The 109,814-nt window shown below is 35.4% G+C and overlaps 9 protein-coding genes across 26 annotated transcripts; 5 read left to right on the plus strand and 4 right to left on the minus strand.

Moving 5' to 3' along the window:
* Positions 1-17,652: 17,652 nt before the first annotated feature.
* On the plus strand, positions 17,653-20,663 carry LOC105255947 (coatomer subunit delta). The gene is made up of 8 exons (XM_011265518.3): positions 17,653-17,800; positions 18,002-18,041; positions 18,300-18,523; positions 18,613-19,001; positions 19,087-19,254; positions 19,341-19,654; positions 19,743-20,059; positions 20,188-20,663. The coding sequence occupies exons 1-8, from the start codon at positions 17,798-17,800 to the stop codon at positions 20,275-20,277; spliced, it is 1,545 nt and encodes a 514-aa protein (XP_011263820.1). The 5' UTR covers positions 17,653-17,797; the 3' UTR covers positions 20,278-20,663.
* A 240-nt stretch (positions 20,664-20,903) lies between these two features.
* LOC105255961 (DNA-binding protein RFXANK) lies at positions 20,904-22,340 on the minus strand. The gene is made up of 5 exons (XM_020028990.2): positions 21,873-22,340; positions 21,583-21,715; positions 21,265-21,485; positions 21,040-21,187; positions 20,904-20,968 (listed from the first exon to the last, which is right to left on the minus strand). The coding sequence occupies exons 1-5, from the start codon at positions 22,131-22,133 to the stop codon at positions 20,904-20,906; spliced, it is 828 nt and encodes a 275-aa protein (XP_019884549.1). The 5' UTR covers positions 22,134-22,340.
* Positions 22,341-24,286: 1,946 nt separating this feature from the next.
* Positions 24,287-65,615, minus strand: LOC105255946 (IQ motif and SEC7 domain-containing protein 1). 7 transcript variants are annotated; one of them, XM_025407092.1, is made up of 10 exons: positions 43,649-43,877; positions 34,638-35,027; positions 29,413-29,769; positions 28,843-29,124; positions 28,489-28,753; positions 27,999-28,358; positions 27,497-27,873; positions 26,602-27,257; positions 26,174-26,515; positions 24,287-26,088 (listed from the first exon to the last, which is right to left on the minus strand). In XM_025407092.1, the coding sequence occupies exons 2-10, from the start codon at positions 34,838-34,840 to the stop codon at positions 25,814-25,816; spliced, it is 3,117 nt and encodes a 1,038-aa protein (XP_025262877.1). In that variant the 5' UTR covers positions 34,841-35,027; positions 43,649-43,877; the 3' UTR covers positions 24,287-25,813. The 7 variants fall into 7 exon arrangements, with proteins under 7 accessions (XP_025262877.1, XP_011263815.1, XP_011263814.1 ...); XM_011265513.3 differs by having other exon boundaries at positions 43,231-43,877; XM_011265512.3 differs by having other exon boundaries at positions 43,116-43,877.
* A 196-nt stretch (positions 65,616-65,811) lies between these two features.
* LOC105255945 (myotubularin-related protein 14) lies at positions 65,812-70,638 on the plus strand. 6 transcript variants are annotated; one of them, XM_011265504.3, is made up of 8 exons: positions 65,812-66,434; positions 66,905-66,955; positions 67,098-67,270; positions 67,356-67,933; positions 68,416-68,735; positions 68,832-69,252; positions 69,417-69,770; positions 69,858-70,638. In XM_011265504.3, the coding sequence occupies exons 3-8, from the start codon at positions 67,184-67,186 to the stop codon at positions 70,006-70,008; spliced, it is 1,911 nt and encodes a 636-aa protein (XP_011263806.1). In that variant the 5' UTR covers positions 65,812-66,434; positions 66,905-66,955; positions 67,098-67,183; the 3' UTR covers positions 70,009-70,638. The 6 variants fall into 6 exon arrangements, with proteins under 6 accessions (XP_011263806.1, XP_019884558.1, XP_011263807.1 ...); XM_020028999.2 differs by having other exon boundaries at positions 66,908-67,270; XM_011265505.3 differs by lacking the exon at positions 66,905-66,955.
* A 663-nt stretch (positions 70,639-71,301) lies between these two features.
* On the minus strand, positions 71,302-72,493 carry LOC105255941 (peroxisome biogenesis factor 10). The gene is made up of 3 exons (XM_011265499.3): positions 72,056-72,493; positions 71,724-71,975; positions 71,302-71,659 (listed from the first exon to the last, which is right to left on the minus strand). The coding sequence occupies exons 1-3, from the start codon at positions 72,353-72,355 to the stop codon at positions 71,345-71,347; spliced, it is 867 nt and encodes a 288-aa protein (XP_011263801.1). The 5' UTR covers positions 72,356-72,493; the 3' UTR covers positions 71,302-71,344.
* A 484-nt stretch (positions 72,494-72,977) lies between these two features.
* LOC105255942 (palmitoyltransferase ZDHHC3) lies at positions 72,978-75,170 on the plus strand. Its single transcript, XM_011265500.3, has 4 exons — positions 72,978-73,505; positions 73,966-74,247; positions 74,461-74,619; positions 74,691-75,170. Exons 1-4 carry the CDS (start codon positions 73,393-73,395, stop codon positions 74,968-74,970), a joined length of 834 nt encoding a protein of 277 aa, XP_011263802.1. The 5' UTR covers positions 72,978-73,392; the 3' UTR covers positions 74,971-75,170.
* A 1,325-nt stretch (positions 75,171-76,495) lies between these two features.
* On the plus strand, positions 76,496-79,163 carry LOC105255943 (probable arginine--tRNA ligase, mitochondrial). 2 transcript variants are annotated; one of them, XM_020028994.2, is made up of 6 exons: positions 76,496-76,571; positions 76,669-77,824; positions 77,910-78,037; positions 78,122-78,345; positions 78,509-78,581; positions 78,918-79,163. In XM_020028994.2, the coding sequence occupies exons 1-5, from the start codon at positions 76,536-76,538 to the stop codon at positions 78,564-78,566; spliced, it is 1,602 nt and encodes a 533-aa protein (XP_019884553.1). In that variant the 5' UTR covers positions 76,496-76,535; the 3' UTR covers positions 78,567-78,581; positions 78,918-79,163. The 2 variants fall into 2 exon arrangements, with proteins under 2 accessions (XP_019884553.1, XP_011263803.1); XM_011265501.3 differs by having other exon boundaries at positions 76,497-76,571; positions 78,416-78,581.
* LOC105255960 lies at positions 79,059-93,124 on the minus strand. The gene is made up of 4 exons (XM_025406977.1): positions 92,887-93,124; positions 85,575-88,643; positions 79,423-82,158; positions 79,059-79,162 (listed from the first exon to the last, which is right to left on the minus strand). Exons 2-3 carry the CDS (start codon positions 88,444-88,446, stop codon positions 79,442-79,444), a joined length of 5,589 nt encoding a protein of 1,862 aa, XP_025262762.1. The 5' UTR covers positions 88,447-88,643; positions 92,887-93,124; the 3' UTR covers positions 79,059-79,162; positions 79,423-79,441.
* Positions 93,125-98,781: 5,657 nt separating this feature from the next.
* On the plus strand, positions 98,782-109,679 carry LOC105255940 (mitogen-activated protein kinase kinase kinase kinase 5). 6 transcript variants are annotated; one of them, XM_011265491.3, is made up of 21 exons: positions 98,782-99,108; positions 99,177-99,234; positions 99,520-99,675; positions 99,885-100,117; positions 100,203-100,466; positions 100,599-100,794; positions 100,880-100,983; positions 101,370-101,437; positions 102,292-102,375; positions 103,301-103,339; positions 104,553-104,606; positions 105,334-105,401; positions 105,509-105,655; positions 105,867-106,042; positions 106,356-106,560; positions 106,650-106,833; positions 106,988-107,265; positions 107,450-107,533; positions 107,628-107,720; positions 107,793-107,919; positions 108,443-109,679. In XM_011265491.3, exons 1-21 carry the CDS (start codon positions 98,995-98,997, stop codon positions 108,540-108,542), a joined length of 2,832 nt encoding a protein of 943 aa, XP_011263793.1. In that variant the 5' UTR covers positions 98,782-98,994; the 3' UTR covers positions 108,543-109,679. The 6 variants fall into 6 exon arrangements, with proteins under 6 accessions (XP_011263793.1, XP_011263795.1, XP_011263796.1 ...); XM_011265493.3 differs by lacking the exon at positions 104,553-104,606 and having other exon boundaries at positions 98,783-99,108; XM_011265494.3 differs by lacking the exon at positions 102,292-102,375 and having other exon boundaries at positions 98,783-99,108; positions 108,443-109,678.
* Positions 109,680-109,814: the final 135 nt, after the last annotated feature.

Here is a 109,814-nt window from a genome sequence, read left to right on the forward strand (position 1 = left end):
TACCGTGTGTGTGAAATAATTTTATAACAAGATCAAACACTTCTACAATGCGACTATTATTCCAACTATGGTTAAGAGGCGAGCGCTTTCTCATACCAGATCTAGCCTGACTAGAAGTGCTATGTCGGTGCTCGAGAGAGCTTCACAACTCTATTGTACAATTAATGTAAATGCTGTAGGTAGCAATAATACGCGTTGCGTTAAAATTTATTAGACGCAAGTCGGGTTACAAAAAGCAGCGTTGATTTATGATCTTTTCCAATGTTGATAAAACAAAGTATTATATGATAATTGATGTACACTGTATTTTTGTCTATATTAATCTTATATTAAATTTCTTAAATAGCGTCATCATACATGTATACTGTCCCGAATTACAAAAAAATATACATAATAAAAATTACATAACAAAAAAAATATAATACTTTGAGAAAAAAATTATCGATTCGCTAATCGATGAATTTTTTTTATATATCTGAATTTTGCTTTTTATCCAAATTATCTCAATAAAGTAAATTTGATAATGCTTCTATTTTTTATTTCTTACAGATACTTTTCACGTAAATTTTTCACGTAGAATTTCATTAACGATATCGTAAAATCTTTTAAAGTTTGCGATTAAGTTTGAGCTCCATTGTTCCATAACAAATAGATTTCGATGAAAAAGGGAATTTGCGAAAGTTGCGAGACTTTGGAGTTGAAAGATTGCATAGTATTGTAGTGACTAGACTATTGATTAGTAGCAACAAGCGCTGCTTCTTCGCAACTCAACTATGCTTTAATGTAAAACTCTTGATTAAATCTGCTTTTATTTATGCAACAAAATTCTCGATAATAAAAGTTGTATTGTTCAAAATAAATTGCAAAGACTGTGTATGACTTAACAGAATTCCTTTTATATAAATTATAAATTTTATGAAAATGCTGAAAGTAACGAGTTAGAGGTTACCCGCAAAATTTTAAACCGCGAAAATTTGTGAAATAATTTTAAATACAACTTTATTAAATCATACATTATAGTACACATTGCAGACAGTGCAACAATTTTTATTTTATTCGAAATATCTCCAACTTACTGTGTGTAACTTTCCGTTCATTAAACGATTCAAATAGCTTTTATAAATGATAACTATGCTCACAATAGAATCAGCTTGACCGTTTAATTTAATATAGGTATTCGTTATATAGGAGATGAAAGAAGCTGGCCATTTATGATGGAACACTATATTGCACATATGCGCAACGAATACGGTTTATCGGAAAAAATGACACATAGCGACATGGAAGAAATTTTAATTGGGCGCTCCCAATTAGTACGTATCGCCAATCGATAGCGTCGTGCAATGCGTATATTCGCGACGTATGCATTTTCATCTGCATCACAATACTAAAAAAAATGAAGCATATTCGTCAAGTAAATATAATTTAATAATTTATAAATTATAAACAACTTCCCAAAATTGCAAATTATTTTATATATATTTTTTTTCTTTTTTTTTGCCCTTTTTCAATATTTATTATGTAAAGATAAACAAAGTATTATTACAGTATATTCCGGTGAAATCAGAGACTATAGACGGTAGTTTTTGCGACACGAAATTCTCCGTTCATTTTGCGAACGTGTTATTGATTTTTGAACGGATAAAGACGCGAAAGGGTCCATTCTCTTGCATTCCCATCCGCAATGGGGCCGGTCGCTCGCTCGTGCCGCGCCGATCTGTTCCGACGCGTATATTTCTTCGGTAACGAGAACACGTTCATTGGTATTCCACGAAGAAGACGCTCTCGGTACGTGTCCAACGCCACGACGGCGCCGCAGTAAATGTAATTACTCCGCGACCGTCTCAATTACCGATCTGCGTCAGCAACTGTAGAGAATAGTGGAGCAGGTGTCACACATACGATACAGATCGAATGCGAGATACAAGAGAGGCATTTTTGCTTTTATTCGCCGATATTAAAGTCGCATTGTTTCCTCCTCGGTCGAAAGTATCGAGACACATTTACATCAAAATTATCCGTACGCGAGTCGCAATATTAATCTTATCCATAACGTGATTCAATGTAATTAACCCATTCAAACCCTGCACAATTATGCACAAAAATTTTAAAAACATTTGAAATAGTTATTTTTTAGAATTAATTTCCCTGCGATTTCTCGGTGGAAAAAAATATATATATCTCGAAAATATATACAGGGTGTCCTAGACCACCCGTACACCCCTTTTCTTTCAAAAATTAAGCATTTTATATATATATATATATATATATATATATATATATATCGTCGTTTTAAATTCTTAGCATCAATAAAAATTAATTCAATAATGTTTTACATTACAGAAAAAATTCAGGTCTGAATGGGTTAAATAGGAATCGATACTGCAATGGAATGTTTGTTTTAACGTTTGAATATAACAAGAGAAATTAATGAGCGCGTTTGTCGACGCGCGCTTGCTCCGATTTCTATCGCGCGATACGAAGCGTCGTGTAATCATGTAGCACCTACCAATTTCACGAACCCGAGAAGATCAATATTACGAGGTACGAGAGAGAAAAGGAGAGATAGAAAGAGGACGGCGATTCAGCCGATGGGAACGGAAAACGGAATACGTTGGTTCTCTCGTCCGTTAGCCGCGAAGGGAAAAAGTCACACGGCGCAACGTGGAGAGATGAATATTCTCTTCATGCACACCACTCGTAATTCCTCCGCGGCCGTAAAAATTCTAGTACCGTACTCGGCACAATTCGCGGCAATATATTCGCGGGTGTCGGTTCTGTGCGCTGTTGTTTCACTCTCCAGAAAACGATATTCCGCCGAGCAACATGACGACATTCTCCGACGATTTTCGAGACGATGGAGAAATCTTTCAGCGATGAAAAGTACTCTTGAATAAATCTTTGCGTTGTTAATAATTGTAGGTAATTTTATTTGAAATATTGAAAATACCCAAAAATATATTAAGAGCACCGATTAATTTTAATTTTGATTCTTTCTGCAATTAGAGAATGATTATAGTCAGAATTAATCAATATCTCGAAGAGACTTGCATGAAAAAGGTTTCATATTATTTTATATTATATTAATGGGACATCGTTAATCGCATACTTGAGTTTATGTAAAGACAGAACCGATAGGAGAGAGAGTCTCCAATGGAGCGCCGATAATATCGCGTAGATTATTTCTCGCAACGAAGATAGATGATCCAAAGAACCGTGGCGGGTGTCGTCCTCGGGTTCTGGTTGGCGGAAATTGCGCCCTGGCTGGCAGTACGGATTTAACGTTGTTTTGCCCTGACCTAGCATTCTCTCTCCCCGATTCCCCATTCCCGACAGGAAGGTAACACAGCAGCACCCTCTGGTTGCCTCTCAACCCCATTCGCTCCCTGCCTCTCTCTCTCTCTCTTCCATATTCCTGCTCCACTTTATTTCTCCCTATCTGACATCCTCGCACCTGTCCGCGCCACACATACGTATGCACGCACGCACGTGCACATTCAGAGGGTGTCTCTTTCTCGATCCTCTCGTTCCGCTCCCCTCTATCTTCCCCGAAAGTTCACAAAGCCGTACCCACACACGACGTTGCACCAACGCGAGCGGGGTCTTAATCGTTTACGCTACCGGGACCTTGAATGGGATCGCGGAAGCGTGACTGTTACAATTTACAGCAGCCGTATCAGAATCCCGCCGGGGGTTTCCTTTCGCGACGGAAACCCTTTTTCGTTACGCGCGACGTATCCGCTGATATAACACTTCACGTTAAGTGTCTCCCACCGCGTATCTCGGCAATAAGGGATTATTAGAGAGAAAGGAGACTATCTTTTATGACGCCAATATTTCTCTAGGCATAACGAGATCCAGTTACATAATGTCACAGAGAAATTGATTATTAAATTGTGACCGGGGTCAACCGCGGTGTCTCTTGGTTTCTGGTGTCTCTTGAGGCATCACTCTTTAAAAAAAAAAAAACATTAAGCTTTCAGTGAGTTGACTTTTATCGGAAATTATGAGAAAAAAAACAGGATAGTTTTTGTCACCGTATATATTTAGTGAAAAATTTTCTCATGAAAATATTATTTTAATCTTTTATTACGCGTCAACAGAGTATGTTGATCCGAGTCTGAGTAGAGTTCCATCATATTTTATTTCGGAGAAATGTATAATTTTTAATGTCTCTGCGGCATTTCGCGCGCGCACACTACGTCGCCATGTTAAAAATGTAATTTTTGCAATTCGACCCCCGGCATCTGGCGTGAACACATATACATAGTATCGCGAGGGAGTGTTTCATGCAAATGAAGTCGAGGACACGAACGAGCGTACAAAACGCGTGCGATCGCGCAAAATGGAGGAGCTAAATGCAATTCCCGTTATATCGAACGGGTCGAATTAATAACGGTCAGTTCCGATTGTTATCGTCGAACGATAACAATCGAAATGCAAATTCGTCACGCGAACACATCGAAAGCACTCTTGCACTCGGCCCGTTTTGCAAAATAATTATTATTCTCGTAGCAACATTTCGTCCTACTTTGCGATAAACGTCGCGAAAGATATCAGAGACTCCTGAATCTCCGATTAATTAATCCGGATATTATAAACGTCAAGAAAGAGAAAGAGAATGCGCGAAATTTCAACGAATATAAAGTAATAAAGCGCATTATCTAGTTACTCGTCCTTCGTGCTTTTCTTTAAACGAATTCCGTCGCCTTATTAGGATCGTTAATAAAAGTTCTGCCGTGGAGGATGAAAACGATTAAGGGAACAAAGATAAAACAAACGAGAGAGAATCTAGCGTGAAAAACTAGCGCTCGAGGAGATTTGCAATTCGATACGGAAAATACATAAATTAAATAAAAGAATATATTTCGTTATTTAATCTTTTGCAAAACACAAATCGGCGAGGGAGCTTGTAACTAAAGATGGAAATTTCTATTACTTTACAGTTGTTTGTTTGCAGAGATACGATTGATAATCGAATGAAAGCGTAATTATGATGAAATCTTTCACGATGTAAATGTAATACGTTGTAAATGTAATAATTATACTCGTTGAATAGCAGCGAAATTAAATTCTACTTCAAATCATAATAAATCATTGTCAGCCACGACAATATATCGCGATGTACAACACGATGATGCGAAATGGGAGGTGATTCAAATGGAAAATAAATTTGTGTTTGCAAATTAATAAGATATTATTCTGCCAAATGAGTGCCAGTAATGGTTTACGCCAGAGAATCCGGAATCCAGAAAACGGAGATGAATATACGCGAGATGATGCCGTAATTCTCCGATATCGAGATGGAATTCGAACACATCCTGCGGACACAACAAAAGCGAGGAAACGCCATCGCAGCGTCCCCGTTACACCCTCGTTACAGCTTTTCTGTCTCTCTCTCTCTTTCTCTCTCTCTCTCTCTCTCTCTCTCTCTCTCTCTCTCTCTCTCTCTCTCTCTATTTCTCTCGTCCCTGTCTATGGGTCTGGCAGTGACAAAAGGGAGGTAGAATCGAAGCGAAGTACCTGAGCGGTGAATTTATTCGGGGCCCCGCCTAGCCCCGGCTCGACGCCGTCGCTGAGAATGCTAATGAGTTGCCGTTCGTGTCGTCGGATTTACGTGGGAACCGATGCACCGGCGCGTTTATAAATTACGACATCCCATCGCGAAAATTATAATCGCTACTGCTTTCGAACGATCAAATCTGACGGAATAAAACGTATACGGAGATCTGCAAGTGTGATCTTTACAATGAGTCTTTACAAAACTTCACTTGAAATTGTAGATGCTAAAGAAAATTAATGACGATTGTATTTTAACGTTAGAGTCCAACACCATTTATCATTAATTCCATATAAATATATAAATTAAAATTTTATGTTATGAGTTAAATTTTACTAAAGTGATACAGACGAATGACATTTTATATAAATAATATTCTTAATTCTATATCCGAGCTAAAATTAAGCAAAAAGAATATTTAACCTAAAAGATAAAAATATTTATATAAACTATATAAATCTATATAAATCTATCTCTATTTGTTTTATTACTTTTGTAAATTAACATTAAAAATAAACTTTTGTAAATTAACGTTAAAAATAAACAATCGTTATTTTTAAAATAAATGTGCATTTGTTTGACATTTTAAAATTATTTTTTTATTATTTAAAATATGATTTGAAATAAAAAAATGTTTAAAATAATACGAAATATAAAAGATACAATATCTGAAATCAAAACGCAAATTTAAAAAAAAAATAATATTTTATGTTTCAATTAAGAAAATATATCCTTTTAAAACTATTATTTTAATCATTTCAAAAAAGTTATTGCATTTTACATTTAATTATATTTTTCCAATAAAGCCCAATGTACGTTTAGCAAAAGTTGAACATTTTTTACAACAAAAATATATAGAATTAACGAATAATCAATTAAGATTTTAATTCACATTTTTATTTTTATTGTACTGTTTACTTTGTTCTGTTAATTAATATAAAAATAATAAATCTAGTAAGAGAGACAGAGAGAGAGAGCGTGTTAAAAATGTAGAGTGCAGTTCGTGTTTTATCGTTGATTTTAAAACAAGTTTTTGCAGTTAAAAGTTCTACAATAGCAACTACATGTAATAAAAGATATTGCCACATGTAAGCTTTTCACAGAACGCGGGAAACTGAATTTTTGTGGTTTTAGCATGTGTAAAGAATAAAAGTCACTGTTTTGCACGATTGTGTGCACCGAGGGCAGAATATAATATTTATCTTCGCAATTTCACCGACGATTTCAAATGAGCAGATTACGCTGAAATACGTACAATAGTAAATTGGTTTTCTCAATTTTTATTCGTTTAAGTATCTATTATTTTCCTCGCGATCTCTTAGCACGATGATGCATCATTAATCGTACAAAACTTGTGCCTTTTACGAAGGGAAAGAAGGGAATTCCGCAGTGGAGAAAAGGCTATAGTAAAGATACCTACGTGCCTGTTACGTGCCTATGGTTGCCGATCGATAACGGCACAAATCGTGGCCACGAGCCTGAATTGTGTAGCGCAGACGATCATCGGATTACCCAGGTACATCGGGCCCTTCATGAGGAAGATTACATATATTCCGTCTACAAAGTACATAGACCGACGTCAAATGTTATGCATACGGATCGTGTGCCGCCATTATTACGGAGTCTCCCCCCCTCCAATCGTTACAGGACGAATATAGAGCGCTACGAGCGTGTCCGAAGATAATGTAATATCGTTTTATGTGATGAGCCGAAATCCGGCGAACCACGTGAGAATTATGACAAGGCGTTCCAATCAGAATTCGCAACCTACTTTCCGTTCCGCTCCTGTCTCGCGAATCGGCAATGTCGAGAAATTTGATGCAACGTCCTTTTGCGAAATTATATCGTATTATTATCAATGGACAAGGTTTGAGCTGCTTTTGACTCGATACGCGATAAATATTTGTTACTTGTTATTAGTTGATGTGTGTCAAACATTAAGCTTATATGAAGAAAACAGCAAAAATCTGAATATTCCATAAGGCTATTTTCAGGTGTATATATTTTTTTCTTTTACGTGAAAAGATATTTGTATTAATTCATTGCGCGACAAAATTCGCTGCTCGAATCTAATCTCTTTCTTGCAAAGATTATATACGTTACGGTATATAATTCAGCGAGTCGAATGAAAAAAAAAAAAGAAAAAAGCGAGAAAAAGCGAGAGAAAATTAATCCGTCGCGCGGACTCCCCCTCCTCTCTCTCTTGCCGCGCTCGCACCTTCCTCCGGTCTATCTCGTTTGCGCGGAGAATGTCGGCCGTAATAACTTTGCGACTGCTGGCAACGACAGAGCATTTAGGCCCCTGAATATGCAATGGAAATTGCTGCTTCGCGACCGGCGCAACGTCGTTCGCACGTGAAGAGAACTGATGAAATTGCGAAAAAAGCGTCGATCTTCCGGCGATTTCGCGCGAAATATCCTAGAAACGCTCAATGGTTTCCCATCGATTGCCATCTTCGCGTTCTCATCAGACTATCGCCTGCCTTATTATCACGACCCTTATTGTCGCGAAATTAAAATCACGAGGCGCAAAAAAGATGTTGATTTGCGTATTTATTTAAATAAATTGAATGTTAAGATCTGCCGATGGAGGAAGAGAGAATAAAGCAATAAAAATATAATGCGTTATTTTAATCATGGTTTGATTGATCAGCGAGAATCCTCTATCTTCTTGAAGGAGATGATATTAATTAATGTTACGGTTAATCTGACTGGGCGTTGATTGACTCCTTAAGAATGAATAATGCTTCGGAAACTTTAGATTCTCTGAGATTTATAATTTTAACGCGACAAAGAGGGATATTTTTAACGGAGAGAGTGTCGCGAGGCGAGAAGGTTAAAGGCCAGTAGCGCGATTCTACCTTCCGATATTATTGGAAAACGTACGTGTTCGGCAGCCATTCCGCAGCTACGAATCAACCGTGTAGCAACCGAGCCGAGCCGAACCGAGCTACACGGCGGATCCGCGCGATTCCGACTTTGTTCGACGTCAGAGCGACGTTTTGCATATGGAAATTGGCCGTGCCTCGGCGCACAGTGTTTGCGCCAATCCCGACGTGGCACCGCATGAATAAAATAATGTAACTTCCGGCACGGAAACATCACCATCGACCATCCGCCCTCGCCGTTGCCGTAGGCTCCTGACGAGCCTCCTCCTCCTCCTTCCCCCCTCGGAGATTCACCGTTCCTATAATGTATCGCTGCTCTATCGTGCGGCGGGGCCGACGTCTTATCGGACCGGAGTCGGAAAAGTCGCCGCCTTAAATCGTTTTCCAATTTCTCTGGACGGAGAATCTCTTTTTACGGCGCGTAAAGTTTTTGGGTCAAAGATCGAGTCCCTCGGGCGGAAGGGACGGGCGAGGGGAAATAAGAGGATGCGAGAGGGGGGGAGGGGGAAAAGGCTGAAACGTCGCGTCGAGATAAATGCCGCGCGCATTTCGTTTGATTATTTTATATCGTTTTAAATATTTTGAAAAGGCTGGAAACCATCGGTGGAATTTACATTACTCGTACCTACATATCGTACGCCTCCCTTGGACAAATGTTCGCGATCCCACGTGTAACGCGCACGTTTTTTATCTTTCCATCTAGATTCATCCCTCTTGACTTTTTTCGGCCTTTCCTCTCCCCCTCCTCTCCCTTCTTTTCTTCCCCTTTCGCGCTCCTTCATGCTCGATGAGAACGACGGGATACGATGTTGGCAATCAGCGCGCATTAACAAGCCTTGGAGGACATCTGGGCTTTCGCTGGGATAGGGAACTGGTGCACTGGCACGGCGAAATGTCAAGAGTTCGCTGTAGCTGAAGCGAGAGAGCTGCCTCTTCCCGAACGCGAACGGGAGCAAGAGAGACGCGGGGTGGTAGATGAAATCGGGATAGCGAGATAGAATGGAGGAAAGAGACGGAGGAAGAGAGAGAGGGAGAGGGAGAATCGCAGAGTGGTAGTAGGAGGAGAAGGAGGAGGAGGAGATTTCAGCTGCAACTACTACCTACGGCTCCGTAGCTGGGATGCTGGATGAGAGAAGTCGGTCGATAGAGCTCCCGGGCTCCCTCTGTTCCCTCTTCCCTCTCGGGCATTCCATCTCTCTCTCCCTCCCTCTCTCTCTCGCTCTCGCTCTCTCTTTCTCTCTCTCCCTTTCCCCTCGCCGCTCTGAAGGACAGAGAGTACGCTTGTTGCGAGTTGCATCTCGCTTCGACGAGAACCCACCGACCGACCGACCGACCGACCACCGACGGACGGATGAATGGACGGTCCGACAAATGGTGGCGCGAACCCTCGCTTAGCAAAGTGGAAGAACTGCAGCTCGACTGAAAGAGGCCGCCCATCGTTGACCGAGATATCGCGATTAGGTTCCTTGTACGAGGAAAAGCAGGCCGAAAAGAAGGGCCGAAAAAAGGGTCTCTTAAACCCTCGAACATCATCGAGAATCGATAAAAAATAATCCAAGTGATTTTGCGCGAAAAAATTATTTTACGTAACGAAAAGAGGGAAGTAATCGAGTATATATTATTTCGAAAGAAAAAAAAAAAACTTTTGAGAACGTGACACTTGTGTGGCAAATGAATTATACTTGAAGTGTTTGCAAAATTAGAAGAAAACTAATTAGTATTACAGATTTAAAAGGGAAATTTAGACGTTAAGTAAGGCAATTAATTTGACTTACGTGTTAGTATTCCGCGTTTAATTAAAAATCTAAATGCAATCTCTGCCTGCAAATTGATGCAACAGCCACGGACGAACTTTTGCGCGAAATATCGTACCGTGCGTCTAGGATTCTATACCGATGGCTTGATTATGCGGCTTTAATCAAGTGAAACAATCGACCGGGAAAGCTTGAAGAACAGTATAACAGGGCCGGGGCGCCCTCGTTAGATTGTCGCTCGTTAATCACAAAAAGCTGTTCATTGTTCACGACAGCGAAGAGGGTGCGGGAAGAGAATCTAGGAGAATCGACACGGAATTCGCGAATCGAATCGGAACGCGAACTACTCGCTCACGACTTCGATCATCAGTCAATGAGCGAGCATACGCACTCGCCATTGTCCCCGCGATGCGATTGATCGTCTCGCGCGATCTTTAATTAATCAAATCCCGATGGATCGAGGCAAGATGAAGGAAGGATTTATCTCTCCCCTTGGAAGTCTCACGCACGCCGGAAAGATCTTCTCTTTGTAAGAACGCTGGTAACCGATGATCGTAGGGAGATTAATTTATCCGAAGTGTGTACATTAAGGAAGCGCGAACCGGAGGGTTATAGCTTAATGATCGCCACGAGATAGACATTTTATAAATATCGGCACCGGATTATGAAGTATTTTCTTTCACGATGAAAGCCGATCAACTGTACCGCAAAGTTCGCGGTCCCCTCCAGTCTTTCGCCGGCCTTGTCGAAACCGCTGACCCATATCAACAGTAATCCATTTAATAAGATTACCCCCAGCTTCGCCCATGTATCGCTCGAATATCTCTACGGTCTTGTTTACAGCCTTCATAAAGTTCCACGTCAAGCTAAATAAATTTGTACGCAGACCCTTTTAATGGAAAAGAGGAACAATAAAACTGCTTCAAACTGCCGTGCTTCAACCATGCTGGTGCTCTTTTCGCAAATTAAATGAAATTCCATTAATTAAATTATATAATGTATAATAATTGTGTGTAATAATTTGTGTGATGCATTTCAGGATCAAATAAGAAATTTAGAAAATTGTTCAAACTAAAGAATCGATTATAAAGACAAGATTTTTTAGAAAAAACATTTCGCCCAATTTTCACAAATAATCTGTATAGTTTAATTACTCGGTCGAGAGAGAAAAAGAAAGAGAGAGAAATATATTATTAGCAAGAAACCGTCGAGACATTTAATTAAAAACGTCGCATCATGGACCACTGTAACATTTAATTTCTTTTCGAGCAATTAACAATTAATTTCTCTGCGTCAATTATATGCGAGCAATGTTAAAATTTGTAGCAGTATTTGCATGTCATCTCCATAAAATTCGTAACAATAATAAATTATAGAAACATTGAAGCAGGAATATAAGCTAAATTATAGAAACATTGAAGCAGGAATATAAGCTATATATATAAAACAATAATATTTTATACATCATACAATAAACAGGAAACTATGAGAAAATAAATATGAATATGCCTACATAATGCAATGATTACTAACTTGACGATACAACGGCAAACACACGATTGCCTCGAGGCCCGAATCTGTCGATAACAGCATAAAGTTAATAACGATAATAATATTCTTCGAGCCATCGTGAAAGACGCGGGTCCGTAAACAACACATAAAACGTGTAATAAGATGAGCAACACGTCGGCAATAGCGATACTCTCCGTGTATTAATTCGCATCTCGGATAAAAGCTAGAGTCGCTGGAAGCGTGGAAGACTCTGAAAATAAATTGCGGTAAACAGCAATGAATCTCGGTGGTCGCACGCGATTGTTCCGACGAGGCTGCGCCCCGTTACATTTGCATCTGAAAGCGCGGATTTCGCGATCGTATTCGCACGGACCACTGTGTATGTGCGCGCCAGTTTATCTTCGGCGGCTTCTGTACATTTTTTTCTTTCCTTTTTTATACTCCGCTCTCCGGAATTATGACGATAAAATGCCGGGATTTCTCATCGAAATTTCCCTACGAATGCCGCGATCCGCGAGAAAGAAACGAGGAGACGCTGAGACTAAATCAGAAGGATTAGGTCGGTCTCCGTCTAAACGCGAGAGAAATTCGTTTAAACGAGGGAAAGCCTCCCATTAATTTTGACAAACATCGTAAAGATTCCTGCCGATATACCGTTATTTTCGGCGTAATGGAAATACTGAGGCTGAGGCTTATTATTACTCTTGCATTATCTCGCTCCGTGGAACTTTCGTTCGCGTTGATATTACGCTAATTGTAATATCCCCGGTCGGCATTCCCTGCAAAACCGCGCGCACGGAAATTTCTGCGCGGCTACCGTGGTCTACCGCGTTGGTAATTGCAGAAATAGACTTACGAGTTTCCAACTTATCGCGGGATTGCGCGGCGGCCGCTCAAAGGAGCTAAAATGTAATATTTATAATGAAACGGACGTCTCTATTCGAAGCGAAGGACGTTCGTAATCCCTTTGAGCGCACGCGAGACTTATTCTCTCTTTCTCTCTCCCTCCCTCTCGTTATAATAACGTAACGCGAAAATTTCCCGTATAAAGCGCCCGTATCGCTCTATATTTTCTGACGCGTTAAGAGTGTTAAACGTGGCGTTTGAAAAAAGAAAATTTCATCGTGTATGAAATACAAATTACAGTTTTTCTATTCTTCGCATTATACGCATCGAATGCATCGCTAATGACGCTTTTTTCTCGTGGCATCGAAAAATGCAAATTCATACAATTTTCATAAAATTCAATATCGAATGCACTCAATACATAGAGAAGTGACGGCAAATCGCCGAGCTTTGTGCGAAATAACGTATTGAGGTTCCTATGGAAAAATAGTGAGAGGAGTGAACGAAGGAATTCCTCTCTTAAAAATAAAAAAAAACGCAGAGAATCAATTTTCTGCCGATAACGTAAGCTAAATAAACAAGCAGTAATTTAAAGAATATAGTTATATAAAAATTTAAAGATTGAGCAAGACGTATTTATTTAAAATATGAGTTACTAATGGTTTAAGGGCAATCGGTCGTTTCGTTTAAAAAAAAGCGTGCGGATGAGAAAGAAATAATAATTCATGCGTGGCATAAATTCACACTCACCAATCATCGCACCATTGCTGCATTCGATGATTTACGTTGATTAAAATCAGACATTTCCACAGACGTGTCATCCCGTCGTCACTGGGCAATACGCCGTTGAAGTCATCTTTTACAAGACGGGAAACCGCGACGAATCGACGTCAGCGCATCCTTCCCTTTAATTCGCTTGTCACGATCCACGCGCTGCACAGCCTGGAAAAAAAAGGGGGTTGATCCCCCCAACCCGTATTATCAAGATGGCCGTTGCTTACGTTCGCAAAAGAGCGTTGTGCTAAGCACGTAGAGCAAATTAGCCCAGCAGCTAATTGGGTTAGCCGGCGTATCACCGCCTCTAACTGCCCCTTGCCTCTTCGCCCCCCATCGTTTGGGCAGCTTGATGGCGGTGTAAGTGCGATACGTACATTAATTTCTTTGTTAATCGTTTACCCCGGGCTTAATTTCCCTCTAAAAGCCTCTCGTCGACCGCCTCGCTTCTGTTGCTGACAGCGGTTATAATAATAATGGCGATGCTGACGCAGGAAAGGAGCAGTGCCATTAATTAACCCTTAAAGATCACATATAGGTCATTTTGGTATTATCGATATTTTAACGATAGGATATTCTGAAGGCTTTAATCGATTAAGAAAATTTAATTTATTTTTTAGCTTTTGTTGTTCACAATAATTTTTTACAGATGTCAAGAAATATATATAAATTTTTGTAGATTTTTTGAAGCACGTTGAGATAACTAAAATTGCGACAGGATATTGTGACCCATATGTGACTAGCAGCAGAGCAAAAAAGTATGATTTACAAGAGTTAATTACAATCGCTTGTAGAGAGAAATTTACCTTGATAAAAATCAAATTTCAGCGCGAGGCGCTACATTTTCTTCTCACTTTTTTCATTCGATATTTATCTTCTAAATTAACTATACATGAATTTTTTTTAAATATTCATTCAATAACCAGGTCATTGTAATAATAATTTAAAGACGCAAATCTCATTTTTACTATTGTTGATCTTAAGTTTCTATATGTATGTATTATCTTACTAACAATAATCGAAAAAACCGTATCTTAGATTTAAATAAGAGATTTAAAAAACATGAATGGATTAAACTTTGTAATATTCATGGCACGAAAAACTCTGCTTCTGGATCATAAAATTTAAGATTCGCGCGAGACACTTTGAAATTCATGATCTTTCAGCTTCTCTCTAGATGCATATCTATTTTATTATTCATTATTATATCTAATTTATTATTAAATATATATATTATCAATTAAAATAAAATTTTAATTAACAAAATAATAATAAAAAATAATAAATTATAAATATAAATATAATTATTCAAATTGATTTAATTGAGTGATCTTGGAATATAAATTAATAAATTTTTGTTATTAAACATTTTAAATATATAATAACAGAAAGTAAATATAATAAAAATTAATATTATACTAAAATCATGAAAAAGATTATTACATCATATATAAAGAGAATTAAAATTTTATAACGTCATAAAGATCAAATATTTAAAAATTTGATAAAAGATATTTATATATTATTCTTTATAAATGAAATTTAAATCCATTACAATTAATATTAAATTGAATTTAAAAAATAAATTTTAAATTATATATATAATATAATATAAGAAAATAGGTTTAAATTAAATAATTAATCTACTTTAAAACTAAAAATTTTGAAAATCGTTTCTCTTCTAATCATTTTCATGAACTCTGCAATAAAATTTAATTACCTCTAACAAAGTGTAATATTTCTTGTCTCTCGATAGTGTATGCGTGCATGTTCCTCGCAGCCAAGAATTGTCCGCAGCGAGGGAGGGAAGAGGGGTCGAGCGTAAGGGCCGCGGCGAAAGGGCGGCAATGGCGGAAGCGGGAGCTCGTCCGAGCGGAAACGCGAGCGGAATAGATGCGACGTAATAATGACGACGCGCGCGACGAGCCGTCCATCTTCCGCGTCGGCTGGTCGCATCGCGACGGGACCGGGACGGGACGGGACGTCAGCGAACGCGCGAGATAATGGCCGACGCTAAATTAACGGCCGGGCACGGTCGTGTACGACCTGACGAAACACCAGCGGGATGTTTTCCGAGCCGTATCGTAATTGCCGTAACAAGCGCGAGAGACTGGCGTTGATTCGCGGATCCGCGATCCTTCCGTCGAAAATCGAAGACGCTTCTTCCCTCGTCGATCTTGAAAAGAGATGACGCAATCACAATGCTATCGTACAATATCGTGCAACATCACAATACGATAAATAAATAAATTCACTTACAAATATGTCCCAATCGATGCCGATTTGAGATTCCTACTGCGCCAGATCGATCCTGCGACAGGAGAAATTCTGCGAAAGATGCATATCGATCGGAATTCGATACGATAATAACCTTAGACTGTTACGATTCGATCGCGTGCCACGTTTTTTTCCAGTTTAAGTCATGCACTTTTTACATCGAATGTACATAATACACACAAGAGTTTATTATATATATATATATATACACACACTTAATCCGATAAAACACAATTAATCCACCGATTGATATAACTCGACTCGCGGAAAAACGATAGCGCGAATTCAAATTTTCGGTTGAACTAATAGTAAATTCGGTTGGTTGCACTGACACGCAGCAAGCGCCGCCTTTCTCGATTTTCGATACCAACCAAACATAAAAAATTGAACATAGGCGCACTTGGCACGCGCTAAAATTAAACAGATTGAAATTAAATTAATTATGTTGAACAAACTTTTGCTCCTTTTGTTTTAATTAATGAAATTTCAATCTTTATTGTGTAAGCTTTCACTCGAATTCGTTTATTTTGTGTTATTTAAATACCTTTTTTTGAATCAATCAGAGAAATCAAAGATCTTTAAAATGATTCAATGCTTTTGAAGAATTGTAATAATATAATAAAAAAGAAAATAATAATATAACTAATAATATAACAAGATAATAATAATATAATTAATAGTATAATATAATTAATATAAATTAATATAATTTAAAAAAATACGATATAAAATTATATAATTTGAGAAGAAGAAATAATTTGCCAAGCTTTAAGCGTTCTTATTATTTATGGATATGAAGTGGATCATGCGAGAAATCACTTTGTTTTAGACGAGAGATTATAAATATAACATGCATACACGTATATAGAGAATATGATATATTTTACTTACTTCTTCCGAGATTTTTTATATACAGACGACATTGTAACACTTTCAATGACGTGAGATTGTCCCCTTCAAGATATCGTCGTGGCTGCGCATAAAATTTTGGCCGAATGTCGCCCTCTATCGAGTGCTTCAACAGATGTTACTGACAAATAAAATACTGCAGATATTACAGATTTCTGAAACATATAAAATTAAAAAGATTTCGTGCATTTTGAGTGAAATTTTTCAATCATTTCTGCATCGCGGATTTCTCTTTGAATATTTCAAACTTGATTAGCACGATAAACAATTTAACAGCTAACGTGTTTTTGAGATTAATCGATTGACCTTTTATTTCGCGAATTTATGACATATCGCGCAATATTCGAGTTCCAAAATTATCACGAAAAAAAGTCCATGTGATAAATCGTAAAATTACAAATATCGCATACGACATTGAAATCATTAAGAATATACGCGCGAATACCTCACGCAATCGACTGATTTAATAAAAAGCAATAAAAAGAATCTAATCGATCTGAAAATGAACTGGGGCAGATGAGAGATGAAAAAAAAAACGAGAGTCGGGATAATATTTTATTTTTATACGTACATGAATCGTGTTTTCCAAAATCTCACTAAATCCAGCTTTCAATCCCATCGAGTTTTCCAGCCTTTTTCCGCGACGAAAATCCTTTGTTTTAGACCAAAAAAATTGCCTTCTTTTTTCCTTGTGTTTTTTTTCGAAATCTTCAAAACAGCAGACTTTGGATTCTTTAACACATGTAAACGCAATTCGACATACACTTGACATATTTGTCGTACACTGGACATTTATATAAACGCGACACGGTTCAAATAAAAACTTCCCTCCGTATTTTCTGTACTCCGTTGAATACAGAAAATGTAAGAAAGTACAACTGGACAAATAAAATTCGTTCTGTCCTAGGCGGGGCAAGGGGAGCGTAGAACTGGCCAATCAGCCACTGCCACGCTGCCGGCTGATTGGCCAGTACGCTCCCCTTGCCCCGCATAGGACAGAATCGTTGTCGCTCGTTGTACTTGCGGCGTATCGACGATATGATTGGATGTTGTAAAAAAAAAGCTGTACTTAGCTTACAAATGCGCCCGATGGTTTCCATACTACAAGAATTCGTATAGTTCGTGACGAACGTCTTTCATCATGGCACACGTCAGCAGAGCGCGCCCTCTGTTCATGTATTTGTGTATATGTGATGTGGAGAGAGAAGAGAGTGGATAGTGGTTCTCCCATGTGAGAGAGGAATCGTACGAAACGTTTCGGAAATTAATTCGATAGAATGGTAGGTAATCGTCCCTCATCATTCACCTACGAAATCGTCAAAATCTGCCGCTGAAAACGTGTCCTAGCCGCCAAAGGCGGATCTTCACGAGCTCCCGACATCGTCCGCAGATGTCATCCATTAGCCAAGTCGCGATTATCCCACAAGTGTCACCGGAGTCGAGTGTATACTCGAATATATCTCCTCTTCTTTTTTTTTCAGGTACTCATCGCCGCTGCAGTATGCACCAAAGCTGGAAAGAGTAAGTGTAATGATAATCCTTGACGTAGGCTCCTGCGCGCGATATACGTGTCTCGTTTCGGTAACAGATCGCCCGGGGCTAAGTTTAAGACAATCACATGATAATACGTGACATTTCTTTACTCTTTGAGAAATAAACAAAGTTAGACTGGTCGATTGTACAAGCGAAAATAGAGTACACAAAGTTTCTGTTACGCTAAATTTATTTGTCGATATAATTTTTTGACAATTATCCTTGACACGACAATTAATTTTCCAGCTATAATCTCTCGACAGTTTGTCGAAATGACGAAGACGAGAATAGAGGGCCTACTCGCTGCATTCCCGAAACTGATGAGCTCGGGTAAACAGCATACATTTGTGGAAACTGAATCTGTCAGATATGTATATCAACCTCTTGAGAAAGTATACATGTTGCTTATTACGACTAAGGCTAGTAATATTCTGGAGGATCTGGAAACTTTAAGGCTTTTTGCAAGGGTGGTAAGTAGATTAACCCAATATGAATACAATCATCAGGAAATTTTTATTATACAAGTGCATCGTATATAATACAGATTTGAATTCTTCAGATTCCAGAATATTGCAACTCGATGGATGAGCTTGAAATAGCAGAGAATGCATTCAATTTGATATTTGCGTTTGATGAGATAGTTGCATTAGGCTATAGAGAGAATGTTAATTTAGCACAAATCAGGACTTTTGTAGAAATGGATTCACATGAGGAAAAGGTTTATCAAGCAGTCAGAATGACGCAAGAACGTGAAGCTAAAAATAAAATGCGCGAGAAAGCAAAGGAATTGCAGAGACAAAGAATGATGGAAGCTAACAAGAAGGGAGGAATTAAAAGTCCTGGATTTGGTGGGGGATATGGAAGTGGTAGCACTCCAGCCACTCCAACTGTCGGCGATACAGCTAATTTTGTGCCTGAACCGATTAGACCTTCTTATAAACCTAAACAGTATGATTAGTTCTACTTTACTAAAATATAATTATGTATATACAAATATTGTTATTATCTGTAATATCTGATTTCTTTTAATCAGAAAACCAGTTAATGCTGGACCAGGTGCAATGAAATTGGGTGGCAAATCGCGCGATGTGGATTCCTTTGTTGATCAGTTGAAGGAGGAGGGTGAAAATGTTGTGTCAGGACCTCTTGCTGCTCCTGGAACGAAATTGGCGCCAACTCCTCAAATAATGAACACAGAATTGTATGTAATTTCATTGATGCATTATGCCAAAGGAAAAACATACGTTTACACAAATTAATTTAAACAAACACATTCCATTAAAAAAGGGTTCACTTGAGGCAAGAAGAGAGACTCAATGTACGTGTCGGTCGGGATGGAGGTTTACAGAATTTCGAATTGCATGGTTTGGTGACTTTACATATCTCTGATGAGAAATGGGGACGTATCCGTGTGCAAGTTGAGAATAGAGATACGAGAGGTATTCAATTACAAACTCATCCAAACGTGGATAAGGAATTATTCAGAGCGCATGGACAAATAGGTTTGAAGGTACCCACAAAACCATTTCCACTAAATACTGACGTTGGTGTGTTGAAATGGCGTTTCCAAGCCCAAGATGAAACAGCATTACCAATTTCAAGTAAGATTCATTAATTATATGCATAAATCAACTTTTCTTTAAATTTGTGAAAGTAAAAAATATATTTTTAATTAATTATTTGTAATAGTAAATTGTTGGCCTTCTGAAAACGGAGAAGGCGGCTGCGATGTGAATATCGAATACGAATTGGAGCAGGCTGATCTTGAATTGAACGATGTCCAGATAAACATTCCTCTATCTATCGGATGCAATCCTATCGTTAGCGAATGCGACGGACAATATACGCACGAGGCACGACGAAACATGTTAGTTTGGTCTTTACCGGTGATCGATGTTTCAACAAAATCTGGTTCGATGGAATTTTCGGCCCCTTCTTCTACACCCGCAGACTTTTTCCCACTTCACATCTCGTTTACATCTAAAACGCCATATGCCAAAATCAAGGTATAAAATACACGAATTTATTGTATAAGTTACAAGAGATTCATGTAAAAATTGTACAATGTTACAAGAGATTCATGTAAAAATTGTACAATTCATATAAAAATTGTTGTGTTACTTTTATTTTCCAGGTTAGCGAAGTTTTGCTTGTAGAAGATGAGAGCCCTGTAAAGTATTCAGTAGAATCTGTATTCTTTACTGATAATTATGAAGTTGTATAAGACAGAAAGAATAAATAAAATATTTGCGCATATAAAAAAGAATGAAAGAGGACATGAAAATAGAGATAATTCAATGGGACGCGTAATGTTACAATTAATAATCAAAATTGATTACTATTTGTTTTGATTTTATTGCCATACAATCATTCCTTGATGATTGATGAGCATATGTTGTACATCTATATACACGCGTCAAATTTTATTATTACATTAATAACTGTCCAATGCCGAATGTTTGTAAAAAAGAAAATGTATTATTATTAGAAAAAAATTGGACTCGTGAAAATTTGTCATATATTTACTTTTTATTTAATACATATATTTTAGTATATTACAATAGTGCGCCTGAAAAGGATTGTATTATTACCAAATATATATATATATATATCAAATTTTGTTATTTTTTCGTAAGTTCATATATCTTGTCTCGGTAAATATTTCACATTCACATTTATTTTTTTCTAATCACGATATTTATCGATTATAAAAAATTTTTTTCACAATTACATAAAGATATTCCTTACCGCTCTTTATGATTTCTAAAGATGCACATTGCACTTGTATAAATATTTATAAATATTAAGATATATATATATAAAAGTTATATTATTACATTAATTATATTGTTATAATTCATCTGTTGGCATATTTATAATTTGTGGTATTAGATGATTCTCAATAACTGCTTTAGCTGCAAAAAATAAATTAAAAATAAGTACACTACTCATGATATCTTTAAAGTTTGCGAATAAAGTTGCTTACCATTTATTGAATTATTCATAATAGCTGCTTTATAAGCACTTATATTTGAAAAATTAGTATGTGTTACTTCTGCACCTTTTGTTAACAATTCATAACATACACGTGGGTGATCATAATATGCACCATAAATTAATGGTGTATTACCATCCTGTCAAAATAGAAATTATTGACATTTAAATATCATGTTTAAATATTTACATGTTCTTTTAAATACAACATATATACCTCATCACATGCATTGGCATCAGCACCATGATTTAATAATAATTTAACAACGTCGTAATGACCATAAGCAGCTGCCAGATGCAAACTTGTCTCTCCTTTTGGCCCACAGCGATTTATTTTGGCATTCCACTTGAGCAATTGCCTAGCAGTACCTAATTGTCCATAAGCACTAGCCCACATCAATCCTGTTAATCCTCTTTCATCAGTTGCATCTACTGAATCTAAGCAATACAAAGATGAATTATTTTATTATATATTCAATAGCTATGTGCAATACAAAAATTATAAATTAAATATTAGATATTGTAGATTATATACTTGAACATATATGTTCAGGTGTAAGTTCCCCTTGACCTGCCAAAGTATGAAATGTGATATCGTTCTCAACATAGAGCTGATGTATCTGAGTCTGAGTATTGCCTCTTTGCAGATTTGTGAGTAACGTGGGTGGCTATACATATAAAACAGATAAAGTATAAATATTTCATTCTACTCTTGTAACAGTATACATGATAATTTTATAATAGATGAATCTCTCTCTCTCTCTCTTAACTTAAAGCTGACACATGCATGTCCTATCTACTTTAACCGAGTACAAAAAAAAATACCTTATATGGCTGAAACGCGCTAGTCCTGGTCGCATCTTGCCATGCTCCCGGGGCCCATTGCCACTTCCTCTCGATTGGCTCCGATTTACATCCGATGCTCACATTTTCGGGCTTACAGATTAAAGGCTTTGGTCTTATTCCAATCGCCGAGGCGTCAGGTGTGATGCTCTTGTTGCTTTCGCTGGAACATCGACCTTCCTTCATCTCCTCTTCGTCCTGTTCCTCCTTCAAAATTAATTCCGAATGAACCTGATTCTCCATAGTCGTCCAATAGAGATTTCAAAATATTTATTGTACTATTTAATTTTATTTTTTGCGATGTTCATTTTATCCATTAAGATAAAGATGTTGTATAAAATAGAATTGTACGTCACGTGTTAGAGGTTAGATTAAAGGTTTCATATCGATGACACTTCATCAGCTGTTAAATCGTTGTTTACATTTACATCTTTCTCATATAACATATATTATTTTATTTCTTAATTAAAATATATCAATGATTAATTAACAGAAACTATTTCCGTTAAACAATATTATATTTACATCGCAGAGGATACGAGGGTGACATATAGCAGTTTGAAGCATTATTTGAAATAGCGACATATGTGTATCAGAGTATTGACAGGTGGACTCTTTTTTTTCGCGCATAAGTCGAATATGATATTACATATATATGGCATTGATAATTTCTGAAAAGTATTATTATTTACAAACTTTTAAAATTTATTAACAGATTGAAATTTAAAAAAATCAGATTCTGTGAGGTGTCGTCGACAGGAAAGTTTGACAATTATTGCTGTTATCAATTATTGATGTTATTCAAAAGTACAAGAGCAAATATATAATAAGTGCTACAACTATATAAAATATTCTGAATCTATATTTTTATTAATATTAATTATAATGTAAATTTAAGAAAAAATGTTTGAAACGTTTTTTTTTTAAATAATAGATTGAATAGCTAGAATAATAGCTTGTTTCTTGGATTACAAAATTAATTTTTCTTCACCAAAGGATACATTCTTGCCATTTGTAGCAAAGACGAACATTTGAAGTCGCAAGTTTTAAAACTTAATGTAAAATTATGTGATGATGAGAAGAAAACACCCGTATTTCAGACTCAGAATTATTTATTAACACAGTGTACTTACAGCATTTATTAGACTAACGAGGGAAGGGATTTATTAATAATTTAGCATTGTGTGAGTGTGAGAAACTGATCTTAATTATACGCGCTTTCTCATCAAGTCGGAAAGCAGATCGAATGATGTTGCGACGTGCTTAATCAGGTGTCAAAGATTTTTAAGATCGCGCCAATTCGGTGCAATCTATTCTTTCGACATTTTCAACAAATATTTCTACTTTAACACGACTATAATGACGATGTTGATAGTGATAAAAAATGCGAAATTTAAAGGCAGCGAGGCAATAGGCTCAAATTGTGTCTTTCTTTTTATGCGTGCAATAATCTTGTTATCTCTTCCGCAAAGTGATGAGAGAGAAAGATATACATATATATATCGTAGTAAAGTTTTGGGGTCTTCCTAATCAGTCTTTTTCTTTTTGTCCTCGCGAGATTATCACAGAATTCAGATTATACTCGAGTGAGCAGCCAGTTGTAGAAATTGACGCGATCTTGATTGTACATTTGTACAATCGTGAAATTGATCAAAAGTTACTTTTGCGAATTGTAATTCCATCTTTTCATACAGGCGTTATTGTATATCATTGTACGAGATGAGAAAGATTAGAATATCGGTATCGATAATCCGTGTAGCTTGTCAATATCAAAAAACTTCGCGATAGACACGAAAAACATAGAAATGTCTTCTCTCTCTGTATCTTCTTTCTGTAAACAAGATTTGTCAACACAAGTATTGTCAACAAGCTACGAATATTGTCCGCCGACAATTTCAACAATTACGCGTATATACTTTGCTTCTCTCGTTTCTCTTTTCAATTCGTTATCAGAGTCATAAATAAAATGGAGTGTTCAACATTCAATCATCTTTGCAACGTTATAAAGTGTATTAGAGCAGTATGATAAATTATCAATTATAGTCGATTGATATTACGATTAGTATACATAATAAGCGCAAAGTTAAAAATGTAATTTCGATCATGCAATACATATGAAAATTTTGCGCATGAAAGATTTTCATTCGCAAAATTCCAAAATTCTATACGAAAACTTTGCATATAGAATATCTTTGATCGATCACATTTTGTGTTTCTCGATCTTATATAATTTTAAATTAATATATCTTTTGTTCACAAAATTTATTGCTGACGAAATCGAAAGTATCTCTTTTGCTAATATTACTGAGAAATCTTTTGGTTATCGATTATATATATATAAATGTTAAATTTTTAAAAAAGAAAAAAAAGAGGAAGAATAAGAAAGATTAGAGAAATAAAGATAAAACTTATACAGATATATTAAACACTCCTCCTATACAGATGCGTTATTTTATAACGGGAGATTATCGTTAAATTAATAAACGTCATTGCTTGCTTACAGCTAACTGACGTTGGCTCTATGTACACGATTGATTAGTTTGTCATACAATTCCACAGCTCTTGGAGAACTTTCAATCTTTCTACGTATATATAGTATCATTATTTCGTTTCTCCCTCGCGTGCGAAGATTTACCCAGTGGCAGTAAATAAGGCATGCGCGTTCTTGTATTTTATTTTTGTGTTTCGCGTATGTATCTTAGTTTACCTATACGTTTATTTTCGTGACACAGTATGTACGCCTAGATGTCTATCGTCTACTCATCGCGGGAAATGAGAAACGAATTAATGACGGATATATTTAATATAATGGATTATTTATTAATTTTTTTTTAGTGAAAATGTGAACAACTTTGAGTCAAAATTTCAACATACAATAAAAGCAAAACTACTTTTCATAGATGATTACCAGTAGGTCGCTATAATGACAAACATGATTTATGTCGAGTCTTATTTCACTGCTACATTCACAAACTTCACGTGTTTCCGATAATAAAAATCGTTAGACATCAACATGCACCTAACATCAATAGAGATTGCTTATCGTTTTCTCTTACACGCTAAACTCTTTTTTTTTGTTACACATGATATAATTTATTCCGAACATTTTATATTATCTCATATTTACAATATTTCCCTCGAAAATCGGTGATGGTAATGATATTCGCTGATAATGACGCTGTTAAAATTCTCTCGATAATTGTATCAAGAATTCGCACGATTTACAATTTTTTCTTCTCTTCAGTTTTTGTTATACTTATTAACATATATATATGTGTGTGTAAAACTAAGCAAAAATGTAATAATTATCTACACATAATTCTATCATTCATTGCCTGAATTATAAATACAGTATGAAAAATGTCCATTATTTTCCTTCTTTAATGAATAAATACTATACACGCGTTATACGGGAGGAGAAGAGGATAGATTAAATTTTTTTCCCTTTATACGCCACATGATTTTGATTGGATCCTGCCCAATCTTTTAAATTTATGTCCTTGAATTTGGCTTTATCTGTTATCGATTATTTCATTCTTTAGCACGCTTCGTGATTATATATATATATATATATATATATATATATATATATATATATATAACGACATACTATATATTCTATTGTATACCCTAATAGAATAATTCTCGCGCGCGTGGCAGTCTTGCTGCTTGCTTAAGTGCATATTTATTTCCGTTAGCTTAGCTTCCGTTTTTAAACCACAGTAAAAACAGTATAAGACTCCGAACGAGGAAAAAAACAATTTCACATTAATATGAATAAATTTGCGAGTGTAATTATTGCTATTTAAAATTGGCGTTATCATAAACATAGCCTTTATTAAAAACACGAAGCGTACTAGAAAAAAAAACGGGTATACAAAGATGTATCTCTTATTTTACATGATTGGAAGAATGTACACACATTATACTTCCGTAGTGCGACTGTATGGACCAGATTCTTCAGATTGCGATAGCTTTCGCTCGCGTTTGGTAAAAAGACCTCCTAAAAAAGACGGTTGCTGAACCAGTCCTTTACCACCAGGACCAGGAATCGTAGCTCCTGGATGAATAGAATGAACTTGTCCGGCATGCTTAATGCCTTGGCTCATTGAACTGGCGGAAGTAGATTGAAATGAAATAGACATACCGCTATCTAGAGAACCCACGCTTCCACGACGCTGCGGCTTCTCACCGGCAACTAGGTATGTAAAAGATGACATACATATTATATATATATATATGTACATAATTTGCAAAGATACAAGATATTCTCTTTTACTCACATTGCTCGTGTATGTCCAGGAGTGAATTACTAAGGGCGGAACGTTTCAATTGTGTGTCAACATCGACTGTCTCTGCTCTGTCGGAACAAGCACCCGGGCAAGGGCATATTTCCACGTCGGCAACACCGGAGTCTCTATTTTCTGCGCCACCTCGCGCGCTTCTACTGCTCTTTTGTCTCTCTAATTCGGTTTCGATACGCAAAGTTTCCATCTCGTCCATTTCACTGATGGATTCCCTGAGGTCTTCCACGAATTTACATCTGTCGTGCTCGTTTCGAGCGTTAAATGTGACTAGAACTTTTCCGTCGACACGCTGAGAGAGTCTTATGCCATATGGATAATCTGCAAGATAAACGATATAGCAACGATAAAAGATAAGAATTGTGCAACAAGTATCTCTATAATTATACTTTATTGTTGAAACTTACGAGGAACCTCGAATAGAGTAACTACCATGCCGCAAAGCGGAAAGCTTTGCCTAAAGGTGTAGGTTACGCTATTCTTTTTCTTGCTCAGAATTTTCGTAACGACGAGCAGATCATTGAAGAGGAAAACCTCTCTCTGATGGACACCGGGTCTCTCCTTCTTATGAATGTCCGGTATCTCGTAGAGTCTGCAGTAACATACCAATCTTCTATGCGGCAGTGCCATGTTTGGCTTCTTTCCAACAATGGTTGCTTGAACCTTCATCACTTGTGACACATGGTCGGAGCCCGGCTTGAATTCATTATCTTTCACCCGTTCATAAATGCCAACCAAGATATCTTTATCTATATCGCCGCAATCATCGATTCCTCGAAGATTTTTTATGAAATCCTCGAGTCTCATTCTACGTTCGGGTTTCAAATTGGGCGTATGCAAATCCGTATTAAGCATGATAATGGCAAAGGCCAAGACGAAAACAGTATCAGCTGACCGCAACCTCGATATTACATCGTGATTGCATTGACAATAACGTTGACTGAAGACTTCCATCAATCGTTCGATTTTTTGTGCCTCGCCGGGCATTCTGAAATAAGCTTGAAACTTTCGTAAAGCTACATCCACCTGCATTCCAGAAAGATCCAATTCCTGGGAGAAACATCTGCAAATTGTAAGTAAAATTATACTTTAATATTATCTTAAAAGTATCATTAAAAATATATTTTTTCATTAAAAATATTTAAAAAATATAACTTTTATATAATTTTTTATATTTTTAAAAATACATATTTAAATATATATTTTTCAAATATAATAAAATAACTTTCTTTATTGTTAATATAGGTTTTCTAAATATATTAATTACAATATATCAAACATTAATATATTACAGCCACTTACTCAAGTACCGCCATATTAAAAGTATTCTGCAAGTTCCCGAGATACTCTCCTATCATCTGTTTGGATAATCCTTTTCGACTGATCAAAAATCTAGCGACTCCCTGCGGACTGTTTTCCAAAAAGCCGCGTCTGATGAGATAACTGATTCCCCTCTCCGGCTTTTTGTTGAAAAGATTCAGGCCGACTCTATACTGTCGCTTTCTCACCGTCTCGGATACCTTGTAACTCGTTTGAGTCGGTAGATTTTCCGTATGATCCATCAGAGGAAGCTGGTAGCCAGAACTGGCATGCGAATGGCCGAGCTCCTTAACGTTAGTAGCCATCGCTGTTGCGTCCGCGGTATGACTCGCACATTCCTGATGCTCCGGCGAACTCGACTGATTTCACAATCAGAATACGGGTTCCGTTAACGACACTTTTCGCTTACGTCCTCAAGAAATCGCCGTTATTCGTGCGCGCTTTTATCAAGCGTGCAAGAAAGAAGAAAATCAGATATACTTACAATCCCTTTATGCTTCCAGACCGGTGAGCCTCTCTGAGCGTCACCTTCCGAACTCTCGCAATTGGTGGAATCGCTGCCGGAGCTCTGTACCGAACTTAGGCTTCCATTCTCTACGCTTTTACTGAGACCGTTGTGACGCGGTTCCATAGATCTCGAAGTGATGGAGGACGTTCTCTTCGGAACCTCCGGCGGAATCTTCTTGCCAGAACTTCCTCTTGTTGTTCTACCAGGACCAAGCTGATTGGCGTTGTTCCAATTCTGCGATATCGTCGTCATATTGTGTGGCGCCGACGGTGACGTGCACGGTGTCCGCAGCAAATCTCTCGGCGGCGTCTCTTGTCTCAGACCGCACAAGGCCTCCTGCATAAATAAAGAAATGACTTTTTATTTAAGCGCACACGCGCGATAAAAGAAACATATCACTGCGACAAATTATCGCGTCAGCTTGAAATGATTTATCGCGAGACATTCCTTTGCGGCTTATACTCACCTGTGGATTGTAGTAATGGATACTGGAACCGCTCTCTTGGGAGCTCGACTCCCAACAGGGACTCGGCGGTAATTGCTGATGTCGGTTACACGGGCTGGGCGCCAACGAGGGTGTGTGTCTACCGCTCTGATGCAAGTTATGGTTTGTGTGCTGATGACCACTGACTTGAACCTCGCATCTACCGCTCTGACTCCTCGGTATCGGCGACTGAGAATTGTCTATGTGCCGCCTCTCCCTCAGAGACATGCTGCGGATCGGCATCGGTCTGTCGGATTCGCGGTCAGTTTAGTCATGATGAACTTGACACAGAGGAGAGAGTACGAATAGAGAAACAGCTTATGTATATGTACATACCTGTTGGCGGATTGCGCTTGCTGAATGTATATCTGACTGTGGTAAACCATTCTCTCGTGATCGTTGAGGTTGCCCGAACGATCCGTCGTCACCTCTTGAAGCTTCCTGCTCAGTCGCTTTTCCGCCTTGGCCATCGCCGTGATCGCCGCGAACTTCTTCAGCAACGTGTACCTTCGGAACGCACGCTGGATCGTCAGCGCGGCGTTCCTCGCCTTTACGCCGCCGTATTTCCGCTCCAGCATCTCGATCTGCTTGTCGAGTAGATCCTGCGACAACTCGTATCTGCAAATTCCAAGATCCATTCTTAATTACCCGTCTGCCGGGAAACGCAATCTCTCCGAGAGCCGGTGATTCTCATTCTTCGTTCGCAAAGAACGATGATGCATGATTAACTCTTTCGTCTCTAGTACAAATATCGTCATATTTCTTAAATTTTCGTATCAGCAAGCTTTGAATTTCTCTTTCATAATCGTTTGAATCATCTTCCGACCTGCTGTTGTGTGTTCATAATAAAATCGTCGAAGAGATTGCTACTTTGATGATTAAAAAGGGTGTCAAATTACGACTTACGCGGTCTGCAGTCGACATCGCTTGAGCACGTCGCCGTTGCGGACCGATCCCTTTTTTAGGTGAGTCTGCTGATACGCGGCGGACTGCGGTTGCCCGCCAAAGCCCTGCACCACGGTACCGTAGCTCTGCGGCTGCGAGTAGCCCGACGCGCCGTGAGACGGATATATCTGCACGCTCGCGGAGGGATACGGGGGTGCTCCGTAATTCTGGCTCTGCATGTAGGACTGGCCGGTGATGTACGACGTCGTCGACAGGGACGTCTGACTACCGGACGAGTAGGCGCCGTGCATGCTGTTGCCGTGGATCTGACTCGAATTGCCGTGCGACACCAGGGGCCTCTCCACCTTCGTCGGGAAGCTGCGCAAACAAAGAGCGATGATGCATGATTAACTCTTTTGTCTCTAGTACAAGTATCGTCATATTTCTTAAATTTTATCAGCAAGCTTTGCATAATAAAATCATCGAAGAGATTGTTACTTTGATGATTAAAAAATCGGGTCAATCGTTAAATTTTTATTCTTCTCGAGACTTTTAAAAAATTTTGGAATTTGTAGCTTAAATTTTCGCATGTAGAATTTTTTCCAATATACCATAAGTTAAATGACTTCTTAGAACTTGTACTCTTAAAAGAACGCATGGCCATAAAAGCTGTAAAAAAGATAATTAAAATTAGATAACGATATCGCGTAAACATTTCTTGCCAGGTGTTTCTAATTATTAGACGCAGCGCGGTTGCTACAACGGCGTATGAAATATGTGGGTCGTAAAGATAAAAAGAACGCACCCCCTGAAGTGGGAAACGCAAACAATCATGTTTCCTGAAGGGACTCGGGAGATTTTCCACGTGTATCGAGTTGCCGGTTGCGTGCACGATTCTCGTCCTCGATGTGTATTGACGGTACGGCTCACTCTCTCATGCGCAATTACACAATTTACGACACGGAACCGCTCCTCTCTATCCGCGGATCTCTCGGTCGCGAGGCACGCGCGAGTCTCGCGTGTCGATCACCACGAACGTCGAAGACGAACTGGCGGAGAACGCGAGCAGCTGGCGCTCTTCGGGGTACTTTTCGGCCGGGCAAGAAATGATCATCCTGGAGAAGAAAAGGAACTTGGAGACGAGGGGCACGAGTCCTCCCCCTCCCTTCCCTTCTCCCCGACAAAGATGCGTGCATTATATCCGATACATCCGTCGTTGTGCATCTGGCAGGTGCACGACGACCGTGTTCGACCGTGACACTCAACCTTTTCTACGCAAAGAGACTTGGTCTTACGCAATACGCGTCAATTAAATGACTTATGTAAGAATCCGTACATAACGTAAGCGAGTAAACGCGCAACGCGTTGTATGACAAATATACACATCGGGTGAGACTGAAGTTGGGAATTTGCGGCCGAGGGTTCCAGGAAGAATCGCGATTTTCAGATTTACGATGTAGGATATATTTGCGTTCGAATCGGAAAAAAATGTCATAGAGAAATAATGATAAAAATTTGTATAATCTGTAAGGAGTGTATTATTGAACGATACTTTTTCTCTGGGTTGAAATAGACGGTCGAGAAATCGATCGTTCCGCTAAAAATGCATCGCTCTCGTGAGCGAGGCCATATTTTTCTGTCGCAATCAGTGCGTGTATCATTAAACGTTATACGATAATGTGGATGAACCATACAAACGCGAAGTCTTCGAATAACAGATATAGTCAAATGAGACTAATGTAAAAGCAGCTTCCAAATTAGAATTAAATTTTAAAATTTAGTAATGAAGGATATTCGATAAAAATGTGAATGATATAATTTTTATTATTATTATGGATTATCCATAATAATATGGATATTCGATAAAAATGTGAATGATATAATTTTCATTATTATTATGGATAATCCATAATAATAATGAAAATTATATCATTCACATTTTTATCGAATATCCTTCATTTTCTCCTAATTGTATTTTTATATAATAACTTGAAGTTTGAAAATTTTAGTAAAAATATTGGCAGATTTCTGTAACATTTACTAAAATAGAAAATTATCATATAAAAAAAAATTAGAAGAAAAGGTAGTTCTTCGGAAGAGGAATATATTCTACAGCGTATGCTGCGAATAATTTTAAATTATTTTGGGTTGATCATACTTTTACAAAATTAACTGGGAAATTTCGATTTAAAAGGATAAATACTTGGTCTTTCTAGAAAAAGATAAGTACAAAGAATATAGCGTTAAAACTCGAATTTAAATTTAAAAATAAAAAATCGAGATTAAAAATATCGGATACTTTGGACATAAACATCGATGTTTATCAATCGCATTTTTACGAAATAAAACAAAATAAAAATATTTCTCTTCGACAGATGAGAACATCATGGTCTGCAGAACGCAGACGTTTCGGAGCAGAAACGAAGTCGATCCTGGGTATAAGGATAAATAAACGCGATGTGGCATTAAAGCCCAAAAGAACGAAACATCTGCTGCTGCATCGCACTCGCGTGCCACGATGAGCGCGTGCTATCAGGCCCCTCTTCCTCCCTCTCCCCGACTATCGCACGGGACCCTACGCGCTGCCTGCCTGCTTGCCGTGCCGGTGGTGCCCCGACACGCACCTGGCTTGATATTTTTTTTCTTTGGGGATACCTTAGGCTGCCAAATGTACGGCTTCTTCCCGAACCCCTTTTCGAGAGATATGCTTCGACACAGTCTGTTCCGCGTATTCATCATTTAAGTTCCGCCCATCTTGAGAAAAAATATCAGAGATTGATCGAAAAATTGCTTCTTTTTCCATATACATGTTTCCTATATTATTTTGACATTGATAAATGAAAGATAAAAGAAGGAAGCAAATAAATTTTCGATTAACTTAATATTACAAATGTCCATTGAATTGCATTTGATGCAATTGATGCGACTGGAAATTTAATGATTGTTAAAGAAAGAGAAAGAAGAGATGCTCGGTAAAATATTCTTATAGGGTAGACCTTAATAAGGTAGACTTTGAATAGATATAGAACGGCGTTTTTTTTTTAAATATGATGGGATTAAAAATAACGCATTATATGGACATAAATATCAAATTAAATGAAGGTAAAAATGCCACTGTTTTCTCTGAAAATATATATTCCAATGCGATATTCGCTCGATTGTCATCAATGTAGTGAAATAACATTATTCATTTTCACACGCATATTTTACATGCATATGTTATTTGTTAAATTTCCGCACGCGTCTCTTTTAAATGTGTGAGTCGACGTCAAGGTATCTATGCATCGCGGCACATACATGTTATTGAAGCATTAAGCGTTATCGTTGCATCTGGTGTGACGATAACGATACATCGCTCTTACAATTAGTCAAGTTTCTCTGTTGAAAGCGATAGACGCGTAGCGTCTTGTTAGCTTCTTAACTGTATGTAACTCGATATATCTTCAAAGTACATGCAAATGTCCTTTGTCCTCGGAAGAGAAGATTGAATTACCGTGCTGCGATAACTTACATTCATTATCATTGGCCTAAATGCACACAATGTAAGTCATTTGCATATTGCGGATTCCCCAAGCGAATGACGCGTCTCTCTGACATATCATATGTTGCGTTACATATTAATTGCGCCATTTACATTGTGCTGTAATATGCACATATAATTCGCAAAATACAATTTCTTTATTTTTCTCATATGTATAGGAGAGAAATAAAAATATATTAATCAATGAATGAAGCTGAGCCACATATAAAGTGATGACGGTTCGATAAGAGCAGACTCTCGCGATCAATTACGATGTGGAAATCGACTGACAGCTCGTTTCTACGAAGGCTCTCGGAAAGTTACGTCTCTTAAAGACGTCTCTGTGCTCTACTTTTGCGACGCCTCGTCGCAGATGCATTCAGAGATTTGTGCAAGTGCCTATTACGTCTAACATTGCTCATTCGCGCGTAACGTCTTACGATATATCGGAGCTAATGAACAACTAATGAATTCCCGCGGCTCACGCAAAAATCCCCTCGATGCCTTTTCCATCTCGTGCGATTGCAATTTGACAATAGAAGGTATGCGTACTCTCAAGAGAAATTTTCTTAATTCCTATAGAGGATTTTGCATTTCACAGCGATAATTTCTACATCGTAGGCGAAAGAAAAGGATGTAAAGATCAAAAATAGAAGAGAAGTGTATAAGATACAAAAAATAATATATTCGCGAACGGAAGAAGCATTTCGCCGCTCTAGAATTTCCGTTCTGGGGCTGTAAATAAAGTTTAACGGTACGCCATTAAAAGTTGTACGTCTGATACGGCTGAACGCGCGGCTTTCGAGCGGGGGGCACACAACATTTCTCGATATCGAGAAGAAGAAGAAGCCGCGGTAAGTGTGCTAACGTGTACCGTAAATCGTGTATGTACGCATACATGTTTTGTACGAATTCATTACGGAAATGATTAAAGCGTGTTCTCCATCGTGGCACAGAGCCACTACCGAGAGTCGGAGGAGAATCTCGCGCGATGCCGCGGACTAATTATCATCGAGCAATTAACAACCGTTGATTGCCATTACCAACGTGGGTGTACGCCTGCGCGAGCATCGAGCGATTCCTCTACTTGAAATAATTTTGCTCTCTACCGACGTTCGTGGGGACGTGGGTGTATGTGCGTGTATGTGTGTCTCCCAGTTGGTAGTGTTGGAGAGGAAGAGGCGCGAGATGATGATGCCGCTTTAGAGAGATTACGTTTCCTCACTATGATAATTACATTCGTGCGAAACTCATCGAGATAGCGCCGATAGGACGCTAGTACCGTTGATGTAGTTTCCTTTTCTTCAGTAGAATTTATTTGATAACTTTATACCCACACATGTGTAAGATATAATTTATATAATTTATATAAACAAAAATCTGCAAATATGATGGAATATTTAAAAAAAAAACACAAGAGCGGTCAGTAATACATGTAAAATAAATTATAATTAAATTTTTTAAAGTATCTCGTGTATCCATATTTTAAAAATAACGAGAATTATGCATATTACAAATTATAATTAAGTAAAGATAAATTATACGTATTTACATGTCATAACATTTATAGTACAAACAGAAAAAAAAACCGACGAAAAATAATACGAAATAAATATTTAATTCTCTAATTCGATGTCATACGCCATGTGAATTGATGCGATCACCTATCATTGAAAGATTCGGACACGTTGTGGCATTAGATTAGATAGAAATGAGAAATATATACCGATTGATGAACGACGTCGGCGTGGAGTAACCCAACTGAAGACGCGATCTGACGACCCTCTCCTGGACGGTCACCATCCTCGAGCTTCGCGAACTTTGGTGCACTCTGGTGGTTCGTATCACTTGGTAACAGTGGTGCTGGGTCTGGGGCGAGCAGACCGTCACCCTGTCGCTGCGTGGCTCGATCATCGTGTACGCGATCATCACTGTTCATCACGGGAATTCTCACCGTTCCGGGGTATGAGTCGCGCCTTGCTTCGCTGGCGAACTCATCGTCGCGTTCTCCACGCGTTTAACTCGATTCGCAAATAGGTTACCGCAGCATTCTTTGGTTAATTGGCGAGTACCGAAGAAATCACGTTAGAGAGGATACGTTCGATATCCAACGGATCTAAAAATCGATTAAAGCAGGTGACGACACGGTATATTTTCGTCAATTTGTGCCGCGCAAATTGAGGAAAATTTTCTATTTAAATGCGCAATAAATTCTTTTCGCCCATCATTTATCGTCGAACGTAAATTTCCGCGATCAGAAATTTACAAATTTGATTAGCAGACGATCGTTATAAATGAATGCAATATAATTTCTTAATATATAAAATATTTATTAATACATTTTTATTGAATTATATAATCATCTATATAAAAGTTCAAGATAATACATCACATTTCACATTTTGGCAAATATATATCACTTTTATAAATCGATCTTTATTAATGTAATAATTCTCGAAATTTAAATTTGATTTCCAAGCTTAGAGACGAAGCTTAAATTTCACCTGAATTTAGCTTCAAAGTTGGACGTTAAGTAATTGGGTTAACTATTACTGAGCTACTCTCCGCTGCGATCAATAGTGTCGTATTTTCACTCGTCCGTCTTTTCCGGTTGATTCATGGGCAATCGTTAAAACTTTCTAACGATATTTAATTAATATGCGTAACCACATGTGTATCACAGTGCGATATCTATACGAGATATACTTATTGTTATTAATGATTTCTCTTCAATGAAAGTATCATTATATTTATGCTTTTATGCGGCGCCTAAATGCATTAGATATACAGATATGCATAATAATTCTTTAGAAGACATTACAACGTTTGTTAATTGAAGTTTTGTTCATTAAAGTTTTTTATCTATATATCTATTTTTATATTTTTTTATAATATTACAAACCTAACATTTAGAGAAAAGATATGAAGATATTCGAAATATGGGATGCATAATATATCGTTTCTTACGCGCTTGGTATTGTTATGGCAACAGAAATGATGAACAATCGCGAGCCATCGATTATCATAATTACTGTATTGTTTGGTATTTGTGAAATTCGGTGAGGAACAAAACTTGCAAAATCGAATGAAATAAAACTTCCGAAATTAACGTGCGCAATTAGTTTATTCGTCGGCAACGAATACCGTTTGGTTTGTCTCTCGGTGCTTCGTATCGGGGACGCACGTACGAAAAAGTCAAAGACGGCGAATAATAATGAGCACACAGAAATCCTTCGTGCGCGAATGAGACCGCGTTCGCGAAACATCCTTAAGGTTGCATGTGTCATATTTCGAAGGTAATAAAAAAATTATGGCAAAGTTGCAGATTGTTCTATATGAAAAAATAAAGCAAAAATTTGATGATTCACAACATGAATTAAAACTCAGTTCAATAAGAAGTTTATATGGTTTTATGAAAAGGAAGCGTGACAATGTGTTACGTATAGCAAAGAAAAAACAATAATAAATCTCACTTCATATATTATTTTTTTTTATAAATAACTGAAGTTTGATTAGAATGTGAAATTGTGCATATATATCTTTGCTATCAAAATATAATTTTTAATATTTATGTTATTATCAGTATATATCAATATTATTTATTTAATATTTAGGATATATTAATGATATATTTATGTATTTTTTTCAAGTTATATACAAGGCATATTCGTATCGAATTTTTTAAAAATTATATCTTTCATCAAGAGTACTATGAAAATAAGAAATGATGAAGTAAATAAATAAATATATATATATATATAATAAAAAAAATCTAATTATATGTACATAAATTTTAAGTGACTTTTACCAGACTGCACAGCCAATACAACCTTAATGATGTGACACATATAGAAATATTCTTCGCAATGCAGTTCCGCTCAATTAGCACGATTCCACTTTTTGCTTTTTCTTCGTGATAAAAATTTTTCATTTCATCCTAAAGTCGTCAAAAAAAATAAACGAAATTGATTTAATTGATTTAAGGAGAAGCAGGAAAAGAAAACACGCGAGACTTTTTAAATACTCTTATCAAATATTAATTCGAGAAAGCAGAGTTAAAGTGAAGCTCGTTGAAAGCTCGCGCTTATCGAATTAACAATAATCGGCGTTTCATGAGAAAGATCGATGACACGATGACCGCACACTTTTCGCGTTTATCGCGATTTAATTTCACGGCAGAGACACGCTAAGTTACGACGAACAATGGCTTTTATATATATACATGGAGCACGTTTCCCGATTGCGCAAAGAGGAAAAAAAAGAACAATAAAAATACCTCTGATGGGACGGCGCACGCGTTGATTCACGATCATCAACTACGCCCGTTCTGCTTTGCCGTTAGCTTCGATACCATAATGGAACTGTCAAAGTCGAATGAAAGGTGGGGCGGCGGCCTCCCACCGGCAGCGCATACACATTGTTACGCTCGTCTCGATTCTGCTAACGCTCGGAAATACAGGTCAATTCACGCTAACTATGGCGTGGTGCATTAGTCCAGATAGGTATAACACGTTTCCGAATCTACGTTAAAACTCTTATGGCGCGGGATGAGGTCGTTGCACCCGCCAGGGGAGATTCACTTTAATGCGCGGCGAAAAAGGGACCCGATTGACTTAAGGCGCACAATATGCATTTCTAATCGCGATTATTATGCTTATATCGGTTGTCCCACAAGTTTAATTCTTCGCGTCTAAGTCCCGTGGGAAAGAAATTTCGATAGATTTACATAAAAGCCTGAGCGAGGTACAAAAGCGCTTTGATACTAAAAGATATATTTAAAGAACACATCAAAGGAAAAATTGAGAAAAATTGTTTCGCAGATGTGAACCTTTGTGCCGTCTAGTTAAAAAGTGCTCGAGACAAAATAATTCAGATAATAAAAAGAAAGATAAAAGAAGAGTAAAAGAAAAATGTGCCGTGACGAGAAGAAATGAGGGATGCGACATACTCGTATGTCCGCATTTCTCGCGCAATTTTTATAGGAAGAGACGCTGATACATTTATGTGTTTGATATAGATGGATTCGTTCCCCTCTTTAAATCGCATCGCTGAACTGTAAATAAAAAAATAATAGCGCGTACACAGATACGTCTGCTTGTACTTTCACAATTTATGGTAATGTCGCACGATGTGGATTTTGCGATGCAATACATGACGACAGTTTCAACGAGTGCGTTCCAGTTTTTTAATTTTCACACCATCTGGGCGAACTTGTGCGGGTTGTTGTTTCTCTCTTTCTCTTTCTATCTCTGAGCCTGTTGAAAAATACGCGCGCGAAATACACTCACGTAACATGAGAAATAAAAATATCCACGGTTGTCTCTCTTTTTAAAAATTGTTTATCCAAAAATCCATTTAAAATTGTGTTGAAAAAAAATTCGAGATCTATTTATCTATATATTATATTCGACAATCTCTGTTTTCAATTATATCAAGTAGTCTCGTTTAATTATTTTTTTCAAATATTACTCTCTCAATCAATCGAGAAAGGACACATGCCAATTTTTCACAAATATATTTTGAAACATTATTTGAAAAAATATCTCATTTATTTCCGAAAATTATTTAATAATATGTCAAACATTTTTTGCAAGAATGATTGTATCAAAATTATATAAGACGCATTGTAAAGATATATTTTCACTTCAGTCGTCAATATTCTTGAAAACACATGGACAGAAGCAATTCGATAAAAACGCTAATGTTGCCAACTATTCTATTTCTTTTCCACGATCTTTTTTTTAAACACTTTAATTTTCGCGATTTGCCGATGAGTTTTCTTTACGCACGAATAAAAAGAGGCGCGAAAAAATTAATCGAGCACTATTTTCGCTTTTCGAATTCGATCTAACCTTGCATGTCTTCTTTTCCTGTCGCGGCAAAACAGATGATGTACACAAGGAACAAACACCTCGAGATGCTCGATTCGCCCGTGGCAAAAGTAAAAGTTAACGATCGGGAGAAAGCTTCGGTCGAGCGTACACCTTCTGCCGGCTAGATGCGGGCAACTGTGAGAGACTGGTCTAGGTGAATCCTAGTGGCAAAGGTTAAGAGTGATTTCTGCTGGAAGCATCCGCGAGCGAGTTGAGCAGAAAGAGGTACATATATATCTGCGCGAAAGCGACTCCGCGAGATGAGACTGAAAAGAATTCGCGATTTTTTTTCAAGGATCCAAAAGTAGCACTCGAACGGGTCACCAGGTTCGGTTTCACGAACCGGGCCATTTTCTCAATTTCAACAAGCTTGTAACGGACGTAGTCTATGCGTAATAACGGCGTTCATAGGTTTACTTCGGCGAAACGTCACACTCTAATAATAAGTTCACGTCGGCATACTATCGAGTAATAAGTTGTGCGCACGCGAGCCACGAAAACCACGATATTATTCTTGTTTTTCCATTCCTGTATTATCTACTTTTCTCGTTCCCTAATAACACGGAATCCCGGAGACCGATGTGGGTATGTAATAAATATAGCGGGAGAACCGATACTGTATCTGAAAGCTATGAATGTGGATTTTCAATCGATGAAATTTGCACAATATAGGCGAACAAAAGAGTTTTATCCGGTTGTATATGAATATTCTTCGCGTTTAGCATTTTCTAAGATTATTTTATTCAAATGTGTTATCTAAATTTCAAATTTTATGACGTAGCAAAAAAAGTATATATACGCTGTCTTATTATTTATTCATATTTAAATAATGAAATAAGAGATTCTCCTAAGAGAATAAGGAGAAATAAAAATAAATTCTTTCCAAAAAAGAACGTGAAATGAATTTTAAATCAACAATGAAATTTAAAACGTCAAGCGTGCAAAAATCAATTGCAAAATTTTGTAGTCTATATTAAATCTTTCATTCGATAGCGTTGCTATGCAAACTATTTTTATATCCCGCTATAAGTATCAAGTATTTTTATTCCCCTCCGAGATTGAATAAATCTCATTCCACGTGTCAATCAACGAGCGAGATATTTCTCTCTCGAAATTTTCAAACACCCTTGTCGAGAAAGCTCCAGCGATGCCTTTCCACGAATATGCAGTCGGCAAATATTTTATTTTATTTTCCTGCACGCGCGCGAGTTCTCGGTTGACTAAACGCGAGCGAAAATGTCCGGCTCCGGATAACGGTCCGTAAAATGCAGCGTAGGAAATACATGGTCGCGCGCATTTTATTCGACGTACACATCATCGGGAGGAGAGATAAATTTATCCTCGAAATCCGTGCGGATCGGATACTTTCGGGAAAACGCATCAAGACGTTCGAGTGAATAATAAAATAGATAGTGAACGGGCTATCCATTTCCTAGAGAAAACTTTTCCTCGCCCAAGAGAAGAGCGCTGAAAATGGTACTTTCCCGAGTTGCTACAGATATAAAAGTATCTTTGCGCAATTTTCGCCGAGAATCATTGGAACGGTATAACGTCGCAAAAACGCCCTGCTAAAGATACAAAATTAATAAATAAATACAGATACAACATTCGTTAATTTTGAGATCTTTTCCTCGGTATATTTCATTATTTTTTTATGCACTTGTAGTAAAATATTTTATTGTCATTTTTTTAATTTTATTCATCCAGTGCGCAAACTGTCAATTTTATCTGGCTACACTTTCTACGTGTAAAATGACAAAACACGCATATTTATATTTGAGAGAAAAAAACCAAGTGCGTAAAAAGCGCGACTTATGGTCGAAAGTAGAGAGGAGATTCCGTAACTCACGTTTCCTGATCGCGAGAGGTGTTTCTTGCATTTTTCAAGCACAGTCGGCGAAGTCATTCGAAAGCGCGCCGGGTTCGATTATCCCGATATCATTGTATCCGAGTCTCTCACGCGAAAAAGGCGCGGGGCGAGGAGGAGGGCGCACTCCCACACACGCCGACAAACGTGTGCGGTACTCTCCTCTTGGGCAACTGGATATCCGCGAATGATATTAACGGTACCGATAATGCTATTCGTCCTGCGTGGCCGTGCTCCACGTGCTCGATGCGTGTGCACAAGCTGCTGTTAACACAGTTATCGCCATTCGCGTACCAAGTTTCTCGCTAGGTGATACGACGCCGAACGTGTTCGGAGCTTTAAACCGATATCATTTCGAGCGTGTGTCGTATCTCGGTATTACGGGTCAACCCGCTACACTGGATACGACTCCGGTCACGTCGGAGCGAAGGAAGGTCAGCCCGCGTCACGGATGCATAATTCTCCATTTAATCGAAGGGACACCTCGGTCGATTGAACAGACACATCCCAATAGGGCTTGAGAGAAAAATATATAAAAAAAATGATGGAGATATATTATATTTTGCAAAGCAACGAAAACATTGTCAATTTATAATTTTACGTAATTCTTCTTTCTTATATATCCGATGAAACAGCTGCGTTCGTCGTCGCAAGTCATCGTGTGGTTCTTTCCAATGACTATTAATAGAATAAAGAAAACTGGGCGGTCTCTTGAGAGACAAAAAAATACTGCGTTTTCACGTAAGTCATACATAGACGGTGTTCAAAAATAAGCAAATCTACTCAGTAGTAATCTCGAGTAAAGTTTGAACTACTCGAATTCTATTGACTGTTTTTCTATGCATACGCAAAATTTTTTAGATATATATTTTTTCTTTTATTTTTATTTTAATTATATATTTTTTTTTATTTTTGCATAACAATATTCACATATAAAAATTCGTCCATATCTCACTTATGCTACAAATTAACATTAAATTGAAATTCTCAAAGAGATAATAATCGAAGCGAATATTATCATGTATAAATTATTTCTTTGATTTTAATATTATATCTCTCCTTATGCAATATTATTCAGTATAATCATTACATGATTCATCTAGTAATGCGAAAATATTATTTTTCCAATGCAAAGTCTAATGTGCATGTATGCATTACTCTCTCGCGATTGATTTAGGTGGGAAATCGTAGCGGAAGATTCCGTACAAGTGCGTTACGCATTCGGGAAGGCAAACGCAGACATGGGTACATGTCGCCCAAATTGCTTTCGAGCGCGCGATGTCGGCGACAGGCGCCGCTTCGTGACGCAGACGGCGTGAATTTAATACGTATCATTATCGTAGCAGTTATTATATATTGACGGACCGTATAATATACACGTGACCGCCGCGATGGAGATTCCACTTTGTCGACACGACTTTGTCCGCGCCGCTTTCATTTCGCCCGTCGCCAGCGGATTTTCAATATTTTTAAAAGCTCGCCGACGAAAATCGACACGAGAATCTTCGCATTTTGCAAGAATATAAACCGGAAATGGAGAGGGGGTTCCCCTAAAAGATTTATTTAAATCGACGATGACACTTCTTTATCTCTCCTCATCGAGAAATATAAGAGGTCATGATAATGATAAATATTCATGTATATCGATATAGTGAGCAAGTTTTTTTCTAGATTGTTTTCACTCTACGGATTTTGTTTATCGATTCAATCGAGAAAGCACTTTCTCTATTAGCTGCTCAATTGCGTTCCGCAGATTTTTATTTATGGTTTATTATCATTCAACTGATCACTTGGATCTCTCTGATAATTAATGCAATTTTTTCCGCACGCGCGATTTAATACTCTTGCTGTTTTAATTTAAGATAAAAATATTTAATTCATTTCTGATAAATAAATACTTTAAATTAAATTTCCTTAAGAAAATTCTTCCTCTATGTTTTCCTTAGTATTATACTATTCTTAGATCATTATTAATTCTCGATATTAGAATCTTCGCCAGAGATTGTAAGATTTCTAATGCACACATGTTGAAAATATCAGGTTTAAAGATTAACTTTCTAAATATTTCCTATTCTTTCTCCGTTTATTCTATTCTCATAATTTTAATATTTTTATTCGTGACTCACTCTATTATACCTCATTCAAATGACCAGAATGCTTGAAATTAAGCTAGCAAAGTATCCTTTATTTCTCATTTATGCCGTTCTCACGGCCTTATAGTATCCTTATCTAGTGTTCTTAATCGAATCGTTTTACACGAAACTCTTTCCTCTTTTTCATCGTCGCGCACTGACAGCGTGCGATTTTCAGAATGCAGTCGAGTGTAAATATCGTCGTGAAAGCCGACTGAGACAGCGGTCTCTCTGGCTGCCCCACCGTCGCGATTTTCCGTTGTACGTAATAATGTGAGAGAGAGCACGCAAGGATGCATTTAATAAATAGCTTCGATCATTCTGATCTTTACCTCATCGATTCCGTGACCCTCTTTTCGCACACGAGAGACCGCGTTTAGGCGAATTGGCGTGAAAAAATCGCGTGGCAAGGTGTACCCAATTTTTTCCTCGCCGCGATATATGTACCTGCTCGTATCTGCCTACAATTTTGCGCGACACTTGGTATAAAGGCCGACCGCAGTCGTAAACGACGTCGTCAATTTTGCTAAGCGCGATGATTCAGCGCGCTTTTTAAGGTCTATCGATACAGCGACTACCGATAAGGCGGCACACGTCCCCTTCGTTTATTTCACTGACATCATATCCCGTAAGTGAGTTCCGCCTGATTAGCCATAAAGATAGCAACAGCATCGTCGTGGCGCGAAAAATTCGCGCTCCGAAAATTCATCCCGGAGTTATTCTACTTCACGCACGCACACGTCGATTCGCGTGAAAAATCGGCGCATTATCATCCCGCGTCCTTGGCACTGTCGCGTTATCGCGTGACTATCACTATCATCGAGGAGGAAAGAGCCTTGAGATGGAACGCACTTGGTACGCGCACCTTTTCGGGCGACCGATTCGACGGGATCGCAGATGCACCAGGTTACCGCGGATACTCCTGGACCGCGAGCGACATCGAGAAACGGTGAAACGCGGCGAGAAAGAGACGTATAAGGCACGCGCTCGCTCTGTCGCGATCCTTGGCGGTTTCAGCTTGACTGAGCGTGCCAGTCGACGGCGAGCTGGATGTTCGCGTCGAAACACCGTCGTCGAGCGGCTGACTTTTACCCCACCTCGCGCACTGACCGATAGATAGATAGACACGTGACGACGTGACGTTACGACTTCGCTTCTCATAGAATCGCGACTAGATCTTCAACGCCAATTACATGCCACACACACGTGTTTCCGTTTAACCACCGAATAACTTTATGGAAGACCCGAATCATGCTTGAAAGCGCGTAGCTAAACAAACGATTTAATTCTATTTAATTGATTTTTTTTAAATTAATTTGTTATTCTTTTTTTTGTAACGATTAATAATTTATTCAATATGTTTTTTATCTTTTTTAATCTCTATTTGATGTGTGCATATTTATAGATATTTTTAAATTTATTTTTAGAGACAAAATTTTTTTAAATTTTCTATTTGAATTATTGTAACAATATTTTCATGTGTTTTTAATATGTTTTTTGACAAACGATATCCCGAAAGATAACGTTTATTCGGCGAGGATAAAATCTGGCGCCAAATGAACCGACCTTCGGCTTGAAAATAGGATGTAAATGTCTGTAGATTCGTCCACCGGGATTAGATCATAGAATCCACAATTAGCGATTCGAATTTTTATTTACATCAAAAATACTTTTTTCTAGAAAAAAATTAAAAAGATAATTTTAAAATATATATTTCTCATTAATCGACTTACAAAGTTGTTGACAAATTTCTCTTTCTCTTCAATTTTGATTCGATTCATATTGATGTTACTCGACAACTGTCGAATTACATATCTTACGTAGTCGTCGCTAGATTTTACTCCTGTCTCTCAACGCGATTCGATATTTTAACTTGCAAAACACGCGGCATGACGTTTTCCATTTGCTTTCTCGCCAAGATGGTCAGCCAAGGAACTTTCACTCATTGTTAGCTGGCGTTGTTACGCTTCGATTCGCGATCGTGTCTCGATGCTAGTTATGATTTTGGCTATTGTCATCGATCGACTCAAGCTACGTAACGAGAAAAATACTTATTATAGATACAAAGTATACGTGGAAGAAATAACATAAATCCTTTCCAATTATGCAACAAATGGAAATTCCCGCGACAGGCAAACGGAAATTATAAATAGTCTCGCGCGACCGGAATTCGCTATTTTATCACTTTACTCGATCCAGATAAATATCGAGATTTCGCCGAAGCACTTGAACAAAGCGTTATTCATTTTCCCATAATTGTGTCTCGTCGTAGGCGTTATAGAGATGTTATTAAATGAAATATCGATAACGACTTCGTTTATGCAAACCGCAGAATTTTCGCCTGTTAACAAATATCGGGATACATTGAAAACATTTTTCGATTTTATAATTTTACGTAATAATAATGTGTAACATAAAAGTTAAATGATGGCTAAGTTTTACGCGAAAGTAATATAAAACTGAATAATATTAATCGACTTTCCGTGACAGCGGAAATAAAATGCATACGTTCAAATGTTGACGTTATAAAAATAGTTTCTTTTCATCGTATATTAAATTCCTATTTATGCGAATAATTTATCATTTAATCGCTAGAAATCTTTTATTTATTATAATTTTTATAATTATTATATCTATATCATGAGTTATAAGAATTGTTTTGATCGCGTTATGATGTAATTTCTATTTATCTCTTCATGATAATTGTTTTTGCTATCATTATTTTCTATTTCAATAATTTTTATTATTTACAGTATTTTTCATAATTATTGAATCGAGCGTGTAATAAAAATTTTATTACGATATGATATAATCCCGGGTACTTTTCATTACCCGACGATGGTTACGACTATTACGAAATCAGCAGTGCAATAAAATTTAATGAAATTTCGCCTGAATATATTTTCGACTCGAAGAAATGACATTCATCATTTTCTGCGTGTCGTATCATAAACAGTCCATTCCAACCCGTGTTATCCGTGTTAAAACATTAACGAACAGTAAGTGCGAATGGTTTATGTCACGTTCCGAGATGTATTTCGCGAGACGATTTCGCACGAGACAAAGTTCACATGTGTATCTGAACGTAACGAAAAGAATATAAAAAATCAAAAAGATTATTTCTCGTAGAAACCTGAGAAAATTCAGAATCGAAGAAAGGTGCTTATTTTCAGGATAGATAATTAAATAGATTTATACATACATATATCTCAATATAAATTCAAATTCGGAATTAAAAATTGCCATCTAAAATTATATAAACATTTTTTATGTTTATCAAGCAAGTTTTACCTCAAAAAATATGTTTATGTATGTGGTATTTTCTCAATCTTTTTATTATAATGTAAACTTTTACAGCACACATTATCCTTGTCATTTCAATAAACGAGGATAATCGTTTTCTTTCAAATACATTATTTCCTCGTTATTTTAATAATGAACAATAACAATTGAATAATAACAATTGTTTGTAACAATTTACTTCAAAATTTTTTTTAATCGTAAAGATTATCCGACTTACACCTCTTATATCGAAATTGATCATTTTCGACTCGCTCCCTTCCGTTTTGCGAGTACAAAGTTCTTGACATGGTGTCGCGCGGTTGTCACTTTATATAACGAGTACCGATTAGCTCGTACCAGGCGGAGACGGTTTGTCATTGCACAAGAGAGAAAGAGAAAGAGAAAAAAGAGAGAGAGAGAGAGAGAGAGAGAGAGAGAGAGAGAGAGACAAACGATATCGTGGATATTCCGGAAAACGGAGAAACAAAGATGAAGCATATATAGGCAGACCGGTGTGCAAGAGAAGAAGGAACGAGGGAGGTCAGACGAAGGTGAGGAGGGAACGAAAGAGATCGCGTTCGACTTTCGCTTTAGACCGGAGTGTGTCTTCAACCTGACGAGGGGAGCACGCTCGATTCGCAGCGGCGCGACCAACAGGATACACACAGCCGTGTCTGAATTGCACTTATGCTCGGGTAACCCGCGCTCGAGAGGCTAATACAAACACCGTGGAACGGTAACGAGTGGAGTGAATGTACACCAGCGCGACGTGGCGCATCCATTACTGCGAAGAAGCACGAAGAGGAAGAATGCCACAGGATAAAATTCTCTTTGAGGACTTTCTTGGTGCTTTTATTACATTTCTTCTTATTTACATTTTAAGGAGAAATTTTTTTTATGTTAATTATAATATATATCAAATATAGATCCTATATAATTATAATATATATCAAATATAGATATAGATCCTCGGTGTTTTCATTACATTTCTTCTTATTTAGATTTATAAGGAGAAATTATATATATATTAATTATAATATATATCAAATATAGATCCTATATTATTTCCTTCAAATTAACTGTAAAAGCTATCCATAAAATGCACCTTTTTCCTTTTTAATTAAACCTAAATTGCCCTTTTGGATCTAGATACATTCGCATTTAAATTTCCTCAAATTATTCCCTCTCATTTTAATTCCCTTCTCATTGAAATTCTTACTTTAATTTGAACGGGAACGTCGATATGTCTCGTTGATACGTCGAGGATGTCGCGAGGTTCAGGGACCGATATAAATACTGACACAACAATGTGTTAGGTGGGATTAATTGTATCCGCGGCGTGGATTAAATTTACAGCAAACAAGTAATTGCTATTAATCGAGATGCGTCGAGAGATAAGGAGGTAATTTCTCGAGTTTAATGATCGTAAATTTGCAGGTTGCATCCGAGCTTGCCGAGCAACCCGAAATCAGTATTTAGGACTATGGCGCGCGCGAGGAAACTACTCTCACCGAAGTAATCTCTCCCTCGCACCTCACCGCCCTCATCTCGCGCATCATGAACTCGAAATAGTGGCTTTTAATACGATCATTTAACCGGTCCGTCGATTCATCAGCAAAGTTTTCATCTTTGATCTCACGATCGCGATGAACATAAATATCACGCGTTTCGACTCCACATTTTAATCTGGCGCAAATAACGATCCATACGATTTAAATCTCCATTATTTGAACTTTGGATTTTTTCAAGCAAATCTTTTATCGCTAATATGAAATTAATTGTTCACAGAGATATATCGTCTTATTATCGTTGTGCATTTCAAGGATATAAGACAATAAAAATACTCGAAACTTGAATGCTCAGCGTCTAGCTAGGGAATAAAAGAATTAATCACATTGTGATTCGAGCATAAAAGAAACAGTTATGTGATTCATGCGTTATTGGTTTGTGTATACAATATTGTTTAATACATCATCCACGCTGCTATTCGCAGCGTGTGTAAATATTGCATGAAAATAAGACGACCATTAATCAAAGAACGAGAACGATTTGATATTCATTGCTATAGCTTCGTAATACAATCAATTTCTATTGCGGTGTGTGCGATCGGATAGATGTAGGAAGTTCAAGTACTGGTATAGATGGATGGAAATCGAGGTCGACTAAGTACTGCTAAAGACTATACAAGGCAAGAATAATACAATATCATTCGTCTAACCGATCAGTTCGTTCACAACAGTGGAAAAGTTTCTCGGTAGAACAGATTCGAAATTGGAAATTTATATGATTATAAAGCCTACCGCTCTCGATAGGGCATCTAACGAATCTCACGGTTCGAACGGTGAAAGCGTACGATAACGCATAATTTTCCATCTTTTTTGCGTATTAATTTCATTCGCGGTTCAACCGACCACACATCCGGAATATTAGACGCGATGTAGAAGCTTGTAAGATTTTTCTTGTCGAACAAAATCGAACGAAACGTCGTCTACTTTCTTACGACTTGTAAAAGTATATTATCAGAGTTATAAATAAACAGGAAGAGGGGGAAGAGGTTTCACAAATTTTATTTTTCGTATTTACGAAAATATCACCCGAGTACGTTTTAATAATCGATCCTGGAAGAGACGCGCTCGTTTACGTTCCCATTCTTCCGCCGATGTGAAAATATTCTCAAGCTGGCTGCAAGTCAACGATGCTTTTAGCTCTTTCCAGCCAGCCGCTCGACATTCTCTCTTTTGACATCGAAATAGACCACTCGACCGTGCTTGTACGCGCATCGGTACTCGCGAGAAACAATAATCGATTGAATTATGCATATAGACATAGCATGAGTTCTACTCTTTGAGCAGCGAATTTTTCTCTTCTCTCTACCATCAGAAAATTTTGCAACTTTCTTTATACTTTCCTCAATTAATATATATATATTTATATATATATGTGCATGACGATGAAGAAAATGTACATATATAATTATCGCGTAGATGATGATCGCTCCGCGAAAAGCGATAAGATTATTTTCGAGTACGTTTCGCTATTAAAATGCGGCGCCTTTTTTTCACGCGATCCACTTGACTATGGACTATGAACGTATTCAGATGCGGCATCTGCGATCAGCACATTAACGAATGGATTATGCATGTCTATCTACGCCAAGTGCGCTCAGGGTATCCGGCGCGGTACAGCAGGTGTTCTACTTCAGAGAAATTATAATATGAAGATAGGCATATAAAAAAATATTCTTTTATACATATATATTTTTTCTTATCTTTATATATGCGCACATATGTATACGTAACACGCGAAAAAGTTGTAAGATCCCGCGATTACTTCTGCGAGCCATTGTTCTCTCCGTCGTGGATTACCAAGCGATATCGCTATCGCTTTTTCAGGAAGAGGACTGTGTGTCTCACTTTCTGCTCCATTATGCACTTCCTACCGACACATCGGCGCGGTTACGCGAACGAAGAGAGCGATTCCCATGGCGTTTAATATCTCTCTTGTTATTGCGCGCGGAAATTCTTTAAATATGCATAATGTCGTTTATATATGAGATGCGCCAAGTAAAGCACCGTACGCCCGAATAGAATTATGCGGCGTAAAGTTAAAAGGACGTGGCGTTTAATATCGAGATAACTTCTTTTTATGGCGATAGATAATCTTTCGCGTATATGTGTGTGTGTGCATTTAGCCGAGAGAAAATTTTAAAATTAAATTTCGACACACAAATTTATGGATCTTTTTCAAATAATTTTATTAAAATGTAATGTTGTAATAATAATTTTGTAATAATAAATTTGTAGTAATTTTATTAAAATTTAATTTTGAAATAATTTGGAGAGATCCCTTATAAAAAATTAATTCATTCACTAATAATTAACTAATATATATTTATCCGATGTAGAAACTTGTCGATAATAATGCATTGATGATAATGCACTTGATGATAATGCATTTGATATCTGTTCGCGATATTTCTAACAGCGAATATTCGGTATGCCATCGATTCGGTTAGACATTTTTTGATTCGATCGACAGAATGTTTGTTCTCTGATGCCTCTTCAACGTCACGGCTGTTCACGGCTGTGACGTTTGTGCAATTACCAGACGTTGATTTTTCGAAATTGCAAGATTCCTTCTCCTCAAGCGCCTCGTTCCATTTGCCTTCTTCGCTCGCTACATTAAACTATACAATAATTATACGGCATATTACGGTGCACATTGCATTCGAGGAGCAGGATAGGAGAAACGACCTTGCCTATGATAGTTATGGACTGACCTAGTCCGGGCGTACCATTCACTGCGATGCGATTACTTAGTCGTGGCTGGAGGCGCGTCTTATGTTGCCGATCGCGGCTTCGAGGATCTCCTAAGAATCGTTCGACGACGCAGTTTTGCGTCGTCATAGATACTATATCGGGTATTTGCCGCTTGTTTTGCCGATGCGATTTTCCCTCAAAACGAAAAGCGTCGCTCACAGTTTTCGAGTAATTACCGTTGCCGACACACCGTGTCTAATTCTCGGTAATTAAAATGACAATTGCACGCTTACGCGGGAACGAAGACAAAGTGTCAACAGCACGCACTATGCTAACTTCTAATTATACATCGCGCTCTCTGAGTAAACCAGCTCTTCCTGCCATAAACTAATTCGCGCAAATTTATGACGTGCAATAAAATACCTTCGATACGTCATCCTTGAAAACTATCCTGCGAATGTATTTGAATATGTTTTAAATAATGTCTTCTACTTACATCGATTTAAATTGATAGAATTTAATACCATATTCACAATACGAGTACGTATATAAATGTATTATATATAGATATTATATTATATATTTAATATATTAATATATTATATATTTAAATATATACATTTATATAGTTTTAAATGTTGCGAGACTTTTTTGTGCTTGCAAAAAAAATTTCCATACGATCGCTTAATTAATTTTACTTTCACTTCACATTTCACATTCACTTGCGCATGTCTACGTATATATATGTGAACGCTAAAAAATATAAAAGAGTCTATACCTGTAATGAGCCCTCCTACAACACACGTTTAAGAAACAACACATTGCGTCCAACATTAATGATCGAAAAGTGTCAAATGTCCGCGAGAATTATACAGTATAATGATCACGATACTTGTGAACGATAGCAACAATGGCAATCTTGCGAACCATTATCTTATCTCTCGTGAATTGTTATGCTTATGATAGGATTATATACGTAAAAAGAAGACATGCCATGGAAATGATGGAATCGATTTTTCGCTGATCATTTATATGGATTCAATCGATATTAAAACATTAAATTGATAGAAAAATGTCATACTTAAATATAGATAGAATGACAGAAATATAATTAATATCTTATCATTGACGTAACATCGCGTAATCTTAATCTTTCTTTACACAGATTTATGTGATAATAAAGGTAGAAATAAGATTAATCAACTAAACTATGAGTGTGAAACTTATTTACATATATTTATCTTCTTTCATGTTATATAATTATAATATTAATGTATACCTATATTTTATACATTTATTTTTTTAATATATAAATTTTAATATGTCCAAAAGTCGAAATTAATGTATACAGTAAATTTATATATCGCTTGATGTTTCATGACACAATCGACTGCGATAAGCATGTTTTGCGTGTACATGTGACCAGTCAATTATACGCCCACTAGATTTCCTATTTTTCCTACTATGACGTAATCTGAACTGTTATCGAGCAAGGATTCCACGAAAATAAAACAACAAATTTTTACCCCTCTGTCACCGATCTGTTATCGACCATGCTACGGCAATAATCAAGAACAATAATCTACATGTATTACACGTATCATGCGTATCGTACCGTGACGATTCTGTAACGTATGACGACCACATGGGGGTGTACGCATATATATATAAATAAAGCCGATAAAGCCCTTTGACACCGATCGATATGAGGAAAAAAGTGGCGCGAAAAACTTTCCATAAAACCCTTGGACTCGGTTCTTCAATTCGCGCGCAAAAAAAAAAATAAAAAGAAAATAAAAGACATTATCAACGATATAACGCAACGAGTACCAGCGGCAATAAATTTTCTCGCCATGACGTGTACGTTTCATTTCGCAGGCTTGAGCGAAAGACGGTGAATATTTTCCACGTTTCATTGTAGCCAGTCATTCGCATCTGCTTTTATATTTTCGAGAATTCCTCTCCCAGTCCCAAATTTAAAATTTCAGCGATCCGTGTGTCGCTCGTGAAATAGATATCTACGTCAGGGAGATTTTGCGTGTCGTGCAAACATAATAAACGACACGCGCGAGTCATCGTCGTTATCCGTGCGTGAGTCATTTCGATCGAAATTAGCAGAACGTGTGCACGGAATCGCACGCGAGACCGACGCGTTCCTATTAAAGAGGGCTATTATTGCCGCCACCGCCGCCAGAAGTAAATGCTGAATGATTCAGAAGGGTGCGGAAACATCGAAGGGGTCGTGCGTGGGGTCGACGAAACAAACAGCAAAAAATCAATAGCACAGTAACCGAAACAATGTCTGCTGCGAGTAGATGCATTAATTCCTATTGCATTAATTCTCGAATTTCCATTAAATTTCGTTGATGGATCTTAATTCCATGAGATCCTCTTTTCCAGATCTACGAGAGATCTTTGATGCGAAAATAGATTGTCGAAATGTCACGGTCATTAAGATTAAATGCAAAACTCGCGTCCTATTTCAGGAAATCCGAAGCCATTCCAAGGGCAATTGACATTGGCCCTTTTTCGCGACAATCCAATTGTTTTAGCCGTGCTAGAATTTGGAGAATTGGCACAGATTCAAGCTTCGCTCAGCGCGAATTCCGTACAAGTTCTCGAGGAGATATTTGTCGCCCAAAGATTTCATTAAAGCGAGCACCAGGACTCACTAACTCTTTGTAGTTGATTCATTTATTTCTTTCTTTACCCAATATTTCCGGCAACGAAAATTTCGTTTATTTTACTCTTTCAGCAAAATTTTACGGATGTTTTGCGGATGTTTACAGATATTGTGGAATAGAGGAAGCACGGCGGATACACTCGCCATGCTTGAATAATACACGGTAAACGAATCGAAGCGGTAGAAACAAATTCACGGACAATTTGGCAATATGGCTGCAATACGGCGTGGTCTTGTGACCATTTGTGGTCGGTTCACGCTCGACCCACGTAAAGACTCGCCTTGAACGGCCATTCCCTTAATGCTAAGTTTACCCACGTGCGCGCCTAAGTACGTAGGCAGAAATATGTCGTTAAACCGTATTGTATAATTCCCGCCTTAAGATATACAATAGGTATGCATACTCGATCGTAATAAGCGAGCCCGAGAAGAAAAATGTATAATTAACGAGCCGGTCAATTTTAATCGAATGAAATATACGGTTTCTCGTGGAAACGCGTAGAAAGTACGGCTATCTCTTTGCCAGAGAGACGCCCACTTAAACAAACTGAAAGTCCCAATGTAAGTTTGCGCATGCAAAACCAGACAGTCAGCGCGATAATATTATTTCATTCGCATTTATATCGTAAATACATTCGTTATAACCATTCGTTAAAAAACCCCTGTCGCGAGAATCGCACTTGACACTATCAATTTTTTCACAAATATGGTTTCTTACAAAAAAAAGCAGCAAAAATTATAATTCTATCTAAAATATTTTATTTTGATGGAAAAATTAAAATAAGTAAAAGCTTGGCAATATTGCGAGCAAACGACTATCTATCAATTTTTTCCACAATATAACTTTTTATAAAAAGTAGCATCAAAAAGATTATACAATTATATTTAAAATATGTTATTTTTATGGAAAAATTGAAACAAATAAAACATGTGGTAGAAGAAAAAACACTTTGTGATGCGCGAAGGAAACATGAATAAGACCGAGTTCTCATCATAATTGTCTCTGCAGGAGAAGTAATGATACAACGTCTGAAAACTGCAAGATTGTCATTTACGAGAAATAAGGTCACCATGTTACAACAATAATTGCAACACGTGGTAGTAGTAGTAGTAGTACAAAGTCGATTTACGTTGGTTTATCCAGCGATTGCACGATTCTTACACCGATTCAGCCGACTTTGCATTCCAACCGCAAGGTCGCACCACCATTCACAACTCTTGTCGTGACGTTACCGTGCAAATCTGCATCTCGTAGATGCACACCGGGTGCGTGGGCGACCGAGAGTGCACTCAGGCTGAACGGCATTTTATTTTCGCGGGTGCCGCGGCTATAAAGATTCAACGCTCGCAGACGTCGTAAAGGCGCAAATGAATCGCTGGATAAGAACGATACGAAAAAAAAATTAGAGATTAAGAAGGAGGCTCGTAAAAGGATCGGATATTAATGGAGGAGGATCATCAACGTTATCCTTGAAAACGAAAATTTACGAATATATATATATATATATATATATATATATATATATATATTTACCTGGACATTACTCGGAGTAGCCGGAGCAACTTTCAACACCACCCTTTCGTCTATATGTCGGAGGGACCTCTGACGCACACGCGTCGTTGCACTTGGCACGCGTGCACCCCCGCGCACGCAAACTCGCGTAGCAAACACAATGTACTGGGCGCACGATCGAAAAATGAATTTCGCGTAGAGAAAAATGGGCAAAGAACACCGGGGAGAAGAAAGAGGACGTGGAGCGTGGGTGGGGGAGATGCGGGGGAGGAGGGCCGGCGCCGTTTTTCCGCGGTGCGCGTGAATGGGGAGAGTACGACGTGAATCGTTAGAGAACTACTGGCAGCATCGCGATATAAAGGGCGTCGGGACGCCCGCGTCCGCCGAGTCTGCGCCGTCACGACGAACGTCCCTTTGTCCCCACGAATCTCTCGCCCAGCTCCTCTCTCTCTCTCTCTCTCTCTCTCTCTCTCTCTCTCTCTCTCTCTCTTCCTCTCTCTCTCTCTCTTCCTCTCTTCCTCTCTTCCTCCTCTTTGTCGTACGCAACGCTCGCGCTCTTCCTCGCGTCGCGACGTCGCGTTCGTCGCTCCCTTAAGTGAGAGAAAGAGCTACGCGTCCCCCCCTTCCCGCCCTTCCGCGGGTGAGAGATCGAGATGAAAAACCGGTGCGTCTCCTCTCCGCGTCAGTTCCCCGGAAAAGTTCTCGAGCGCATTAATTGCCGACTAGACGATCCTATTCGGGGTAGAACGCGGCCAATCGTGGGCCGAGCGATAAAAGCGAGAGTTGAAGGGTTGAAAATTCCTATAAACTCTCGGATGCTACAGACACACGAGAATGAAATTGCGGCGATTGATGCGAAGCATACGATTTTGCCCATTTGCGGGAATCGAGAATTGAAGAGATTGCTTTCGACTAACTTTGGTGTACGTGAATGATTTGTATATACACGCAATTATTTGAAATAGAATTTTCAATTTGCATTAATATATTCATACGTCGTATTAATAAAAAAGAGGGGGAATCGTTGGCTGTATTATTTCTATACAATAAGAAAAAGAGATGGACAATAATACATGCCTGGCACTCGCGTGACCAAAGGCATTAAAGTACTCGCGTAATTATACGTCGCTGCAGAGAGGACACTCCACCCTTCTCACGACCTTTCCTCTCTTTCCCTCGCTTGTTTTCAACCCCGTGAAATTCTCAAAACCAAAAGCAACCGCCGTCACTTGCGTTGCAACTACAGTAATTTCTGCCCACGTCGAATGAAGGCAAATGAATCGTTATATGCAGTTATCGCTGCAAAGGTGAACCGAGGCAATTTTTGTGTTCAACGAAAAATAACGAGAATGCAGAATAAGACATCGAAGCGAAAAGGAAAGATTTAGGAAAAATAAAAAATGAAGAAACGTCTCAATAAATCGTAGATGAATTGAGTTGAGGCAAAATATTTGCGATTAATTTCGCGAATATAATAATGACTATTTCCTGCTCTTTTAAGTAGTGACTAAATCGATATATTAAACGGTTATATTATTAATTTTTTTTTTCCTCGCGCAAAGTTGCAACGCTATTGTTAGCGAGACAGGGCAATCACATAGGCAAGTATCGATTTTATAGCGTCAATGAAACTGCAAGAACTGTTCTATTCAGCAACTCTGTCACAGCGTATCTGCCGCAGATAGAAATCTTTCGACGCTTCAGTTCACGTATTGTATAAACGATACGCGAGTCCGCTTTTGCAGAATACACATATATGTACATACATTGCAGACACTGCGTATGTCACGATATAAATCATCGAGACGCGTAATGCGATCGTGATGGCCGACGAGGAATTTGATGATTTATCACACTCGTGTCGTAGTTTTGCTACCGTTTCGGTTGTCAATAGTTCGTGCCGAGTTTGAGAAGCTGGTCGTAAACTACGGGATGTTCGGTGAAATAAGGAACGGCGCGATTAATGTGCCGAAATAAAAAACCTTCCTTGTAAAAACCATCATGACGCGAATAGTTCCCAAGAGACGCTTCTCGGTCCTTTTCCCCCCTCTAGAGATACAAATAGCGTGACCTTATTTTTCGGTTCACTTTTTAACGGGATCCTTCAAAAAGTAATCGCCAAGTTATCTAATGCGTGAAACCATCGAATAACATTTTCATATGAAAGAAAAATTTTTTGATGTAGTTATAAATATACATGGTGTTTCTTAATAAGTGCGAAAAATTTTAGGAAAAAATTAAAGGAGGTTTTTCATATAAACATACTCCTACGTCCCTCCTTGTGAAGTTACACCCCTCCAAAAATTAGATTTTTATTTTTTTCTCAAATTTGGAACAAGTTAAAGAAATGAAATTGGTGGATATTTTTTAGTAAAAAGGTTATTTATTAATATTTTTTCAACCTATTGTTACAAAGGGATGAAACTAGCAATCCCTATTCAATTTTTTATTAGAACTTTTTAATGTTTATAACCCCCCTTAATTTTCGACAAAGAATCATCTCCTAAAATTGTTCGCCCTATTAAGAAACATCCTGTATGTAATTTTCATTATAGGGAATAGATATACATAACATACACGTTGCCTTATTTGACTATTATTCCGACTATTTACGGAACGCCCGATATAGTCAATACACGTGCCGTACGATTTCGTGCGCTCCATGTTGAGTGCGTTAGAAGCGAGACGTAGAGTTTCCCTATAAGTGTTTATCAACCGGTCGTCGAAGTATCTATCACCGTACTCGGCTCGAAGCGTTCCAGATTCGCACGCGCGCCATATTCTACCCGACAAGCGAGCCAAAATATACTATGTACTCTCAATCAGTAATCGATAGTGGCCGCCCCGTTGCAATATTTCGGCCAAGAGACAAACGGCAGCTTTGAGAGACCGCGATCCATTTAGCCCGCAACACACCGGGCTGTTAACCCAGCCCTCTGTGCCCCACCTTGTGTGCGGCACGAATCCTGGTAGCACGGAATAAAAGTAACGCGGTTAAGCTCGCTCTGCTTCACTGTGATTCTCTTTGCACGCAAAGTATAAAGAATTTCTACCACGAAATCCCGGGCGCTTCACAATGGACGCGAAAGTCACTGGAGCAAGAAATGTTATTTCAACATTATATTACCTCGAATAATTATAAATATATAGAGAAGAAAGTACTTTCAGATATAGCAAAATAAAAATATTGAAAAATTATTCTTTTCCATTCTCATAAAATATGTGTAAATTATATATAATGTAAAATATGGAAATTATAATATATAATATAATATAATATTTATTAATTAAAATATAAAATATGTAAATTATATTCTTATAAAATATGTAAATTTATCTACAGCACGTTCAGATGGAAAAATAAAAATATTGAAAAATTACACTTTTACATTATTATAAAATATGTAAATTTGTCTATCGAAAAATATGCGTGTCATTCATTCTAGCGTAATGAATAAAAATAGTGTATTGCGTATGTTTTTCCGCGAGGAAAACAAATCTCACAATCTGACATTAAGAGTCTAATGTATCATGCAGACATCTGTATGTGATTTAATCACAGAAAGGAGGGTCTTCCGAGCAGCGTATATCGTGCTCCATTTCCATATTTAAATCATCGTCCATTTCAGACAGTCGTCGCCGAGGGACTCGAGACATTGTAGTCGGGAAATCATATAAAGCGGTCCATTTCTATCGATTGTTAGTCGCCATTTCCGTCCATGCAACATCGTACGATGATACGATGATATAACTCCAGTCGTTACCTCGAGATTTCGAGATGCCTTGGGAAATGCACTGAAGAGCGAGGCGATGACATAAAAATTTTTTGCACGTGTCAAATAACGCGGCGGTTCGTGCAATTTGCATTTTGAATCCTTCAAACGTCGATTCTCCCGGAGACCCGCTTCCGTTTATCGACCTTTCGGTAGAGACGTTTTCGATCGGTGCACGCGTGTTTTATCTATTCAGACCGCGGTCTAAAAAACCGCGCGTGCACACGCTACTCCTACTCCTAGTGTAAGACACAAAGAAAGCCCTAGGAGAGTTTAAAAGTAGTGGTGGACGGGAAGAAGCTTTTTAGATTTAGACTCTCTAGTCCGTGTGGTCTGCCGGCTATCTATAGAAGCGCATAAGTGAATCGGAGTCCATAGAAATCTCTCTCTTCATCTCTCTCTCCAGACATCCGATCCGTTTAGATATAAATAGTAGAATCTCGAACGCATGGAAAATTTTGCATGAAACGGGAGCAGATTTCCCTTGAACTTTCAATTCGCGACGGCACGTTTGTTTCTAAATACTAGCTGAGCGCCACTGACAGCTACAAGGCGACGATTTTATGCACACATACACGCAGCTGATTGGGAGGAAGCACGGTATTGACAGTAGCAGCAGTGACGCTCCGTGGCTGCGAATGACAACCTTGGCCGAAATGCCGAACCTGCTTTATCTGGTAATGCAATTTACCACGCCTATCGCGCGCAAAGAATTTCCAATTTCTCGTTAACAGATTTCCTTTTTATTCCGTTCAACCTCCCATATTCGTGAACTAAATACAAACCACGTACGTAGCTTGTTTAGTCTACTTATGCACGTGTGTTTGCACGATTCATTCGGCAAATTCGGACAATCATTGTTAAAATGACAGAATCGGCAGAATATTAATTGACAGGATTGACAGAAGTGCCAAGGCTGCGAGAAATAAATTCCGAATGAAATTAAGTCTCTTTTTACGATAGGAATTAATTTTATGTACATACATTTTTTGTAGAACCGTCCAGAGGAGATTGCATCAATTCCAACAATCATTGGATGTCAATTACAATAAATTAATTCGACGTGGAAAAAACATTTGTTAGTCGTAAAATTAAAGGATCTTTAATACGAATCAAGAGCAACATATACTGTTATATTTGACGCTTTATAAATTCCGCGAATAACTGATTTTAATTAAGCAAAGTATAATATAATCTTGTCGCATGCGGTAATGTGAGACAAAAATAGAATTAAAAGTCCAAAGTTCTCTGCAGTGGTCCCCACGAGAAAATAAAAACTATTCATGTCGTTGTCAGAATGAGTAAGAAGGAAAAAGAAAGAGAGAAAGAAATGCAATCCTCTCAGACGATGACAACAAAAATATTTGCACATTTTCTCTCTCTGTCTCTCTTTCTCTCTCTCTCTAATTATCTACATGTGTGTATGTGTGTGTATATTTTTCCTACGCATATGCATCACGTTGATGATTAGTGATTTCGCGACTGTCGATGCTAACCGACACCAATTAGTCACGCAACAGGCGCAACTAATCGTTTCATTGGAAGATCAAAATTGTACTTTGGAACCGTCATGAAAGCCTTGCCTACATCCGATAAAGACGATCAAGAGTCAATCGATGCTTAAATGTTACTCAATGGAGACAAAAAGAGCAAGAGCGGGGCAAAACAGCTCTCGTAGGATGCAATCAGCACCGTGCACGAGAAGAATCGCATGACCTTAAGCGCAATCTTACGGTCATATATGTTGAACGCTCTCAGAGCACCTAGTTAAATCGATCATGAACATAATTAGAATGAATGATATGATTTGAAATAATTACAGAGGTTAAAGTATTCACAATACTTGCATCAGCGATAATGTGCGTCGCTCGCAAAGGAATTAGTTTCTCGTTTTCGAAAAATCTACGACCGCTCCCGTAGGGGACACTGAAGCTAGGACATATAGGAAAACTCTTGTCGTCGTTTAGTAAGCTCGAGTGTGAGCGTGTCATATGAGAGCCTTGTTTTTAACATGTTCGTACCAGATGTAGGAGAAGAGTCGGGAGCGTTGTTGGGACAGCGAACGTTCGCGGCCACTTCTTGGAAACATAAATCTCTTTTCGACCAAGTATTACGTCTTTCCATGTCGTGACCATGTCGATTCTTTCGCTATAGACAAGAAATCACTTGACGGATGTTCACCGCAAAAACCGTTCTAAAAGCATTTAGAAAACATTCTCGAGAAACTGCAAAGCATGCTTCTGTCGAAAAACAGATAAGTTACATTCGTGTATTTCTTTATATGTGAGAGAGAGAGAAAAAAAAGAGAGAGAGAAAGAGGGAGAAAAAATAATTCTTCCCTGTAAATTATTTTTTTCATCTTTGTATAATCTAAATAAAATTAATTAAGCAATTTTAATTATAATTTATAATTAACCTTTATAAATGTCTGCTATGACTCATACTTTTTTTACAACAAAAATCATCGTGTTATTTCAAGGAAAAAATAATTTCTCTTATTCTATTATTTATTACACCTTATTTTTTTTCGCGAATGTAGCAAATTTACAAAACACCGTTTTTTGATGTTTTAACCTCGATGAATTTTAATTTTGATAAGAGAATTGACGTCAAAAAGGAAGAATTGCTCAAGAAAAACTGTTTACGCAGCTGATAAAATTAAAAACGAGACGCTAAGAAATACAATGAGATGTGTTAGAAATTATCAAAAAAGATATCAATTATCGAAAAACATGGAGAAAAGAGTGAGAGAAATTTTGTTGAGAACGCAAAAATAAAGGTTTAAAATTCGTATGATACTTTCGTCAAGCGCAATAAATTGCTGGAAACAATAGGTATACCGGATGCATTCGCGAAAGCGCGCAAATCTGTGTCAAATATCGCCCAACCTTCAAATCGTATATACGAGGGCAACCGCAATTATGTACGAGTTATATTTGGCATGACCGGTCGACCTCGCAATAATGTTGCAATCGAACATTCGCAATTCCTTTTTACGGTAAAAATACCGTGCGACAAAAAGCTGCGCTTTTTACGAAAAAAAAAGAAAGAAAAAAAAAGAAATAATCTCTCGCTCCTCTCAGGTGGCCCGAAAAGCGCCGACACAATCCAGGAATAAATCAAGCGCGTCATTTGCGTCACACACGTGTTTGCTCGATTAGCATTTTGCGAGTAGCAGTAGTTTCGCGTACGTCTCGCGATATACGATACATACAATTGGGAGAGCGAGATAAAGAGCTCTCACGCACACATGAAAAGTTTTCGAAGTTTGGGGGCAGGAAGGACCGGTTCTCTGCAACCCAGATGTATTAAATCACGAGCGTAAAAAGTTGGACGGATTCAAAGGGAACAGATCTAGCAGGTCAATAGGATGCTTCAAGGTCACTGCTTCGGACAGTCCCAAAGATCCTTTTTTTACCGTCGCGATTACTAAGCATTTATATTTATGATGTCTGATTTTCCCTTTTTAAAATCCGTACAAGCTGATTCGTCAGCTGAGAAAACATGTATCGTAACAGTAGTAAAAAAGAATATATATATAATTTTTTTCAAATGCATATTATAAATATTATAAATATTATATTTAATGCTCTTTTAAATATAATATTTATATAATACTTGCAAATATATTATGCAGTAAGTATATATATATAATTAAAAAGAATTTTGCATATATTTTTAAATATATTATAAATATTATATAATAATTATATTATATAATATTAAAGAATATGGAAATAATATCAAATGCATTTTTAAAAATGTTTTTACAAAATGTTTTTTAAATATTATATAAATATACTATATAAATATATACACACGAAATGTGTGTGCTGCGAATTATACGCGTACATTTTTCTAGCGCGTGGAAAAAATTAAAAAAAAAAAAAAAAAAAAAAAAAAAGAATTTTTGTCGACGATATCAAACCAGGAAAAATATATAAAGGGAAAAATTATGTATCCGGGAACTGTCACGGCAAAGATTGATGATGGTAGAAAAGCAACAAAGAATTACAAAGCATCCAATGTAATTGTTAATTATTATTACAGCAAATATGCTAACGACACGTATCACAGTTATATTCTTCCTAGAGTCTATCTTGTGGGAACGTCTTACACATCGGGCGCTTACTCTCTTCCAGATGGACGATACGTGTGTGATTACTTTACCACGTTGTGTCTACTCCCTATATACTCTCACGACAATGCATTAGGGGAATACACAACGCTTATGAGCGCGACCCATACGCATTCGAATTATCCTTATTAAGATATAATACCTCCTAATGCGCGTTTAAATTAACCATGACATCTACAGAGCAGAGGAAATATATTCGTAAAACTTTGTTGAAGAAAAAAAATTGTTATTTTTAATTTTACAATACATATTGGAAAGATAGCATAATAATTCCTCTATTAATTCGCGATATTTGTGATTATTTATGCCAGATGATTTCTGACGATACATTTTAAATTTCTTTTTTCTAACAATCGAAAATTAAAAGTGAGAAACGAGCCGTTGCAAATTAATTTAAAACGTTTAATCGACAGTTTATTACCTCAATTTAATGTCTCGTTCAATCGACTGTTCAATCGTGTGTACATCAAATTTTCGTTTTTTAGCGTTGCATCTGATTACACAATATGCGAGGAGGAAACGAGATAAACTCTGTGCGAAGCTAAATTATAATATATTCCGCGATATTTCGCATCCACATTGGATAAACGCGTATCGCATTATCGACTAGGCTGTTAGCGCAGTCTCTATCTGCAATTCGATGACACGAACACAACGCAAGGTATCCTCTCTCTCTGCCTCCTCCTCTCCTCCCCCGTCTGTCATAGATTATCAATTTGTCTGTTGTACGCGCTTGCAACATTGATAGTGACGTACGCGTCGTCTGTTTCACATTCGCTTTAATAACACGCATTATCGACACGGTGTCGTACACGACAGCACATTAAACATCCACCAGGGATACGTCAATATATACAAACGACATATGAAATAAAACACGCGACTAAGCTTAACGGGACAACTAATCATCGCGACTACTCGTCGACATGACGATTCTCGTATAATATTCTTCATATAAAACAATAAACGAATGCGTCTTTCAAAATTATCAGGCACGTTTAACTTTTTTTTTATAATATCCTTGGCATGTGTGTTGAAATAAATTTTTCTCCAACGGAATATTTTTGAGTAATTAATAATTGAAAATAGAAAAATAAACTAGACACCTGATAAAAATGATAAAATTACATACTTCGATTAAACTGTCGAATAAACATGACGATAACACTGTAATTGAAAATTTATCTAGAGATACGCAATGTTAAAAATTCGTATGATGATAACCTTCCTCGACATTTCCGATAAAGAATCATCGCGGAATTAGCTATTAAGAGAAATAATGCGATATTGAACGCATTAATATAATCTCACAATTAAAGCAAATGAACAAGTGTTAATCCTTTATTTGGCAGAAACAGAAATTGAATTAAAGCTGAAACTTTTATAATCGAAAGAAATGCGAGAAAGCCCTAAAATTGCTAGGAATATATTAAAAGAAATATTTTCGACTTATTTGATCCTATATTTGGATCGATCTGTAGTTTTGCATCGTCGAAAAAAATTGCCTATACTGTGGTGGCTTACGATGCATGTGGTTCAATAACATCGATCAAAATTCGATTGATGGCCAGAAACAACGCATTGCCGAATAGAAAGTCAATCTAACGAGGCACATATCGCGTTTCGTTGCGTACGCGAATTGCGTCCTTCGGTTCACGGATATCACGTCAACTCACTCGCATCATGATATAACTGTCAGAGAATTTGTATGAAAACGCGATCGCTGTTGCAATATCAATCTCGCCGTGATTGATATTTGATGGCTTTTTCTGAGAAGGGGGAGGGGGATGGAGGAGAGCAACGTGACATATTTCGCGACTCCCGGAAGGATGAACCACCCTCCTAATACAATTCACGTTAGACAGCCTAACTAGGGTGGATCTACAGTGAAGATTGAGAAATAAACAACAAATGAAAGGCGACAAATACGAGAGCAAATCGCGGATAAATCGGAGAAAAATTATATTCGGAGCAAAAACGCGCGGGAAAAGGATGCGTGTGGATCCGCCCTTTTATGTCTGTCTTGCATCTCCTTCTTATGCTCGAAAAGCGCGAACTAAAAGGACGAAACGCTATGCTATAATTTTCGTTTAAACAAAAACAGATGTGAATTTCTATAAACTTATCTATTTTTTTCACATTTTGATTTTCTTTTTTATCTCATTTTAAGTAACAAAGTTTAAAAGAAGATGACTAGATGAGGATAAGTATCTTTTGTTAGCTTCCAGAACCGTACTTTTTTTCTCTATCTGACTAAAAAGCTGCGCTACATTTATATTGTTCGAGTATAAAAGGCGTAGATGTGCGTGAAATGCGATCGAGGATTAACGTAATCGTGAACGTGAAGAAAAAATATGGCCACTTTCGCTGATAAATTAATTTCCCCGCGATCGAATCTATTTTTCTTCTCGCAGCCGCGAAATCGTGTCACATACATTCGGAATAAGAAGAAAAAACTACAGACGCGTTGTGAAGGAAGAGAAAAAAAGAGCGGGGAGAAAAATTGTCCCAAGATATATGGAGAAGAAAAAAAGATCCGTACATCCGAGTGGAGAGATTTCAATCCCATCATCAAAATCTTCTCCCTTTCAAAACAAAGGCTCGAGGAAAGAAGGAACGAAGCAGACGCACGTACCTGTCATCGTGCAGACGCTTGAGGTCAGTCATCTCGCGCTCGAACTTGAATTTTGACACCTCGCAGAGCAGGGCGTCCCGTTCGCCGACGACCTCGGCGAGCTCGCGCTGCAGCCTTTCAATTTCGGCGTACTGGCGGCTGATGAGCTGATTCTTCTCCTCGAGGATGCCCTCGACGTCCGAGTCCAGGAGAGCGCCCGGCGGCGGCGCCGCCGCCTCGTTGTCGAGGATTGCGCTCATAACTATTTGTTTACTTTCACCGACCGCGGCCGCGCGCGCGCGCGCGTGTCCCTCGCACTCCCGTCGTATGTGATGCGAAAACGTTACGCTCGTGAGTTTCCACCCCACGTCCGGGAAACGTCGTCCTCTCGACCCCCGCGTAGTTTCACGCGAGAGGCGCGCGTCGTCGATTTACGACGCGCCGCAACGAGTTACGAGACAACATTACGACAACGATCGTACGTATACGCGATCACGTCACTGTAACCCGCGAGACAGCGCCGACGAGGCACGCACGACGCGACAGCCCCTCATTGTACGTTCGCCATATTGCGAGACGAGCCGCGGCCGCGGATCCGCGTTTCCCAACGTCAGTTCGATTCCGCCGGTCCGTCGCGTCAGGCGTGACGCGCATGCGCGCGCCGTCGATCAGCTGGACGCGTGGCGCCATCGCGAGCTCCGCCCCGGTACCCGCGTGCTTTCTGGACTTCGTTTGTCGATTATCGATATTATCGATATTAGCCGATAACAGTTTGACGGAAAATCACTTGCTCTTCTTCGAACGCGATGTTTACATTTATTTCGTAATAACGATCGTCGAACGTAGATCTACTGAAATCCACGTATGCGACAAACATTAATGTTATCGCGATGACCATGAAAGTGATGGATGGTTGGGAAAGGAGGAGGGGAAAAGGCGTGTGCCTCCCAAAGGCCGACGGTAACCTTACGCTTTCATTGCGGTATGGAAACGTGATCGCGAGATGTTAAAGGACGCGTATGTGTTAATGAATATTGTCTGTAATAAACACACGAAGAAAAATTCAAACGTATCGAATTGCGAACAAAGATATTCGTTTTATTCTTCTCGACAAAATTGCGGAAATATCGCTAGCATCCTTTTTCACGGGTATAATTTTAATTAAACAATTTCGAGTATTCTCGGGGGAGGGGAAAAAGAAAATACGCATCGAATCTCTGAGAACGCAAAATTCTAAAAATACGTTTCGCCGTTTTTACAAAGACACAAGGTTGTATAATAATCCCACCAGCGTACTATAGTGTTCGTCTTTACGTTATGTGCAAAGAGACTTAATGTGATGCATGCTTTTGTATGACATGCGACAGTGCATCGACAGGTTATATACAGGTTATATACATTTGTCTTTATTCGCGTGAATAATTTATTATTTCTTGTTATTGTTCTTTCGATTTCTCACGATTAATAAAGAATATCATTACAAAATTCGCAGACTCGACGTACGTTCTAAAGAGAAAATTTCGATTATCCAATTTTTCATGCATTTTTTCGTTGCATTAAATTAAAGAGAATTAATGAAGGAGAATTAATAAGAGGATTTATAAAATATTTGAAATCTCTTTCGCTAGTTGAATAACAAATCTCACACACACATACATATTATTTTGAAAGATTGCATTGTTTATGTTAATGGTTACATAATTGTTGAATAATTTATAATAAATCATAAATGTAAAGTCATATATATGTCTAATAGAAAACATTTTCAAAAAAAATTTAATGTAACGATAAAATATATGCAAACAAAATTATTAATATATTTACTAAAATAATATTTCATTGATATACATATATATTAGAAGATTGTGTCATCAACATTTGAAGATGTATTGTGGCAAGAAGAATTTAATGTATGTCAATTTGCAATGTCATGTATACAAATTCTGTATTCACAATGTGTGTATACCTTAAATTTAGTGTTTGTGTCATGTCTCTGCCATGTAAGATACTGGTTAATGGATAACTAATTCTTTGTGAGTTTGATTGTAACAGTTGCAAGAAGTTAGTGCCTCCTTGAGAAGATTTCTCAAACAACATTTCTACAGCAAGTTGGAGAACGCAGTTAACTGCGAAAAATCATGACTGATATTAATATAGATACTTTAGAAAACCTTATTACATATTTTGCAAAAAACACCTATAAGACCAAGGCTACAGATGTTAGAGTAATTGTTCTATAAATATATTCTACAATTGTACATTCCAATGCTATTAAACTTTTTGTAAAATTAATGATATATATTTTTACAGACTCAAGAAATTATGCAAAGATGTATGTTGCTTGCATCTTTTGATTATGAATATTACATAATTGATAACAGCGAAGGCAATCTCTGTGGACATTATCCTGGATATCTTATAATATTGGAGCATGATAAAATTCGAAGTTCAAAAAAATGTGATTCATCACTGCCAGCGCCACAAGTACGAGAAATACCTGAATTTATACAGTTAAAGAATAATCTCAAGAGATTGATGAGAAAGTCAAGATTTGCAAGATGTCGTTCAAGATTTCCAATACCAGTGATACTTTATAAGGGTAGGCACGTATGCAGATCTGCAACATTAGCCAGTAGCCCAGAAATGATTGGTAGGGCTGGTTTAGCTTTCTTATCCAATTTAACTGGCAATAGTATCAGTTCTACATCGCCAATTCCATTGGAAGACGAAAGCTTAACACAAGTTGCAGAAGAAGTCATGGAAGAATCGAGGCTTATTGACATGAAAAATAAATTTCGGTCTTATGATATAGAACTCCTGAAGACTCTTAATGTAGGAACCATCATTGATTTCATGGTTGAAAAGAAGAAGGTCAAATATGGAGTGGCGTAAGGATGCTATTAATATTGTTTTTTGTTTTTATAGAATAATTCTAAAAGTCTTTGTAATTTCCAAACAAATGTTTGAAAGGAAAAGAAAAACTGAAATTATCTAATTATATGTTTCTTTGATAAATGCAAAAAATTAGTAATATAACTATTAATTTGAAAGAAATATAAATTTTATAATATTATACTAAAAGTGTATAGAAGAAAAAAAAGACGGCTCAAAATTAAGACTATTTCAATAAATAATTAAAAGATGATGTAAATAAAGATTATACTTTGTAATAATATGTTTAGGATAAAACATTATTTTTGAGGAGGGAATTGTATACACATTAGACAATAACTATTCCAATAAAGAAGATTATCATCTTTGCAAACACAGTAAAGTTCCATAATAATAGTTGTTAGCCTGAGCAGTCTGTTTTATTCTATGAATCCACTTTTAGAGGCCCTTAAACAGAGCTCTTTTGTTCGATACTCAGCATAACTTCATCGGAGAAGGTAGACCAGGAGAGAAGATACGACGAGTTTAACCTTATTTCACTGCCATATCCTGGATGTGAATTCTTCAAGGAGTTTAGAGATCAAGATTATCGATCAAAGGGCTTGGTATTTGACTGGTATCAGAATTACGTGGACGCGACAATCTATGTACCTGATGACTTTTTCTCCAGTCAGTTACGAATTAACTGGGATAGATATACAGAATGGGATCTAGTCAAATTAACACAAAATTATTTAAGATTAATATTAAGATATTTGAGCGATAGTAATAATGGAATATTAATTCACTGCATCTCAGGTACAGACATAAAATATTCAATATATTTTATATATATTTTTCTATTAAAATTTATAAAAAAAATACTTTCTAATGAAATTAATATTTTATTTACAGGTTGGGATCGTACACCGTTATTTATTTCATTATTGAGAATTAGTCTATGGGCCGATGGTGTAATTCATAAGACATTAAATTCGTATCAATTACTTTATTATACTATCGCCTATGATTGGTTGCTTTTTGGACACAATTTAGCAGATCGACTAGATAAAGGAGAAGAAATATTCTTTTTTTGCTTTGATTTCTTAAAATATATTGAAACTGAACACTTCAGTATACATAAACGTTACGAGAGAATGCCGAAACTTAGCGACTCGCAACCAGAAACTTTCACGATAAATGGTGAATCGTTTGAACTTATTTCAACTCCTAATTTCAGTTCATCTAGTTCTATTGAACAAAACAGTGAAGATGGTGAAGCAACAACTGTATTTTTCGATAATTTGGATAGTCAAGATGATTCTCGAAATAATGTGTAATTATTTTAATTATTTTTTTTGGGCATTATTGCCAAATGTTAAAATATTATATAATATTATATTGTATTAAATATTATATTATATTGAAATATTATATTTGTTATAAATATCATCTAATATTCTGATGAAACTTATATATATATATCTACATTTATTATAGGACCATTGCACCTGGGATACTTAATGTGTCTCCAAATAAAGAAGATGGTATCGCTCAAGGATTCTCGCGTTTATCTTTGTCCACAAATCGTACATCTCCGATTGGAGTTCCTATATCGCATAATACTCGACGGATACGACAACGAAATGATTCAACATCTTCAGGCGACTCGTGGCAACTGGTAACAGGGACAGGTAGCCTGTGTGGTTCTACTAATGCTGCTTGTATGGACAATGTATTAATTCCTGGTTCAGATTGTAAGCCTTCATGTGCAGCTTGCACAACTCCACGTACATTACAAGGAAATGTAAACACAAATGATGACGAAGTTACTGCCTATGTATCATCCATACAGTGAGTCTTCAGTATAAGTTTTTCGAGTGTTAATTTAATTTTTTTTTAAATATGTGATGTATTATATTTTAAAATGATTTATTTTAGACGTAAAGAGCGATTACGTTGTCTTAGAAATATATTTTGTAAAGCCTACGGACCTCATGGATTTCGATTAAAGGACGAGGCAAGTGGAATTAGTCAATATCTTGGAAATATTGTTGGAATGACTTCGATTCCACGCACATCTCATAATTAGACTAAAATATTGTTATTAATGCTTTCTAAAAATATGAATTTATAGTCGATTTTCTTTATTCTAAAATTACATCAAAGAAATCCGAGTATTTTGAAGTATTTTCCTTCAATCTTTGCTTATTTTAATGAGAGAAAATATAAAAAATGAGAAAATATATATTATATTCATTATATATATCTAGGATGATTTTTCCTTTAGCAAAATTTCGTCCGAAGTTTAGTTTTTGAATCATTAAAGGAAGTAGTTAACTTATGACGGGTTGGATACAAGAGACAGGCAAGGGAGCGATTCACCGTCAGATGCGGGTGCTTGTAGTCATTATTACTCTTACTTTAATAATTATTTACTTTTTATTATTTAAAATTTTGCTTTAATATTTTTTTAAATTGTAGTTTTTTTTTTAATAATTAAAAGTGTAAATAATAATTAAAGTAACAGTAATGATTACAAGTAATAATGACTACAAGTGAGTGAGCAAAGAGAGAGAGAGTGAGAATGAAAAAACCTGTTATAAGTTAACTACTTCCTTTAATAATTCAAAAACTAAGCTTTGGATGAAATTTTGCCAAAGGAAAAATCATCTTAGAATTGATTCAAAGTCACTTCAAGAACAATAGGGTTATTTTAAATAAGGATATAATTATAAATATATTATTAATATATATATTATTATAAATATATTATTAATATATAATTATAAATATATTATAAATACATTATTATTAATATATTATATAATTATATCGTTTTTTTTTAAGCTAATATGGTCGTGCTGATACATTTTCCATTAAAGTATCAACTTAAAAGAAAAACACTAATATAGAGAATTTAGGATAGAGAAAATTGACTATATTATTAATAATTCTTATATTAAATTGACAATTTTATAATCTAAAATTTATATAACATGGAAATGTACATTATTGTTTTTCTCAAAAATGTTATATACAACATATGTGCAAATAACAGAATAAACTCAATATTTTTGTACATGTCTTATATAGAGTGTATTAATAGAGTTTTATCTTTTTTTCTTTCTATACAAAATTAGTAAATTAATATAGTAAATTAATATTTATTAATATTTAATAATGCATAAATTTAATTTACAGAACATTTAGCATAACACCATTTTAAGATCTAAAATACTTTGAGATCTTAATAAATTTTCTAAACAGAAAGATAAATAAAATAACTTCTTACTGAATAGATTTATTTCATTTTAAAAGTACTTTTATTTTTAAAATAATTAAAAAGATATATTAAAACTCTTTTTACATTTTATATACGTATTCAAAGAATATAATTAACTATCACAGAAAAAATTATCAGAAAATTATAGATTCATTAGATGTATAATTCTTGATGGTGGTACATGTTCTCTGCAATATGGACATTGTGGTTTAACACGTAACCATTCACTGAGACAAGTCCAACAAAACAAATGACCACATAATGTTGCAGTTGTTGCTGTTGCTTCGAGGCATAATTGACAACTATGACTATTACATTTTGTATTAGATACACTTGTGATTGAAGAATCTTGTGTTATGCTATACTGCCAAGTTCTTAGTAGACATTGAATTAGAGTAGCAATTCCTAACAACTTTAATCCCCAGCTGACGGTATCGACTGGTCGAGGACCGTGAACCTTTAAATCATTTCATAGAAATAACAGTAATAAGATTATGATATCGTATATTTTTAGAGTTTACCTTTGTATGATCTAATCCTGCAATTCTTCTACCCAAACTATAGTATCTACCATATATATAAAATAATCCTTTGTGGAATAGCACTATTATAGGTATCATAGTACGTAATTTGGTCAAAAAAGTATTAAAAAATGTTATCGCTGTTGGTGTCAGCTGACTATGCGGACGATTTACATACATTTGACACTGTCCTAATAATTTGAGCAACATTCTTTCCCCGAGGCATTCCAAAATTGCTGCTAATATCCTGACCTAATACAAAAAAAATTTGGAAATTAATTAAAATCTCTCGTAAAACATATGTCATAATAAACTTTCTCATTGAAACGTACAGTTAATGTCGGAACTTTGCGCGCCTCCAAATTAGCTTGTACTATACCGGTGTATTCCTCGCCCAATGTTTGATTTCCCATCCCCGAAGTGAAAACAAAATATACTAATTTGAGAGGAATGTCGGATTGAATGCATTGGAAAAACGTTCTGTGTACTCCAAAATTTTGCAGTGTCTCGGATAGTTTCTGTCTCAGGTGTTTCACAAAATCGTCGTCCCGTTGATGCGATCGCAATATCTCCGCTTGACTCGCGCATTTTAACTTGCTAGGCCACTTTTTAACGGTTCCCATTTTTCTCATTTATTATATTGTTTGTTATGATCGAATACGTGACATAAAAATTATGCAAAGTCATGCAAGAGTTCCGACAATGCAAAATCATTTCTCCTCTCTCATTTCTTGCTCTTATGGCAGTGATGTCAAACGGAGGGATTTTTTCGCGCATGCGCAATAGCACAAAAATCATATGATATTATTAAGTTCATCATTTAGAAAGAAAACAAATGATATAAAGATTGAAATTTTTTTATCAAATTGCATAATATTCTATCGCAAATTGTTCAAATAATCGATAAAAAAGCAATCTTGTATTCATTTTGATTAATTGGTTTCAACACATTATAAAAATGATAAAGATAAATTACAATTCTCTTGATTCTAATCTAATAATGTAATTCAATTATTACATAATGATTCGTCGACGAATTATCTGATTAATCAAATTTTCCAATCTTAATTTTTTAATGGATAATCTGATGCGGACTTTACACCTTTTTTTGTAATGTAAGACCGACATTACATTTGTCGTACGATACATTTTTTTAAACATATTGATTGGCTGCAGAATAGAAAGTTTCTAAAGACTCAAAAAATTATTATCCCGCAGCCAATCAATGTGCTTAAAAAATTTGTCATACGACAAATGTAATATCGACCCAAAACAATATCTCGATGTAACGTAGGTTGGTTACAAAGATGGTAAATCAGACTCTCGCTCAAGTCTCAAGTGTCTCTATCACAGCTGTTCGCTGTGTCGGAGCGGTTGCGTTTGACAGCTCGGCTTTCCAATCGGTCCCTCTCTCCAGGGAGAATCGAAGCTATTAAAATTCAAGATCTCTGTACCATATTTTCCATCAAAATCGTCAAACGCGACGATTTTATACGAATTATGTATTATATACATCGATCAACATTGACAGATGTCTGAATTAATGTCGATTAATATAATGCAGTCGTTTGGCAGCAAACGGATGACATGAGACCTGTGCATATCGTGATGAGGAACTGCGATATTATTAAGCGCCGGGTGGGATATTTGTCGTTAGCTAAAACGAAAAATGTTCGTCAAAGATCCCTGTGGCATCATATGCATTATCGTCACCTACATAGCAGTGTTTTACGCCGATTACGTTGTGGTACGATGGATCGTGTTGCATACCATGCAAGACAGGTTCGTATAGCAAGAGAGAGAGAGAGAGAGAGAAAATTAACATTTAAATATTTTCAGCGCATAATATTATGTCATATTTTACACAACACATACTTAAATTTGGCTTATAGATATAGATAAAATATTTGAATATATATATATATATATATATATAAACTTGAAAATCTTAAGGATTACATATACAAATTGTTAATATTATAAATTGAAACAAAGATTTAAATATAAAAAAAGAGAAAATATTATATAATGGTTTTACTAAAAATATCTAAATAAACTATATATTCTTCTCTTTTAATTAAAAAGAATTAATTAAAATTATTACAACATTATACTTCTTAGATTTATATACTTTTAAGACATAACATATTTTTAGACATTTTACGCATTTTATAATGTATATATATATAGATATTATTATATTATTATTATTATTTTTTAATACAACATTATTCTTCCTTAGCTTATGGGGTCCTTTCCATGTAATAGCATTCAACACTGTTGTACTTCTTTTAATGATGGCGCACTTGAAAGCTGTCTGTAGTGATCCTGGAATAGTACCTTTACCACAAAATAGAATGGACTTTTCTGATATTCATGTTTCCGGAGGTAATGATGATCACGAGGGAGATGAAAAAGATGATTGGACAGTATGTACTAGATGCGAAACATATAGACCACCTAGAGCACACCACTGTAGAATTTGCAAACGTTGCATCAGAAGAATGGATCATCATTGTCCATGGTAACCATAAATTCTTGTTATGGAATAATAATAATATATGAAGATTCATGCAATATATAGTAACTTTAATACAACCCTTATAGCAATGCTAATATATCTAGTAAATACTAATAAATTTAGTCCTATATAATCCTTATAAATATTAATTTACAATATGTATTAAATAAGATTTATGTATTTTATTACATAAATTCTTATAATTGAATTTTTAAGGATCAATAATTGTGTCGGCGAAAGGAATCAAAAATACTTTATACAGTTTCTGGTATATGTTGGTGCATTAGCTATATATGCTATTATTTTAGTTATTGTATCATGGATTTATGACTGCCCGCAATGCAATAATGATATTGCAATCAAACAAAATCGCATGTATGTATCGATATATTTACAAACGATTTTCTATGAAAACTGACAAGCCTATATATTAATATGTATTGCAGTTTACATTGTGTGATATTAGTTTTGGAGTCTGCATTATTTGGTATGTTCGTCATAGCAATTCTGGTGGATCAGTTTCAAGCGATTCTAAGCGATGAAACCGCTGTGGAACATGTACAAGATATACACCAGCGTTATCATAATAAGAATACACCACGAACATTTACGCTTTTGTCCCAAGTGTGTGGCAAGAGTCATCCAATATTTTGGTTGTTGCCTTGCCACAATCCACCACGTTATTCCTTCAGGAAAGATGCGTATTTAATTGATCACGAAGTTTAAGATTAGACAGTAAAGCGTATTATATCTGCACAGTATTTTTTTCTTTTGTATCATCTTTCTATATTTCTTAGAGCGATTCTTTCCTTAGATTATTAATTTAATATGTCTTTGTAAAGATTATATATTGACGTTATTATAGATTTGAGACTGTAGCTATAATTTTTCTACAGTGCAAAAATAAAATATTTATATATCATTATGAGATGATTAATACATACATACATGATACATACACACACACACACACACACACACACATATATATATATATATATATATATTTATATATATATATATATTTTATATATAATATATATATATATATAAAATTATTGATACATATATATTTCATTCATGATACATATATATATGTATAATAATAATTATTATTATATTAGATGTATTTATACTGTAAACAAATAATAGCTTTAATTAATATTGTTTATGTTGTAATATACACATGTGGTAACAATATACACATGGAAATGTAATCTATATTTTTTTTATGTCAATAAACTAATTTTTTTATCTTTTAAAATTGATCTAGATATCTATCAGAATGAATGATATTTCAAATAATATACAAGAATGTCAGTTCTTTAATTTAAAATAATTATTGCTTGAACTCTTCATCTCCTTTGCCTAGTAATTTTTATTTGCTGTAAGAATTGTATTATAAAAAGAAATTTACTATTAAATAATATTTAATACAATTTTTATAATTTTAATAAATTTTATCATATCTAACATTATTGTATTATTAGGCACTTATATTAATTAATAAAAATTTTAATTAATATTAATTATATTTTGTTGCTAAGGAATTATTTAATTATAACAATATTTTGTTAATTAAATTTAACAAATTAAAGTTTTTATTTTAATATATTATTGAGACACACATATACAGTGATTATAAGTACAAGATATCAATACTGATCATCATTATTTTGAATACTGTCTCTTTTTGTTTAACTTTTGTTTATGAAATTTTTCTCTAATTCTATATAATGAAAGATATATTAAAGAAATACTAATTTTATATTAGTTCATTTTGTACATTTCTTGTGCACTTATATGTTAGAATTGCGTTCAATTTACTTGTCGGAGTAAGGCATTTGATTGACCAATCAAAAGCAAGATATTTTAATCCTGATTGGTTGATCAAAATTTTAGACGAGTACATTTTCGATAGTTTCTTTTTTGTACGTATACTAATGGAGAATTTATTTTTCAATGTTACTAGCCCTGAATCTAGAGCTTCGTATCTCAGTTCAGAATCTTATGACCGTGTTATTATTTATCAATTTATTTCTTACACATTTAGCTATATTATATATAGCTGCATTAATAAAACTGGCAAGTGCAATCATCGATTTGTGACATTAAATATTTCTGATTTTTTCTTGTCCAACATTTTCCATATGAATGAATAATTTGATATTACATTATACAGTTTTTTTATGTTATGATAATACCGGTTGGTCATTTTCCTATCGAAGATATTTCAAAATAAAAGCAAATATATAATCGATCATTTTATTTAAATTATTAAATTAACAAACATGAGTAATAGTATTAGGACTGCAGTTTTAAAAAAGGTATTCTTTCTTTTTTTTTATTATAAAATGAAAATTTTACAAAAGTTAACTGGAATTTCTTTTGATATACTCGATTATATTTCTATTGTATTTTCAGATTACAAGATCTTTACAAAGTAATAAGAGTTTAAACATATCTGATATTGCATCTTACTTGCATTTTACAACACAGAAAACAAATGGAATCTATTCCTTTTTACTTCCATTAAAAACCAGACAATATGATATACAAAATAACATACAAAATATCATAGATAATGATCCAGATAGTATTTTTAATATCAGTACAGAAAACAATGTAATAGCTTTTAACTTTACTAGAGAAAAGTGTATTAAAGAAATTTTGGAACATAATTGTTCTGCAGTATCAGCTCCAGCTTTTGTCAATAATAAGAAAAATATCATAGTGGAGTTTAGTTCACCTAATATTGCAAAACCCTTTCATCTAGGACATTTAAGATCTACAATAATAGGAAATTATATTGCTAATATCAATAGCTTTGTAGAAAATAACGTCAAGAAAATAAATTACTTAGGTGATTGGGGTACGCAATATGGTTTAATTCAGTTAGGAATTGATATGGTAGATATTAGCGAGGATGAAATGAAAAAGAGTCCTATAAAAGCGCTATATATAGCATACATTACTGCCAATAAGTTGGCTGAAACTGATTCCTCCATATTAGATCGTGCAAGAAAAATATTTAATGATTTGGAAACTGGTATAGGAGTCACATGTGAACAATGGAAAACATTTAAACAGTACACTATTGAAGAATTGAAAAGGACTTATGGTAGAATTGGTATCACATTTGACGAGTATCATTGGGAATCTATGTACAATGCCAAAAATATGGAGAGATTAATTACATTAATGGAGAAAATGCAATTATTAGTAACAGATGAACAAAATAGAAAAGTTGTGAATCTAGATAATGATAAAATTATTCCTTTAATCAAAAGCGATGGTTCTACCTTGTACATAGCTAGAGATATTGCTGCAGCTATTGATAGATTTGAAAGGAATAATTTTGACTGTATGTATTATGTAGTGGATAATACTCAAGCTGAACATTTCTCGAACTTGTTGGAAATATTAAGACGAATGAAAGTGCCATGGGTTGAAAGATTGAAACATATAAGATTTGGTCGATTACATGGTATGAGTACGAGAAAGGGAAATGTAATATTTCTAGAAGATATCTTAAATACTACTAGAGATATCATGAAGCAGAAACAATTAGATTCATGTAGTAAGTTAATATGAATATTACTTTGACTAAACTATAATCCAATCTTATCTATAGTTCAATTTAATTATCTTGCAATATTTTTCAGCCACCAAAATTCAGTTAGATTCAACAGATAATAGCTCAGATATATTAGGCATTTCTGCAATGATAATCAACGATTTGAAGAAAAGACGACAACGAGATTACACATTCGATTTAAATGCAGCATTTGATGTAAATTTCTTATCAAAGTGTGTGCATAATTACTTAATTTTATATTCAATATATAATTTGGTTTAATTTTTTTTGTAAGGTCAGTTGAAAGGAGACACTGGCGTGAAGCTGCAATATACTCACTGTCGACTCATTAACTTAAAACGCAATTGCGGCGCTGTCTTACCTTCGGAATGCGAACCAAGCCTTTTACGAGAAGAAGTCGTCGATGAATTAATCGTATTAATTGCCAAATTCGAAGAGATAGTATTAAAATCGTACGAAGAAATGGAACCATGCATATTAACGGGATATCTCTTCCATTTGAGGTAAGTGTGTATTTGATATCAAATATTTACTATAATTATCTAATTGTGATAAATTACTTTTTTTATACAGTCACGTAATTAATAAGGCTTTCAAAACATTGAAAGTAAAAAATGAATCATCTGACGTTGCTAGTCAAAGATTGCTTTTGTTTCATGTTGCTAGAAATATTCTTGCACAAGGTATGAAATTACTTGGTCTGATGCCTCTGGAGGAAATGTAACACAATGAAAAGATGGTGAGTTAAAACACAATGCATTGTTTTTAAACTTGTTGTCATTGTGAAAATTATATATTGCAAAATATACGCACAGGGTAACTTTTTTTTAGACAAAGTATGTAATATTTTTCGAGATAATTTCTGTATACGATTTTATTGTATAACAGCAATGAAATTTATTATATCACATTAGAATAAGTAAATTAACGTTTGTTCCAAGTAAACTTTCTCCTGGCACCTTCCTGACCCCACTTCTTCCTTTCGCGCCTTCTCCAATCTCTCGTTAAAAGTCCAGCTATTCAAAAATAAATATAATTTTCTATTATCTAATATAAATTTAATTCATAATAATAGTTTCAGAAGGTACAATATTAAGCAAATATACATTATACATTAAAATATTTGCACATGATTTCACGTATCGATTGTTCCTTACCAACTCGCATTTTTTCGATCAACGATTTGTCTACAAAGCTGCGTAAGCCCCATGCGATACCCCAACGTACAACGCCACACTGTCCAGTAGGCCCTCCACCCTTAATTGTAGCCTCGATGTCTACTTTATTGCTCATATTTGTAAACATTAATGGAAATATAATCTGTAACAAATAAAATGTAAGGAACATTAGAGATAATTTATTTAAATTCAAGTCTTCTTGAAAATTTTTTCAATCACATGTAATAGTATTTCAGAATTATCAGTCACAAGAACAGATACATCTATTACAAAGAAAAGGAAATATGAAGAGAAATAATGAAAAAAAAAATATTAATAATGGATGGTAAAATAATTCAGGAATAACTATCTATAAAAGATGAATTATAAAATTAATGCATCATCGAGCATATCGGATCGTACCGGAATCAAATCATCCGATTTACAACGAGGGATATTGTTCCTTTGCTAATGTTGCTACGATAGTTTCCAGCATCTTATTCATCTCTAATAATTGCACTCTTAACAATTTTACAGCATCTTCATTCACTTTCATCGCAGTGATCAGTTTTTCAATCGTCGTTTGTAAAACGGCATCGGAGACCTCGTTGTTTTGCCGCTGCTTCAACCAAGCAGCGTGATCGTTCAGATTGACGTCGTCGTTCGCCAAGGGGATATTTTTCTGCGCTATTTCATAAGCGGCCTTCATTATATCTTTGGGTAGTCGCTTCTCGAGCGGATTAAGCGGTTTCACCACGAGTACATGTTTCCTGTTTTCAACGTCGATCTTATGATCCGACAGCCACTTGCGGAAAGCGTACGGAATTGTAGTGTTATGCAGGACCATCTCTGTGAAAAGAATCATCTTCGTTTGCCTCACCAGTTTCGTAAGTCCAGCATGATTCCTTAGACCCTGTATATCGTGCACGGCGATACCGACTAATAAATTCATCAGAATCACAGTAACGAACACTATAAACAATGTGAAAAGGATTTGCGAGCACACTGATAAAGGATGATAAATGATGAAGGAACCGCCTGTCGTCGATGAACTGTCCGCTTGATTGATGAGACCCTCAAAATCCAGTTCGCCGGCCATCATTGCCAGAACCTTGATCAGACCAGTAAAAGGATTACCAAAAGCGGGGTCGCCCGCGAATATTACACAGAAACTGATGGTAAAGCCGATCAGTAGCCCGGAGTATGCTAGCAACAGCTTGGCGAATTCAAATTGGATGTGCGTGAACATGGCAACGTAGGTGCCGAAGGCTGGTAATTGGCCCACCATCAGCATCAGGTTGGTCCAGGCACAAAGTATAGCGAACGCGCCGACGTAATTCTGCCAATCGTAGGTACGTCCCGTATAAATAAAGGACGTGACAAACACGCTTATAATCACCACGCCATCCAGGATATTGTCGATATTGATGAAGTATTGTAAGGCTGACTTATAGACCATGAAGCCGAATATTTTCCTTGGTATGGTGATGCACGTCAGTACTAGCGCGAGATACCATTGAATTTCGATGAACGGTTTGCGGAAAAGGAAATCAACCGCTCGTTTGCTATCGCATATCTTCGGACTGTCGGTGGTGACTTCGTGATTATAACATTTGTACGCTAAAGCGGTCAGCACGTAAGTAGTCATGCATATCACTGTCATGGCATATAGAAATATGCGCAGCAGATAGAGTTTACGTATCTTCTCCCACTTGAGATGTAGAAAAGCCATAACCAATGGATGCGATAGAAGATCCTTCCGATGCTCCTGCACGAAAGTATTTATGAAGCTTGTTTCGCACTTACTGTTGCTAGGAAAGAGAATGTCAAAGTGCAGTCGCATCTCGAACTCACGATTATGCGACACCGGTCGAGTCAGTCTGATCGAGGCATCCAATCGTTGACGGAACACATGCACCGACTCGGGAATCTTCTTCAGCACGACGTTCAGAGCAGACAGTCCGGTGCACGTGGTTGCGCTGATGTCAGCGCCCGCCCAGATAAGTGCGTCGACGCATCGTGATTGCTCGTTTAATGCAGCGATGTGAAGAGGAGTAAAGCCGGTCCGGTCGGCCGCGTTTACAAGAACGCCGTGTTTCAGCAACAGCTGCACCAATTCGATGGAAGAATCGGTACTCATCACGGCGAAGTGTAATGGCGTCCTATGCTCCCTATCCACAGCGTTGACGCTGGTCGGCATTGATGACAACAGTAGCTCAACGCATGGTATCGACTGTACGAAGCAGGCCACGTGTAACGGCGTCTGACCCAGATGATTCTTCTCAACGACGCTGGCTCCGTGTTCGAGAAGCAATCGCACCGTTTCCACCGCTTTCGCGCGTACAGCACTGTGGAGAACTGGCTCGATCACCTCCTGACAGATGTAATTGAGCTTGGCGCCGTTGTTTAGCAACGTGGTCGCGACTTGCCAGTTGTTGCCGAGCGCCGCGAAATGAAGCGGCGTGAAATGGGTGATGAAACTCTCGTAGTTGACGTCGGCGCCTCTCTTTATCAAATATTCCACGCAATCGACTCTGTTGCCCAGCGATGCGGCCAGGATGGCATTCATGCCAGTACGCGACTCTACGTAGTCGTAATGCGCGCCAGCGTTCTCCAGCTCCGGCAGAAGATGCAGCAAACCGCGATAGGATGCCCAAACGTAAGCGACGTTCCGTAATCGTTCGCTCTTGCACGCGTCTGGCAGAGCACGATTTTTCTCCATGTCGAATAATAGTCTAGTCTCTGTCGGATCGACGATAGACCATATCGCCGATCTTAATTTTGTACCGTTCACATAGTGATTCTTACAACATTCCAGATTATCGAAGAAGAGGGACTCGTCGGCTGGCGGCGGCACACCGGCATCGATCTCGATCTGCTTGCTATCGGACTCTGATGCCGACCTTACGCCATCGATCGTGATCTTTTGCGAACAATCCTCCGGCGAATACGCGCATCTCAAGGATCTGTAGGTGGAAGCCAATCTCACAGAGAGCGAATCATCCTTGCGATGATTGTTGAAGCTGGAATAGAGACGTTGTCTACCCTCGTCGAGAATAATCGGCAATCTCAAAGTGTTCGTCTTGAGGTCGTTCGTGTTTTTTGCTTCTTCCACCGAATCTCGCTCATTTTTGTGCATCCTGGCGCGAATCAAGATTTATTTATGATCGAGGATAATTTTGCCGAAAAATTAAAATTATATATTTCGCTTCTCCCCTATTTTTTCGAGCCAAGTTCGAGGATATGTATTTTTTTATTCGATCTTTTTCTTTATTCTTTTTTATTTGAATCATTCGCGATCTAGTGACTTGATCGTTGGTATTTTTACAATTGGTATTTTCCTGTTATTTCAGCTATTTCCACATTCTCGCGGACAAAGATTTCGTATCTTATCTCATTCATTTGTAATTATAATAGTCCTGTCATCTCTGTTATTCCACGTGTCAGAATTATTTCAGTTACCAGTATTATATTTAGTTTCCGACGTAAGCATCCATAATCGAGCACCAATTAATATCGATGATTCGCGCAAAGAGGCATTTCAATTATTCATTTGAGCTGCACCGATTTAATCATGACTTCACCTGGATTACTTAATAATATTTCGCGGATAAAATTATTTTTTTTTTAAGTTCCTATTGTTGCTGATATATTTTTCCCTGCTCGCGAGAATACATATCTTTTCATTAACGAAATAATATATTGTATTCACATGTTTAATTTTCGCGATTATATTATATAAGCAATCTTTCCTCTTGTTTGTATTAGTAGTATATAATATTTAGTTAATATTTAGTTAATATTTAGTTAATAATTTTTCGTTTACTGAAGGTTCAACAGAATCGACTAATTTTAAATGTATTATATAAAAAAAATATTCACTGCATTTTAACGTGTCAAGACTCTTCAAATGATAAAAATTCAATTGTCAATCAATTGTCTTTCACAAATATTATATTCTCCTCTCTTCTCTTATTATCGGCTTCATATATAGTTGCTACTTTAACGCTCCCGCTTTTGGAAACCCGTATTTATAAGAGTCTAAAAACTGACCGAGAAAATTTAAATCCACTTAAAATGCAAAGACGGGCGTCTAGAAGGATTTCAGGTACATGTCCTAACATGAAAGAGATATGTATGTCCACTTGAAATGTCTGTCATTCTCGAGTTATCTCTATCGTTGCACGTTCGACGATTTCGCTAGTATTACACACGGACTTGACTGGTTTGTATGATTGCACTACACGTACTGCACAACGCATTTTACTCTGCGTACATATCTGTCGGTTGGTCGATTGTGCGTGAAGAATTCGCGAACAGGGAGGTAGAAGCGCTACGGATAAAATATATAAATATAAAGAGAAATGTAGGTTGATATCGAGATTTATTTCTTGTGCACACATGATTAAACTGTCCTAAATTCCGGATCTAGATAATGCTGGAAAAAATCATTGGAAAGTCGTTTGACTTTCATTCTGTAGCGTTAGATTTTTTAACATTATTATTTACATCTGTTATCGTTAAGATAAATAAGATAATTAAGAGAAAATATTCTCTTAGATGCAGATATTTGCGTTCTTAATCATAATGTAATGATAAAATTATTTTTCTTGTTGAAAATCAATGAGAATGAAGGCTAAATGTATAAGATAAGAAGACTATGATATCTTTATGAAAAGTGTCTATGGTACATAAATTGAATTCGCTAAATACATTAATCATTGTGTGGCAAAACCACAATAGTTTTAAATAGCTCATAAAATTTAAATGGCTCATTCTTCATTCAATATAATTGAATATTTTGAAAATCCAGCAATAAATCAATCATCATTTGCATTATTCCCGCTTCCGTTTAATCGGTTGTTCAATATCTTCTTTATTCAATTCTTTTTTGCAGGAAACATTTTGTATTCTTTTTTTCTTTTCTCCTTTTTTTTCTCTCTCTCTCTTGCAAAGCGCCGAGTTTTTTTATAATTTCTCGAATCTGAACTGCGTATATATCTAGTTGAAGGTCTTTCACCGCATGATCGCGAATATATGACTGATTTACATAATTTTTAATTTTGTATTCATTTTGAGTATATTTGCAAAATCTCTGCCAAGATATTTTCGAAATTGATATACGAAATCACTGAGCATGAAATATGTATATTTCGTATTAGTATTTGTTTTAATAAAAATAACATTTTTTTCAAATTCAAGACACGAAATAGTTTTACATCGCGATAATTTTATTAAAGCCGACAAGAGAATCCTTCAATCTCACGACGCAATAAAATATGTAATAAATTTTTTACAACTTTTTTTCTAGTCAGCAAACTTTGAGAATTAAAAGATAATCAATTATATGATGAATAAATTCGACAGATACAGCATGGAAAATAACGTGGATTCAAAGTACAAAGTTCAATACGTTTTTAAACTTCAGCCTCTACATTCTTCTTCAAAAGATGAATCTATAATTCAATGTCCTCGTTTTATCTCGTTGTCAGGTTTCCTATTTCGAAAGTTGAGATTGAACGAGAGAATTTATGCATAACAGAACCGGTTTTTTGACAGTCTACGCGTACCGTTAGCATCATACATGTATTCTTCGAATCTGATCGAAAATCTTAAAGAACTTGACTATCGAGAGATTTGAGGCTTTCTTATTAAATTTAATCAATACAAGTTTAACTCGTGTAATAAATCTTGATGGAAAATACGCAACAATAGCCCGTATATACTATTTTTATTTAGATTTGTGCTAAAATTGCAATTTTAAAACTTTCTCTACTGAAGAATATAATTATATAATAATAATTATATGACAATATGACAATAATATATAGAAAGAAAAATAAATAAAAAAAGACAATTAATATTGAAATATGTTAAAAATATGTAAAAAACAGATGTACAGCCACAAAAATTAAATCATACCGGTTTCAAAATAATATACTGGGCCGGTTAATTATATATAGATATTGAATTCAGAAATAAAGAATTTTTTCTGACGAATCGAACATCTTATAAAAACCTGCACATGTGGAGGAATGTTTAGAATAACGTAAATTGTCCTGTTTTCTCTAAGGTTTTCTCTAAGGTCTCATCAATATACACATGTTAGTATTCGCGTCATGAAATCTACGTTTTTTTGTAGATTAGAAGTACCAAATACATACTAAATATTTGAAAATACATGTATTTTAGAAAAGTGGAATAGAATTCTTTTCTCTCTTATGAGGAAATATCTTTTATAATTATTGCGTAAAAACAAAGTAATTTATTTGTATTTATTATGCAAATAGTGTTTCTTTAAATATAAAATTCATATATAAGGATGAAATTAATACGGTTGATAATGGACACACGATCACATTTATATCAGAAATAAGACAACAAGATTGATAAGTATTTTCTGGAAGATATAAAACGCATAAAAATATCATAAAAATATCAATTCTGCGATATTTTAATTATTCATCGTGTATTCATTCTCGAATCCCAAATTTCAAAGCGGAAACTTGAAGCGGAATATTCATTTGGAAAATATTTTAGAATATAATTTTATCGACAATTTTATTTATTTATACCCTTCATTTTTACAAGTTCTCGAAGGAGAGTATGATTTTTCTCGCAAATTTCTCTGAGTTCCGCGATATCATCCTTGAATTTATTGCAATCCTGTATCAGCATATCCTCATCGATACCACGACGACGACACGCGTTCATATCACTTTTAAAATACGCTTTTGCAAAATAACTTTTCTTGCGTATCGCGGAGAAATTGTTCTGACCGTCTCCTTCCTTGGCGATCTTGTAAGAGGCCGAGAGAACATCGCGCGGTAATCTCTTCTCCCTGGGGTTTAACGGACGAACAGTCAGGACGGCACGTAAAGGTGATGGTAAGAGCAATGTGGTCCATCGGAAGAACTTGACAAAGCGTTTCGATGGCGTAAATCCTAGAAAAATTGCCACCTCCACGTCATGAATCAATTTTGTCTGACGAACAAGTTTTGCAAGACCGGCCGTTTTTTGCAGGCCTTTGATATCATGCACAGCTATGCCGATCAATAGATTCATTAGCACGATCGTCACAAACAGGAGGAATAATACGAAAAGAAGTTGGACTGTGATTTGTCCCAAGCCGAATGATTCTTCGAATTTGTCGTAGCGTTTGGTAGATCCGAAGAAGAAATCTTCGAAGTTTAACTCGCCGGTCATCATCACGAGGACTTTCGTGAGACCAATGTGTGGGCTCTTGAACGACTGGGTACGAGGAAATATTACACAGAAGCTCGCCGTGAAGCCTACCAGCAGACAGGCGTAGGCTAGGAGCAGTTTAAATACTTGTGCCTGAACACTAGTAAACATAGCGACATATGCGCCGAATACCGGTAACTGCCCGATCATTAGCATTAGATTGCTCCAACCGCAGAGCACAGCAAAGGCACCCAGATAATTCTGCCACTCGAACGTTTCTTTTTTATAGAGGAATGATGTGGCGAACACGCTGACTATCACAAACCATTCAACCAGATTTTCGATTTGCAAAAACTGTCTGACGGATTGATAACTAGGAATGACACTCACTTTGCGGAAGGCTTCCAATATACTGAGTATTGCCAACACGTACCACATACTTTCGAGTAACTCTGTTTGTTTGGGAAAAGTGTAGCTGCAGTTCGTGCACGTTTTATTTTGAATATTTGTAAAGTTTTCATTAATATTCGTACAGTTCACCGTAGATGCGTTATAACAGTCGTGAGCTAGAGCGGTTATCACCCAGCTCGTAAATATCAGCACGTATATTAGATAGAAGAGCAATCGAGCGGCGTAATATTTTCGAATCTTATGCCATTTGAGGTGAAGAAAAGACTGGCATAGTGGATGTTCTAAGATCTCCTTGTAACCTTCCTTTACGAAAGCGTTCAGGTAGCCGATTTCAGGCAAACGGCTATGTCGATTTCGTCGATGCTGCAACAGTGGATGAAAGTCCAATTGTAGTTCGAGTTCGCCCGCAAATCCTTGCCGGTTTAAAGTCAGAGACGCATCTAGTCTACGCTCAAATACGTCAAGGGAAGTCGGAGTCTTCCGCAACACAATGGACAGGGCGCTGTTACCGCCAATGGTTCTCGCACTGAGGTCCGCCTCGTGCTTTATCAGCATGTTGACGCATTGTGACAGTTCGTTGGAGGCGGCAATGTGCAATGGCGTGTAACCGTACTTGTCAGCCTTGTTCACATTCGCTCGCCACTTTAGCAAGAGCTCGGTGATCTCCTCGGTCATTAGGGATTTGCCCAAAGCCAGATGCAGTGGTGTCCGACCTTCGTCGTCCTCTGCGTTGGGATCCGCGTGACCTTTCAACAGTATTTCCACACATTCTAGAGAATGTGAGCGAGCCGCCAAGTGCAACGCTGTATATCCTCGATGATTTTTCAGTTGAAGATCAGCCTTCGCTTCGATCAGAAGAATTAGATTGTCCGGGTAGCCGGCTTCTGCGGCCAAATGCAGAGCAGTGTTCTTCTTGGCGGTAGGCAAATCTACCTGACAGCCAGCCTTAAGAAGTACATCTAAACAAGTCGGGTCGCCCCGGTCGGCCGCGTGATGAATAGCGGCATATCCGTCCTGATCCAGGCGATTCAGTTCATTACTGTTCGGCGCCAATAGAGTTAGCACGCGTAAAGCATTTGTACGTGCTGCCGCATGTAGCACCGTCTCTTCGGCATCGTCTGACGATTCTGGACTGATACCATGCTGCACCAAATACTGGGCGACGTCGAACGCATCGCCAAAGGCGGCATAATGAAACGGTGTGTGCTTCATACTAGTATCGAACTTCGCGCCCTCTTCTATCAGATACTTGACACCGTCCAGACAGTTTCGAAACGCGCATAGATGCAACGGGGTAAGACCGTGCTCGGGCTCGGTGTAATTAATATTGGCGCCGTGCTGGCACAAATGGCAAATAATATCAGTACGACCCATGAAACTGGCCTGCAGTAACAACACGTTGATCTCATTCGACTTGGGGGCTGGGAGAACCGTCTCGGTTAGCATATCGTTCGTCGCAGTTAATTCCAGGTTTTCCCAAAACTGCGATTTGCAACATATACGCTTCTTATGCTCCGTCAGGACGTTGCCTATAAAGTCTTCATTGATGCGCAAGCAAGTGCGATTGATCTCCTCGGAATAGGGACGTTCGCTGATGAAAGAGTAATCCATGTGAGATGCAGGAGTTATCGGACTATCGAGAGATAATGGAGAATTACACTGAGTGCGACCACTCTCGAGTTCATAGCTGTCTTGTTTGGACGAGAAACGTTTGTTCTTTAACCGAGTCAGGAACAAGGAAGCCGTACTTGTACGAGTCAATAAAGACGGGGCGGTTCTTGAAGCCCGTTCATCATTATTTTCCTCCGTGCCTTTCTCCGAAAAGGATTTGAATTTGATGTTATCCACCATCTTCGCCTATTGCCGTATTACATTCAGTTACCTATAAACGTGATACATCTATTTGACAAAGTCAAAGTGCTTGATAAGAGAAGTATAACCGGTGTTTCGACTAGAGCAGTGCAAAATTTTTGTACGTGTAAAGGCCTTAACTAAGGAGTGCGGCGGTAACCTCAGGCACGTGCGCGTCACAAATGTAAGGTGGCAATCTAATAACAAAAAATTATATAAATAAATTATATAAATAATAATAATAAAATTATATAAAAAATTATATAAAAAAATTATATAAATAATAATAATAAAATTATATAAAAAATAATATATAAAAAAATTACATAAATAAATTATATAAATAATAATAATAAAATTATATAAAATATAATATATGTTCCCTTATTGTGTTATTTATATAAAAAATTATATAAATAACACAATAAGAGGACAATAGGTTTTCACATCACCCATAAGGTATTATTGTTGATGCGTTTTTTTTTTAAGTGGTTTCCCCAGTACGCCTATTCCACTAGAGATGACAAATAATGATTCTCGTGGAAAGGGAAATTTTATAGAAATTAATATACGAAGCTAATAAGAAAGTAATATACAAAGTTAATAATATAAAAGCATAGAATGTTAGATGAGCATTGAATTTAGAAATATTAGATAGCAGAAATATTAATTTCATTTTTTAAGCCGTTTACAAGAATTTACAAGAATTTGAGACAAAATATCGACGGGAATATTAGAAGAACTAGTACGCATTAGCGAAAATAAAGATGCATTACTTAAGCAAGAACGTTGATCAGTTTTATATATTTTAATTTCGAAAAGGAGCATTCGCAAAATGTATATATGTAAATATGTGGAGCCAAACATCGAAAAAATTCGAAGACCAAAATTTATAAGTTTTGGATAATTCGATATATCTAAAATTTTAAAAAGGTCTATCCCTATTTCTGACCGCGTTTTAAGAGTTAAATCACTTTGCAAATCGTAAAATTCTTCTTGAAACTCTAGATTCTGTTCTTCAACTATAACTGTAAAAGGATTTTCAAAAAGAATTAGATATTTTTAAGTGTTTCGAAATCACTGAAACGCGTATCAAATTGAATTATTAATGACTCGATTAAATGGAGATGTGTCTTAAAATTACAATCTTTGTCATATTCTGTAAAGAGAATTTGGCAAGATGGATAAAAATAAAAGATATCGTTTTGTGAGTTTTTAATAACACTAATTTTCTACGGAATGAGTCAATATGACTTATTAATTGAGAAATTGTCTAGTTTGACTTTGCAGCTTCAGATTTACATTATTTAAATGAGAAGTTAAATAGATAATAAAAGCTAGTTCGGAAAGAAAATCTATATCTTTAAATAAGGGCATATCTTTATAAATGGCATTATGTTCCTCAAGGAAGGATTGGAATTTTCGACGATTAAGAGATCTATTACCGCCTTTAATTGCATTAACAATTTTGGATATAATTTGCATAATTTAACTGCTTTTCCGCATAATGCTTCTTGGTATATGATACAGTGAATGACAGGAAAAAATCGATATTAAATTTTTTAAGTGTTTGTTCAACGGCTCTGAAAATGTCTATACTGGTTGTTGTGTCATGCAATGGTACGAAATCTAATAGCTCCTCGACACATGAGAAATCGAATTTTGTATGATTCGAGCAAAAATACTCAATTGACTCACGTGTCGGTGCTTTCATCGAGACATAATGAGAAATATGAGCACGTTGACAATAAACATTTCAATTTCTCTTCTATGGAAGACGCGATATGAGTGATTCTCGATACCATTGTATTTCTAATGGAATACTAGAAGCTTCTGTTAATGTTAAAGAATTTTCGAATGATTTTACAGCCTCGATAAGGCATTCTTTTACAAATTCATCCTCGGTAAATGATTTGGAATTTTTAGCGATAAGGTGCGATATAGAATATGAAGCAATAATTGCTTTTGCAGAAGATGTAGCGTTATCCGCGTCGAAATTTATAATACAATTTTCTCTATGTACTAATTTTAATCTTTCTACCAGATTAAGTTTTTCTTGGCCCACATATTTTGAATACTCCTCGAAATGTTTTCCCTTATAATGTTTATCAATAACAAATTTTTTTACAATAGATGGTTCCTATTCGCACAATAGACAAATCGTTTTATTGGAAATGCATGCAAAGAAACTATCTTCCCACACTTTATCATAATGTTGTACGTACCTCTGTTCACCAGCCATCCTTCACGTTTAATAAAATTAAATGTGAAAATAGGTGAAAAGATACGCAAGAAACACTCTTTAATAATGCAAAGGATTGCACACGCAAATTTCACAAGAAATTGATTGCGTGTCGAGTATCGCGAGTATTACTGATAAGCGATATTCTCTTATTTTTAATAAATTGGTCAATTGTGCGGAACTCGCCGCGTAATCAAAACGCGGTCAGAAAGAGGGATAGACCTTTTTAAAATTTTAGATATATCGAATTATCCAAAACTTATAAATTTTGGTCTTCGAATTTTTTCAATGTTTGGCTCCACATATTTACATATATACATTTTGCGAATGCTCCTTTTCGAAAATATATAAAAACTGATAAACATTCTTGCTTAAGTGATGCATCTTTATCTTCGCTAATACGTACTAGTTCTTCTAATAATCCCGTCGATATTTTGTCTTTCGTAAATTCTTGTAAACGGCTTAAAAAATAAAATTAATATTTCTGCTATCTAATATTTCTAAATTCTATGCTCATCTAACATTCTATGCTTTTATATTATTAACTTTGTATATTACTTTCTTATTAGCTTCGTATATTAATTTCTATAAAATTTTCCTTCCCACGGGAATCATTATTTGTCATCTCTAGTGGAATAGGCCTACTGGGGAAACCACTTAAAAAAAATGCATCAACAATAGTACCTCATGGGTGATGTGGAAACCTATTGTCCCCTTATTGTGTTATTTATATAATTTTTTATATAAACAACACAATAAGGGAACATTTATTATATTTTATATAATTTTACTATTATTATTTATATAATTTATGTAATTTTTTATATATTTGTTATATAATTTTATTATTATTATTTATATAATTTATTTATATAACTTTTTATATATTATTTTTTATATAATTTTTTGTTAGAGAGCGGTAGGCATGAGCTAAGAAATCCGGCCGAAAGGTGCAAATAATTGACAACACTGGACTAGAGAATTAGATTCTGATAAATTGTATCAATTCCCGCCCTCTCTATCACGATCTTATGTCCACATAATTAAAACATCTTACATAAATTAAAATTTCAAACTATCACATCAGAAATATATATATGGACAATATTTCTAATTTCTCAAATTAATCGATGTATAAAGCAAGACTGAGATATGTTTAATGTTAAAATTATATGAATATTACATAAAAAATATATTTAATATAAAATGAAAATCAACCAATGTATTCTAAAGCTGCACACAATTGTGTGTATTAATATAAATTTAATTTTGATGTAGTATTTGAAAGCGTTTTTTACAACTTTGATATATTATAGTGAGACATGACACGTTCCGTATTATACATTCCGTATTATACATTTCTCGTTTTGACAAAAATACTGTAAGGGCATAACATCTGAATCTAATGCAAAGCACATCGCGCAAAAATTGGAAAAATTGTTAAATAATTAAAAGAAAAATTCTCTCTCTCTACAATTTGCTTCGAGTTAGTTAATGATATTTATAAAAAATTAATAAAAGCGATATTTCTCTTTCTCGATAACATATTGATACGAATAATAATATTAACATACCGATTCACATATGTACTACAAAGATAGGGAAAAAATATAGAAAGCTTACGGATTTGATAAGAAGCAATAAATATTATATTACGTAGCATCTTACTCATAATTAAAAAAACTTTACATAATTAAAAATAAATATAGGTTTGTATATAGAGGTGAGTAAAATACTAAATAATTTCAAAATATTCAAAGATAATTATTTTATTTCTCTTTATATATATATATATATATATATATATATATATATATATAGTTTCATAAATATTTGATTTTATTTATATTCGATTTGTATTTGTCTTAGGATAAAAATTGAAAATAAAAAAATGTTGAAATTATGATGGAAATCACAAAATAAAAATCAAATATTTATGAAACTATATATATATATTATATATATTATAAAGAGAAATAAAAATATAAATTTCTGAATAGGATGAATTTTATATACGCAAAAAATAAATAGAACCTTCAATTACATGGAGGTAAATATTTTGATATTATGCCCTTCGAATAAAAGGTAAATTATTTTCAATGATATATCTTGGATTTAATATTGCGGCTCTTATCGCGAATTGTCCTAGACAATTGTCATCAAGACGGAGATATTGTTCGATAAGTGAGACAATTTACCTTGCACAAAACAGAACTCGACGCCGAGAATTGATGATCGTTTCGATCGCATCACCTCGTTCTATCGCCAGACTGATTAATACTGACAATGAGAGCGAAAGAGCGTACAGGATAAGCTTCTGGCTCCATCATACCGGTTATACTGGCTTGGATGTTACATGTTTTCGATACCGACTGGCTATCAAAGATGAGCAGAGAAGGTCATCTTCCTCTCGAAGAACGTCACATATTTTTCGCGTTTCGCATTCTTAGTGATATCGGGGAAGAATATCGCGTAATAAAAGATTCTCTTCCGCATCGACTGTCTTCAAATCCATGATTTTTCCAATTCCAGAGACAAGTACGGATTTTTTCTCCTTTGCTTTAATCAAATTTATTATAACTTTTAGTACTTTGTGTTGTGTTGTAAGTTTTTAATCTTCAGAATCTCTTGAAATTCGACGTAATAAATATTGCAGACAGATGCACAAATATTTATATATATATATATATATATATAATATATATATATATATATATATATATATATTCATCTTCAGCAGTGAGCAGAGGAGTAATAATTCCCTGTTGTAGTTAAAATTTGGATTCATCACAATGCAAATTTGCGACGTGATGAATTTAAAATTTAAAAGAGGAGGTGACACTAAAGTCCTTGAAAGTCAGGAAAAACATACCATTGAGAGCGAAAGTTGAAATATGATTATCAATTTTTTAATTAAATATAAGCCAAAAAAATTAAAAAGTTTCATAAATGGGAAGACTTCAGTTGCCTTGATGAAGTAAAAGGAATTTTTAAAGAATTTTAATCAAATTTTTCGAGTTCAATAAACTTAATGACATAAGAGAAGTTTGTTTATATAATTTCTCTGACTTGAATATTAAAAGCTAACTAGTAGCATATATAATACTTTCTCTCATATAATACTTTATAATTTCATTATTAGGCGCTATCTTGATAATTAACATAGTTATTTAATCACTTTATGGCATAATAAACATAACATTTATATAAGAGATTTTAGTATTTCCGATTTCTGAAAAGTTATTTTATCATTTTGATTAAAAAGGATCTTTTTAATTGTTCGACAACGTCGAAGATAACTACGTTCTGCAGGAAATATAATGCAGAATATAATGTAAAGTAATAGTTTTATCATTAAAATAATGAAGAAACCTAATATTTTTTTGATAAATATTATTATTATAGATATCTTCGTAAGAGCGATTGCTTAAGATTTAATGTCACTTTATTTTACATTTAATCAAAGCGTATATTTAAGTAATAGTCTAATTTTTCTGTATTTTGTAAGTGCTATGTTAACCATATTGTTAATCTATAAAAAATTAGAATATACATATGCAGTCATAGAACATGCAAATTGGATTGTAAAGTAAATCTTTTATCACATACACACACACACAACACATATATATTTGTTGAATAAAAATAACATATTTTAAATATCTTAATTCCTTTTCAGAAAATATCATCATACAGATTTATATTATTTTGATTAATTTTTTATCATGTATCAAATATGTATGATAACATATCGCTTTTTTCTTTCAACAAGCGGCGAAAACTCAGAATATTTTTTAACGAATATAATAACGACACTTTTTTGACAAAGATTAGGTCAAAAATATTTAAAATAAATATATTAAAATAAAAAAGATTTAGTTCTAAGCATATAAACAATAAGACAATCTTAAGTCATTTTCTTAGACAAATTTTATAGTAGAAAATTTCAATTCAAGATTCTAATTATATATATTTTAACTGTAATTATGTATAATATTTAATAATATGTAATAATATTTAATAATATGTAAAATTTATATGCAATTTATTGCAAAAATCTAAAATTTTCTTCTAATAATAAAATCTAAATCTAACGTATGATTTTCGAAATATATATATTAGAAACATATTTAAAAATCGTTAGAATCGTTAAACAAAACTCACCTGTTCACGGTGATACATCTCTTCAAAATATGTGATATCGTGTCCATTAATAGTGATAATACCAGAGCCATTACCCCAGACTGTCACTTCACCTCTTGCAGACTTTCTCATGCAATCTAAAATTATAAAGATGATATATATAATTAATGATATATATTTTATTTCCTAATCATTATATATATTTTATTTTCTAATCATTTGCTAAAGTTAAAATTATTTATTTACTTGTGACTTTAATGTATGGCCTTCCTGTGCTGTCATGTTCCAACTGTACATATAAAAATAAACTTCTGTATTAATCATAATTATATTTTTCCTTGTAATTATATATAACTTACAGGTGGCATAGTTATCTCTTGGGAATGGCGAATAAGTACTTTACGATATTTCATAATATAATCTGTTGCATGCCTTGATAGTGGGTGATTACATAATCGCTCTAGTGATGTTACAAGATAATTGTACTGAAAAAAATTATTACCCTTATGAATTAAATCATGTTTCTTGTAATAAACATCTCTTTATAAAAAAATTTATCAGTAATATTATTATTCACCGATTTTAGCATTATTAATATTATTATTATTCACCTCTATATCTAGAAGAGTTTCAAGTAGTTGGTCCTCAATGTTCTTTTTTGATAACCATGTAGAACCTACCAGTTTACTAAAAATAATAATAATATAACTAATAAAAATATAGTACGATCTTGAAAAATAATTGTATATGCTTGTAGAATAACATTTCTAAAATTATATACCAATTGTACATATTCATTTAATATATGTTTCATTAATATTTCATTAATATTTAACGTACATTTTATCCATAGGTAATGTTCCTTGTTTTATTAATGAGTCTTCAATATTATTCAGAGATTTGATTTTCTCCATAATATTCTGTTTGTAAAAATAATTATTTTAAGTATTATTACTCTCTTGTTTTGTATTTTTGTGAAAGTTACTGTAGGAACTTACATATAACGTTTCATAATAATTTGGTTTAGAGGTATAAAATAGAGAATGAAAAGGTCTTCCAGAGTTATCAAATTCTGCTGCTTTCCTGTCTGGAAAAATCTCTTCTGGATGTCGCATCATTGGTCGAGCTTTTTGATCATATAATCCCGATGGAAATAAATATTCAATTGCTCTCTAAAAGTAATGATTATATGAGTACTTAGGTATTTTCATTAACTATCCCCAACTAGCCTTTTACAATCACATACATCTATATCTGCTTGTGTAAAGCAATCCGGATCTTCACCCATCATATTAGCTAGATGTCGTTTTCCTATTTGATATTCAGCAATCTCTTTCTTCATAAATTCATCTGATAAATGCAAATAAAAGATTGTATACAATATCTTTTATATAAAAAATATTAATATTATTAAAGAATTATATAAAATGCTAATAAAAAAAAATAGGTATTATGATCATACCATGATCTTTTGCACGTTGCAAGTACGTTATCATAGCTTTGCTCATCTTTTTCACTGGTTTCTTCACTTCTTCAGACTTAAATATATCGTCGATTTCATCAATATTTGTTGTATCTGATCGCAATTTAATATGTTGCATATAATTCTGCAATTATAAAATAATTTAACACAATCACGAAATAATTAATATAAATATAAATGAAATAAAAAAGAACCAAATTGAATTAATAACTTAACAATTTAAGTCAATGAAATTTCTTTGCTTATTCTCACTTCGAACTTACCGAACATTGTGTAATATCCGAAAACAAAGCTGCAGTATTGTTACTTATAACAATCCCGAGACGTCGAAAATGTAAATAACGTGCGAAAACAGACATAATTGTTTGATAAACATAAACAAATTATTCTTTAACTATAAGATTCGGAGTCGATGACTTAACCTCGTTCGAATTAACCCACTGACGACTGACGACAATGACGACCCGAACGTTCATGGTTGAGTTCGAAAATCTACCTGTCATGAATCACCTGGACAAAAAAAAAGAGCAAAGATTATCCTGATTAATCAATCAGACGTTATGTTTACTCGACGAGTAAATTTTCGAACGCTTTTATTATATTTATCGGTTGTTTCATATTTCGTATAATAATTTTCAAATAAAAATTCCGCTATTTTCGAGAAGAATCTCGATCAATTGGACGATGTTCAGAGATTCTAATTTCTAATAGCGTTTTCCTTTTAACTTTTAACTAATCAACTAACCAGTTCTGTCAGTGGAAAACGCTATAATATGAGAAAGTCTGGTCCCGGTCTAGGTTATTCGTGCTTCGTGTTTGTTAAGGTGCAATTTCATTGACGCTAGAAACCAGCGGCAAATTAAAATCACTAGACTTTCTCTAGTATGGCGTCAATAAAATAAAGTTCAAACAGTTTCAACTTTTTCAGTGTGTAAAGCGGCCTTTTCATTGACGCTACTTTTTAGCGTCAATGAAATTGCACCTTAACAGTTGGCAGCCCTACGAGATAGGCTGTGCAGTACTGCGCTTATATAAAATAAATTTGAAATCGCTTCTAGCCTAATCATCTTCACGCGATCGACTTTATTTGAATTGCACGGCATCGCATCGAATTATGATGCGGCGCCGATTTGTTCGAACGTAATTCGGGACATCGCGATGCTGTATAAGCGTCGAATGAGCACGAATTGTCACGCAAATATGATAAATCACATCTACTCACCGTTCACCGGCTGTTCCACAGGCCGCTCCACTCGCTCGCCTCGGGACGTCCAATTCCGATCTTTATGCGCACAAACTCACACGATATCATTAACGCGAACGCGCGACACTTTATTCGGCACTCCCGATATTCGCTCGCATCCGATCATCATCAAGGGCGCAAATAACGCGACGCGACTTCGCTCCATCTTCGCGATCGCGCTATCACTGAACTGTGAAAAATAGCTGTCGCGCACTTTCACCGGCATATTATGAAAGTCGCGCGATCATCCTTGGACACTTTCGACGCTCTTTCACTCGCGATATTCGTTTAAAAACGGTTAAAAGACGTGAAAAATGCGGACGTACGACGATCCGTGTAACTGCGTATGACTCCGATTCACGTATGACGCGTATGACGTACTATGACGCGTATGACGTAGCAGTCACGCGCCAACATGGCGGCCGAACCAGTGCGCAGAAACGAATGCGTACTGGTTCGGCCGCCATGTTGGCGCGTGACTGCTACGTCATACGCGTCATAGTACGTCATACGCGTCATACGTGAATCGGAGTCATACGCAGTTACACGGATCGTCGTACGTCCGCATTTTTCACGTCTTTTAACCGTTTTTAAACGAATATCGCGAGTGAAAGAGCGTCGAAAGTGTCCAAGGATGATCGCGCGACTTTCATAATATGTCGGTGAAAGTGTGCGACAGCTATTTTTCACAGTTCAATGATAGCGCGATCGCGAAGATGGAGCGAAGTCGCGTCGCGTTATTTGCGCCCTTGATGATGATTATCGGATGCGAGCGAATATCGGGAGTGCCGAATAAAGTGTCGCGCGTTCGCGTTGATGATATCGTGTGCATCAAGATCGGAATGGGACATCCCGAGGCGAGCGAGTGGAGCGGCCTGTGGAACAGCCGGTGAACGGTGAGTAGATGTGATTTATCATATTTGCGTGATAATTCGTGCTCATTCGACGCTTATACAGCATCGCGATGTCCCGAATTACGTTCGAACAAATCGGCGCCGCATCATAATTCGATGCGATGCCGTGCAATTCAAATAAAGTCGATCGCGTGAAGATGGTTAGGCTAGAAGCGATTTCAAATTTATTTTATATACGCGCAGTGCTGCACAGCCTATCTCGTAGGGCTGCCAACTGTTAAGGTGCAATTTCATTGACGCTAAAAAGTAGCGACAATGAAAAGGCCGCTTTAGTCGAGAGAATCTATGACGTCACGAGCGGATCCGCGGCCAATGTCAGAGCGGTTCAGCTGTTGTGTGTGGACAATGGCGACGATTCGACGGATGGTGTGACATCCCAACGGGCTAAATGTTCCCGCTGCGTTGTCCGGCTGCAGGTAGACGCGCATCACGTCGCGCTGGATGAAAGCCACGTCCCGGCGTGCAGTACCAGGTGTCTCGCTTCTCTCTTCCCTTTCCTGTTTTTCTCGTCGCTGCTTCTGCGATGGCTACGGTGAACGCGAACGCGCTGTCCAGTGACATAAGCCGTAGGAATCCTCAGGACGAGTACGAGCTTATCCAGAGAATAGGCAGTGGAACCTACGGCGATGTCTATAAGGTATGTATTCACTCAGCTCGACTCCTTTAACGACGACGGGATCGTCATTTATCGTATTCTCTTCGCAGGCTAAACGTCTCTCGATGAACGACCTCGCGGCAATTAAGGTTATCAAGTTGGAGCCAGGTAAATCCAAAGTATTTTGTTTATTGTACGGTTATCGTGTAATTTTCTATCGCGACTCTTTGTTGATTTTTTCTCGTTGGTGTGGAATGTTTTTTCTATAGAGTGCCATTATGATTCCTTGCAAAGTATATGGAATAAAAATAAAAAGGATATACAAAATTGTTTCATTTCTTCAGATATACAAATTTACATATAAATAGTTCTCAAAATATCAACATTGTGTTAGAAATTTTGTTGTGGAATTGTAAAGCAGGATAGTTTATAGTGTTTGTGTTTGTCTCTTAGGTGACGACTTTGCAGTTATTCAACAGGAGATTTTAATGATGAAGGATTGTAGGCATCCAAATATTATTGCATATTATGGCAGTTATTTAAGGAGAGACAAATTATGGATATGTATGGAATACTGCGGGGGTGGATCGTTGCAAGATATATATCATAGTATGTATAATATTAATTATTAGTGTTTATACATATTATATGGAATAATATATCTTTAATAATCTCAACAATTAATAATATTCAAATTTTACATTTATAAGAAGAATATAAATTGATAATAATTTATAAATTAACATTTTTGTGATTAATATTTTATTAAAATAGTTGTAATATATGTGTATATAATTATATTTTTAATATACTTCTAGTAACTGGACCATTATCAGAAATACAAATAGCGTACATGTGTCGGGAGACTCTCACTGGTTTAGCTTACTTACATAGTATGGGCAAGATGCATCGTGATATTAAGGGTGCCAATATATTATTGACTGAAGCGGGTGATGTAAAATTGGCAGACTTTGGCGTGTCAGCACAGATCACTGCGACGATTAACAAAAGAAAGAGTTTTATTGGTACACCATACTGGATGGCTCCTGAGGTACTTTTGCATTTTCTTTTAACATCTAATATGCGTTATAAGTTACATTGAAGATCAACGCAATTAATATTTTTGCAATGTGCAGGTAGCAGCCGTAGAGAGGAAAGGTGGTTATAATCAACTATGCGATATTTGGGCATGCGGAATAACCGCGATAGAATTGGCCGAGTTGCAACCGCCGATGTTCGATCTGCATCCGATGCGCGCTCTGTTTCTCATGTCCAAATCAGGCTTTAAACCACCGACGTTGAAGGACCGTGATAAATGGAGTCCAACATTTCACAATTTCGTTAAGGTCGCACTCACAAAGAACCCCAAGAAAAGACCGACAGCAGAGAAGTTGCTTCAGGTTAATCTTGTTTTATAATTAATAGATATGATTTGTCTCTGCATGCTGTGTATGACAAAAGAAAAAGAAAAATATATACAAAATCGAATTGCATCTATGCTAATCTGAAATAAATTATTTTGAATATTACAGCACGCGTTTTTTCAAGGGGAGATGCATAAAAGACTGGCGTTAGAATTATTGCAAAAGGTATCGAATCCAAGTCATATGTTTGCCGATTTAGAAGCTGACGAAGATGGAGCGGTGCCTAATGTTCCGCAAAGAATAGCCTCGCGTCACACTGCAAGGCCTAGGCCAAAGAGTCCCATATCACAATTGGATAGTGATGGTAAGCATTAATAGCAATTGAAGAATAACCAATAAATTGAACATCTTACACTTTAACTTAACCATAATTATAATTCATCTTGCAGATCAAATCAATATTGATGGAGGAACATTACACAGAGATTCTATATCACCATCTGTAGACAGTAATCCAGCATGGGATATCATGGACATCATGAACAATGTCAAAGTAAGTTTATCATAAATATTTGTTCTGCTTATAATTATATATCATAATTTGTTCAACATATTATTAATTAAAAAATTGTTAGCACAATTGTTTTTCCAATATTACAATGATTAATTCAATATTTATGTTAAGTTACTAAGGCCCGGTTGCACCAACGTTATTTTAGCTTTAAGCGAAACTTAAATATATGTCTGTCTTTATTTATTTAGAAAGAAAGATAAAGATAAATATATATTTATATTTAATATATATTTAAGTCTTGCTTAAAGCTAAAACATTGGTGCCATCGGGCCTTAATTTCATTAAATAGTGTATAAATAGTTAATGAAAGAGTACAATTTATAACAATAAAAATATCTAATATCTGCATATTTGTGCATATACAGGCTGTACATAATTGCGATGTGCATCCAGACTGTGGAATTGGTTCTGCGTTTGAAGATGTTCAAGAAAAGTAAGTTGTTTTTTACTTTTATTCTAACAATCTTTATCATACACATTTTACATGAAAGAGAACATAGAAAACATGAAAGCTTCTCTTCTCATTTCCATTAATATGGTAGTTGCTGTTTTGTTCTTATGTTCTTATATTCTAAAATATTCTTATGTTGTAAATATATTTTATAAATATCTGAAATATAGAATTTCAGAAATATTTCATATAAAGAGATTTTATAGTTTTATATACATATATGTATGTATTTTGATTTTGAAATATGTTACATCTTATCTTCTATAATATATATCAATTATAAAGATTAATAAATTGTGAAAGCCAAATACAATTGTCATATGTTACTAAACAAGACAGCAATGCAGTATGTTGTGTTATAAGAATCATCGACATTTTATTCTTGGCTGATAGTAACTAATAAATACATTGCATATATAGTATGTGCTTTTGCTTTACATCGTGTCATACTTAGTTATTAAATCATAATCTCAAACGAGAGAAGAATGTACATTCATTACTCTTACACTTAAAACAGCAACACATCATATTCTGAAATATTTTAATGTAAGTGGATAGTATAGACAAAATTTTTATAAAACAAAAGAGACGATTATTATATACATAATCAGATGCTACAAAATCTTTATGGATATTATACAGGGATTTATTCTTTGTAATTTTTGCATCTCCGATATTTTTTTAATCCTATTTTTTTTATTCTTACCGTAAATAAAAAATATCTAAATAATCCATAAAATCGATAAAAAATAATTTTGCCTATAATTAAGCCATATATTTTGTCTTGTATTTGTCATCGCTATATTTCTTAAAGACATGCTCATTTTTTGTGTCAGTACACTTGGCGCGAACCTTAAGACAAGTAAAATATCGAAACGTCGTAGCAAAACTGGCACAGAGATATTTCGTATGACTATAAGGTAATATAAATAATTTCCTCGGTTGATGTCTGGAGTGAAAAAATTTCTTTTTATCTTTAACAAAGATATATAGCTTTACCAACACAAATTATATACTATTCATATATTCTTAATACTAAATGTTTGGAAAGTTTTGACCAGTTTATCGCTGAGTAATATTGAAGCAATCCAAGTTATAATTATAATGTAAAAAAATAAAAATTACATTAAAATTTTTCTACACCAAAATAGCTCTAAAAAGAACGATAAATTAAATGTAAGAATTATTTAAATAGAGAGTTAATAATGCTTTTTAATGAGATGTGTAAAAAATTTGATAACAAATTTTTTTATATAACAAAAAGATAATTATATATGAGACAATTTTTTATATATAGATACATTTCGGCGGGACAGAAATTTAACAATATATTGTGTATATACGAAATTACAGTACACTACTTTTTGCATGTTAGGCGATAGATACGATTGCTTGTATGCATGATTTGATAGCAAATTTGTCAAAGGATTGCTGATGTGTCGTACATGCATTTTATTGAAGTAAGTACGGTCACTTTTTGAGATATATTTGTATATACACCAACATATAAGATTAACAGTTTCGTCTATTAGAATTAGTTATTCTAAAAGCTAAAATTGTGCATTTTTACATCTAGAAAGAAAAGTCTAACAAAAATGGGAAATCTAAAAATACCGCTTAATTCGTACGAAAATAAGGATTGCCCGAGTATTTTTGATATATCTTAACAACATAACTTATTCGGCTGTAAAATAATATTTATATCCACTATTAATCCTTGATCCTATAGCACATTTGCCCTATGCTCCAAATTTCGTTTTGTAATCCACATTTCTAATTATTCTCTTTTAATATATTTTTTGATTTTTCTGATCAGTTTGTAATTTTAATAATTTCTCCCAACAGGAGTCTATTGCAGTACATTGATGAGGAGTTGTTGCTAAGGTATTGGCAGGTAACCCTTTTCCCTTGCACCTTGCACCTTGCACTTATATCTCCTAATAATTGCGTTAATTACTTTTGTAAATTGCATTACTCGGACAATTAATTAATTCGCTTTATTATTAATTCATTTTTTAAATATCTTCTTATTTTATTGCAAGTATTAATTAAAATTAACACGCATTTTCCTCGGTTTTGTGTTAATTTTAAAAGACTTCTTTGAAATTATATATATATTTTGTCTCTATATAATTTCTTATAAATTACTCTAAAAAGAGATTAGTTTAGCTAAATGTACTAAAAAATTATATATACATATATTTATATAATTAATATAATAATATATAATATTATACAATATTTTCTTAATATCTAACTAAAAAACAAAATGACTAAAATTATAATCTAGTCTTAGAAAACAATCAATTATCTCAAATTTAATCAACATCCGCAGCGTGATCAAAATAATATTACAAACACATTTTAGATAGTTGTAGAATTATGCTTCTTTTTTATGTTACGCATTTAATGTTATTTGTTGCATGTTAGTTTTTTTTTCAATCATCTTGATATTTGAAAGTTGTTTATAAATATCAGTCATACTGGTGTGAAGGAGTTTCTGTATCTAATATTGAGAGGGAGAAAAAGAAAGAGAAAACATGTTAGTTTACATATAATTAAAGTTTCATGTGTTTTATTATATAAAATTGTTTTTTTTTATTCTATAATAATACAGTTCAATAAAATTATCGTTTTTTAATACGAGAAAGAGAATAACTTTTTTTGTTGAACTATATAATAATATAAGATTATTTACATATACTGGAAGGTTTGAAATGAATTTATGAAAATCGATTGTAAGAAATTATAATTTTTATAGATTCTTCTTGCAATTATTTAGATATTATATACATGTTATGAATAAAATATAAAAAATTATGATAAAAAAAGAAAGATACATCAAAATCTATTTAATCATGGAGTAATATTTTTTAATGTAATCGTGTATCTAAAAAGGAGAAACAGTATTAATTGCTTTAATATTAAGAAACAGTATTAATTGCTCAAATTAATATTAAGAAACAGTATTAATTGCTCAAATATCTTATATTATTTACAAAATTCTAAAAAGCATTGTGCGCAGAATATTTCGAGCAGTATCAAGAAATGAGTTTATAATGTTTATAGTATATGACCTATAGTTTCATGTGTGCAGGGGAAATGCAATGTCGATGGTCGGTGGGCATTGCGACCAGCTATATTCCCTGCAGTAAGTAGATAAAATAAATTACAGTAAATAATTTTTTTATTATCCAACATATATTTTTTTGGTTGGTACATTATCATGAAAGTATCAAATATTTATTTGATTATATATATATATGTTTTATTTATCGGAAAACATTAACATAATTCTAGATATTTTACTGTAGTATTATTTTATTAAGATATCGTTTTAAATATTATTTAAATATTAAATGATTTAATTTCTTTATATGAATAATATCGATGTGAGAAAAAGGGGAAAAAATTGATTTATTACAGGAAATATATTACGTGGCTGTTTTTGCCTGTTTGTTCAACTGACAATATTTGCCAAAAAATTCATTATGTAACACCAAAACAGGCCTCATGATTGATCTTATTAACACTTGATAACACGATTGCCTTGTGTTGTACTAAAATCTGCAAGAAATGTGCAGCTTTCACATCTCTAACTTATTTTTGCATCACATTTTATTCGAAAATCATTTCAAGAGAAATATCTGATCCTGATTATTAATTTTATTGTTACTTTTAATTTTAATTTTATTATTTCATTATTACAATGCCGTTAATGTGTATTTTATTTTTTTATGTTATTTATTCTTTATTAACAAATATTTTTTTTCTCTTTCAATAAAGCGTGTTTGAAAAGAGTAACGATAGTAAATTAAGTAAATTAAAAATAGTTAAATTAGTAACATTTGCATTTTCATGCTTTCTTTTTTTTTTAGAGCCACTCTTCCACTCGGGGAATCATCGAACGATTGCGAAGTCCATTGTCCCTATTACAATGTGTCTGGTAAGTGATTTACAATGTAGAAAAAAATTTTATTGCATATAATCTAATCAAATTGCTTTAAATTTATTCGCGTGTTCGAATAATAAAGAGTAGATTCGTGTGCACAGGATCTCAAGCTAGTCCCCGACGTCACAGTTCCGTGGATGAATTATACGGTCTCGTCAATAATTCTCAGTCCCTAACAACCGTGAATGGTCAGCGTCAACGATCATTGTCGGATAGCGGCCCTAGAGATGAATCTGCGCAGTCAAACGGTAAGAGCGTACGTTGTGAGTTTAGTGCTTTAGATCATGAACATTTTAATGTTCATGTAAATATTCGATACACATAATACATTTATTATCTACTTTCTTTATTCGTGATTATATTATCGACATTAATATATAATCATTTCATTCAATCTCAAATCATTCAATTATTTTCTCAATTTATTCATCTATTTCATTTATCTCAATTTCTTTTCAGGCGACAATGAAATAGCAGCTGATCAAGATAGAGAGAGTATGAGTCCCGACTTACTCTCAGATACACCGCCCGTCCCTCCGAGGAGGAGGGATCGAAAAAGACACACACCACCGAGACCTATTAGTAACGGATTACCTCCCACACCAAAAGTGCACATGGGAGCGTGTTTCTCAAAGGTTAGTTGATTTTATTTTTTTATGTGTGTGTTAATGTATATAAAATAATGGCCAGAGAAATTTTCATATAGTAAATTAAATAATATATAAATAATTTAATAAAAGCAATAAAAAAATTATATATATGAATTATTTTTTGAATGCTCATTATTATATTATATGTTGCATTTATTACAATAAGTTTTATAAAAATATTTCTTTTATTGCATTTCTTGATAATATGTTAAAATTTTAATAATATATTATTTCTTTTCAATTATATATTACTATATATCATTTATTATTTCAAATTTATTGTTGCAAATTTTATTAGGTATTCAATGGCTGTCCGCTAAGAATACACTGTACCGCGAGTTGGATTCATCCGGATACGAGGGATCAGCACTTGTTGATCGCGGCGGAAGAAGGAATTTACAACTTGAACTTGAACGAACTTCATGAAACCGCGATAGACCAATTATATCCGAGACGTACTATCTGGATGTACGTTATTAAAGATGTTCTCATGTCTCTTTCCGGTAAGTGCTTATATATTATCATTGATGCTCTTGCATAATTGATTAATTCGTATTCTTTCTCTAAATAATATTAATGATGTGTATTGTAGGAAAGACGCCTCAGTTGTACAGGCACGACTTATTAGCGATGCTAAGTAAACAAACTCATAGGTTTTCGTTGCACATGAATAAAATACCAGAGAGATTAGTCCCTAGGAAATTCGCCCTCACTACAAAGGTACCAGACACAAAGGGATGTACCAAGTGCTGCGTTGGAAGAAATCCATATAATGGGTGAGAAATTCTATTACGTTTCTTAAAAATATACAAAGTATAATCTTTCAATGAAATAAGGATGAGAAAAAATTGGATACAATAATTTGTCATATTTGTAAGCTTGTTAAGTAAAATTTAACAAACATAATGCTTTATCTTTTTAAATGTACAGGTACAAATATTTGTGCGGCGCGATGCCGGCTGGTATATTTCTAATGCAGTGGTACGATCCATTGAATAAATTTATGCTTCTAAAACATTTTGACTGCGTTCTACCGTCGCCTTTAAACGTCTTTAGAATGGTTATCACACCTGAGATGGAATATCCAATGGTGTGTGTATCAGTTAAGCAGCCATATCAACAGAATAAACTGAAATTGGATTTGATTAATATGAACTCAGGAGCGAGTTGGTTCCACAGTGACGAATTAGAAGACATAGATGGTTCAGGTATTCTTATGTCATACTTATCTGTCAACAAAATTTACTTGTTTGTAAAGAATCACCTCTATTATTATAATTTTTTTATACAAAAGACATTTGCAATTGATTTTCTCTTTTTAAAAATCTGGTAATTCTATCTTTATTACTTGAAAGAACTATCATCCTATTTTCAATAAAAATATTGTTTCAGCAACTGTGATACCAAGAAGAGAGAATTTGAATGTTATTAATGTCACACAGTTTGAAAAAGATGTAATACTCGTTTGTTACGATAGTGAGTTACTAGAAGTATTATCTTATTATTATATATAGTAATATGTGTTATAAATTAAATATGTTATAAATTAAACATAAATTCGTATTTACAGACGTGGTGAAGATGGTGACTTTACAAGGGAAACCTCGAGTTAGCAAAAAACAATTATCAGAGCTGCAATTTAATTTTCAAATTGAATCTATTAGTAAGTACAAAACACTTTGTTTACTCGCAATCCATATCAGTCTTTGTGAATATAACAATGTTTTTTTATTAGTTTGTCTACCAGATAGTGTATTGGCATTCCACAAACATGGTATGCAAGGTAGAAGTTTTAAGAATGGCGAAGTTACTCAAGAGATTAGTGATCCGAGCAGAACTTACAGGTTACTAGGCTCAGACAAGTATGTATCTGACGATATAAAAAGTTTGAAAAATAAAAAAAATAATGCACTTAATAATACATTAATATAATAGAATTTTTAGAATAGAAAAATAATGAAAAAAGAATTTTGTATTAATGAGATTTGATATTCTTGCAAATTTCTCTTTTATTGGAACTTTAATTGTGATTTAAAAATAAATTTGGGATACTTTTTTGATAAAATTTTTACATTGCTTGAGAGAGAAAAAGAGAGATATTGAATGTGTTGACAAATAATTTCAAAATAGATTTGATAATAATAATTTTTCTCTTTTAAAGAGATAATATATTTCATACATCAAAAGAGATATTCAATGTTATTGATAAAATTTTAATTTTTACATTTTTTACATATTGTATTTTGTATTTTATAATATTTTAGTTTTTTTAACTAGAATGCTATATATTGGTCAAATTTATCATTAGATATAATATTTATAATTAGATTAAATTAATATTCGTAATTAAAGAGAAAATAAAATTAACGACTATGTATTAAATAGGGTTGTGATGTTGGAGAGTCACCTGGTTCACAGTGGCACATTGACTGAATCGGAAGGGGCGGATCTCTACATACTCGCTGGACATGAGGCCAGCTATTAAGTATCGATTTTCAAATTGTTAGCTTGCGACCACACGCTGCATTATCGTCTCGCACGATTTGTGATTGAACTGCACGTGTAACATGGAACGACTACGAGAGAGCGATGAGGTTAAAGTATGCAGAGAGGTAAAAGCTTTACAATTAATAATTAATTATTTTCACTACTTTGCAACGTGCAATTTCGATGTTGCTGCAGTGGATTACCGTTGTCTCTCCGATAATAATCGATATCACGATAAAATGATAAACTAGTAATTTACTTGCGATAACTTTTTTTAACGAAAGGCATCTTAGAACTTAGTCCTTTCAGTGGATATGCACCATGATAGGAAGAGGTATTGAGTTTAACAGAAAGGCACGAAACTTGAAACAGAGAATATGTACGCGAAACTTATTCTTATGCCTGATTAAATGAAGCCAATAAAAACCATATGCTTGGAAAAGTATCGGATAAAAGCGATTTCCTAGTTTATATAGTTATACATGTGTAAATTACACTCTTATATAAATTATGTACACTACGATACAACTACAAAAAGAGATTTATGATGAAATTAAAATTAAAACCTCGGAAAGGAAAATTAATATAGAGATTATTCCGTGTTTCCGACGTTATATTATATATATAGCTAAATTAGCTAAGTATATGATGCAAGAGTATTATTGCATAGCGTGTTTTATAGGCAACAAAACTCTTACAACGTTGCAAACGGTACAGTTTCGGATTTTATCTTTTTTTTCCTAGAGTCGTGCTATATATTCCTATTAGCTTTTAGCCTTCGAAAACCATTTTGATCGTAATATTGATTTAATAGGCTAAGAGCTCACATATTTGTATTTTCGACGAGTGCAGGAGATTATTCTCTAAACGAGACAATATTTATATTCTTACATACACGAGATCGCGTAAAGTTTTCGAAGGTTAAAGCATTATCCGCTGCATCCAAATGCAATATCCGATGGAATTTTCGTGTAACTTTGACGGAATCTGTGTGACATTAATCGAGATTACAACTTTTAATATATATCTTGGTTGTCTCACTTTCACGAGATTTGAATTTCAGTGATCGAACTTTTAACGAATTTTAAAAAAATGTATATTTTATTTGCAACTTTTCCACTTTGTCGATATTAATTACATTTTTGCATATAAATACAAAATTGCGCAAATTGAATAAATGAAAATTTTATTTAGATTTATTTTGAAGATGAATTAAATAAAAATTTTATTTTTTATTATTTCTAAGTGTAAGAACTGGTGCGCCGAAAAA

Source organism: Camponotus floridanus, unplaced genomic scaffold (genome assembly GCF_003227725.1).
Source record: "Camponotus floridanus strain SB8 unplaced genomic scaffold, Cflo_v7.5 scaffold16, whole genome shotgun sequence".
In the NCBI taxonomy this organism is placed as follows: Eukaryota; Metazoa; Arthropoda; class Insecta; order Hymenoptera; family Formicidae; genus Camponotus; species Camponotus floridanus.

Coding starts and splice junctions, on each gene's coding strand:
- LOC105255947 (XM_011265518.3), top strand. Junction 19,255..19,340: donor CAAATAATGAACACAGAATT/GTATGTAATTTC, acceptor CCATTAAAAAAG/GGTTCACTTGAGGCAAGAAG. Junction 20,060..20,187: donor CGCCATATGCCAAAATCAAG/GTATAAAATACA, acceptor TTTATTTTCCAG/GTTAGCGAAGTTTTGCTTGT.
- LOC105255961 (XM_020028990.2), bottom strand. CDS start 22,133: ATGGAGAATCAGGTTCATTCGGAATTAATTTTGAAGGAGGAACAGGAC. Junction 21,486..21,582: donor ACCTGAACATATATGTTCAA/GTATATAATCTA, acceptor TGTATTGCTTAG/ATTCAGTAGATGCAACTGAT. Junction 20,969..21,039: donor TATGAATAATTCAATAAATG/GTAAGCAACTTT, acceptor TATTTTTTGCAG/CTAAAGCAGTTATTGAGAAT.
- LOC105255946 (XM_011265511.3), bottom strand. CDS start 65,305: ATGAGCGCAATCCTCGACAACGAGGCGGCGGCGCCGCCGCCGGGCGCT. Junction 27,874..27,998: donor TCTGGAAGCATAAAGGGATT/GTAAGTATATCT, acceptor TTGTGAAATCAG/TCGAGTTCGCCGGAGCATCA. Junction 26,089..26,173: donor CCTGGACATACACGAGCAAT/GTGAGTAAAAGA, acceptor TTACATACCTAG/TTGCCGGTGAGAAGCCGCAG.
- LOC105255945 (XM_011265504.3), top strand. CDS start 67,184: ATGACTGATATTAATATAGATACTTTAGAAAACCTTATTACATATTTT. Junction 68,736..68,831: donor ATTAATTCACTGCATCTCAG/GTACAGACATAA, acceptor TTTTATTTACAG/GTTGGGATCGTACACCGTTA. Junction 69,771..69,857: donor GCCTATGTATCATCCATACA/GTGAGTCTTCAG, acceptor GATTTATTTTAG/ACGTAAAGAGCGATTACGTT.
- LOC105255941 (XM_011265499.3), bottom strand. CDS start 72,355: ATGAGAAAAATGGGAACCGTTAAAAAGTGGCCTAGCAAGTTAAAATGC. Junction 71,976..72,055: donor GCAAAGTTCCGACATTAACT/GTACGTTTCAAT, acceptor TTTTTGTATTAG/GTCAGGATATTAGCAGCAAT. Junction 71,660..71,723: donor CAGGATTAGATCATACAAAG/GTAAACTCTAAA, acceptor AATGATTTAAAG/GTTCACGGTCCTCGACCAGT.
- LOC105255942 (XM_011265500.3), top strand. CDS start 73,393: ATGTTCGTCAAAGATCCCTGTGGCATCATATGCATTATCGTCACCTAC. Junction 73,506..73,965: donor TTGCATACCATGCAAGACAG/GTTCGTATAGCA, acceptor ATTCTTCCTTAG/CTTATGGGGTCCTTTCCATG. Junction 74,620..74,690: donor GCAATCAAACAAAATCGCAT/GTATGTATCGAT, acceptor TATGTATTGCAG/TTTACATTGTGTGATATTAG.
- LOC105255943 (XM_011265501.3), top strand. CDS start 76,536: ATGAGTAATAGTATTAGGACTGCAGTTTTAAAAAAG. Junction 77,825..77,909: donor GAAACAATTAGATTCATGTA/GTAAGTTAATAT, acceptor AATATTTTTCAG/CCACCAAAATTCAGTTAGAT. Junction 78,346..78,415: donor GGATATCTCTTCCATTTGAG/GTAAGTGTGTAT, acceptor TTTTTTATACAG/TCACGTAATTAATAAGGCTT.
- LOC105255960 (XM_025406977.1), bottom strand. CDS start 88,446: ATGGTGGATAACATCAAATTCAAATCCTTTTCGGAGAAAGGCACGGAG. Junction 82,159..85,574: donor AGAACTTGTAAAAATGAAGG/GTATAAATAAAT, acceptor TCGATCATAAAT/AAATCTTGATTCGCGCCAGG.
- LOC105255940 (XM_011265491.3), top strand. CDS start 98,995: ATGGCTACGGTGAACGCGAACGCGCTGTCCAGTGACATAAGCCGTAGG. Junction 105,402..105,508: donor TCCCTATTACAATGTGTCTG/GTAAGTGATTTA, acceptor TCGTGTGCACAG/GATCTCAAGCTAGTCCCCGA. Junction 107,721..107,792: donor TTTTCAAATTGAATCTATTA/GTAAGTACAAAA, acceptor TTTTTTTATTAG/TTTGTCTACCAGATAGTGTA.